General features: G+C 42.1%; 1 protein-coding gene across 8 annotated transcripts; it reads left to right on the top strand.

The window, feature by feature from the left end:
• Positions 1-3,719: 3,719 nt before the first annotated feature.
• Positions 3,720-110,532, top strand: LOC118556053 (PDZ domain-containing protein 2-like). 8 transcript variants are annotated; one of them, XM_036130996.1, is made up of 14 exons: positions 3,720-4,098; positions 17,487-17,691; positions 34,884-35,174; positions 66,463-66,560; positions 66,672-66,926; positions 68,683-69,145; positions 82,893-83,038; positions 85,224-85,356; positions 90,639-90,791; positions 91,238-91,331; positions 103,581-103,726; positions 104,841-104,960; positions 106,202-106,316; positions 110,414-110,532. In XM_036130996.1, the coding sequence occupies exons 3-14, from the start codon at positions 35,055-35,057 to the stop codon at positions 110,515-110,517; spliced, it is 1,947 nt and encodes a 648-aa protein (XP_035986889.1). In that variant the 5' UTR covers positions 3,720-4,098; positions 17,487-17,691; positions 34,884-35,054; the 3' UTR covers positions 110,518-110,532. The 8 variants fall into 8 exon arrangements, with proteins under 8 accessions (XP_035986889.1, XP_035986888.1, XP_035986891.1 ...); XM_036130995.1 differs by having other exon boundaries at positions 34,884-35,123; positions 66,463-66,926; XM_036130998.1 differs by lacking the exon at positions 66,672-66,926.
• Positions 110,533-111,708: the final 1,176 nt, after the last annotated feature.

Raw genomic sequence — 111,708 nt, 5'->3', positions numbered from 1 at the left:
ATCCCTGAGCGACATTTACCCAGCACTGGAAAACATGTTTCTACACAGCAAAGACGAAACTGATTATTATTTATGCTTTTCAATTCAAAAATAGTGCACATTAAACATACCAATATTTTTATTGTTGATGTTACAACAACTACTTATGATGTAGAGGTTAAGCCGACGCTTAAAGCCACTGGAGTATTTTAAACCAGAATCTTATGGTGGACGCTCATTTGCCGGGTGAGATGGTAGATATGAGATGTCCAGACGCTGTTCTTGCAGTTAAAAAAGCCGATTTATTTCCATCTTTGCTTGACTACAAAACAAAAAATAATACGAACGGCCAGCTGTGGGTTGACAGCGTTTTCCCCGCCAAGCGGTCAAAACCAATTTACCTTTCCGGTGAAACACACACCCATACACACATCATTTCCTTTCTTATATAGACCCTTGTACAAATTGGCTTCTACATATGATTTATTGCACTTTTGTTAGAGTCTGATGACAGATGGGAAAAGGGACCTCTGGAAAAGCTCAGGACTCTGTTCCAGGCTTCCAGCAGTGCTGCCATGTCCACTTATTAATTTACAAGATAGAGCTAATAGAGCTGATTGCTTGTTTCTAGCGCAAGAACTAGCAACTTCCAACCCAGAAACTCATACCACCAGTGGACGCAAGAGGATGGAATATTCTTTTCAGTGCCTTCACTGTCGTGTAAAAGTTAAAGTTTAAAGGTAATTAATCCCGAACTAAAACAGCTATCCCCTCAAACATGCAGTGCTGAGTATGTTCGTCATGTCCCGTGTGTGAATGCGGCATCTCGTGGGCGATGTGGCACAGAGGTTAGGGAGTTTGTCTTGCAATTGGCGGGTTGTCGGTTTGATCCCCTGCACTAACTGTCTCTGTTGTTGTGTCATTGGGCAAGACACTTCACCTGCATTGCCTGCTGGCGCTGGTCAGAGGGCCTGGTGGTGCCAGTGTTCTCGCTTCTGTCAGTCTGCTCCAGGGCAGCTGTGGCTTCTAACATAGCTCACCACCGTCAGGGTGTGAATGGGTGAATGATTGACTGTAGTGTGAAGCGCTTTGGAGGTCATCAAGACAAGTTAAAGTGCTGTACAAGCCATTTACCATCTCTTCTCTCAAGAAGTATGACACAGAGTGACAAGCGTTAGCTACGGGTTTTAGCGGCTAGTATTAGTTTCTTCAAATGTTCTTATTTATCATCTGTTTAAGGGTAGCAAAGCCAATATTTTTGTTTGCAGAATATGAGTTTGTGAAGCTAACTATTTGGTTAGCTGTGCCCACCACTGACCGCTGGCCATATGGATTTACAGGAATGGCGTACTGCGAGCGAGCTATTTTTAGAACGCGACGTCACGAGACGTCATATCACATGGTACACGGTAGGGCAAGCTTGCTGTGTCCTCCGCTGTTTCGCTGTAAAAGAGCTGTGCGTTAGCCTTGGTTTTACTCGGTAAACGACTGCTTTTTCCAAATCTAAAACCATGGTTTTTAAACATTGTTGCTATGGAACGTGCAACAGCGACTCGAGGTACGCTGATCGGCCGCATATGAAGGATGTTTTCTTCAAGAGTGCCAAGGAGAAATGTGTGCGCTGGGTTCACCGGTGCGGTCGGCCTACACAACAGTTCAACCCGGAAAAAGTTACCAAATTCACCTACATATGTAGCAAGCATCTTGTTGGATGAAAGGCCCCAACCGAAGAACATCCTGACCCAATTCCAGCGACATCAAGTAGTGAACAGGTAAGAGTATTTTGGTGTTTTAATGAAGCTTAAATCTGATCATACATCGAACAGCTCACGACGCAACGAGCCATCCTTTGTTACACTTTTGTCATGTCTGCGTGTCTATCCTGTCTCGCGATATTGGCTTAGGTCCCTAAGTTGACCATGATTGTTTGTTTTGTCATCATTTCAGATGACAGGCATGATAGGAGGCAGACAAGTTAATAATGAAGCGCCTGCTACCATGATAGCCTACTCAAAAACATTTCAAATAAGACAAACATTAAACAAACAATTCGCCATGAATTTGTTGTTTTGTAGCTCCCTATTGGCAACATATACCGATTCCTGGACGGTGATTACAAACAGAAAAAAAACGGTTGACAACGCCATGAACGTCGAGCAGGAAAAAACGACTTACAGTTCGATCAAGTCGGCCCGTTTTCTGGTCTTTTTAAGCCCTCGACACTCAAGCCATCGTTTGAGCTGAAGGTTGGTGTGTTCTTCGACAGTGCGACCAGTAAACCGTGCGCCTGGGACATCGTCTTGGGAAAGTTTAACGGCTATAAAGTCGGTCATATCGCTGTTTCTGTTGCACGTGTAATAGCTGGTTGCTACAGACGCTCTCTACCTGTATGTCCTACCAAAGCGGCAAGGGGCGTTGCTCATGAGACGGTGACGTCACGTGCGCGGTACGCTATTGAAGTGACCAAGCAACGAGTACAGATAGACCCCTAGTGGTGCTCAAAAACTCTTCCTTTTGCCTAAGATGAGATAAGTGCCCTTACTGCTGGAGCCTGATTTTTTGCTTCATTCATCAAAAATGAAAAACACTGTCTGCCATCAATTCCCCCCAAGTGTGTAGGTGGAATTTGACTGGCACTTATTTGAGTTCTAGTAAGATTTCTGCACTTGCTTTATCCACTGCGCACAGAAGCCCCGGCCCCCTCCCTGTCTTCCACCTAACCCTAATGCAGTGTTGAGTGCCAGTCCAAGCCGCTGCAGCTGCCACACTGCTGCTCTGATCCATGGAATCAGACTGACAGGTTGTGTCAGTGGAATCCAATGTTGTTCGGTGCAAAATTAAACACAATAATGGTTGAGTGTAGGTATCACACTTGCCTTTTCATACAAAGAACATCCATGCATAATGCCCAGGCAACATGTTTTCTATTCTAGTGATTCGTAATTTCAACGCCTAATTTCAGAGCAGATGGCACCAAGGAGGATGCTCCGGTGAAGGAGTTACTTATCAATCCTGCTCCCTTCACCTCAGTAGAGAGCTCTCTATATTTTATAGAGAATATTGATGTTTTAGTTTTATTTCAGTAATTCAAAGCAGAGTTTTGATATATTTTTTATGTCTATTTTATGTCTCTTACATATATGGCCCTGTTCTGTCTGATTTTGCCTGGTATTAATTTATTTATTCAACTTTACAGTTTGAATATGTGCTTAGACTTGTAACTAATGAGTAAACAAAAAGAATATGTAAGTCAATTATATTATGCAGTTTCATTTTAGGAGTAAATCTGGCAATGGGTGTCCGTTTTATGGTTTAAGCGCCTGCCCAGAAACATGTCTGTACGCCTGCTTGTAAGTGAAACCAGAAAGGCCCACAGAGAAAATCTGCTTCACTGTAGTGGAAAGGGAAGAACATGTTCATATTGGTTTCATTTCTTTTGCAGCTGAAAGAAGATGTTGGAAGTGAAAACATGCAAGCAAACCAACATAATAATAACAAAATAAAAGACTGAATGTTGCCAACATGGGCTGTTTTCATGTAAAATAATAATCCGCTCTCTCTTAACAAAGGCATGTAATATACAATGTGAATACTTTTAAGGCATGAGGGCGGCAGTAGAAAATGTGATGAAGTTCAGCCAGAGTGACGTGGAAGATCACAGGAAGTCTTCCCACCGGTGTAAACAACGGGCTGAGAGAAGTCAGTGCCTGGCAGGCAGCGTTCAGGGTTTACACTGAGACCCTGACATTGTGACTCCGCCCACCGCCCGCTGTCATGCCCTTAACAGCAGAATGTGGCATGATTCTCCCAAATAATCATCATCGCTAACTGTACCGGAGGGAAAAGTGTACTGATGGCAGCTTTTTCACACCATCTTTCCAGTTGATCTAGTTTTTTCCTGCTCTGGTCCCAGTTAAGGGAGTTCAACAGATCCTGGAGCTGCTTTTTGCAGGCTGAACTAAGCGCTACTTTATTCAGCCTCCCTCTCGTCAAACTGTTGATCTTTCTGCCTTGTGGACACGCTTTCTGGAGCACCAGCTATAATCACAGGAAAAAACAACAGGGATATATTTCTGTTGAGCACAAGGAGCCGTTTTATCTGCACCATGTAATCTGAAGGTAAGCTCTGCTTTGTAAAGATTGAGGGGCAGCCGGCTGTGTGCATGCTGGACGGGTTGGCGTGTTTTTATCCTGTAGAAGTGGGTTTCAGTGCAGATCCCCCACAGTTAAAGAAAAGCTCCTGATGATGCCAAGAACAGAAAGCAGGAGTCAACAGATGCATCTCCTGTCCCGTTAAAGCTGTGCGTTTTCCTGAAAGTTTGGGAATCAGCCTAAACGCAGTTTAGGACCTGTTATTTTTATTAAAATAATAAAAATGGACCTGGACCTTATCCACAGTGGTCATGGTGCTGATGGTCAAACTGAGGAAAAACCCGCACCAGGAGATGGGACGCCTGTGTGTTTGTCAGGCTTTTTGCCTTCTTTGTGTCTGATGTGAACCGGATTGCACCGTGGTAACGCGCGGTGACAAATAAATATTGCCTCTTTGTCAGACAGCATTGTGCTGCTTCATGAGTCATGGCACAGAAAACTCTACCAGGTGAAAACAATAGAAAAGCCCAGGGAGTCCCATACAAGCTTCCGGTTTACTTCTCCTTCTCCCAAACCAAGCCATTCCTCATTCCTCTGGCTCATCCAGTATTCTTCAGCACATTGCTACTTTGTAATAATGTCAGGGTTTCCCGCAGCGCTATCTTGGCGGCCGCCTCGCCAACATACCCAAAAAAAAAAAAAAAAAAAAAAACTAACTCGATATGCTTGCACGTTTATTTCACGTTAACACGCGGTTTTTTGTTGCTGCTTTCGCGCGTGCATATAGTGAATGGCAGGGAAAAAAACACATGGATACCCCCCCCCCCCCCCATGATAATTACTTTGTATTAATGTGATTTTAGAAAAAAAATCAGGATTGTTTTCTCAAAGTCTCAGGCTGCAACAAAGTCTGGATTTTCCAACATAAAAGATCTTGGCTGAAAGATCAAGACATATTCTCTGCTTGTTCCACTCTGGACCAGTATGAACATGAGAAGAATCATTCCAGCAATATTATTTCCTACCTGATAAACACCTGTTTTAACAAGTGGGCCTACAAAGTGGTAAATGTTTCACAGTGCATCTTATGTTTTTCCCATACATTCTAACATCCGATCTTTTTCTAACCTCATACAAGAATATTATTTATGCCGTGTAGACGTCCCTTCATAAACAGTTATAACTGGCTTCATAGCAGCAGCAGTTCAACACAATGTCTGTGGTAGTTTCATCTCTCTTGTCATTAAACCTAAACTGAAATGATATTACACATGTTCCAATGGAAGGCTACACATTTAGCCTCTTCATTTATCATTTTCTAGCTCAAATAAAACATTCTGATAGGTGGAAGCATTTAGGTTCCACTTTCAAACTCTGACAATCACACTTCGGCTCTGGTTAGGTGGAAACAGAAGCTGAAACAGGTTGGATCGAGTCAGAAATGTTCTGTCTGAGTTCAGTATGAGCCATGGTATCTGGGCTTAGCGGTAGTTCTTTCTGCCCAAACCATCCAAACAACAGTGACCTGCAAGACCGCAAATAATGAGTGTCTACCTTTTAGAAAAAAGTCTTACTTGTATTAAATACATAGAGCTTGTGCTTGACAGCAATTAAATCCTACCAGTCAAAAGCCCCATTTCCACTCCCCTTGTTAAACCGACCCATGCCGAGCTCGGTCCGAGCTTGGATCAGTTAACCAAGCCGAGCTTGGTTCTGACGACCGTTTACACACCACTCTATGTCGGCTCCTTGGTTTCCTCGCCTCCTAGTGACGATCTGCGGTACTGCTGCTCTCTGGGTTTGAAGGCGGCACCAAGCAAATCAAGATGGCGGCGCCCGTAACATTCAGGAAGTTATGTTTGGTGAAACGTTGTTTGTGGAGAGTCAGGCGAAGACGGCAACTTTTGGTAAATTTCCTTGACAGAGTGGGCTTTTGGGACGTGGATGAGACAAACGTCTAAGAAGGATTTACAGACGCAGGAAACAACGACAGACGCTGAGGTTCATCACACTGCTAAGCAGAATCATCTCTGGAAATCGAAGCTAGTATTTTTATGAATGTGTGAAATGTCAGCTGGCTGTCAGGAGATGACGCGGTCTGCTCATGCGCTCTTTGTTACTGGAGAACCGGGCCAGAAAAAAAACCAAGCCGAACCCACACATGGAGCTGGTCTGCATTTAGCGCGGTCCGGTTGTGTCTGGCTCGGTTCAGTTCAGTTTGCGTTCCATTTACACTCCATAGTTATCTCGGTTACTGAGCCGGGACTGGTCTCAGCTCGGTTAAAAAGGGGGAGTGGAAACGGGGCTATAAGGTTCAGACTTCAGGGACTGCAGCAACCAAAAATGTATTAACTATCAATAACGTAATCATTTTAGGATGTTTAAATGTAATAAATCCATTAACATAACAAACTGCAAAAAATGTCGGGATGTTTTTGAGTTAATAACGCAAAACATTTTGCCAGTTGAGTCATTATGTTATGTGCGTGTTACAATGTAACACATGATGGCCACATGAGAACTGTTCTCCTGAATTCTAAGAGATTCTGATAGTGATCTAATTACACAGTGTACTTCACAGTTAAGAAATATTCCTCCACTGATGGAATTTTAACTGAGCAAAACAATGATATAGTAAATGAAGATTTTGAACATCAGCTAATCCTCTAATTAAGGCTGTAGTAGGTAATTCTGTTTGGAAACACTTTTTATTATACTGGGTAAAATCGTCCTTCCATCCTGACAGTACTCAACACATTATGGATTCAGAAAAAGGAGGTTAAAAAAATCCATCTCTGTGGGAGTTGCAGACCTGTAAAAACTCTGACCAATTGGTCAGATTTTTGGTCCTGCTCTCACTTAGCCTCGTGAGACCATCCTGATCTCGCGAGCTTTCAAGGTTTCACTCGCAGATCAGTCTGGCTACTCTCCGTTAAAGAAAATTTGGAGCCGTTCACCAAACGAACGTCCAATCAGCGTTGGCTTTGAGGCGGGTTGAGGTGTGACGCAACGGGAAGCGCGTCAGTTCAGTCTAAACAACATGGCGGCTTCATCCGATGAAACTAGCGTTAGCGTGGCTATCGAGCAAGTTTTATCGGAATTACAGAGTATTTCTCTGCTGAGCTAACGAGCCTTTACCTGCAGCAGCAAGAGTAGCTTGGCTTGTGGTTGTGTTTTCGTCGTCGCTCTGTTACGAGCGACGACGAATCTGATTGGTTCATTTGGCCTGTCTATCACCAACATAGGCCAATCAGCTAACCAGTATTTTCGCCCCTTCCCAAAGTTACTTCAACGGAAGGTTTCCAGATGGATATGCGGAGCAAATCTATCTGGCGGAGTCAGGTAAGCTCTCACTCCCCTCTGTCTCTCAGGTTCCGAGGGTATCCCATTATCTATTGGTTGTCCCACATGCCATCATTCTGACGCGCTCACGGAACGCCTGTGTGTGTACACATTCCTTTTTAGTTTCCGCTTGCTGGCTGCGCATGCACAATTCTAGTGTTTATGTATCGGGTTAGCTTAGCGGCTAGGTTAGTGGTTAGCTTCAGAGTTAGCCGTTCATTGTAGCTCCGCTGCTCTCACCATGTACTTTGAACATGGTTGAGAATCACAAGAAGTAGACCCCTTTCATGTTTATAAGAAGAAGAGCAAGGCCTCATAGAAATAAATAAGACCAGAGTGGAATGGGAGATTTTTTTCTTCTTCACATGATCCCCCTGAAGAGCATAAGAGCAAGATCAGACATTCTTGCACATGTGCAATTATTCAAAATGGACTTGGGGAAACTTCCTAGAACTGTCATAAGCGATTTTAATAATGATAATTAATTGAGTAATCAATAAAAAAATTAACACATTTTGAAGATTTTTCACATAGTTACTTAAGCTTATTTCATGAGTGATAGAAATAAATGAAAAATGCTAATTAGCAAAATATTCAATTGTTTTTTTGATTAACAAGGATAAACCTCCAGCTGAATTTTCTAGGCTCAAAATGTTAAAAGCTCACCTCTTTCTGGATGACTTAACATCAATACAGTACTAACTGCCCCAGTAGTGAAAATGATCAAGAACATCCATCCATTTTTTTAACACGTCTATCCTCGGGAACACAGTGCGCTGAATAAATAAACAATATAACGAAGCTTTAAGGCAGATCATTTTATGAATCGAGGTCCTCGAATCAATCAGTAAACAGTGACAGCCCTAGTTCTGTCTAACTAGAACATATGTGCAGTTACAGCATCCTAATGAATGAATATAAGGGCTATCCCATCTATACTTGCTGAACCAAGTTCACAGAAACTGCTAAACAACTCTTAATTTAAAAAATGCCCTTCAGGTTATGTTTAAACCATTAGCAACTGAGATTATTACAATTGTAAAGGATTTTTTATTGCTATTCATATCACATATCTTCTTACATTACTAGCAACTTATTGCATTGTTGAGTTTATTTAAAATGGCTAACATTGTTATGTTATTGGGCGTTATGGCATTATTTGTGGTTATAGGGAGGAATATTTGCATGCTGTGCTATTTGGGCTCACTAATCATTGTGAGGAAAAGCTAGCTGCATATATTTAGTTCTGCCACCTGGTGCCAGTTACAGATGGGTATTCCCTGTATTCCTTCAACCAGACTAGATGATTATCTTCACTCCCAGGGTGTCTTGGAAGCAATCTGTGACTCCTTTGTGTTGGCTCTCATATGTACTTGTGTTTGTACATAGCATCAGAAATGCTGATTTATTGTCTGCTTTTTTTCTCATTTTGCCTTGTGTTACGGCTGCTTCTGCTTACACAACCCGTCATCAACTGTTTTTTATGGATTCAAGGTGATCAGGTTCTATAAGTGAAAATTTTTTTTCTTATCTAATCTATGTGCTAATTATTTAAAAAAATGGATTTTGTATGACCTTGTGAGGTGAGAATAACTTTCACAGGTTATCCTCATCACAGAAAATGAGTGTGATGATTGTAGACTTTGCCTAAGTTTATCAAGTTGGTTGCCAGTTTTGTGCTATTTTAGTAGACTCTCTATTGTTTCCCTGATCCCTGTGTTTTGCTTGTTCAGTCATGTTGCCCAGTCAGCCTCTCTCAGTTGCAGTGGTGGCCTCCTGCTTCACTGTTAGCTGTTGCCATCCTGTCGTTAGACCCATTTGCCCCTTGGTGCTATAACCACCCTTGTAGGGTCACCCCCTCCCAAGTTTGTCAAAGTAAAAAGATTTTTGTTGGTATAATTGGAGTATTTACAACACAGTGATAGTAGTCTCCAAAACCATCATAAATTAGTTCCACTTATTCTATTTATTTTTATTCTAAGGCTTCTACTGCAGCTGAAGTGGAGATTCAAGAGGCACCAGACGTAGACATATCCAGGTCATGGGCTGCACCTGCTGCATTCATGGTTAAAGCTGCAGTAGGGAGTTTTGAGAAAACTGTGGACTTAGCTTGAACATTTTAACAAGCACACCTTGCAGACCCCTCCCCCTGTGTCTCTACTGCACTGCAGCCCACCCCCCAGGTAAACACTAGAGCCTGCCACGCTTCAGTGTTTACCTGTCTTTGTTTTCTGAATGTACAGTTTTCTTTCTTTCTCCACCATTTCTCAGTACAGCTGCCGCTCACTTGCAATCTGGAGCTTGAATTTTGGTAAATCTGTGTTGGGGAGGTGTGTGAGCAACGTGTGCACAGGAGTGATTGACAATGGTAACAACCAATCAGAGCCAGACATTCCTCCTCGCTCTGATTGGTTGTTTCTGAGCGGGAGCTGTGTGTTTCTGCAAATGACAGTTGGACCACTGGGGGAGACAGAGGAGCTGGATTATTTTAACAGATTATCTGTCTCATATTTACTGTCAGGACTAGGGCCAGGCGAAATGGCTTAAAAATAAAATATTTTTGTTTAACAAATATAAATTGTTTTTTAAAAATGGCTTTTATGTCAAGCATTTCATATGGGTGTTGACCGATTCAAACCGCAACTAAATACAAGGTGGGGAACCTACAAGATGGCGGCACTTCCATTGCAAACAATGAAAATATAATAAAATGTTTGCTGCTAGTGGTATTACACAGTGAGCTAAGAACAGGTTTCTTGATGTTGAGGTTTCACCTCTCTGGTCCTGGGGCTGGATACCCCTCTGGGGTGGCGGCGCCTGGATCTGTGAATATAGGACATGAGTGTGAGTGTGTGTACTGTGTCCCCCTCCATTTTTTTTTCAGGAGGGTCTGTATGTTCACAGGGGCACTAGGGTGGGAACGAGTGAATGTGTACATGGTTTTCTGTTTGTCTATTAGTCAGTTTGAGTTTGAACTGACCCCTCTCCTGGGACATTTCAGGACTCCACTAAGCGTGGAGCCCATCACCCCGTCCTGCTCTCCTTCGCTGGCTGGCGCCTTGGCCCGCTGGTGCGTTGGTGGTTCTCGGCGTCTGGGGCTGAGTGCTTGGGCAGGCGCCGGCTCGGTCCTGGTGGCTGCTTCACGAGGCGTGGGCCCCTGTGGCTCCGTCGGGCGCCCTGCCTGGGGGTGTGGTACCCCTGGGCCTAGGGTCTCTGGGCCCATGGCTGAATCTGAATCTGAATGGCTGAATCTCTCTGGCTCCCGGTGGAGTCCACGGGCTTGTCTCCGTGGCTCCTAGCGGCTTCGGCGTTGTGGTTGTTTGGGGGTTTTCTTGGGGATCATCTCTGCTCTTCTCTTGGATGGGGGAGTTAGTTTTCCCTGTATTGGCCCGTCTTGCGCACCTTTGCTCGGGGCTCCCTTTGGGCATCTGGGGTTCTGGTTCTCCTGGCGTCTGCCCGGTTCTCTGGGGGGGTGGGTCTTTGGCTCCTCACAACCGCTATTGAACATTTTTCTTATGGTAAAACCTTACGTACACAAATGCATTCTCACAAACTCCTACAGGTGCTTGGATTCAGGTACTTACAGACTCACTTCTATACAGAAAATCCCTATTATTATCTTTAGCTGGCACTATACATTTCATGTTAAATAATCCTGTACATTCTTCAGTGATGGTTGGTTGTTCGTACCTGTAATACTTTATCAGTTGGTTTTGTTCTTTTTATATCTGTCTTTGCAGGTGTAGAAGCAGACTAAGAGGATGTTATGTTGCTCTCTTCCTTTCCTCTTTCACCTTTTCTCCTTTTTAGCATTTCGTCTCATCTGTTTCTCTCCTTTTTTTCCTCTTTTACCTTCTCGTTTCTGTGTCCATTGAACATGAAATAGTCCCAGCATAAAATCTAATAAAGCTTTTTGCATATATAAATCAAGCGGAGCACTATGGAGAAAGCAGTAAGGCTCCACTTGTGAAAGTAAAATCTGTTTGGGTCTTTTTTCAGGCTTCACTTCACTTGTATAACTTCAAACTTAAAAAATAAGTAAATGAGTAAATTAAAGTGCCTCCTCTTATGGTAAAAAACAGTTTCCTCTTCACAATATTTTGACAATATATATTCCTAAACATATTCAGCCCAATGAGTAATTAAGCAAAAATAAAATCCAGATTTTCAAAAAATGTAATCTTAAAAAAATTTAAATTTGAATTAATCTATTAAATCGATTTATCCCCCAGCCCTAGTCAGGACATATTGACAATTTTAATAACTATGGAAAAAAGACATTAATACAAAAGTTACCTGCTGCAAGTTTAAGGAACAGAAAACATCAACAACATCTTACCTGGACTAAAGTGACTGGATTGGTGCTAATTTGTCTTCTTTAAAGAAAAAAGTAATGTTAGAATATAAATTTATGTGAATTGGAGCTGTGTGAAGAAAAATCTTTATTTGTCATTGCAGTTTACATTCCAATTAAATATGTTATGACTTTTAGGCCATCCATTAGGGAGCACTGGGCAGCTGGGGAACAATCTGACTAAAGGCCCGTTTCCACTACCCTTTTTTAACCGAGCCGAGACCAGTCAGTCCGAGCTCGGTAACCGAGATAACTCTTGTGTGTAAACGGTCAGCAGACTGAACTGGACCACGCTAGACATAACCGGACCGTGCTAAATGCAGACCAGTTCCTGAGTGGGTCTCGGTCTGTTTTTTTTGTCCCGGTTATCTAATAAAGAAGAGCGCATGAGCAGACCGCGTCATCCCCTTACAGTCAGCTGACTGTCCACGGTTTTTCCGCCGTGTCTGGCTGCACGTCCCGATTCACACTCCATTCAGACAAATTTCACACATTCATAATAATACTAGCTTCTTTATCGTGCCACACGGATTCCAGTGATGATTCTGCTTAGCAGTGTGATGAACCTCAGTGTCTGTCGTTGTTTCCTGCGTCTGTAAATCCTTATTAGACGTTCATTTGTCTTATCCACGTCCCAAAAGCCGACTCTCGCGAATAAATTCACCAATGGTTGCTTTCTTCCCCTGACTCTCCGCAAACACCGAAATATCACAATATCAAGCATAACATCCTGAATGTTACGGGTGCCGCCGTTTTGTTTTGCTTGGTTCCGCCTTCAATCCCAGAGAGCAGCAGTACCGCAGATCGTCACTAGGAGGCGAGGAGCAACCAAGGAACCGGGATAGTGTGGTGTGTAAACGGTCATCTCGACTTGGTTAACTGATCCAAGCTCGGACTGGTCTCGGCTCGGCTCGGTTTAACAAGGGGAGTGGAAATGGGGCTTTTGAGGCCATATTTGACTATAGGCAGAACTCTTTTATAGAACAACTTTTAGTGTCTCTCTTGGATTATTTTGTTCTCAAATACAATTTTCTGTCTCTTATGTCAGCACCATTAACTCATTTGATGTTTTTACGTTCAACACTGTTTGATTCCTTTTTGGTGTGGCTTTACATTGGCCTTTCATTAATTTTCATTTTAATAAAAATAACTCTCTGCCTGTTGTATCCGAACTGTAGTAGCCTGGCATAAAACGAACAACCAGCGTCTTGTTGTTGCTTCTTGCAGCTTCATGGGCATGGTGGGATTATAAAGACTGGAATACACTGTTTAATGTTTTGTTCTTAATCTCTTATCAACCAACATTGCCATCACTTAGTGGAATCTGTATAGCTTTTAAACTCCTTACTGGATTAACCTACAAGGAAGGGGTTTTAGTATTCAGACACAAACACAAATGAAACTATCTTAAAGTCACACGTGTAAATGAGTTGTTTTCCTACATATTTCAATGGATTTCCAAACACTCATGAAGTATGGTAAAGTCAGATAATTCTTGAACAACACCCTCCTACAGCTAAAGGATCCATCTACTGCAGTGCTTTGGGCAGTACCATAAAATTAGTTCTACAGATGAACAATGAAACAGTCAATGTGTTCATACGTAAACAACATGTCCACCATGGAGACACACTCACCACTGTTGCTAGAATTTTATTTAATATTACATCCTGTTCTATGAGCTTCACTGCCTTTATTTTACAGTAGTGCATACACGGTGGAACTGGGTCAAAAAGAGGCTGGTGCCAGCATCGTTTCCATACAACAGGAGAACAAACTGCTGTTTCTTCCTCCTTTATTCTTTTACAATGTAGCATCCTGGGATCTGCTGAAATGGGGCTTTTTCTAATCTTTGGCCATATGGCACCTAGGAGAAGAACGGGGTAGAGGGGGAGGGTGACATCTAGGTCAGTCTGTGTTCTGGAAACAAAGAGTAAAACTAATCCTTGGCAGAGTGTGAAATATAATTTTTTCCATCCATAAAATAAAAACTCAGTCTGAATCTGCTTTCACTGTGGGGATGTCCAAGGAAGATTTTCCACACAGTGTTGGGTCCCTGCAACTAATTTCACAGAACCCATTTTTAGATTACTTTAACAACTACTAATCTAAGCTTACATTTTTCTTTTACTGACAACATGCTACCCCCATTTTACTCTGTGTTAAGATAAAGTAAATATAATTTTACACTGGGATATTAATATGAATAACAAATTATGAATGCAAAATCTGTTTAGAAAAACTCCATCTCAATGATTGATTCAAACATTATCTTTTGTATGATTTTATCAGCCTCTTTCGTCATGGAGGGAACTGATTTTTGCTCAACTGGACAATTGCAACATGTTATTTGATTGTTTTATCCCCTCCATTCTTGTTGATTATTTTTTGGGGTGGGTGTCCTTTGGGCAGGACTCAGTTTGGACCTAGGCCTACCTGTTAGACAAGTAGCCTTTATTTCTGACTCTGTGAAGTTCTGATGTGCTTAGTTTATTTTAGAGGAAAGAGGCTTTTTCCCTACAGCTTCTCTAAAAATATGTTGTTTGTAGATGTTTTAGATCAGGGGTGTCAAACTCATTTTGGTTGAGGGGCCGCATTCAGCTTAATCTGATCTCAAGGTCGCCACATGAATAAACTCATTGCAAGATTAAATAGAACTAATAAAAGTGGACTTGTTGTTGATTTATATATTAAATGAATTTCACTTTTACACAATATATTATGAATAACCTCAGCCTTTTTAAGAAAAGTATGTGCAATTTCAACAATATTTTTACTTAGTTAAACATTTACTTAAGTGCATTATGCATAAGATGCATTAACTGTCTGGGTGATGTCAAGGCTTGGCTGTCAAAAAACCTTCTGAAGCTTAATGAGAGCAGGACAGAGGTGATGGGGTTTGGAAGTGCCATCACTGACTTAGGACCTTTCAAGCATTTTGTGCGTTCCAAAGTAACCAGCCTTGGTGTCACCATAGACAGCGATTTTAAACTGAACGAACAGATAAATAGCGTTTTAAAATCGTGTTTTTATCATCTTCATGTTTTATCTAAGGTAAAACCGTTTTTATCTTTTAACCTCTTTGAGCAGGTTTTACACTGTTTTATTTTTAGCCGTCTGGACTACTGCAGCACTTTATTCAGGCATTAGCCAACGAGCTCTCTCCCGTCTGCAGTTAGTCCAAAATGCAGCGGCTCGTCTTTTAACGGGGACCAGAAAACATCAACATATTACACCAATTCTTGCGTCTTGCACTGGCTCCCTGTTCGTTTTAGAATTGATTTTAAGATTTTATTGTTTGTGTTTAGAGCCCTGAATGGGATGGCTCCTCAATACATCACCGACCTCCTCCAGATTTATTCTCCGGCACGTGCTCTGAGGTCTGAGGTCCATCTTCAGTTAATAGTGCCTAAAACCAGAGGGGACAGAGCATTTTTTTTTTATCAATAAGCTTTTTTTCTATATCGTCCAGCCCTAGGGAAAAGGACACAATTCTGCAGATTTTCTCTTCAATATATTGATTTATATTGTGCACAATGGTACATGTTGATGATACACAGGGTAAATCTTATGACCAAAGGCTTTGTCATGTGCAGAAGGAGTTCTAGAATGGAAATCAGCACTTTTATTTGACCAGATTCTATTTTATGAGGTGAAAAACACATTTTGCTAAATTGTTCAAAGATCACAGGTCCACCTGGCAAACCATCTACTAAAACTATTACGGAACACATATTCTTCAGCTGAGTCAGTCCAGATTGGCTGCAGTAATATTCAACATGTGGATGTACAAAGTCTGAGGCTTCTATATTTTCAAAAGGGTTTTCATGGTGTTTAGCAGTGTTTATTAAGGAAATTAGATTTGTTTCTTTCTGTCATCACCTATAAATCAGACATGGTTAAGTTTGCAATTGTGGTTCCACTGGAAAAATAATGTAATTGTATGCCCTTTATGTCTTATCTTCACACGGATACCAAAAAAAATAATTTACACTTTAGAGTTGTGGACCTGTACTTGATTTATACCAGGTATGTAATTTCAGGTCGAATTGCTCCTAAACGACTCTGGGCTTAAAGGGTTTTAATTCTGTTACAAGTGTAGATCTGTGAGCCTGAGATTATCAACATGGGGGGAGGGCTCCATTTAGAGGGATTTAGGTTACTAAAAATGTCATGTTAAAACGGTTGCCAGTTTTGTGTGTCAACATGTCATGGATGCATCTTAATATCTGTCTGTCTGGATCAGTACAATTGCATGGATGATACCTGAGGAGACTGGGAATGCAATTAACTTTTTAACTTATTGAGCCGTGTTTTCGACATTTACTCCCCAATGAAATGAAAAGCTGCTTAATACACAGGGGCAGAGAACGCTGGGCAGTGCTGGTTTTCTTTCTAGAACCAGCTTATGTAGCTTACAGAGTCAATGGGTTTCAGGTATTCAGACAAATGCTTCTGTGTATACCAACCAATACCAATTTCAACACAGTTAATCTATGCCAATATTACTGTAACACTTTTTATTGTCTTCATGCTAGATTATACTAACAGTGTGTGTAAATGCAGACTATGTCTGGGCTTTCTGGCATGCATACACCCCTCCAAACAATTGAGTCAGAGTTGGATTTGAAAGTGGTGTTCCACTCAGAGTTTTACAGTAAAACACTGTAAAGAATAGAAAAGATTTTGTTGTCAGTTACACAAATACAATAATGGACACGCACATTGCAATTGTTGTCCAATATTCTCAGGTCAGCTTCTAAATTTAAATACACCTGACAGGACAATGCACTAAGATTAAATAATATTTAATTACAATCAAAACTACATGAGGCAACAATATAAGTTCAATGTACACACTGTCATAAAACTCTGTGTTGTATATTGTGAGATGCTGATTTGGGAGCTGGGGTGATCTGACTGGGAGATCATTGTCAGTAGTTTAGAGGGATGATTGTGTGAAGTCATTTTCTCCACAATATCCAGGAGAAAAAGGTTCTATGACAGGCCTGCAGTCTCAGATAATGTCTTTAACTTTTAAAGTTTAACCACTTGAAGAGACCATAAGTGAGATAGTGTTTATTGTTGAGGAATTTGAAGAGTTCTCCTGCTGCAATATCAGGTGTACATACAGTTGTATCCATAGAGAATAGTCAGAATCAACGACCATTACAATGTCAAGGTGGTGATTTCCATCAAAGGTTCTGCCTTCTTCAGCAGTTTGATGTGTGATAAAATATACTGCTCAAAAGAAAATGGGAACACCAAAATAACACATCCTAGATCTGAATGAATGAAATATTCTTATTAAATACTTTGTTCTTAACATAGTTGAATGCGCTGACAACAAAATCACACAAAAATGATCAATGGAAATAAAATGTATTAACCCATTGAGGTCTGGATTTGGAGCTACACTCGAAATTATAGTGGAAAAACACACTACCAGTGGATCCAACTTTGATGTAATGCCCTTAAAACAAGTGTGTGGCCTCTACATGTGTAATGAACGGAACCTACGGATCCAGTATTTGAATCAGACAAACGGTGTTTGATTTGTAACAGTTTATTCAAAACTGAACTGCAACTTTCTGGCATGCATACACCCCTTCACATCCCATACATCTGGAAACAGAGACAGCGGCCTAGTGACCATGTTTATCTGGTAGTGAGTAATGTTCACAAACGTGACGATCACTAACCTTTTCTCTGTGCTTAGTCCGGGAAGAGTCACGAGCGGAGGTTCCAGCCGGCTGGCTGCCGGGCGTGTGCTGCTGCTCCCGTGTGGAACTCAAGCAGATGGACCGTGGTCAGAGGACAGCCAGAGGGTCAGAACCATGGACACGATGGTAGGCAGGATGATCAGGAGGAACAACCAGAAGCTGATGTCGGGGACGAGGTCCGAGGTCCAAGGTCAGAGCCAGGTGATTAGATGTCCGATGTAGCACCAGAGGGAAATCCAGGAAGACGTCGGGACACAGTTTCAGGTTCAATATACGGTCAGGCTTATGGGCTAGACGATGTCAGGCAGGCTTGGTGATCAGGTAGCAGGTCCGGTTCGGTACACAAGCAGGCAGAGATCAGGCAGGCGATCAGGTCAGGCAGAAGTAAGAAAGACAGGTGAGGCGTGATCAGGCAGGCTCAGAGGTCGAGAGGCAGAACAGGTCAGGATCAGGTAGACAGAATCAGAAGAACGCTGGAATAAGTCTCACCAAAGGCTCGAAATGATCTGGTACTGATGTCTGGTCTGAAGGCTGGTTATATACTGGCAGGTGCAGGTGGATCAGGTGAGAGATAATGAAAAACGGGGCTGAGTGTAGAGTGAGTAATCAGACCAGCATCAGTGCCAAGATCATGATAACATGCCTGTATGACCTCCCTACAATGCCTGGGCATGCTCCTGATGAGGTGGCGGATGGTCTGAGGGATCTCTTCCCAGACCTGGACTAACGTATCCGCCAACTCCTAGACAGTCTGTGGTGCAACGTGCCGTTGGTAGATGTAGCGAGACATAATGTCCCAGATCTGCCAAACTGGATTCAGGTCTGGGGAATGGGCGGGCCAGTCCATAGCATCAATGCCTTTGTCTTGCAGGAACTGCTGACACACTCCAGCCACATGACACACTCCAGTCTTGCATTGTCTTGTATTAGGAGGAACCCAGGGCCAACTGCACCAGCATATGGTCTCATCTCTGTACCTAATGGCAGTCAGACTACCTCTAGGCAAGGCAAGGCAAATTTATTTATATAGCACAATTCAGTACAGAGACAATGCAAAGTGTTTTACATGATTAAAATATAGCAAAATAAAACAGAATAAAAGCAAGCAGGAATAAAATGTAGAAACAAAAAAGAACATTAAAAACAGTAAAACAGTTTAACTATAACAGTGGAAGGCAATCCTAAACAAATGTATTTTTAATCTCGATTTAAAGGAACTCAGGCTTTCCGCACCTTTACAGTTTTCTGGAAGTTTGTTCCAGATAAGTGGAGCATAGGAACTAAATGCTGCTTCTCCTTGTTTAGTTCTGGTTCTGGTTCTGGTTCTGCAGAGCAGGCTGGAGCCAGAAGACCTTAGTGGTCTGGATGGTTGATACACTGATAACAAGTCTGTGATGTATGTAGGAGCTAAACCATTCAGGGATTTATAGATTAACAGAAGTATTTTAAAGTCTATTCTCTGAGATACAGGGAGCCAGTGTAAGGACTTTAGAACTGGGGTTATGTGCTCTACGTTCTTAGTCTTGGTGAGGACACGGGCAGCAGCGTTCTGGATCAGCTGCAGCTGTCTGGTCCATTTTTTAGGCAGACCTGTGAAAACACCGTTGCAGTAATCAATTCTACTAAATATAAATGCATGGATTAGTTTTTCTAGATCCTGCTGAGACATCAGTCCTTTAATCCTGGAAATGTTCTTCAGGTGATAGAAAGCTGACCTTGTAATTGTCTTTAGATGCTTTTGGAGGTTCAGGTCTGAGTCCATCACTACTCCCAGATTTCGGGCCTGATTAGTGGTTTTTAGGTGAAGCGACTGAAGCTGTGTGTTAACTTTTGATCTCTCCTCTATTGGTCCAAATATTATTACTTCAGTTTTGTTTTTATTCAACTGAAGAAAGTTTTGGCACATCCACGTATTGATTTCTTCTAGGCATTTACTCAGTGCTTGAATTGGTTCATAGTCACCTGGTGACATGGTGATGTAGAGCTGTGAGTCATCTGCATAGTTACGGTAGCTGATGTTGTTATTTTTTATGATCTGAGCTAGAGGGAGCATGTAGATATTGAAGAGGAGGGGACCCAGGATGGACCCTTGGGGAACCCCACATGTGATTTTTGTAATCTCTGATGTAAAGTTACCTATTGATACAAAAAATTCCCTGTCCTTTAAGTAGGATTTAAACCAGTTGAGAGCTGTACCAGAGAGGCCGACCCAGTTCTCCAGGCGTTCTAAAAGGATGGAGTGATCGACAGTATCAAATGCTGCACTGAGGTCCAATAGAACCAAGCACGGTGGTTCTTCCATAGTCTGTATTTATATGGATGTCATTAAAAACCTTGATAAGGGCGGTCTCTGTACTGTGGTGAGCACGGAAACCAGACTGGAAAACATCAAAGCGGCTGGTCGTTGTTAAGAAGGTGTTTTAATTGTTGAAACTTTCACTTTAACTGGAGCAATGCAGTCAATGATGCCTGAGACTTTAGAATGAAAGTTATCTACTAGCTCATCTACTGAGTTGCAGCCCAAGGTTGAAGTAGCAAAGTAAGCTTAAATAAAATTTTCTGTGGCATTGTCCTTAAAGGTGCGTTTTCTTACGATGTCCCTTTGGCTAAATGAGTCACTGGAAATGATGCATTCAAAGGTAACAGAAAAGTGAGACAGACAGCAGGTCACTAAAATCATTAAAAAAGTTTGATGTGGACTTAGGAGGCCTGTAAACATTCAGAAACATAGTTTGTACCAGGCTCTTTACCTGGAGAGCCAAATGTTCAAAAGAGTCAAATTTTCCCAAAAACACCTTTTTACACTTTAGTGAATCATTAAACAATGTTGCTACTCCTCCACCTTTCCTTTGCTGTCTGCTCTCACAAAGGAAATTGTAGTTTGGAGGTGTCGACTCCATCAGTATAGCTGCTTCACTAAATTCATGCAGCCATGTTTCTGTTAAAAACATAACATCAAGATTATTGTCAATAATGAAGTCATTAATTAAAAGGGATTTTCCTGACAGAGATCTAATATTTAGTAAACCCAGTTTATATGACTTGGTGGTTGATGATGTCTATGTGGCAGGTTGCATCTGACAGTTTATCACTTTTAAGTATTTGTTCCTGTTTATCCTTTTGTTTGGTCTTGCACCCAGAGCGGTCCAGGGATTCTCATTTTCCTCAGGGATCTGTTTGTTCAGAGAGTTGCTGGGCTGGTGGTCAACTTTCAGAATCACAGGCAGGGTTGTTTCATTTCCATGCGCGGCATTTACATCATAATTCACTTCGAGTTGACAGATTTTCAGTTCCATAACCGCTATCTTCTGTAAAAGCTTGTCAAAGTCCATTGTGGTAAAGGTAGGCATCTTTTCAAAATCAAAATCAAAAAATAAATGAAATAAAATAAATAAAATAACTAAATCCAACTTTCTGTGGTTTTGGTTAAGATATAAAAAGGAGATAAAAAGTAAAAGGCAGGAAAATGCAAGCAAGCAGGGAGCACACTGCAAAAACAGATCTAAAAATAAGTAAAATGTTCTTAAAGTTAGTGTATTTGTCCTTGATTTGAGCAGGTAAATAAGATTATCTGCCAATGGAATGAGTATTTTAACCCCTAAAATAAGATAATTAGACATCCTGCACTTAATAAGATGATGGAGATGAGTTGTTCCTATTTTAAGTGCAAAAATCTCATTCCATTGGCAAATCATCTTTTTTACCTGCTCAAATCAAGGACAAATACACTAATTAAGTAAGAACATTTTACTTATTTTTAGATCCATTTTTGCAGTGCAGAGAAAAAAGCGTCTGAGCAGGCAGAGAGGCGGAGAGAAAAGGGCCTCTAGCGAGCACATGGTGGGCTGTGCGGCCCCCCAAAGAAATGCCACCCCACATCATTACTGATCCACTCCCAAACCGGTCATGCTGGAGGATGTTGCAGGCAGAAGAATTTTAACCCTTATCAAACGCCATCATGTGTGGATTAGCGTCTGTCACGTATGCTTAGTTTCTGCTGGCCTTTCCTCACTGTTTTGACTGGATTCTGGAAGCTCTGGAAACTGCCTCTAACACAACAGCTACCCTTGTGTTAACATGTGCATCAAAATACAGCATGTCCATATGGGGATATTCCTTCTGGGTTGGTAACTGTTGCCGGTGAATGTATTTTAAACGTTTGCTTCATCCATTCAGTTTATGACACCCAAAACTCTAGTAATTCCAAGTAAACCCTAACCACTTTGACTCCTGATTCAGCTTTGGCCAGAACAGGGCAGGGCCTTTTGCCTTTGGAATAGCACAGACACATGGTACCACAAAACCAATGAGCTTATTTGAAGCTCAAGTTCTACATAGTCATTACAGTGCGGTCTTACAGTAACCTGTGGTTTTTGTCTGCATTTACCAACGATGTGGCTTCAAACAGTTGTAAGTGTGCAGATGAAGGGTCAACCCAGATTCTTCAGGACCTTTTTTTACCAGAATGTGGCCATTGGATGTATCTGCTGGATTTGCATTTTTTATACCCCTTTTTTATACCGTTTCTGTACAGTAAAGAAACACTACATAGTTATGAAGTGTTTTTTTAAGAAATGTGTTTAAGAAATAGCAAGGGTGCAGGGGCAAAGGACACCCCTTTCTACAAAAACTGACAATACTGACAGCTTTTAAATGGAGCTGTAACGTTGATTAATTCAGATTACAAGTTGTAGGTCTTTTTAGTGCTCTAAATGGGAGATTGCTAATGACCATGGAGTGTTTTTTATACTGTATCATACAACCTGTGTCCCTGTTTAGCGGTCCTGCTCAGTAGCAGGGTTTTTTTTGGACTAACCCTGGGCTTTTCCTATGGTTTATCTAGATCTGCACAAGGAAGTATTGGAAAAGGTGCTGAAACCTGTAGGTGCTTAAGTGCAAATACTCTGCATAAATTTATTCTGAGGGATGCTGAAAAGACTGTGATTAAATGTCTTTCCATTTCTGGAATAATATATTGTTAAGGGTTACCATTTTTCTTCAGAGACAATAATTTATTTCAATATTCTCAACCCCCACATCGTTCATATAACACGTCAGTTCTGAATAAACAGCAGCTTTTTATATAATGTAGGTGACACAAAACATCTTTCAGAAGCAACTGTATGTAGCGCTGTTGCACTATATAGTTTAGTGGTGCTCTCTAGTCGCCGACCACAAGACTAATAAAAGAACTATACAGAATTACAGATATCAGTGAAAGCAATAATTTATTTGGTAGGAAATTTTGAGAGTGCAAGCACTAATTTTCTATTCATATATTTTAGTTTTCCAGGCATAATTGGCTACACAGATAGCACTCCCATTCCTATCACTGGTCCTTTAGTAAATGACAGAGATTATGTGAATAAGTTTTTCTAGAGCATTAATGTGCAGGTGGACCTAAATACACTTAATCAATGTCAATGTAGTTGACACTGCCGTGGAGAACATTCTTCTGCATGCAACATCCTCCAGCATGACCGGTTTGGCAATGGGTCAGTAATGATGTGTGGTGGCATTTCTTTGGGGGGCCGCACAGCCCACCATGTGCTCACCAGAGGTAGTCTGACTGCCATTAGGTACAGAGATGAGACCATATGCTGGTGCGGTTGGCCCTGGGTTCCTCCTAATACAAGACAATGCTAGACCTCATGTGGCTGGAGTGTCAGCAGTTCCTGCAAGACGAAGGCATTGATGCTATGGACTGGCCCGCCTGTTCCCCAGACCTGAATCCTATTGAGCACATCTGGGACATTATGTCTCTCTCCATCCACCAACCCCACGTTAGAGCACCGCTTTAGTTCAGGTCTGGGAGGAGATCCCTCAGGAGCCCATCCTCCACCTCATCAGGAGCATGCCCAGGAATTATAGGGAGGTCATACAGGCATGTGGAGGCCACAAACTACTGACCCTCATTCTAACTTGTTTTCAGGACATCACATTAAAGTTGGATCCACCTGTGGTGTGTTTTTCCACTTTAATTTTAAGTGTAGCTCCAAATCCAGACCTACATGGGTTAATAAATTTGATTTCCATTGGTGATTTTGTTGTCAGGCATTTAACTATGTAAAAAACTAAATATCTAATAAGAATATTTAATTCATTCAAATCTAGGATGTGTTATTTTAGTATTCCCTTTATTTTTGATCAGTGTATATTATCCCCCTATTGCAGGTAAAATTGTACACTGTGACCTTTTATTTTCCTAGGAGGTTACTAACGGTTACCTTCTTAGGGACAGAAGGTTACCAACTAAAGGAAACAGTCATTGCCTTTAATGAAATATTTTTTATTGCCTGCAATTGAAAATCCAGTAGTTGTTCAATGAGAAATAAGCGGAATTTCATTATTTTAGACAGAAAGAACTAAATTGTTGGTATATGAAGAACTAAAGGTAATATTTCAGATGGACTATGTTATGACGTCACACCGCCTCTCTCTATGTTCTCCAGTATCATGTTGGGCATGCGTGTACATGCGTGTGAGGGCATGTGAACAGATGTCATTCAAGGCTTTGCCGCTCCCTGCCCTAAAATGCCACCGTCAGAGCAGTGCAGCGTTGGAGCAACATGGCAGAGAGCAACCTAGCAAATAAAAATGTTCTCTATCTGACAGCATTATAAAGTTATGAGTTACTTTCTTCTTCACTAGAAATGTTCCCTCGAAAGGTGATGCTGTTTTGCTGTGTTTTTATTCTTTACAAATTTTCACATAGGAGGCAATGCGTGAGAAGAGAAAGTAGGGGCTGGGTGGCAGCTGGAGTGGAGGTAAACAGAGGCATGGCTTGTTGCACATCTTCTTTTGATCTACAGACAGTACTCAAGCACCAACTAGTGGGGATATATCTCTTATTGCTCCTTTGATATTTTGTTCAAATATAATCGTTCACCAATGTGGACACTTCACCCACATTCAAAAGATTCTCCAGCAATATTATTTCATGTCGCATATTCTGTTGCACCATTTTTAGGTAGTCTTTTTGTCATTCTTTTAAGGTGCCTGACCCACATGCAGGAACACTCAGGAGAACAAGTCAGAGTTCCAACAGTTTATTTCTAAGACAAATAATTAATCCGCCGAGATCGGAAAACGCAGGGGCTCGAGAGACGGCTGGGAGCGAAGGAACGTCTGGTTCACAGGAGGCGATGGGGAATCGGGCCTCTGGAACGAGAGGAAACTGTTAAATCAGAACGATGGATTCGTGAAGCGAATCCACCAGTGCGCTCTTACCGAGATCAGCTGAGAGACTTAGCTTCTCCGGGACCGAGCGGACCCGCCCTCTCTCGAGAATGAGGCCTAGGAATGTTACAGAGGGTCGGTGGAATTCGCACTTCTCGGGTTTTACAAATAGTTTATTCTCCAATATGCGCTGGAGAACAAGGCGTACGTGAACTTGGTGTTCTGCGAGGGTCTTAGAGTAGATTAAGATGTCGTCTAAATATACAAAGATGAAGACATTTAGAAAGTCCCTAAGAACGTCGTTGACAAGGGCCTGAAAGACTGAGGGTGCGTTACAGAGACAAAAAGGCATTACTAAATATTCAAAATGGCCCATGGAAGTCTTAAAAGCCGTTTTCCATTCATCCCCTTGGCGACTTCTCACGAGGTGATACGCATTACGCAGATCTAACTTAGAGAAACGGTCGGATTCATGAAGCGAATCCACCGGTGCGCTCTTACCGAGATCAGCTGAGAGACTTAGCCAAGGGGTGGTCTACGGGCGTTCGGAGCACAGAGGACGAGAAGGCAATTTGGCGTGCTGGGCGAGAGTGGGTCGGGTCCGGCTGACGGGGCTCGGAGGAATCCAGGATCGACTGCCAGCTGTGATCAGAAGGAAGGATCTGGAGCGATCAGGCGACAGGAGCTTGAGCTTTGAGAGTGTTTAGGACGGGATCCAAGGCTTGAGGTAACCTGGGACACAGGGAGAACAAAGTTAACGACAGGTAAGTGAGCTGTCATCAGACAGTGGCTAACTGAGGCTTTCACTAGGTTAACACTCTGGCAGTGTTGTGCTGGCAGCCATCCGCTTAAATAGTCCAACCCAGCGCCGCTTAAGGCCAAACACCAGCCACAGCACGCCTCCCTGCTCATCAAGGCCACTTGTGAGGGGGGAGGGAGGAAAAGGATTGCAACTTTTGCGCGGGGGGGCGTATCCATGTGTTTTTTCCCTGCCATTCACTATATGCACGCGCGAAAGCAACAAAAAAAAAAAACGCGTGTTAACGTCAAATAAACATGCAAGCATATCAAGTTAGTTTTGTTTTTTTTGGAATGTTGGCGAGGCGGTACCGTGAGTTTGGCGAGGCGGCTGCCTCGCCAAACACCTCGCCAAGATAGCGCTGCGGGAAACCCTGGGGTAGCAGTTTCAGTAGGGAGGCCCAGACTTCCCTTTCTCCAGCAACTTGGGCCAGCTCCTCTGGGGGAATCCCAAAGCGTTCACAGGCCAGCTGCAAAACATAGTCCCTCCAGCGCTGGCTGGAAACCTCTGCCAGAGGTTCCCAGCAAACGCTCACAATATGTTTGGGCCTGCCAGGTTTGACCGGCTTCCTCCCCCACCATCGGAGCCAGCTCACCACCAGGTAGTGGTTGGTGGAGAGCTCGGCCTCTCTCTTCACCCGAGTGTCCAAGACATACGGCCGCAGGTCAGATGAAACAACAACAAAGTTGATCATTGAACTACGGCCTCCTGGTGCCAAGTGCACATATGGACACCCTTATGCTTGAAAATGGTGTTTGTTATGGACAATCCACAAGCACAGAAGTCCAACAACAGAAGACCACTTCAGATCAGGTGGGCCATTCCTCCCAACCACGCCCCTCCAGGTCCCACTGTCATTGCTAATGTGAGTGTTGAAGTCCCCCAGCAGAACAAGGGAGTCCCCAGGAGGGGCACTCTCCAGTACCCCCTCCAAAGACTCCAAAAAGGGTGGGTAATCTGAACTGCTGTTTGGCGCATAAGCACAAACAACAGTCAGAACCTGTCCCCCACACGTATGTGGAGGGAGGCCACCTTCTCATTTACCGGGGTAAACCTCAACGTACAGGCACCACGATGAAGGGCAACAAGTATGCCCACTCCTGCTAGGTGCCTCTCACCATGGGCAACTCCAGAGTGTAAGAATGTCCAACCACTCTGAAGGAGACTGGTTCCAGAGCCAGAGCGGTGCGTCGAGGGGAGTCCGACTATCTCTAGTCGGACCCTCTCAACCTCACGCACTAGCTCAGGCTCCTTCTCCACCAGAGAGGTGACATTCCACGTCCCAAGAGTCAGCTTCTTCAGCCGAAGATCAGTACGCCAAGGTCCCCGCCCTCGACTGCCACCCATTACACAACGCACCCGACCCCTTTGGCCCCTCCTACTGGTGGTGAGCCCATTGGAAGGGGGACCCATGTCTCCTCTTATATCATATATAGAAATATATATGATATATAATTGATATTAAAGTGATGTTGGCACAAATTATACATAGACAAGAAAGTCAGCGTCAACTACTTTTTAAGATGGATGGCTGTCCACGCTGGCTAAAGGATGAATGAATGTATCAGGTATTAGCTCAAACTCCGGGTCTCAGGTCATACGAAGCTCAGCCCTGCGGGGGCTGCAGCATGTGGATCTCTGTGCGGCAGAGGTGTGACTCGCTCCTGGATCAGCTCTTCTCCTGCACAGCTTAGAAAAATCAGAAACAGTCTGTTTTATGACAGTCGTCTGTTCAATTTCCTGCATGTTTGTAGGTCTATCCAGAGTGAGTGTCCCTCCAATGCTGCTGTTGAGGAACTCCGTGCAAAGAGAGTGTTTTTCCATGGATAGGGGATTTTATACAGTGGCCCCCTGATGTGAGAGGCACATGGTCCTGTGGTCCTTTAAAAGTCTTACATTTGATGTTGTTTACAACTCTGTCAAAGTGTGATTTTATTCCACATGGCTTGATTGCACAACAACCCAAACTGAGCTGTTAGGATCAATTATCAGAGCCAGTGCAATCTCCAGTGCATCTGTGAAGGTTACTGGTTTTTAGTCAGTGCACATTTACTTCCATTGAGTTGTAAGCCAATAACCCTGCTCTTTTCCCCAGTGATTCCAGTATGAGCTCCTTCAGTTCCTGCTCCAGCTACACCAGTTTTTTGACCATTAATATTCTTAAATGCTAATAATCGGGTCTCCAGATTCTGTCAGGGCATTACAGTTCTGCTCTTGTTCGCTGAGTCCCTGGTTCATGTGTCCCGGTTATTCCTGTAAGCCTTTCTTTTTCGTTAACATCATCTTCAATATTCATCATGCACCTCCCAAACTATTGTCTGCATTTCAGTTCACCCTCAACAAACAACAGCCTGACAACTTTGTGTTGGTCTTTCACATACAATGGCAATATTTTATTTTTTTTTTTGTGGTTGAAATGTGACAATATGTGGAAAAGTTCAAGGTGTACGAATACTTTTGTAAGCCACTGTACATTAGCATGCACAGCGTACTGTATTTAGCACTTAGTGGAAAGAATGGCCAACCTACCTTGAGTAGAAAGCAGATATTCTGGCTCCATCTGAATACCCTCAATAATAAACAGCAGTCACTCATGAAAGGAGGACAGTTGTCTGATGAGGATGTAACTGCCACAAGGATTGCGAATGTCCACTTACATGTGGAAAGAGTTATCGGGAGGCTCAAAGTTTTCAAAATAATCTCCCAGACTGTACTATAAACTTGGTTTATTAAATGGACAAAATCTTTAGAATCTGTGCAGCCCTTGTGAACTTGGAAATCATCCACGAGGATGCTGATTGAGCAGGGAAGTTTACATGTCAAAAAGATCCTGATTTCTACGGAAGCTTAAGATTTATAAATAATAATTTGACGGCCTGCAGTGCCTTGATTTTACTATCATTTGTAAACATCTGTCATTATTATTATTATTATTATTATTATTATTATTATTATTATTATTATTATTATATTTTTCTATGTATCTCTATTCTGCACTGCTGATTAATTATATTTTACTTTTAACCAGTGGAATTATAATACACAAGAATGTGTTTTTGATCTCCACTTTTAAATATTTCTTTGTTAAGCACTTTGAAGTTTTACATTTTGTAATTAATTTTCATTTTTAATAACTTTTAAAGTATTTTATATATCTTTATTTTCAAACCATTTAAATGTTTACATATACAAATGTTGTGTCCAACTAAAATGTGTAATATTAATTTTTGTATCTACTTCACTTGCTAATGTAATTTGCATTTATTTATATGTTGATCAAGTGGATGTTGTCCTAAGCACATGTAAAGAACTAAAGTGCATCTTATGTAAATAAACTGGCAAGAAGATACAGTATTTAATTTATTGAATATATTTAAGCAATTTGTTTACATGAAATGTAATTACATTTCACCTTTAAAATGGTAAAACATTGCTGAGTATAAACTTTTCACCTATGACATATTTGTAGGCCATTTAATTATTTGTTGTCCAGAAACATCCATCATTCAGCTTTTTGAGGATGGCACTGCTTATCTTTACAGGATAATCCAGTCAGACCTTTGGCCACGGCAAACTGCACCTTTGAACAAAGTTAAAGGAACACAAGATAGCACCAAGGAGTGATATATTGCAGTCCTTGGTGTTACAATATTTATATAAAAATATGGTTAGTTTATAGTGACAAATGTAAACTATCCATATTTTACCTTCATGATGTACATATCCAAATTGCCATTCAAGATTAGACTGATATGAATTAGAATGGTGTGCTGACATTTACAGAAAGGAAAATGTGGTGTGTTGACAGAATATTACCCAAAGTCGAATGACTTTACCTTACCCGAAGCAGCATCAATGAACAGCAGATCAGACTTTTACTTATCTTGAAAAGGTGCACAATTTGTTGATTAGAATTAAAACCGTTAATCATATACTAAAGCCAATGTTTTCACTAGCTCTTTAACACTGATACCCTAACAAACAAAATAGAAATAAAGTTACAGCTTCATTTTAAAGCTAACTTACATTTTAATGTGACAAGCTTGGATCAAGAGCTTCAAGCCTAAATATTATGAAGTAGGCAGTCATTTAAATGTTGTGATATTGTCATGAACGGGACTGAACGGGTGGACTCAGTATTCAGGCTAACAAGCAGAGGCTTCAGGTTCAGACGTTTTATTGCTCTCAGACAAGGAAGACAGGAACAAGCAGGCTCAATGGTCAAAATGGCAGTCCAAAAACCGGTACACAAAAAGCAGTCCAAAACAGGCAGAGATACAGACAGGGTCCCAGGATTATCCGAGCTTGCAGAGGTAAAGCAAGCACGGATAATCCTGGGACAGAATCAGGTTGGTAAAACGGTAAATCAGTCAGACAGGGCAGGAAAAACAGGTTCAGGGATCACGCTGGCTCAGAATCAAAAGGCACTCGGGTTTGCATCTACAGGTCAATCAGAAAAGGAATGCTGGAACAAAACTCACCGTGGGCTCGTAATAAACTGGCCGAGAACTAAAGACTGAGGCAGAACTATATAGTGGAGTGCACAGGTGAAATGGAGTGAAAACTAATTACAGGAAAACAGCTGGAACAAATCAGAGGCAGGAAAGTGACTGACAGAACTGAACTGAAAGCTTGCAGAACCCTGACAGATAAAATAAAACTAAGAACAAAATCAAACCACAACAACACTCAAACTATTCCATAATCCAAAACTAAGACGGAACCTAAAATCATGACAGATATCCAATTAAAACATCAGTTCAATCCAAAACATTTAGCCCTGTTATGTTTGTAAAATTAACTGGCCAGCAATCTAATCCCAACAAGGCAACAGCTAGTGTGATTTTGAATCAGACGATTCATTAGCCTACCTTCCATAAGATCGCCGCTGCATGACTGAGGGACTTCCCCTGGAGCCGCAATATAGGAGCACTCTGGCCGTCTTAGTAGTGCCGGGTGATGTAGTCAGGATCCATGCAGACTAAACGTTGGACTTGCTTTGGCTTGAACGGACATCAATCTTCATGAATACCAAGTCATCGATGTTGCTATTTAATAACACTGTGCCAAATTTTCCACTATGGAGCTATGCCTCGGTACATTTGCATTGCAGAGCCATCCGCACCAAGTGACATCACAAAATAGTTAAAAATGTCCTCGTACCTTATAGGATGCCACTTCTTCATGTCATCCTCTCAGTCATGAATAGTTTGAGGGTGTGGCACTGACATGCCACTTTGATTGCTTTGCAATTTTTTGGAAATGTTGCCGCAACAGTTTACCAATTCAGTCAATTTAATGGTAGTTGGCATAGGGAAGCGCTGAAACGGAAGTGCCGCACAAAAACCGGAAGTTCGACCCATATTTAGTTCCGGGTTCGAAAATGAGGTGGATAGCAGCATAACTAAAAAGATAGCCCAGGATAACCTAAGACAATCTAACTGTAAGCTTTGTCAAAAAGGAAAGTTATAAGCCTAGTTTTAAAAATGTCTGCCTCACGGACCAAAACTGGGAGTTGGTTCCACAGGAGAGGAGCCTGATAGCTAAAGGATCTGCCTCCCATTCTACTTTTAGAGACTCTAGGAACCACCAGCAGACCTGCAGTCTGAGAGCGAAGTGCTCTGTTAGGAACATACGGGGTAATCAGAGCTCTGATATATGATGGAGCTTGATTATAATATTCAAGCTCCATCATATGCTTTATACGTGAGGAGAATTTTTAATAGTATTCTTTATTTAACAGGAAGCCAATACTTTCAAATTAGATAGTGACATAAGCATACTGAAAAATAAGTTGCAAAGTTTTTTTTCAAAGAAGCTTTGCTTATTTTTCTGGCATTCAGCAACAGAAACAACTTTTATCATTCTTGCTGACCTATAATTGGTAGAGTCCAACTTAACATAGTGGGAGAAAAGAAAATGATGTGCCTCTTTTAAAAAGTGTATTTAAATATCTTGTTTATATGTAGTTATGTTCATATATAGAAGATCAGACCCGGCGGCATGGGCGGGCATTGGGGGGCCGTGCCCGCCCTGTGAGCCAGCTGTGCCCGCCCTGGACTGAAAGCTGTCTTGTTTTTTTGTTTTTGTTTTGTTTTTTTACCTCGGAGTGGCCATCGTCCTTTTAGTACTATCTTTGATTTGTCAATCATACAATTTAACCAATCAAATCAACGACTGAAGGCAACATGCCAGCCAATCACAGCTGGAGCGGGATGGAGATTCGGTCTGATTACCAAACAATTACAATAAGTGACAACAAAGCAGAGATTGAGCTGGAAGGAGCGCCATTAATTTCTGTTTGAAACGTCAGCACTGAAGTCTAAACTGGAGTAAACATTCACGCTAGGATGGTTAACTAGGACAGCTAGCAGGGTTGTCACTACCCGATCCGTACCGGTAGCACGATCCGTACCATCAGCTCATTTGCGCAAGCGCAAACAGAATAACTTCTGGTTCGCCAAAAAAATAATGTAATTACGGTACTGAGATTTTTTATTTCTATACTTAAATCATTAAAAAATGCTAAACTATATCGTAAATAAAATATTGAAGACTTTTCTGAAAGAAATTGATACGTTTTACATTCTCTCCATTGTATTGCTTGACGTCATCATCGGATATGCTCCAGCATCCTCCAGTCCGGGAAGTTATCATTGCATAACGTTTATCTGTATTGTCTGAATGCACTCTGTTAGTTTTATTGCTTCTTCAAACAGGACTGGAAAAAAATATTTAATCCTTAATTATACGGTGAATTTCGTTATACAAATAATCTTGTTCTAAACATTTATTTTATTAGAAAGTTAAAATTATCGATTGAGAAATTAGCGCCCTCTGGAGTACACATCATAAACTAGAGAAGATCTTGTGATTATAGTAGCTGCATTGTTTTTTTTTTTTGTTTTTGTTTTTTTTTACAAAAACGAACAGGGAATAGAACAAAGAACACACACGAAGCGAAGGCATATTTTATTAAAATACATTTATTAAGCACAAAATACATACATATGCAAATAAAATAAATGATAAAAAAAACCTTAAAACTTCAAAAAAATTCAAAATCAAATAAGTTTCTGTACTCCTATGTGTGTTTATAGCTGGGGGTTTATGTACTTTAAGAAATGTTTTATATATTTTTATTTCCCTAACCACAACTGGGAAACATTTTTGCTATTAAAAAAACCAATGTATTTTTTATGTATTTCTGTTGTTTATTTTTTAGAATATGCATTATTGCCGCACATACAAAGATATACAAAAAGAAACCCCTGCGTTGAAAAAAAAAAAAAAAAAAAAAAAAAAAAAGACAAATGAAATATTTCCCACCGGAAGTTATTCTATTCGCGCACGCGCAAATGAGCTGATGGTACGGATCGGGTAGTGACAAGGGTTAGCTAGGACAGCTAGCAGGGTTAGCTAGGACAGCTAGCAGGGTTAGCTAGGACAGCTAGCAGGGTTAGCTAGGACAGCTAGCAGGGTGAGCTAGGACAGCTAGGAGCAGAACCAAGCACTAAAACTGCCAAGCTGAAGAGACTTGAGTTACTTGCAGGTAGAAGGGAACTCTTGCTTTGTTCTGATCCTTGTTCTCATAGCTGCTGTAATTACAGAACCTATTCTAGTCAGAATTGTTACTTCAGTCAGTGTTCAGCCTGACACCAGCGCTCATGTTTATTAGCGTGTAGCTTATGCTGGACTTTTGAGTTAAGACACAGCGCTACAGGTGACCCTATGTCACTGTTAGTTTCCAATAACCCAAATCAGCATAAAACCTGCCCAACGTAAAAGAAAAAAACAAGCCCAAATCTCAAACTCTCCCATGTTAAAAGCACAGAACTATTAAACACATAAGAACATGCCATTAGCACACAACTGAGCTGAAGCAAAGAAAAAAAAACTGTGCATATGGTAGGGTGACCAAACGTCCGTATTTCCCGGGACATGTCCGTATTTCACGTCCTGTCCCGGGCGTCCCGGGTTTTTTTTTAGAAAGTGAGGAAATGTCCTGTTTTTTAAATTACCTTCATTGGACCATTAAATTGACAGGCACTAGGGCACTGCGCACAGCGCTGCGTGTGACCTAATCCCTGAGCCGCGTCAATGCGGGCAGCCCTGTTCTTAATCAGAAGATAGATAGCGTGGCTGTCAGTACGCCAACAACATGCCGAAGTGCAAATGTATGTTTACCGACGATTTACAAAAGAGTTTTCCCGCTTTCAGACCGGGTCGAGACACATGGGAGGCCTTTATTGTGCTATTCATTCATTACAGGAATTGTTAAGCATTTTTTAATAAATACATTTTGAATAAAATTATCATTTGTTATTGGAGTTAATGCTGTTGACTTTTACTGAAAAGCATTTTTAATAAACCAACTGTAAATATGATGTTATTGTAGGATTACGTAGGCCCATGTTAAGTGTGTGCATGCCACAGACGTCTCTATTCATGGGAACAGAGATCCCCCCCCCCCCCCCCCCCCCCCCCCCCCCCCCCCCCCCCCTGCTCCAAGGTGTCCTGGTTTTCCCAAATGAAAATATGGTCACCCTAGCATATGGGCTCCAAACAAAATGTACATTCAAATCAAACCAAACACTTGATTAACCATTATTCTTTTCTTGTTTTATTATAACAATCAATATTATTCATTCTATTATTAATTGATGATGTCAGATCGACAGATTCAACTTATTTAAAATATAAATAATGACAATTTTAATATAGCTTTTACAGCTCAATGTGTTCAAAAGCCTAATTGATTGAAAACCTGCCTAATTTGGCAATAGGCGACTACACTATTGCTATTTGTTTGTTCTTTACAGTAGTCACAGAGCCACTGTTCAGCCAGAAGCATATATATATATATATATATATATATATATATATATATATATATATATATATATATATATATATATATATATATATATATATTTTTTTTTTTTTTTTTTTTCTTTTTTTTTTTTCTTTTCTTTGGAATGCCCCCCCTGTAATTTGTTTCTGCAGCCGGGTCTGTAGAGGATGCAGTCTGCCTTTGGTCACTTTGGGTCTTACAGAGTCTTGTTCCTTTGTATGTTTACTTTCTTTAGCATACTGCAGCTACTGTGTCTGAGGTTGTTGCTTAATATTGTTGCCATAACATGTATACTATGAGGAGGAAAGTCATTAAGGGATGAAAACAAAAACTTTGGTTTGTAGATTAATTATGTACAAATTAGTTTGTCACCCTAAATGATACACTAAATCACAAATGGAATTTATATTTTGACAGTTAATTAACATAAGCAGCATGTATAAAAAAGTAAAAAAATTACTGACAGACCACCCTGATGATTTTTTTTTAAAAATGTTTACATACAGCCTTTTGATTCCTGTCATACTGTAACACGTTTTTTTGTTTATGTGTGTTTTTCAGATAGTCTGATCCTGCAGACACCAGTGTGTTTACACACCTCCTGTTCACTACTCCTCACTCAGAAATGGATTTGGGAAGCTAATCCGACGTTGCTTCTTGTTCCTGTTCTAATGGTGCTGTGCATCAGTGTGGCTGTCGGTGAGGGATCTTCAGTAGACACAAAATGCCAGTATGCCTATCACTCAGGACAATGCCCTCAGCATCATCCTGCTGCTGGAGGACTGGCATAGGGCTCAGATGGTGAGCTCTAACAAAAGTGAGACCATAAAGAAAGAGAGTTTTGAATATAAGGTACTTCACTTGCCTTACAGTTCACTGCACTCACCTTTACTCAAAATGCTGAACTGGGTCAGTTGTCTACTCAGTGTTAAAGGTATATAGCCACGTAATTTACTTATTAAAAAAAGACCAAAAAAACTTTTGATCATGATAAAATAAGGTAATATACACCAAGCCTTCCATCTTGATAGTGTTTTGATGTACTTTTTGGAGCAAAAAATAATCCCCTCTCAGGCATGGTCAAACAAAAATAAACAGACGTGGCGACATCCACTGACAGTACTGACAGTTTGACTACAAACTCCTTAATCCCCGGACAGAGCTCGCAAACTCTTTGCAGGAATTTCCCTCGGCTGAGCCATCTCAAGTCAGTATGTAGCAACAACTCAGAGTGGTCTTTTAGCTGGGTCAAAAGCTCAGCTATGGCTGAACTTTGATTGAAGACAGTATTTCTGATTTCTATTTGAAATTCTGGAACAAGGACTCAGCGGCTTCAACAAATGCCTCTTTTAGCATCTCTCCATCTTGAGAGGACTTTTTGTGCTTAACAATTGAGTGACTCACTGATAAAACACCTAGTCAGATGTGAGAAAAATTACTGCTCTCCAGACAACTGGGATTTTAGTTCTTTCACTTTTCTTGTTCTCATATCACCTTTCGGGGGAAAGTCAATGTCGTAGTTTCTATGAACAATCCAAAAATGGCGCTCCACATTTCCTTTCTTTGGAATAGCAAGGACACACTGACACTCTGTAAAGAGCCTTGAGATGACATGTTTCATGAATTGGCGCTATATAAATACAATTGAATTGAATTGAATTACTCGGGCCAACTACGGCATGTTTTTATACCTTTTCTTAAATTTTGTTGTAAATAAATTCTAGGCTTACAGGAACAGAACAAATTAGCATGGTTTAATGAGCAGGTGCAAGGGGCTGACCCAAGTGACGCCAGATTGCCTTCCCTGTATGTCAATCAGGACAAATGTCACAGTGCAGATGGATTGTAGCCTATCGTTCATCCCCTACTTTTTGATGTCATGCGATTTACCCACACCCTCTTCGATCGCGATCGACCAGTAGATCGCGATCAATTTATTGGGCACCCCTGCTCTGAGATACAGGGAGCCAGTGAAAGGACTTTAGAATTGGGGTGATGTGCTCTACTTTCTTCTGTCTTATTGAGGATGCAACAGCAGCATTCTGGATCAACTGCAGCCGTCTGATCGACTTTTATGGCAGGCCTGTAAAAATACCTTTGCAGTAATCAATTCGACTAAAGATAAACGCATGGATGGGGGAGTGGTGGCCTAGTGGTTAGAGCAGTGCACTTGCACTCAGAGAATGATGTAAGTACCCAGATCGATCCCCACTGCCTGCACTCTGGGTTCCTGAGCAAGACCCTTAACCCCAGATTACTTCCCGGGCACCATACATGGCAGCCCACTGCTCCCCAAGGGTGATGGGTTAAAAGCAGAGAACACATTTCGTTGCAATGTATGTTTTAATGTATGTTTCAATGACAATAAAGATGATATATTATATTATTAGTTGTATTTTCCAGATCCTACTGAGACATCAGTTCTTTAATCCTGGAATTATTCTTCAGGTGATAGAAAGCCGACCTTGTAACTGTCTTTAGATGCTTTTGGAGGTTCAGGTCTGAGTCCATCACTACTCCCAGATTTCAGGCCTGATCGGTGGTTCATAGCTGAAGCAACGGAAGCTGTGCACTAACTCTTGGTCCCTCTATCGGTCCAAAAATTACTCCTTCAGTTTTGTTTTTATTCACTTGAAGAAAATTTTGGCACATCCATGCATTGATTTCTTCTAGGCATTTACTCAGCGCTTGAATGGATTCATAGTCACCTGGTGACATGGTGATGTAGAGCTGTGTGTTTTCAGTTTAGTTATGTTATCTGATGTTGTTTTATATGATCTGAGCTAGAGAGTGTCATGGTTTTTAAGTGTTTAGCCCACATGCAGATTCAGACGGAAAGCAGGTAATATTTAAAGATGTTTATTAAAGGTTCAGGCTACAGAGATCAACACTGCTTGTGGGATCAGTCGAGGTCTGAACGTCAGTGCAGGAGTACTGCGGAAAGAAAGAGGAGAAGCGTTACGAGTGATCGAACCTGAAGGAAATTCCAGAAGCTGTGCCGCTTACCATTTAGTCGGGCTAACCTATCCGGGGAGAGTAATGACTAGGGGACTATATGACCGCAGCTCTCGGTAGATGGTAGGTGGCTAGCTGCTGGAGGTCGGACAGATGGTAAACTGACGAGGGATCCGGCGTGCACCACAACAGACAGGAGGGACAGACGGGATGACCGGAGTTCAGGTGAACCATCAGAATCCAGGGAAGGGGTCTTAGGTCCGGCTTGGTAAAACCAAGGGAGTCTGAGGGGAATGCCAGAGCAACATCTGAGCGTCGGGGATTCTTAGGGTGCTGGTTCTTCGAGCAAGACGTCAAGGCGGGTGAGTAAATCCAGGCACAAAACTACGAAAAAACTAGTGATGTTACGTGATGTGCCGAGGCTTCGAGTCGTGTGTCGAGTAATGCAGGGGGCGTTTCCGTAATGCGCGTATAGAAGCTTGCTTCATTTAGGGGAGGAGCCGAAAACGATGACGTCCGAAGCGTCGCTGCCCGGCTGTACCAGGTGACTGCTTCAGGAAGTGGCTCAGATTTTGCCAGCTTTAGAAACCCCACAGCAGTATTTCCCACAGCCAAACTCACGCTACTGCCTCGCAGTATATGCTTGCATGTTTATTTGACGTTAACATGCAGTTGTTTGTTGTTGCTTTCTCGCGTGCATATAGTGAATGGCAGGGAAAAAACAGGCAAAAATACATGGATACTTTGAAGCGAGAAGCGACTTAACCGACGAACCGACGACTTAACCGTCATCCGCGCAAAACCGCGTGGACGACTGCCGCATTACTATATTACAAACACACTATCACAATTTTTGCATGCTGATGTTTGATTGTTGTGCAAATAAAGACAGGTAACAGACACTGTATTTATTGCCTTTTAACCAGCCACCAGAAAACAAGAGCTGGATGAAGCTCTAGTCTCCATGATAGTGAAGGATACCCAGCCTTTCACTATTGTGGATGACGTTGGATTCAGGACAGAGGCAAACATAAGCAGGCTGGAGAACCCCCTGGAGTACTGGGCTAATCATCAGTCACTGTACCCCAATCTGTACAAACTTGCACTTATTTATTTATGCACCCCGGCATCATCTGTGCCATGTGAGCGTGTCTTTTCAAAGGCTGGAGAAGTAGTGTCAAAAAAAAGAAATCGTTTGAAACCAAAAACTGTGGAGAATTTGTTGTTTCTTAATAAAAATGCATGAAATCATCCAAGTTACACAAGCATTAGCCTATTCACTACCCCCTGCCTAGTTCTACAAGCACTTTCACCGTCCTCTGCCTGATTAAGCCCATGCCATTTTTCTAGAGTCACAGAACAACATTATTACACAACATGCCATATCACATGACACTACTATTTTGGGAATAATTACACACAGAGAATACATTCAAACAATATTTTATTATACACATATGTGTATACACAATTTATGTAGACAAATGATTTCGTCCTACACCTTTTGTGAAGTCATTCCCAAGAGCCATAATAGACAAAAAATCAATGCATCACACGTGTTAAGATACAGCTGGCTTTGATTATACACCTGGCCAGTAGGTGGTTTTGTGTGCACATGAAGCTCCAAGAAACGAACCCTTTCTTGAACCAGTTGGCTCAAGTGGTTCAATGCCTCATGAGGCTTCATCTCACCTTAATTTGAAAAAACAGGACACTCAATATTAGTCAAAAATCGGGATATGAAAAAAGACTCACAGGCACATGCTTCAGGATCAGGTCAGAGGCCACGGCGTACCACGACTGGGTTAAGGCTCTGGTGTCTTCCATCTGTCTGAGCTCTCCTTAAGTATCCAGTAGAAGCCGCTCCCAACGAGCCGCAGGTGTGGGCCACGCCCCCTAGACAACTAGAGCCACCTGTGGAGCAGAGTTAGAGCACGGACCAAAACAGAGAACCCTGACAGAGGGAGCATGTAGATTTTGAATAGGAGGGGACCCAGGATGGACCCTTGGGGAACCCCACATGTAATTTTTGTCATCTGAGAAGTAAAGTTACATACTGATCCAAAAGATTCCCTGTCCTTTAAGTAGAATTTAAAACAGTCGAGTATTGTACCAGAAAGGTTGACCCACTTTTCCAGATGCTCTAACAGAAGGGAGTGAAAAACAATATCAAATGCTGTATAGAGGTCCAATAGTACCAGCACTGTGATTTTTCCACAATCTGCATTTATATGGATTTCATTAAACACCTTAACAAGGGCAGTCTCTGTACTGTGGGTGGCACAGAAGTCTTACTGGAAAATGTCAAAGTCAGGACATTTTGTCAAGATAGGTTCTACTTGGAGACAGCTTTGGTACTGATTTTGATATGAATGTACAGACTGATCCTCTAATCTTTTGGATTTTCTCAGTAAAGAAGTTAGCAAATTCTTTGCAGGCCTGGTGAGGTGGAGTTCAGAAGTAACACAGGATGATTTGTTAACCTGTTGACAGTGGCAAATAAGGCACAAGTATTAATAAAGTTTTTGTTCATGATCTCAGCAAGAAAGATTCCCTTGCATTTTTCAGCTGTAGGTTATATCTGTAAAGTCTTTCTTTATAGATGTCATAGTGAACCCGGAGTCTAGTCTTCACCTGCGTTCAGCTTTTCAACACTCCCTTTTTTCACTTCTAACTGCTGGAGCACTTCTCCAGGGTTATTTTTGCTAGCACAGGTTTCTCTGGCCAGATTACATGTTAGCTGAGCAAACAATCTTCCTTCTTCTTCTTCTTCTATTGTGTTTTCTGGCAGTTTACGTACTGTGTGCATTACCGCCATCAACTGGACAGAGATGTAATTTAGAAATATATTTTCCTATATATCTTTATATCTTAATGAAACTAAATTTTATCTATACTTACACACTCACACACACATACACACTAAATCCTCCCAGCTAATTCTGTATCTTTTAAATATTTAATAAGTGCTTTAATTATTTTATCTGATTGATGCTTCCCTAATAAATCAGCTATCTTTACTGAACCCCCCAATACCCTTTCCAGTTCTTTTCCTCTCATGTTTTGATTTATTTTCTACAATAAATCAAAACATGTTCTACTCCTTTGATTTCTCCACAATAAGAACAATTACCTGTTGGATGTTTCCCTATTATAACAATCTTCCTTCTGGCTCCGGCTTCTATTTAAACTCTACTAATCAGGCTTCATGATGCACACCTGTGGAGCACCACCTGCCAGCCACACCCTGCAGAGAGGTGAGAGAAGCACAACACACAAACCTGCACAAATCTCTGTTGGCATTATATCCCCCCACCTCCTACCGGTCGTCTCCTGCCAGCCGACCTGAGGTTGAAGAAAAGCGCTCAAAGTTGGTGATGAGAGATGGATCCAAGATTAATCTGTGATGGAGGAACCCAGGAGCGATCTTTAGGATGATAGCCCTCCTAGTTGACCAGGTATTGAACTCCACGCCTCCAAGGTCAAGAATCCACATTGCGACAGACAGAATATGCAGGATGGCCATCAGTGTTCTCGGCAGGTGGAGGGCACAATGAACTGTAGAGGACTGGATTGATTTGGGACAACCCTAACCCTAAGCAGATAGAGGAGTCACTGGAGCTTTCTTCTGGAAGAAGATAGGTCATTCCAGGATGGCTTTGTTCTTGCTAGGGTCCGTCTTCACCTGTCCAAACTCGAAGGCGAAACCAAGAAAAGCTTTGGAGTTTACATGAAAATTGCACTCCTCAGCTTTGATGAAGAGACAGTTCTCGAGAAAATGTTGACAGACATGTCTTACTTTTTGCTTGTGTTCCTCAAAATCCTTGAAAACAATCTGATTATCTTTAAGGTAAATGAAGACAAAAGCACTAATGAAGTTTATTCAAATGTTGCCTGGAAAACTGCTGGTGTATTGGTGAATTTTAACTCATGCAAATAGTCTTTAGAGTTTGCTAAGACTCGTATAGTTCAAAAAGCCCAGCATCAGTACCTTTTTTGAATGATATGAATTACTACGTTGTTCTATGAATTAATTCCTCAATGCTCCTTTTATGTTACACTTATGCTCGCAGTAAATTCTTTGCATAGGTGGAATTCCTGGGGTGTCACAGGAGTCCCCAGGATGTCCTGCTAAAGAACTTCTATAGAGCTACCATAGAGAGTGTTTTGTGTGTCTGCATAACTGTATGGTATGGGTGCTGCACAGTCCAGGGGAGGAAAGACCTAGCATGGGTGGTGAGAACAGCACAGGGGATTGTGGGATGCCATCTGCAGGATCTAGACTCAATTTATGCAGAATGAGTCCAAAGAAGGGCCAGACGCATCTTCACTGATCCCCCCACCCAGGCAATGCGCTGTTTGCCCCTCTGCCATCAGGTAAACACTTCAGAAGCCTCAAAGCCAAAACAAACTTAGAAACAGCTTCTTCCCAAGAGCTGTGAGGGCAATTACCTCCTGATGGGAGTTGGACTGCAGTCCAATGCTATAAAATCACCCCACTGTTACTAGCCCGCCATACGCTCCAATCACCTTAATGTTACTGTCTACTTGCACACTATCATTTCAGAATATCTTAATGCACATTGCTGTACATTACGCCTCAACTCATCATTGTTCAATAAGCACCCTACTACCTCATTATCTGCTAAAAAAAAAGAGAAACGCTGTAACCCTTGTTCATTGCCTGTTTGTCAGGTTTTGCCTTCATTATGGGTAATGTGAACCAATGTGGCCAAAGAGAAATTCAGGATACAATTATATAATCAATATGATCTTAAATTGCAGACTCTCAGCTGTGATTTGAGGGTTCACATCCACATTGGAGCAGGGGTTATGGAATTACAGCTCATTGATCCGTAGCCTCCTCTTTTTCAAGGGACCAAAAGTAATTGGACAATTGACTCAGAATACTGCAAAATAAATAACAAGGCAGAATGGGCTGTTCCCTCATTAACCTGTCATCAATTAAGCAGTTAAAAGGTTAGCGTCCTCACTAATACTAAGAAAGTAGAGCACATAACCCCAGTTCTAAAGTCCTTACACTGGCTCCCTGTATCTCAGAGAATAGACTTTAAAATCCTTCTGTTAGTCTATAAATCCTTAAATGGCTTAGCTCCTAAATACATCACAGACTTGTTATCAGGGCATCAACCCTCCAGACCACTCAGGTCTTCTGGCTCCAGCCTACTCTGCATACCTAGAACCTGAACCAAACATGGAGAAGCAGCATTTAGTTCCTATGCTCCAATTATCTGGAACAAACTTCCAGAAAACTGTAAAGATGTGGAAAACCTTAGTTCCTTTAAATCAAGATTAAAAACACATTTGTTTAAAATTGCCTTCAACTGTCCTAGTTAACTGAATCACCACTTTTTTGTTCTATTTTCTATCTATATTTTATTCCTACTTGCTTTTATTCTGTTTTATTTTGCTATATTTTAATCATGTAAAGCACTTTGCATTGTCTTTGTACTGAATTGTGCTATATAAATAAATTTGCCTTGCCTTGCCTTGGAGTTTGGAAGCTGTTGCTGTAAACATACAACATGAGGTCAAAGGAGCTCTCAATGGAGGTGAAACAGACCATCCTGAGGCTGAAAAAAGAATAACTCCATCAGAGAGGTAGCAGAAATGTTAGGAGTAGCCAAATCAACAGTTTCTGAGAATAAAAGAGCGCACCAGTGAGCTTGGGACCCCAAAAAGGCCTGGGCGTTCATTGAAGACAACAGCAGTGGATGATCACAGAATCCTGGTGAAAAACCCCTCCACAACATCCACTCTCTCTGAAGAACACTCTCCAGGAAGTAGGTGTTTCAGTATCTAATTCTACAATAAAAAGAACACTTTATGAGTGTAAATACAAAGGATTCACCACATTAATCAGTCTCAAAATAGAAAGGCCAGAGTTGACTTTGCCAAAAAACACCTGAAGAAGCCAGCCCAGTTCTGGAAAAGCATTCTTTGGACAGATGAGACTAAGATCAACCTGTACCAGAATGATGGGAAGAAGAAAGTTTGGAGGAGAATTGGAACAGCTCATGATCCAAAGCACACCACATTTTCTGTAAAACATGGTGGAGGTAGTGTGATGACATGGGCATGCATGGCTTCCTGCCAGCCGGATGAACTTTGAAGTGTATAGGGATATACTTTCTGCTCAGATGGCGCTTCACAGTAAAGATGGACAATGATCCAAAACGTACTGCAAAAGCAACCCAAGAGTTTTTTTTTTAAGCGAAGTGGAATATTCTGAATTTGGTCAATCCCCAGATCTAAACCCAATCGAGTATGCATTTCACTTTCTCAAGACAAAACTTGAGGCAGAAAGACCCACAAACAAGCACCAACTGAAGACGGCTGCAGTAAAGGCCTGGCAAAGCATCACTAAAGAGGAAACCTGGCATTTGGTCCATGGGTTCAAGATTTCAGGCAGTCATTGCCTGCAAAGGCTTCTTAACAAAATATTGAAAAGTAAAATTTTCTTTTGTTTATGTTTAAGCTTATGTGTACAATTACCTTTGAGCCCTTGCAATAAGGGGTGTAGATATATAAATTGCTAAAATTTCTAGATGTTTAATCATATATTTTTGTTCAACCTCTTGAATCAAACCTTAAACCTCTGCACTTCAATCACATTATAATTGTTTCATTACAAATCTGGTGTAGTGGCATGCAGAGCCCAAATCATGAAGATTGTGTCACTGTCTAAATATGTTTGAGCTTAAATGTGTCAGGATTTGTTTAACGATGAACTCAGAACACACACACACAGGACAAAAGTTTGAGAGGTTTATTTTAAGGGTAGATGACGATGAGAGATGTAACCAGAAATGCCGAAATACAGAGGCTCAGGGGTGCAGGTGAAGGCAGGAGCTGACAGCCTGGGGAGAGAGTCCAACGAAGCTGGAAAGCTTGGCACGGAGCAGAGTCTTCTCCAGGGCGGCTAGTCAGGTTAGCAGATCTCTGGAGACACTGTGGCACAGAGCTGGGCTTCACCAGAGCAGCTTGACAGGTTAGCAGTTCTCAGGAGACACCAGGATACAGAGCAGAGCTTCACCAGAGCAGCTTGACAGGTTAGCAATTCACTGAAGACACCTGGACAAAGAGCAGAGCTTCTCCAGGAACGAACCACAGAATAAAAAGACTTACAGAAGGACTGGCATGGAGTGGTGGATAGCAGATGACGGCCCAGTGCTGAACTGAAGACAGAGGGAGGTCAAAATAGAGCACTAACAGGTGAAACAAGGGTCTGACTAATTAACAAGCAAATGATTATCACGTGTGATTGACTGCTGAGGAGGTGAAGTGAAAATTGACAGAAAATAACTGATGACTGAAAACAATAAATAAAACCAAAAACTGATCTAACCTGGGTGGGTGGAGGGAAGGTAGGACGGTGGGCTAAAATCAACCAAAACTACCCACTAGGGCGAACTAAAAAGGGTTTCTAACAATCCCTGATAAACCAAACAAAGGACGTCTAACCGACGTTGACAGGCGAACCTCGCCACCAGGCAAAAACGGGCATGACAGGCGAACATTGCCACAAGGCTAATGGGAAGGAACAGGCGTTCTAACGCCAGAGGGAAGAACAGGCGTGCGACAACGCCAGAGGGAAGAACAGGCGTGCGACAATGCCAGAGGGAAGAACAGGCGTATGACAACGCCAGAGTGAAGGAACGGGCGCACGACAGCGCCAAAGGGAAGGAACGGGCGCACGACAGCGCCAAGGGGAAGGAAAGGGCGCACGACAGCGCCAAGGGGAAGGAAAGGGCGCACGACAGCGCCAAAGGGAAGGAAAAAGATCGCCGGGGCGTGAGGGAAACGCCAGGACGCAAGGGAAGCAGGAACGTCTAAAACGCCAGGGAACAAGAACCGAGGACTTGCTGACACGCCGGGGAATCGAGAACAGAGGGCGTCTAAACACGCCGGGGAACCAAGAACAGAGGGCGTCTAAACACGCCGGGAACACTAAATCTAAACGCTAGAAACCTAAACACCAGGAGTCTGGGGGCGTCCTAACACGCCGGGAACACTAAATCTAAACGCCAGGAATCTAAACACCAGGGAAACAGGAACAAAGGGCATCCTAATACGCCAGGAAACAAGAGCGGAGGGCGCCCTAAAACGCCAGGAGACAAAGGGCGTTCTAACACGCCGGAAAAACACGAAATCTACAGGGGTCAGAGGGCGTCCTAACACGCCAGGAAACAAAAATACCAGGAACTAAGGGCGTCTAAATTCCGGAGAATGGAGGGCGTCAAACACGCCAGGGGACTAAGAGCTAGGGGGCCAAAACAAAACTAAGAAGCGCTGGGACCTAAAGAGCGCTGGGAAACTAAAGATCTAAACCAAAAACTAGAAAACCAGGCATGAACTAACCTATAGAACAAAACCAGAAGAACTAGGGTAGGGATAACAAAAGAAAAACCGAAGCAAAAAACTAGAAAATCAAAATAAAACAAAAAAAAACTAGGAAAAAGAGCAAGACGTACAAGAGAAAAAAAACCTATAAAACTAATGCAAAAACCAAAACAAAGAAACTAGGACAGGAACGGGTAAACTATTGTAACACTAGATAACTAAAGCTAAAACAAAAACTAAGAGAACAAGGCAAAAAACTAGGATTCCAAAGCAAACAGAAATAACCAAAGCAAAAACCGGAAGACTATAGGCAAACCTGGAACACCAGAACAGAGGTGGAAAAACAAACGAAAATAGAAACTCAAGTACTCTAAGAAAAAACAAAGAACCCCCTAAATAACTCTAAAAACCCCAAAAATCCTAAGTAAACCAAAACTGAAATCGAGCCCCAAAAATAACAGAAGGCACTGGCCTTAAGGGCTCAGGCAAGACGGCTGCTAAGCCAAAAAAGAAAAAGTCTTCGTGGAGGTCGTCCTGGACGAGGCAGGCGGCGGAGCAGCATCGCCCTACTAAACCCTCGAGGAGGGCGGCCCCGACGAGGCAGAGTCGAGCGGCTCGAAGTCCGCAGTCTGCGGCTCCAGCCGAACAGAGAAGTCAGAGGCGGGCGCCGTGGTGGACGGCCCCGACAAGGCAGAGTCGAGCGGCTCGAAGTCCGCAGTCTGCGGCTCCGGCCGAACAGAGAAGTCAGAGGCAGGCGCCGTGGTGGACGGCCCCGACGAGGCAGAGTCGAGCGGCTCGGAGTCCGCAATCTGCGGCTCCGGCCGAACAGATCAGTCAGAGGCGGTGCCAAGCTACAGGTCTCGGCGGAAACCGAGGCCAGAGGCGGATCGTCCTGGATCTCCTCACAAGGCCTGGGCAAAGGTAGGTCCTCCTGGACCTCCTCGTGAGGCTTGGGCAGAGGCAGGTCCTCCTGGACCTCCTCTTGAGGCTTGGGCGGTGACAGAATACAGACCTCGGAGGGCGGCGCCAAGCTACAGGCTTTGGAGGGCGGCGCCGGGCTACAGGCTTTGGAGGGCGGCGCCGGGCTACAGGCTTCGGAGGGCGGCGCCGGGCTACAGGCTTCGGAGGGCGGCAAGATTGGAAGCAGAAGCGCGTCCTTGACGGACCTTGCGTGCCGGTGGTTCTGCCGTCCTTGCTGGGATGAGCCAGATGAGGAATCCGGGGCAGTCTTGGAGGTAGCCGCTGGCAAGCAGGGCAGAAGGTCGTCTCGGTCACCGTAGCAGAAATCCCACAGCTGGCTCTCCTTGATGCGTGGAGCTCTGCTAGGTGGAACGATGAGCCTCACTCGAGGGGCCAGCTGCGAGTCATGGAGGTGATGACCGAGACGACGAGAGGCTGAGCGGCTTCTCTTCCTGGGCTCCGGGGTAGCCATAACAACGCCCACGTAAACCACCTGGGGAGTGGAGTCGGTCCGGAAGGGTGGCGCAGGGTCCCGGGCGGAAGCCATCTTGGCATACCTCTCCCTCATCTGGCGTTCGCACATCTCCACACATGCGAGGATGTCCGGTTCATCAACCCCTGCAGGTAAGCCCCATGTGGTTCCTGAGTTCATCTTTTGACTGGGCCGTACTGTCAGGGTTTTGTTTACCGATGAACTCAGAACACACACACACAGGACAAAAGTTTGAGAGGTTTATTTTAAGGGTAGATGACGATGAGAGATGTAACCAGAAATGCCGAAATACAGAGGCTCAGGGGTGCAGGTGAAGGCAGGAGCTGACAGCCTGGGGAGAGAGTCCAACGAAGCTGGAAAGCTTGGCACTGAGCAGAGTCTTCTCCAGGGCGGCTAGCCAGGTTAGCAGATCTCTGGAGACACTGAGGCACTGGGCTGAGCTTCTCCAGGGCGGCTAGTCAGGTTAGCAGATCTCTGGAGACACTGTGGCACAGAGCTGGGCTTCACCAGAGCAGCTTGTCAGGTTAGCAATTCACTGAAGACACCTGGACAAAGAGCAGAGCTTCTCCAGGAACGAACCACAGAATAAAAAGACTTACAGAGGGACTGGCATGGAGTGGTGGACAGCAGATGACGGCCCAGTGCTGAACTGAAGACAGAGGGAGGTTAAAATAGAGCACTAACAGGTGAAACAAGGGTTTGACTAATTAACAAGCAAATGATTATCAGGTGTGACTGACTGCTGAGGAGGTGAAGTGAAAATTGACAGAAAATAACTGATGACTGAAAACAATAAATAAAATTAAACCTAACTCAAAAGAGATGAAAAAAATGAAAATAACAACAATGAAAAACAAAGCCAAACCAAAACTCAACCATGACAAAAATGTAAGCCTAATTTATATTTCACTGACATTATCGATTTGTTCTTAGAGAGCCAGTGTCATTTTGTTGAGAAGATTGACTCTGAATGAGGGCAACCACGAAGGCAGGCAGTTTGGTAAGAAAGTTTATTGAGACAAGGATGTGGAAAAGGAAAAAGATGTAATGTTATGAAGTCCAGAAGGGTCTTGATATTCACAAATACACATATGTGATTCATACATGCACAGGACAAGATCCACACATGCACAGCTTGATTCATGCAAGCACAAAAAAATCCACAAATGCACAAAAAATCCACGCGCACACAGGACAAGATCCACACATGCACAGCTCTGGTCTTTAAACTCGACAGCATTTGTGTGTGGATTTTTGAGACTCTCCTGCCGTCTCAGGATTCACATGTGCATTTTTTAAACAGAGAATGGTTTGCAACCAATCAGAAGCCTCCCTTGTATAAGCCAATCACAGGAAAGTACTCCACGTGGGGTGACTTACTCATAAGCCAATCACATTCAACCTGTTCAGGAAGCGCGTACTGTGAGCACAATACTCTTTCAGACCTCAGCATGGATTCTGACAACGTCAGTGGAGCGGTGGGTAAAACATCTAACTTAATATGATACTTTGTTTTATTATTCATTTTAATTGGTTCATTAGTGCAACTGCAGGATAGACAGCAGGAGAGTCTCAAAAATCCACACACAAATGCAGTGAAGTTTAAAAACCATAGTCAAAAAATATCGTTGGTGAGACAAAAACAGGACCCTTCAATGCCTCTCAGCCTCAATGCTGAGAAGGTGTTTGATAGAGTGGACTAGCAGTACCTGGAACACGCATAGGAAAAAATGCGATTGCCAGGTTTCAGTTCTGCTCCTCCAGCCAGCCCTGACTCCACTCTGCCTAATCACCTACACCTGTCTGCTAGCAATCATCCTGGATTGTTTCCACCTGCAAGCCTCCCTGTATAAACTCCCTCAGTCAGTTCCACACTGTCGGTCCGTCTTCAATTATCCGATGCCCTCAGTCTTCTTCTACGTGTGTTCCTCGTCCTCGCCTTCCGTCTGCCAAGCCTCAGCTCTGCCGTCCAGCTCCAGCCATCTTCACACTTCTGCTCCAGTATGGTAGAGTTTCCTGGTTCTTCATTCCACTTTTCAATCCCTTGAATAAAGACTCTTTAATTGTGGCTCTGTGTGTGGCTGAATTCAGGTTCAATCCACAAAACCCTGACAGTGATTTCACAGAGACTTTATTAAATCTATTAGCGTGCTATACTTGGGCCCCACTTGGTATGGCTGAACGGTAGTGATGGTGAGATAAAGCCTCGTGAGGCATTGAACCACTTGAGCCAACTGGTTCAAGAAAGGGTTCATTTCTTGGAGCTTCATGTGCACACGACACCACCTACTGGCCAGGTGTATAATCACAGCCAGCTGTATCTTAGCACGTGTGATGCATTAATTTTTTGTCTATTATGGCTCTTGGGAATGACTTCACAAAAGGTGTAGGACGAAATCATTTGTCTACATAAATCATGTATACACATATGTGTATAAAGAAATATTGTTTGAATGTATTCTCTGTGTGTAATTATTCCCAAAATAGTAGTGTCATATGATATGGCATGGTGTGTAATAATCAGACCTCTCAACTTTGATCAAAAGTTAAGAGTGAGGTTATGCTAATTTTTTTTTTTTTGGGGGGGGGGGGGATTATGGTCAACATTTTCCCCTCAGCAGCAACACTGAAGCACACAGAGGTTCTCGCTGCGTCTTTACGCACAATCCAGCTGCTGATGTCTCCCTCTTTTCAGCTCAATGCACTTCTAGTGCACTTCTAGTGCACTTCTAGTGCTGACCAGACAAATCTCTATTGCTCTCGTCAGTACGGCGGTGAGGTGGGCGGATTTTACCCCCGTTGGTGCGCTGCGTGTCAGGGATAAACAGTGGGGAAAATGCATAACTAAATACTGTAAAGGGCTCCTATAAAGGGAACAGGGGTACTGACAGATCTGAGATGAAGCCCCTGATGTTACAAGTTCTTTAAAATGACCCTTAAAAGTGCGCACCTGAATTAAAGCGCGAGGCAGCAGCCCACCGAAGCGCCACTGATTCTATATTGTTAAAAACAAAAGAGCATGAAACACAGCTACCAACTCTCCTATTGACTTTAACTGACACACGTTGCTACCGATGTGAGGGAATTAAACGTAGTGATTCACGTTTTGAATGGTGAACGGTGATAAAAGCACCTGCTGCGAGGGAAAGGAGGGGGAAGAGGAGCAAGCGCTGAGGCACAGAAATACGGTGCATGTAGTTAAAAAATGCAGAATTAATAAAAACGAAACTTATAAACAGACCAAGTGGCGTTTTAAACTGCATCTGGTTAGCAGGACTGTTTTATTATCCAGCGTGCAGCCATGACTGTTTCTGAATGAACCGGTCATCTGGCAAAATCTGAGCCACTTCCTGAAGCAGTCACGTGGTACAGCCGGGCAGCAAGGCTTCAGACGTCATCGTTTTCGGCTCCTCCCCTAAATGAAGCAAGCCTCGATACGCGCTTTACGGAAACGCCCCCTCCATTACTCGACACACCTGTCATCTGGGGTCACAAAAGCTGAAATGTTGGAAGCCATTTCAGTCAAGGGGACTTGCCAATAGCCCTTGAGAAGGTCCAACTTTGTAAAACTTTTTTGCAGCTCCAGTATTGTTCACACAGTCTTCAATCCTGGGAAGAGGATAGGCATCAGGTATTGTGACAGAATTGACCTTACGAAAGTCAGTGATAAAGCATGGTGAACCATCTGACTTGCTTTCTAACAAACAGGGTGAGCTACAAGGACTTTGACTAGGTTTGGCTAAACCATGTGCAAACAGGTATTCAGTTTCCTGTTTCACTAGAGAACGTTTTGTAGGATTAGCACAATAAGGACGCTGTTTGATTGGCTTAGCATTTTAAACATCTATGTCATGTCCTAAAACTGTTGTTCAAGTTAGTACATTGTTAAATAAACATTTGTATTCATTAATGATGATCATTATATCCTGTTGATGTTCAGGGGATAAGTGGTCATGCTGGCTCTGCAGAGATTTTAGCATCTTCTAGTTTGTAAGGCGAGGACTAGAACAGATGGGAAAATTCATCCTAAGGCCATCAGCATGGTTTGGCTCCTCTGCTTCTATTTGAGTTGTGACCACAACTGGAGCACACACCCCATTAAGTTCTTTTACAAGTCGAGAGTGGTATAACTTAAGCATATTCACGTGGCAAACACGAGTTTTGCGCCACCGATTAGGGGTACCAATAACATAATCGTTCTCCCCTACTTTCTCTAGAATTTCATAAGGACCATAAAATTTTGCAGATAAGGCCGAGCCAGGAAGAGGTAGGAGTGCAACAACCTGATCTCCTAAATGAAAAACTCTTAACAGATGTTTTATCATAGTGATGTTCATTTTCTTTTGGGATTCAGCTAGATGCTTCTTAGCTAGCGCATTAGCTTGACACAGGTGCTCCCGAGAGCCTTGCACATACCTGGTCAGACTTTTCTTAGAACCTCCTGCAGGAACCAGGAAAGTTTATTTTGAGGCTCTTAAAGGGCCACGTGGTGTGTGACCAAATACTAGTTCCGCTGGACTAAAACTAAGGGATTCCTGAAGAGCCTCTCTAGCAGCAAACAATACAAATGGTACCCCCTTGTCCCAACTTTTTTCCGTTTCTAGACAGTATTTGCGCAGCATTGACTTTAAAGTCTAATGCCATCGTTCCAAAGCACCTTGAGACGTCGAGCGATAAGCAGATGAAACAACATGCTTAATGTTTTTGCTACTGGTTTGAACAATTTTGACTGAAAATTAGTTCCTTGATCCGTTTGTAGAGTTTTAGGTAATCCAAACACAGAAAAGAACTTTGTCAGAGCTTTAAGCACACATTTAGCTGTAATCTTATTCAAAGGGATGGCTTCAGGGAATCACGTTGCGGCACACAAATTTGTGCGCAAATATTGATTTCTTCACTTCATTCTGGGTAAATATCTAACACAGTCTACTATGACATGGTCAAATGGTTGATCTATCACCAGAATAGGGCCTAATGGAGCAGGGGGTATTACTTGATTTGGTTTACCAGCAATTTGGCACACATGACAACTGCGACAAAATTTCAAAACGTCACATTTCACACCAGGCCAGGAAAAGTGCTTTAGCAGAAGGTAGTATGTCTTTGTAACACCCAAGTGACCAGACCACTGGCTATCATGCGCTAGGGACAGAACTTTCTGTCTATATGTGGTTGGCAATACCCTGGCATTGGTAGAACAATCTATTTAACTTTACTCCAGTCTGAGCTTCCTACACCTGATGAAGACCATTGACGCATTAGGACATCATGTTCCACAATGTAAGCTTGTTTCTCTGTATTGGCTTGTTCAGCACTTACCACATTCTTGAAACATTTTTGTAATGTTTCAGCCTGTTGAGCAGATGACAAATGTCTGGTCAGATGGACGTTTTCTCTCTGAGTGGACCAGGCTTCCCCACGCCACTAAATCTGGAAGTAACGCCATGACGTTACTTTTGGTTTGTGCATCACCCTGACTAGCAAATTAAGACATCAAAACAGAATTAGAAATAGAAATATCAGGGACCTTGCAAGCCTGTGCACGGGTGACCACACAGGCTGGTTTTGAAGAGTCTGGGGTTGTTTGATTTACACGGTTGTCTAAAACCTCCAGACTGGGAAGTACTAAACCCCCAGTAATGTCATTCCCCATTAGCATAGTGTGGATGGAATTCTAAACAATAATAACTGAATTCCCAGAGTTGCCGAATAAGGAGACGGCGGTGATAAAGTTCCAGCACTTTTATTGAGAAACAGAGCAGAGATCACATAGATGGAAAGTAATCGCACCCCACGGTTCTGCTGCAGTCTGCGTCTCTGCATATCTTCATTCTAGCTTCCCTTCTAAATACCCCACGGCAGGCCCGCTGTTAGACACAACAGAGCCGGTCTATCCTAGACAATCAGTATTCTGCACAGTAACTCACAAGCATTTGGCCTTGCAATCAGCAAACAGTGGTTTTCAAATTCACCACCTTGATCATAGTGTATTCATGCAGGGAGCCCAAACTTCAGAGCAAAGTCATTAAATATTCTATCTGCAACGACTTTGGCAGACTTGGAGGTTGTTGGATAAGCCTGGGTAAAACCAGTGAAATGGTCCACAATAACCAGTATATATTCATATCCACGACTACATTTGTTTAAATGCAGGAAATCGATCGACACCAGTTCAAATGGCTGGGTGGTAATGATATTGGTTAGAGGTGCTTGCGTTTCTTTGCATGGCTTATTCTGTTTAAGGCAGGTGCAAGTCCGTGCAACATAATGTTCAAACCTGCATGTAAGGCCAAAAGAATCTGTCCCTGATCAGTGAAGTTGTCTGATTGATGCCTTGATGGCCCATTTCATCATGCAACTCTTTTAGCACAGTAGCCTTGTACACTTCAGGCAATACCAGTTGATTTTTGTTTGTTGTCTTTTTGTGAAGGACACCATGTTCATCAAAATGGAGTCTTTCCTATTCACGCAGCAAACATTTGCTCTGAGCACTTAATGTTGTCATCTCTTGTGCTGATGGTTTGTTATTGTTTGCTTTACACTGCATTATGGGCCCAATGTCTTTGTCATCTTTCTGTGCCTGGTGTATCTCACCAGTTGACAGTTGTTTAGGCATCCTTTCAGTATCTGATTTGCTACCAAGACAAGTAAGTGCTGAACATAACTGATACGAGATGGGATATTTAGCTTCAGTTTGTGTAACAGCAGCCACGCTGTCAGATGTCAGTTCCTCTGTACACTGCTTCATCATTTCCTCAATGTTCAAAGGCATTCTTGAAAGGCTGTGTGCATCCACATTTTCTTTACTCAGGCGATAGCGAATGGTGAAATTAAAATCTGTAAGTTCAGCCACCCATCTGGATCCAGTTGCATTTAACTTTGCACTCGCCAGGACATAGGTCAGTGGGTTATTGTCTGTAAACACAGTAAATATAGGAGCATAATACAGGTAATCCCTGAATTTCTCAGTGATGGCCCACTTCAGTGCTAGGAACTCTAGTTTCCCTGAATGAAGACGGTAGTTTTTTTCAGAAGAAGTTAGTGTTCTGGAACCATAGGCTATCACATGTAGCTTCTAACGAGACACATGTGGGGCCGTTCACCTAATGGCCCGTCTCGTTTCACCCGGTCGAGGATTTGGCACAAAGAGAAGAGGCAGTAAATTCAGAGGCAAAAGAACAGTTAAACATATATTTATTACAATTTGGAATTCCAAAGTGGGAGACAGTTACAAGTTTTATCACAGCATCGGATACCTTAAGTTCTCGGCCTGTGTCTGAAGCATGTCTCAAAACTTACACGTTGTTCCTTCCTTTTTAAACCTACATTGTCCAAGCGGGGGCTGGACCAACCTTCTTTTTTCTAAGTTTCCGCTGAGACATCAAGTCTGCTGAGAACATCTGTTTTCCTGACCTTTGAACGTTAAATGTAATCTATTTCCTAGCTTGGTTCCTGGGAGTTAACTAAAACAATCGTAAACCTCACGGCGATGGTGTCTGCTGGATCGATTTTGCTGCTCTCAACCGAAACAATCCTCCCCAGATAGCGGACATCCCGCTTGAATAGTTCACATTTAGCAGGCTTTAATTTGATCCCGTATCCCCTCAACAACTGCAGTACTTTCCGCACATGAGCAAGGTGGTCATCAAACGACTGACCGTAGACCAACGTGTCATCCAAATAGGGAACACAAATGCTGTCTCTCACCTCTTGCAGACACTCCTCCATGCAGCGTTAGAAGGCAGCTGGAGCATTCATGAGCCCAAAGGGAGTCCTTATCCACTCATAAAGACCCCAAGGAGTCACAAATGCAGTTAATGGTTGGCTGTTTTCTTTCATGAATCCCTGATGGTAAGCCTTCCCTTGGTCTAGCAGGGAGAACCAAGAGTTGCCACCAAGACTGTTCAGGATATCCTTCACACGCGGGATTGGTTGCCTGTCTGGAGCAGTCTTTTTATTCAGCTCCCTGTAGTCTATGCACAGCCTCAAACTCCCATCTTTGTTTCTCACACAGACTACTGATGATGAATAAGATGAGTTGGACTTCTTCACCCAGCTATGTGCAATGAGGTTGTGCAGATAATCCTTCATCTCTTTATACAGAGGTTTGGCATGGATAGATACGTGCATGCAACAGGAGTCAGGTCTTTCAGTGAGATGCCTAACTTCAGTCTCTCAATACAGCCAATATCATCGTCCGATTTAGAAAAAGATGTACATTCGTCCCTGAGCATTTCCTGTACTCTCTCTTTCTCAGATTTACATAGATGGCTGAGGTCAACAGGTGGATCCCATTGACTTTCTGCTTCTTTCAGAGTCTCTGCACTTACATGGCTAACCAGAGTTGTCGGAGCTTGATCATTCTCCCCCAGGATGGTCTCTGGATACACAGCCTCAATCTGTTGTAAGGAGCCTACCACCGTTCTTCCTGGCAGTTCAATGTCATGCTCAGTGGGATTTTGGACACTGAGAGTAATATATGGTGGCACATTTTTTTAAGTGTAATCACAGTCTCACAAAGCTCAAGGCCATTTGCCCACTGAGGGTTGATCTCTGTTTTAAACAACAGTACAGTGTCCATTTTTAAAGGTCTTGTATTAACTTTACAGTCAACTAGCACTTAAGTGTGTTTTGGCACAATGACTTTTTCTTTGGATGTTGTCACGACATAGTCACATGACCCTTCAGCAGTTACCAAATCAACAAAAGTAGTCACACTTTCTTGTTTTAGTCTTGGAAAAGCTGCTCGATAAGATTAAAGCCAAGGATGGGCTGTGGAAGTCCATTGCCTGTCATCACCAACATTGGTACCATTATCTCTTTCGTTTCAGTTCCCTCTGCTGACAGCAAAACAGTAACTTCAATAAAACCTTTGTAAGGCATGTTCTGTCCATTAGCAGCAGTCATTTTTAAGTCATCAGGTGCATCCAGTAGTTCAGATAAATCTTTAAGTGTCTGGTCGGGTAAGTATTTTACTTTCCATTGTTCATCAGTGATACTGACTTGAGAGCCTGTATCCCACAATGCTTGGACCTTTTTGCCTTGAATGTAGCACTCAACCATGCATCGCTTGCCCACCAGAGAAACAAGTTGGGTTGGTTCTTTTCTTTGTGTGGATGTTCTTTGCTTTTTTCTCTGAATGTTTACATATTCTTTTATGTACTGGCCCACTTTTAGCTTGACAGATTTTAGAACAATAAATGTCTGTCTTACACGATGCACATACTCAAAGTCTATGCTCTGTTCCAGAGACACCACAAAAAGAGCAATGCTTATGGGACAATCCAATGTTGCAGGTTACGCCTTGTCCCGCAGGGGTAACCCTGTTCCATTTAAAGGAGTGTCTTTATCACATCCAATCTTCATTCTGCAGCCTACAATAAAGTGCTTAGTACTGCCACAGCGGTAGCAGTGGTTACAGTGCCCACATCCATTTTGTTGGCAATCAAAGCATTTCCTTGCACAAGCACGGTTCAGAGGCGGGTATGGTTGCTGAAATGGAAATGCTTGCTGGTATGGTCGTGTATCTCCTCTCCGCTCTTGTCCTCGGTTTGGCCATGTGTTTTGACTTGGATTGAGGAGTAACACATTCCTGTATTGCAGGTGGTAGATGATACTGTGGTGGTGGTGGATTTGGTCTCTGAATTGACTCTCTTATTTGTGCAACTTCCGCTCCCAGATTTCTCGATGCAGCAATATTAGAGGGCATCTCTTTCAGTTCATTCAGAAAATCAGGCTGATTTTGACAGGAATATCCGTGTGGTATGTTTTTAGCCTTTTTGTCTGCTGGTTTGTTGACTGAATGGACTGTGTGAACCGTGGCTGGTCTTTGTTGAGTGAGTAACTTCTTTTTGCTTTGTCTCTCTGTTTCATTTGCACAAGCTGTGTTGAGTTTCTCAAGTAGCAGTTCATCACTTGCATTTGTTTGCAGCAGGTATGGCTGCAGGTCACTTCTTATGCTGTAATTTTGCATGCTTGTCAAAACAATGTGGAGAAACACTTTGTATGAGATTTGTATCATACCTCAGACCAGATTCATCTTCCTGTGAAGATGACAGCAGAACATTCCTGCAAGCCAACTCTTGAAATAGACCAAATGCTTGTAACTTAATCGAAATAAAATTGAAAATTATTAGAAAATTACATTTTCTAACAACTCCCTCCTGTTTATCATTTTATTTACTATTAAAGCTTAACTCAACCTACTTCAAGTACTCATTACCTGCATGCCGCATTTTCAATGAGTAAGCATCTAATAAGGGAAAAACTTAAACCACGGGCTGTACTTCTTCTAGAGGGACTTGTGAAAGCATTTGATATTGACAATATCACAATATGATCCATTCAATGAGCGTATGCACGGCGTGCGATTTATTTATTTATTTTTTTATGTAGCCAGGTGCAAACACAGGTACAAGGGCTGTCCTCAGGAAACACATTCTGTCTCCTGCCGGCATGCTTTTAGCATACAGGGTGGGTTGTCTGGTGGATCTGGGCATCACTGAGCATACGTAGCAGTTACTCATGTTCTTCTCTTCAGCCAACATCGTCACATACATCTGCCACAAGTTGTCTGGGTGATGGTCTGGGAGATTTCCCAGCCAAATCTTCATGGCAGTGGAGTGGATGAACCTCTTTCCTCTCTCACTCAGCAGATCTGGACTCAAACAGATCATGCACGCAGCAGCCACAATGCAGAGGAAGCCCCATCTCCATGGGAACCCCATTTTTGCTAGGTTAACAGAGATGTTAATTTTACCCAGGACTCTAAAGAACAGGGATCAGTTGATTTCTTCACCGTCATTGAGACGAGTGGCCCTAAAAAACCAAACCCCTTTGTAGTCGGACTTCCCCACTGTTCCAACCTTTTAGGTATTTAACACTCTCTGTAACTTACAGTGGCTGAGGTGAATCCAGGATGGTCTTTACAGCTGTTGCCGTGGTCAGGAGCACTGGGTCCTTCTTCATTTTGATGACTTTGATGAACACCCAGTCCCCTGGCTTCACTGCTTGTGGATCCTGTGGAGACAAAGGTTCTTCTGACAGTGAATTTGCATGTGATACTTCTTTACATTGTAACATTTGATGGTATTTATGTCATAAATAGGGCTGGGCAACGATTAAAATATTTAATCGCGATTATTCGCCCTGATTAATCGCGATTAATTGCATTGTATTTACAAACTCAAAGAATGAATTCAAAAGTAGTGTAAAGAGCACTTTTATTTTAATGTTCTGCTGCCATATGAACAAAAGTGTTGTAACATTTGTAGCACTTATCAGTAACACATATTTAGTGTAAAGCTCAACTTAAACATGTAAAACAAAAAATAGCAATAATAATAAATTAAAGCTTATTGCCACTGACAGGGAATTCTCTTTATGGGGAAAAAATCTACCAAAAACAGGCAATTTCTGAGGTAACAGCAGGGAGCAGCATTACCATTTTATGTTCAATACCAAAGTTTAACTTGGCAGTGGTTACAACTAACTTGTTTCTGTCATATTCCATGCTGGAAGAACTTTAAACTGAAATGCTTGCTAACTCGATATGCTTGCGTTTATTTGACGTTGACACGTGGTTTTTTGTTGTTGCTTTCTCTATGGGGTAAGAGAGCTTTCTAAATAGATTTGTACATAAAAGGATAGTTGTGTCCATATCAGTCAGAAGTTGTGCATAACAAACACAGAAGTTGTGCATAACAAACACAATGCGGTAATGCACCTATAAGTTGTTTTCCAACCGCCATTAAAAACAAGAGAAGAAGAAGCAGAAGAAGAAGAAGAAGAAGACAGCGCAGAGATCACAGTGGTAAGTTGAACACTCCATTTTCTGCTGCTGTTCTTCAAAAGTACGTTTTCAGATTGTTTGAGGCGAGAACAATATGCTTTTAAGCTTCCCAATTTACAGAGTTGGTGCGTAATTTAAAAAAAGAGTCTGATTTATTTGTTTTGTGTTTATCAGACTGACGCGTGTTGCTTTATTAACTCAATAATTGCTGGAATAAATTGTAAATATCTCCCAAGAATGACAGCATCATATAAAATAGGGCTGGACGATAATTTAATAACAATATATATATCAGTCGAAAGACGTGTGGCACAATAAGGGAAAAAAGGATCGATAAAAGTTGGTTATACAGATAGTTTTCCTTTCTTCCTTTTAACCTAGTTGATGCTACAGTCACTGCTTCCTCTCAACCAATCGTAATCGCGGACCCAGGCACGCCGTCACAAAGCGCCGCCCTCTCAAACCACAACACAGAGCACGTGAATATGTCGCAGCAAGGAGCGGCGGGGGAAATTGTCCCAAAACGGGGTTTTACTAGTTCGCCAGTCTGAAAGAAATAAACCAGTGATTTGTAAAACTTGCAAGGAACCGGTAAAAACAAAGTCTGGTAACGCAACCAACTTGTTTCATCACGTAAGCCGCTCAGTCGCTCACACCCGCAGCAGCGCGAGCTGTTTTAGCCCCGCGTGGCTCCGCGTCATCTTCTTAGGAATCTTCTGGAAGTTCTTCCAAAACAAAGCAGGTACAGCAACTAAACTGGGCTTCCTTCTTTGTGATAAAATGACAAAGCGTCCTGGCGGCATAAGGACATCACGCATGCAGTAACATGCTTCATAGTGATGGACATGAAAAACCTGGCTTCAAACTCGCCACTCTTGATCCGCGATATAAAGTTCTGGTACGCAAGTTTTTCTCTAACAGCGCCGGTCACTTTAGTTTATTCTTTGTCAGTATTTAATAACATCACCCAGGTCTCTTAAGTTGAGTTATTTTTCTTTTAAAAAAATCAGTTATGGTTAAAAATGTTGGGTAAATAAGAATTTATTTGGGATTGAGTGTTTGTGTGTGATATATTAAAATTAAGTCATTTAGCAATATTATAAGAGCCAGGTTTTAAATCTTTTTGATAATTATCTATCCATCAATATGCATTTTTTTTATCAATATGCTTTTTTCTATATTGTCCAGCCCTAATATAAAATCTACAAATAAATAAATTCTTTAAATGTTTTTCCTAAGTGAGTTTCCTCTGAGTGAGGACACGAAAAATTGAGAAGAGAAAGTGGGAAAGAAAACAATAGTAACAATATATGAAAAAAAAAACAGATATTTATTTTAGACAAATGTTTTAACTTTGGAACAGAATGAAGGTGTAACATATTCAACAAATTAACAGTTACTAACGTGGTTTAAAACAAAGAAATAACTTCTATTAACATATTTTACAAATAGACAACACCTACAAACATACAATTAAAAAAAGTTGGAATGGAAATTAATTCACTGATTATTTTATGTATTGTTACAGGTGGTGAAAAAATGAAATGAAGCAGCATGTGGACATGACTAAAACTGATCTACATTAGGTCAGGTGTAGTCATGTTCACTTAAACATGCAGCCAGCTGGAGCAGCTCCCTGTCTTCAGCCGCTGGATGGTCATCCTCCTCTGGGTCAACCTCCTCATCCTCCTCTGGGTCAACCTCCTCGTCCTCCTCTGGATCAACCTCCTCGTCCTCCTCTGGGTCAACCTCCTCATCCTCCTCTGGGTCAACCTCCTCGTCCTCCTCTGGATCAACCTCCTCGTCCTCCTCTGGGTCAACCTCCTCATCCTCCTCTGGGTCAACCTCCTCGTCCTCCTCTGGGTCAACCTCCTCATCCAGCTGGTCCCCTGCCTCTATACTAATATTGTGGAGGATGCAGCAGGCCGTGATTACTTTTTGGGCAAACGTCACATATTTTGTTTCTGTTTCTTCCTGTAAATAAAAAATGCCAAGTGTTACCATAATTGTTTTTTTCAATTCTCACCTTTTCACACCATAAAACTATATGTGGTTAACGTGCAGATTATTATAGTTCTCAAGAAACAAAGGGTCAAATGTATAGTAGTAAATGTAACAAATGGCTTCCCTTCTCTGGTGTTTCTACCATTTCACTGAAATAATTAACTGATTTATAATTTATAGATTAATCGCTGTAAAGGTGGACAGACAGAAATAACTTTTCCTTAATGAACAATGCTGTGAAGGTTAGACAAAGTAGCTTAACTCTACTCCCTTTACTGTTACTAATATATAAAAATTGTGTTTTCATTTTAATTATTTACAGATAAATAGTCACAATTTCAACGTGATCACATGTTTAATACCATCCTCAATGTTGTTTTTTTAAAGATAAAAGTAGGAAATAGGCTGTCAGTCTTAAAAAACCTACCAGTTGGCACAGACGCTCAACGTCGGACTTTTTATTAAAATTACGCACTAACTCTGTAAACAGGCCACATAGGGAAGCTTAAAAGTATAATGTTCTCGCCTCAAACGATCTGAAAACGTACTTTTGAAGAACAGCAGCAGCAGAAAAGGGAGTGTTTAACTTACCACTGTGAGCTCTGCGCTGTCTGGAATGAATCTGCAGCCGTGGTGCATTCAGAGACGGTCAGTCTGAAGAGCGCATGCGCGGCTCCTATCTTCGCACTCTGTGCTCCATTAACCAGCCTTGGAAACCGTGACGTCAGACCACTGTTGTGAATTCGTATTCTCAAAGAAAAAATCCGTATTCTCAAGCAGCCGCTGCTGTTTGTGTTCATAAAGAGTAAAGCACAAATTTAAACTTGAAATTTGTATTTATTAGTTATTGAAGTTGTAACTATTTAAACCGTATGTTGTATCTTTTGAATGTGATTTAAATTATTATGAGTTTACAAATGTTTGTTATGCACAACTTCTGACTGATATGGACACAACTATCCTTTTATGTACAAATCTATTTAGAAAGCTCTCTTACCCCATATTTCTCGCGTGCATATAGTGAATGGCAGGGAAAAACAGGCAAACACACATGGATACTTTGAAACGAGAAGCGACTTCACCGACGGCGTCTAAGCAGACCCCCCCCCCCGCTCCGCTCCACACAAAACTTGTTCCGTTCGCCAACTCACCGCCTCGCCTAAGCAAATAGCGTACCGCGAGCGAGCTATTTTTAGAACGTCACGATGACGTTACATCACGTGGTACGCAGTAGGACAAGCTTGCATAGTCCGTCGCTGTTTCGCTGTAAAAGAGACGTGCATTACCCTTGGTTTTACTCGGTAAACGACTGCTTTTTCCAAATCTAAAACCATGGTTTTTAAACATTGTTGCTATGGAACGTGCAACAGCGACTCGAGGTACGCTGATCGGCCGCATATGAAGGATGTTTTCTTCAAGACTGCCAAGGAGAAATGTGTGCGCTGGGTTCACCGGTGCGGTCGGCCTACACAACAGTTCAACCCGGAAAAAGTTACCAAATTCACGTACATATGTAGCAAGCATTTTGTCGGAGGAAAGGGCCCAACCGAAGAACATCCTGACCCAATTCCAGCGACATCAAGTAGTGAACAGGTAAGAGTATTTTGGTGGCCGACATGTTAATAATGAAGCGCCTGCTACCATGATAGCATATAGGCTATCATGGTAGCAGGCTATCATGGTAGCAGGCGCTAACATGATACCCTGCTACCAGGATAGCTTACTCAAAAACATTTCAAATAAGACAAACATTAAACATATACCGATCCCTGGACGGACGCCATGATCGCCGCGCAGGAAAAAAAAACCAAAGCTTACCGTTCGTTCAAGTCGGCCCGTTTTCCGTTTTTTTAAGCCCTCGACACTCAAGCCATCGTTTGAGCTGAAGGTTGGTGTGTTCTTCGACAGTGCAGCCAGTAATCCGTGCGCCTGGGACATCGTCATGCGAAAGTTTAACGGCTATAAAGTCGGTCATATCGCTGTTTCTGTTGTGCGTGTAATAGCTGGTTGCTACGGGCGTTCTCTACCTGTATGTCCTACCAAAGCGGCAAAAGGGGCGTTGCTCTTGAGACGGTGACGTCACGTGCGCGGTACGCTATTCCTGCGGGAAACACCGCTTTCCGCATGTCGGCTTTGTTTTTTTCAGCCAGCTCCTTTCTTACTCTGAATCCGAGGTTTGGCTGACAGCGAGGTTATTGGCGCATTATCGCCACCTACTGTTCTGATTCAAACCCCTACACCGCAGCAACAGACCTTCACAAAATAAAAGCATGTGAGCAACATGCGTTAACGCGCGTTAAAGAAAATATCGGCGTTAATAGTCTAATGAGTTAACGCGAAATTAACGCGTTAACTTGCCCAGCCCTAGTCATAAACAACAGTAACTTATAAGGTCTGCCATATATTATTTCAAAGGGGGTCAGAACAAAATTTGTTGGTGTGATTCTCATGTACAGTTTAACTAGGTCCAGACAGTCTGGCCATGGTCTCTTTGTTTCTTCCATGCATTTCATGCTTTACAAAAAAAATTTGAGTAAGAATTAAATCCATATGTTGTACAATGCAGTTGTAACATCCCTCCTGTTGAGACATGGGAAGGCCCATGGCTCAAAATAGCTGCTGCTTGGAAGCTTTTTTGGAAGGATTGGTTTGTTACACACACAATTAGATGCCTTGTTCTGTAAGTGTGGTACCATTTCTTATCCATATTTGTCTTTACGCTGGTGGAGCTATTTGTCGTCTGCTTAATAACACTTCTGAACCTATAAGAGACGTTCCTTGCTCACCATAGTAGCAGTGTGAGGTTCCAAACTGACCTGCTGCAGCTCATCTTTAATGACCTTGTTTCCTGTTTTTGCAAGATACATGAGCATCTGCAGGGGGTCTTCTTTACAGCCTTGCTCTGTTTTGGACGTAATTAAAGGGTCATCTGCATAAATCAGGATCTGACTGTTTTGGCTTGGGTGGAAATTTTCCAGACACGTTAAAATTGCCTGGGTGAAGATAGTGGGGCTGTCAGCAAATCCCTGTGGTAGTCTGATATAAATGTATTTATTCCCTTCAAACATAAATGCAACCCAAAACTGTGAGTCTGGGTGGACAGGAACTAAGAAAAACGCGTTGCTTAAGTCAATCACAGTAAAAACTTACTGTCAGGATCTAATGTATTTAACAACGTATGTGGATCAGGCACATTTAGAGCACGAGTTTGAACTGCTCATTAACAAAACCGAACAAAAGGTCTTGAATCATCCTCCAGGTTTTCCCATCAACTCTCTGGACTGGAACAAGGAGGTTCAGTGATGCATGGTGAATCTGGCTGTGTTGCTGGTCAGGGCAAGTCATGGACTTGGGGCTCAGAGTCAAATAGAACTTCAGAAGATTTTCTGTACAATGCTGTGCCGAGGCTATAAAACCTCCCTGCCTTCTCTGGGTGTGGCTAGAAGTCTGTAGCTTGTCCTGCAAAAAACAACCTGGGGCTGTTTCTCTCCATTCAGCTTGCCTGGTTTTGAACAGAGAAAAGTGTGGCACCCAGGGCAGATTATACATTTGCGCTGCAGGTTGTGGCAATAAAACTGTTGCTGCAGCGAATGATATTCCATCTGTGTACATGTTTTTAGTCATTAAAACCACCGTTTTTTTTTTCTTGTTTTGCGTACTGTAAGTCTGGACTTTGGCACACATTCATTGTAACTCTGCGAGCAGAGTTTTACCCTGGGGGTGTATTAACATAGCTCGGGCTTCATGCATGAATGCAGGAGTTCACTTTTTTTCAGGGATCTGTTTCAGGGAAGGCAAATGCAGCGCGTAGAAAACTGGAAGTTTTTGGATTAGCACATAAATGTTTTCAACCCGTACAGCTTTCATTCCCCCTTTGGTGGGGAATATTGCAATGCCTAATTTTTCCCATTAAATCACATCCTAAAAGGTTTATGGGGCAATTTGGTGACATTACTACTTGTGCATGTAATTTCTTTCCTGTTTGTAGGTCTTTTACTGCCATGGCCTTTGACACCCACTATCTAGTTGTTTGACCGTTTGCTGACTTCACAAATATTGGTGATTTTAATTGTTTAAGGCCCACATTATCTTTTACACATGTTTTTGCGCTGCAGAGTCGCAAAGAAATGTGGCTGGCTGTCTTTTCAACGCTAGTGCAATGTAGGGTTTTTCTTTTAATGCATTTAAGAGCTCCCAAACAGAATACACATTTACAATTTCTGACAGATGAACCTGTTTCTCGCTCTTTAAAGTTAGTCACTCCTCATTATAAGGTCCACCCCTGTGTCCTCGTCCTCTACCTCTGTGATGAGAATGTTGAGTCTGTTTGTGGCATTCTCTGGACCAGTGATCTAGTGCCCCACATGTCCAACACCCTTTATGGGATTTTTGTGGCCTCTGTTGGAAACCTCCTCCTCGGCCTCGAAGGCCGCCCCATCCTCCTCAGAAACCTCCTCGGTGTCCGCACCCTCGAGGTGGTCCGGAGGCTTGGAACGCAAACACTTCCTGTGGTTCTGGGGTTGGATCTACCCAAAAGATTTGCACACCCCCTCCTGGCACACCCCTCCATTTATTGCATGCTTTTCTGCGTGTCTAACATGCTCCATCATGGTAGCAACATTTGATGTTCCTAATGTTATGAGGTGAAATGTGGGGGTGAAATCCTCCTAGTAACATATTTTTCAGCCGTTGCTGATAGGGCGTGTCATCTCCTGCTTCAACGGGTATACCACTGTGGAATCCAAAATCCTCTTGGAACCTAATTTTGAATTCATCTACATCTTCCCCCGGTTTTTGTTTAACGGACCCCAAATGTCCGTAATCCGCCCTTCAGCGGAAAACTATGCGCGCTGCCCCTGCTACCGCATTCCACTCAACCTGTTGATCTCCCACCACAGGAAACTCATGTAGGAGGGTGGCGCTGTTTGCATCTCTGCCCGTATAGTTTGCTTGTATTTTTCCCCAATGTTTCCCTGCGGATGACTGCAATGCCTGGCCAAATTCATTCCTCCTCTTCCCCTAGTTCTGGGAATGTGGAAATTTAAATAGTTGGAGGGAGTTGACTCATTATTGACTCATACTAACGTAGTCTTCTTGCTGTCAGGTTTCTGTGAGACAAAATAAATCAATCTGATTATCAGAAATCAATTCATTAACTAACAAACTCTTGAGGAGGATATAACAACATACTGTCTTCAGTCAGAGGCTTCTCCAGGTCTACTGTAACACAAACCGGTTTAGGAGATCCTTTCCTGCCAAATTTGATTTCCCTTTGGGATCAGGACAGTAGTTTTGAATTGAATGTCTCTCATGATTCTCCCAAGACCTGTGGTCAAATTAAAAGGCCGGTGGGTGATGAGAGACTCACCAGGAGACATTTACCTTCACCTGGACTTTTTTTCAAAATCTTCCTGATTTTGAAAAAAGTTAATTACAAGTTAGAATTTTTATATGAGTATATGTAAACTTCTCTCTGGAACTGTTGGTACTAAAAATGTCTGTCTGTCTAAAATTATAGGTAGAAATGTTTTTGACTGAGTAAACTGATTTCTTGGTTCTTTTACCTCCTCCAGGATGAAGAGTATTGCAATGGAGAAGAAGACAGTTTGTGTGGCAACAATGGCAGCATTCAGTTGGATGACTTGCCCCTGTGTCTGGCTGCCGCTCAGAAGTTGGTGGAATATATTAAGTTCAATTTTATGGAGTGTGACATGGCTCTTTCAGCAACAAGATCCTCCTGTACCAAAGGACTTGATGTTGAAGTTCATGCTGTTTCCCTTAGAAAAACTGCAGGTGATGCTGTTGATTTTGGCCTGAGCTTTGGGAACATCCCTATTTTTGGGGATCCTAATATCAGAAAAAAGGGATCATCAAGGAAAAGGAGAGAGCAGGGCCCCATCATTGACGTGGGCTGTATCTGGGTGACAGAGGTGAAAAAGCAAAGCCCAGCAGCCTGTTCCAGATGTATCAGACTCAGAGATGAACTTTTGTCAGTAAATGGACAACTGATGGTGGGAGTAAATGTCAGTGGAGCCAGGTAAGATCTTAAAAAACACATCAGAGTTACTACACTGTTGGTACAATCTAAGCAAAACTCTTTACAGCCTTTTCGACTTAAAAAAAAAATCGACTTTACAACCTTTTCAGTATTTTTCAGAACTCCCTTGGCTAGGACTCCCTTGAAAAAAGAGGTTTTTAATCTCAATGGGATTCAGAATCAACACGCCCACATATTGCTTGTACTTGTACGGGGGGGTCTATGAAGAGTTTTATTTTCCTACATTTCTCAACACATGTGGAGGCAAGCACAAACAGAGAACTCAGAACTCTGACATCTGTAACAGTCACTATGTATAGAGTATAGTGTAGTATAAACTGTTACAGTGAATTCACTCTATTCTGTTTCCTTAGATGTATCTATATATTTGGAGAGCATTAATCAAGCCAGCCTTTGTTCAAACTTCTCTGTTGCACTTTAAACAGACAAGACAGATGATTTTAGCAGAAGTCAAGATGGACCACTTCTGCTAAAATATCTTGCTGTCTAGTGCTAATAGAGATAGCATTCTTAGCAGCGGTGGGGGGGGGTGGTCACTCAGTTAATCCCCTTCATCAAGATTGATATTTCTTTTTTTGGTCAGGGTCTGGTTTCCAAATATCATCCTTCTCTGATTGCACCCGTGGAAATTTGGGCAGTAAAAAATTATCCATTTTTGCAAAGCCATTGCAGACTTAGTCAGTGCAACAATTTCAGAAGAAGAGCGATCCATTGATGGGTTTAGAACTAGGCTGTAATTGCCGTCCAAAATACATTGAGCTTCAAATGTTGCCAGCTTCAGAATCAAATCATCAAAAAATTGTGGATTGTCTAAATTTGGACCATATAGGGACATAAATACAGTCCTATTGTACTTATTACAAAATCAAATCTAATCTGTCCAGTCACTCTGTTTCTGTGAAATTTAACCTAAATCTGAGGGTTTCATTAATAAGCAAGGCTGCACCTCTAGCTTTGGATGGAAATGAAGAATAAAAAACATGGCCAATCCAGTCCCTACCTAACTTTAAATGTTCAATATCAGTGAGATGTGTCTCTTATATCAATATCTCAATATCTGTGTTTTGTTTCTTAAAGTATGCTTGTATTTTACGTCTTTTAATGGGGGAGTTGATCCCTTGCACAGTCAACAAAATACAGTTTAGCAGTCCAGTCCTATTCATTACAAATATTATGAAAAAATAAAAAATTTTCATAATATTTGAAATGATCATTTGGTAACAACGATCATTTGGTAACAACAAAAGATGTGAATAAATTCAAGAAAATAAGGAGATCTCTGGCTTTTTACAAAATGTTTAGTTTCCAACTGTAACAATATCAACCTTATTAAGAGAGAGTCGCACTAATCTAGTTAGAAGTATTGTGCAAGATGATGTGCTCCGTGAAGCACAGTTCTCTGAACAGAAAGCCCCTTGAACTGCTCCCTCTTATGCTGCTGGTGAACTAATTTAAACACTGCTGACAAAAGTGAAACTGGTGATGGGGTGCAGATATCAGTGGTGTGATCGCTGGTTTCTCTATACCGTCAGCACTCAGCCCACTGTAGCCACCGAGTCAGCATTTGACTTTAGTTGTTTCCATCCAACTTTCCAACAGCTTGCCCATTCGTTCTTGAATGAACAATGAAGCTCTACTTAAATTTCATTTATTTATCTTTTATGTATGTGTTTGGCAACAAATCCATACAAAATAGTTTTGTAAATAGTGCATCTGGTTTTTATTATTTTTACAGCTACCTGGTTGACCAATGCTGGAATGGTGGTTGCATCTATTTGATCCTTCTGCGCAGAGTCAAGCGAAAGGCACCCCCCCCTCCTTGTCACAGGGAAAGTGTCATTATTCCTAACAGGATGGACCGCAGGGAAAACCAGCAGGACCAGCAGCAGGACATTGTCGCTAATGATTTGGCAAACTACAAACGCACACGCAAGTTTGGTGTCATATCTCGGTTATCCTTTAATCGAGACCATCGGGAACATGCTGAATCAGAGTTCCAAAGCTGCTACCGGACCTCTCCTTCTAACGATGCAGGAGTCAGTCCTCCACTGGAGGACTCAGATTGCAGCCAAGACGCCTCTCCTCAGATAAGAACTATTCATTCATACAATGGAGCTGTTGCAACTCTGCCTGGGAGAAGTCAGAGTCAGATGTTAGAACGCAAAATGCATTCCTTCCCCAGTCAAGCTTCAACCCAGGTGAGACACACTCATGACATACTGTGCCTACGTTTAACCACACAAGGGATGATACTAATCACTCACTTAATTAGGCTATTATACAGAAGAAAAGAGACAACAGAAAATAATTTTATCAATAAAAACACACTGATTGGTCTATCTTCAGTTTCCCAGGAAAAGTATACCGATGGATCATATGTGATTTAGATAGGATATAGTTAGATACTGTACAGGGGTGTAATATCACCTCACACCAAGGTGCCCACCATCATCCTCAGCTGTGCTCTTTTTGTGCACAGTTTGGATGTATCTGTCTGGGCTTTATCTTCCACAAACAAAATCTAGATGTCATAAACTCAGCATTTTGAATTGTGCTTGAGTTCATCATTGTTTGTCTCGTGTGTCTCTATTTGACCCTGTGATTGTCTAGAAATAGGTTCAGGGTGTGCTTAGAATGAAATAAAAATTTAAACTACATACTGTTACCAAAAAATAAAAAATGAATCAACCCTGTTCAGTTTCTATATTTCCGATAGCTTTGTACTGTCTTTTATTGGGTGATCAACTAGAATCTGTGGGGTTGCTTGCTACGGGTTCTAACTAGTTACTGGTTAACGTTTACCAGCTTCAAAACTAACAAAATCTTTTCATCATACAAAATTGTTAACTTCTTGTAATAACATTGAACAGTATACGTAGCATGTAGAAAGAGTTTACAACCCATGTATCCCTCACTATTTGACAGAGAACAAAGGCCTTGTTACGGCTTAGATAACATGCAAATTGAACCAGAGCCTATAACAAGGCTTTTGTTGGGCAGTACTATAAAGCTTGGAACTCCACACTACTCCAGACGTTTTTAATTGAGAAAGCTTCCTGGATGGGAAGCAAAATGTCTTCAAACTTCGGGAAAAATGTCCAGTTGTTTTGTTTTTTAACTTTTTGGATAGAGAGAGAGACATTCTGGCAGAGATGAGTTGGCTGAGGAGGGTAGCTATAGGTTGGTGAACAGGTTGGCTGAGCAAACTTAATTAGTGGTAACAGGTGGAGATGATCTAGGGTGGAAAGAAGGCTGGAGGTAAACAAACAAAACCTAAACCATGACGAGGGTTAGCTTTAGGTATGTACTGGTAAAGGTTAGGGTGAGTTTAGCGTTAGGGTCAGGGTTAGGCCATAGAAAGCGATGAAAATGAATGGAATTAATGGAAGTCAAGGCATGGTCCTCTCATATTTTAAACAAGGAAATGTGTGTGTTTTAGCAAGAAAGCACCCAATAATTATATAATTAAATAATAATTAATATTAAGCAATAATTAAACCATAAATGGTAGTTCCAGGATGTTTTTAAGTTTCAGGTCATATTGCATCTTACATGTTACAGCAGGGGTGTCAAACTCATTTTGGTTGAGGGGCCGCATACAGCTTTATCTGATCTCAAGAGGGCCACACGAGTTAACTCATTGCAAGATTAAATAGAACTAATAAAAGTGGACTTGATTTTTATATTAAATTCATTTCACTTTTACACAATATATTATGAATAACCTCAGCGTTTTTAAGAAAAGTATGTGCAATTTCAACAATACTTTTACTCAGTTAAACATTTACTTGTGCATTATGCCTAAGAACTGATCACAGTGATGATACTGTCAGGATTTGTTTAACGATGAACTCAGAACACACACACAGGACAAAAGTTTGAGAGGTTTATTGAAGAGTAGATGATTGATGAGAGGTGAAACCAGAGATGCTGAACTACAGAGGCTCAGGGGTGCAGATGAAGGCAGGAGCTGACAGCCTGGAGAGAGAGTCCAACGAAGCTGGAAGGCTTGGCATTGAACAGAGTCTTCTCAGAGTGGCTAGTCAGGTTAGCAGTACTCAGGAAACACCAGGACTAAGGCAGAGCTTCTCCAGGAACTAGGAGCATAATATAAAGTCTTTCAGAGTGACTGGCAGGACTGACCTTAAATGAGAAGGCAATGAAATCTTCCAAGGCAAAAAACCGAGGACTGGCATGGAGAGGGTGAAGAACGATGATGGACCAGCACTAAAGTGAGGCAGAGGGAGGTTTAAATAGAAAGACTAACAGGTGAAATGCATCTGACTGAATAATTACTAACAGGTGTGACTGACTGCAAGGAGAGTGGAGTGAAGGCTGAGTGGAAGGGAAGGAGGAAACTAAAATTTAACAAACTAAAACCCAAACAAGGTGGAAAAACTGAGAATAATAGTAAACCAAAGCCGAATCAAAACTAAACCATGACATTACCCCCCCCCCCCCCCCCCCCCCCCCCCCCCCCCCCCCCCTCAAGGCCGGTCTCCGGACGGCCTAACAGATTAAACAACCACCAACCCAGGGTGGGTGGAGGGAGGTACGGATGGCGGGCTAGAGTCAAATCAAACTGATTGGACCAGAAAACTAGGTCAGGGATAACACCACAAAGAAAAACTACAGCAAAAAACTACTAAGTCAAAACAAAATACTAAAGCAGAATTATGAGACTAAAGCTAAACTAGAAATTAAGGCAAAACAAGAAAACTAGGACATGAACAAGTACACTAACGTGAAGAGCAGAGAACTAAAGCTATAATGAGAAAGCAAAGCAAAGCTAGAAAACTAAGGCAAAATCTAGAACCCTAAAACAGAGCAGGAAAAAACAAAAGCAAAACAGAGACTAAGAACTCTAAGAAAACAAAGAACCCCCTAAATAATTCTAAACTGAGGAATTCTAAATCACTTAAAACTAAAGCCGAGCTTAAACAAAATAAAATAGAAAGCACTGGCCTTAAGGGCGCAGGCAAAGACGGCTGCTAAGCCGCAAGAGTCCTCGTGGAGGTCTTCCTGGACGAGGCAGGCGGCGGAGCAGCATCGCCTGACTAAGCCCCTTGAGGAGGGCGGCCCCGACGAGGCAAAGTCAAGTGGCCCGGAGTCCGCAGTCTGCGGCTCCGGCCGAGCAGGAAAGTCAGAGGCGGTCGCCGTGGTGGGCGGCCCCGATGAGGCAAAGTCGAGCGGCCCGGAGTCCGCAGTCTGCGGCTCTGGCCGAACAGGAAAGTCTGGTGCGGCCGTCGTGGAGGACGACCCCGGCACGACGAACCAGAAACAGGAGTAGCACCAACTAAGGCCTCGGCCTGAGGCGAAACTACTCCCTCGGAGGCCTCGGCCTGAGGCGAAACTACTCCTTCGGAGGCCTCAGCCTGAGGCGAAACTACTCCCTCGGAGGCCTCGGCCTGAGGCGAAACTACTCCCTCGGAGGCCTCGGCCTGAGGCAGGGCGGCTCCCTCGGAGGCCTCGGCCTGAGGAAGGGCGGCTCCCTCGGAGGCCTCGGGCTGATCCTTGTTGGCCGGCGGATCTATTCTCTTGGCGGCCGGCAGAGCGGAGCTTTCGGCGGCCGGCAGAGCGGAGCTTTCGGCGGCCGGCAGAGCGGAGCTTTCGGCAGCTGGCAGGGCCTGACGGGGTTCTCTGGCGGCCGGCAGAGCGGGGCTTTCGGGTGGAGGCGGAACCATATCCTCGGCTACCTCGGGCGCTGCCGGGCTACGGGCTTCAGAGGGCGGATCCTCCCGAACCCCCTCACGGGACTTGAGCGGCAGCGGGTCCTCAGAGGCCTTAACGTGTCGGAGTGCCCGACGTCTTAGCCGGGAGGAGCCAGACGGGGAGACAGAGTCTGTCAGAGGGGCGGCTGCAGGCCCAAGGGGAAGAAGTTCGTCCCAGTCTCCGTAATAAAAACTCCACAGCTGGTCCTCCTCTGCGTGTGGGGCTCTGTTAGATGGAACATCGAGCTTTACTCGGGGGGCCAGCTGCGAGTCATAGAGGTGGTGACCTAGGCGATGGATGGATATGCGGCTTCTCTTCTCGAGCTCTGGGGTAGCGGTAACAACTCCCACGTAAAACACCTGGGGAGTGGAGTCGGCCTTGATCGGCGGTGCAGGGTCCCGGGCAGAAGCCATCCTGGCATACCTCTCTCTCCTCAGGCGTTCGCACATATCCAGGTATGCGCGGATCTCCGGGGTGTCAGCCCCTGCAGGTAAGTCCCATGTGGTGTCTGAGTTCATCTTTGGCTGGTCCATACTGTCAGGATTTGTTTAACGATGAACTCAGAACACACACACAGGACAAAAGTTTGAGAGGTTTATTGAATAGTAGATGATTGATGAGAGGTGAAACCAGAGATGCTGAACTACAGAGGCTCAGGGGTGCAGGTGAAGGCAGGAGCTGACAGCCTGGAGAGAGAGTCCAACGAAGCTGGAAGGCTTGGCATTGAACAGAGTCTTCTCAGAGTGGCTAGTCAGGTTAGCAGTACTCAGGAAACACCAGGACTAAGGCAGAGCTTCTCCAGGAACTAGGAGCATAATATAAAGTCTTTCAGAGTGACTGGCAGGACTGACCTTAAATGAGAAGGCAATGAAATCTTCCAAGGCAAAAAACCGAGGACTGGCATGGAGAGGGTGAAGAACGATGATGGACCAGCACTAAAGTGAGGCAGAGGGAGGTTTAAATAGAAAGACTAACAGGTGAAATGCATCTGACTGAATAATTACTAACAGGTGTGACTGACTGCAAGGAGAGTGGAGTGAAGGCTGAGTGGAAGGGAAGGAGGAAACTAAAATTTAACAAACTAAAACCCAAACAAGGTGGAAAAACTGAGAATAATAGTAAACCAAAGCCGAATCAAAACTAAACCATGACAGATACAATGTTGAAAAACATTTATTGACATTTTTTGGAACTTAAAAAACACTGTCCTACATGACAAAATACATCAAACAGATAAAAATTAAGAAATTAAGAAATTTTTCCACACCTGAAGCTTAATCTGCTAATTAAAACACAGCGCCCCTCGTGGACAATATAGGAACTAAATTGTTCGGTGGGCCGGATCCGGCCCGCGGGCCGTATGTTTGACACCCCTGTGTTACAGAGTCAAGGCTTCAAGTATATTCAAAGGAGATTGCTCTGAAATTCAGATGATTTAACAGTTTGTTGATGTCAGATTTGCCAAGTAATTCAAAGAAACAGGACAAATCTTATTTTTGAATCCAAAAAGTAAAATAATAAAACTATGTTCTGGACACAAAATATCTTCTCAGCACATCACTGTTTGCCCTGTTGAGTAGAAGTTGGGGCAATTTTTGGCGCCGCTACTCTCCGACAGCTGTACTCTACTCTGTTGATCCAACTTTTGTGAATAATTTCACAGACTAATTCTACAATCCTCCATAACCCAACGCTGGGAGCTATGTTATCGGAAACTTTGTCATCGGTACTCCTCCCGCTTCGTCAAGTTTCTTCGTGCAAAAGTGTAAGCTTACCTGCCTCTCTATCCAGAGTGGCAGAGTTATCCACAATAGTCCAGTTGCTGCTGCCAGTGATGTGGCCTCCACAGATTTTCACCTGGACCATAATAATCTTGATCTTCATGCTGCCTCTTCTCCGTCCTGGGTTTGATCTATTCCAGTACACCGCAACAGAGCTCCTCCGCATCCGCTCACTTCTGACCGAGCCTCCGCTGGCATCTTTACACCTGTACCCTGGTATTGCTCTCCTACCCCACCGGAAATACGCACAGCGGATCTCGCTGACTCTTCCATTCAATTCAATTCAATTTTATTTATATAGCGCCAATTCATGAAGCATTTCATCTCACGGCACTTTACAAAGTCAAAATCAATCAAGGGTAAGGTGGGGGAGGGAGGGGGTTTATTAGGTATTTAGGGGGTGAGGGGGGGCTCTGGCCGGGTGGCTCGTGTGGGTCGTGTTGGCCCGCCCTCTTGGGTGGGTCCGGTCCGGGGGGCGTCTGGTCCGGGGCCGGGGCCGGGGGTCGGGCACAAGCAGTCGTATAGTCGATTTGGGGTGACCCCCCCCCCCCCCCTCTGGTCAGTGTTGGATGTCAGTGTTATGTGGGAATGTGTGTACAGCGTTTTTTGTTTTTTTTGTTTTTTTCCTGTGTGTGGTGAGTGGGGCACAAGGGAGGGATGGTGTGAATGAGTTTTCCATTTTTTTTTTTTTTTTTTTTTCAGGTATGGGTGTGGTCCGCTCTCTCTCCCAAGAACACCTTAAGTCTCCGCTAGGTGCGGAGCCTATCCCCCCACGTCCTGCCCTCTTCCACTTCGTTGGCGGGCTCCTTGGCCCTCTGGCGCATTCGTTGGCTTCGGGTTTGGGGCGGGTTCCCGGGCGTGCGCCGGCCCACTCCCGGCGGCCTCTTCGCGGGGCCTGGCCCTCAGGGCCCATGGCCGGGACCACTTCAGCGGGGCTAGCTGCCGGCGGAGCCTACGGGCTCGTCCCCGCGGCTCTTGAGGGCGTCGGCATTGCGGTGGCTGGGGGATTTCCTCGGGGTCGTCTCTGCTCCTTCCTTGGGGGGTGGGGGGTGCAAATATCCTGTGTCGGCCCCTCCTGGGCGACCTGCTTTAGGGACCCCTTTGGGAGTCCGGGGTTACGGGTCCCCTGACGACTGCCTCTGTGCTCGGGGAAGGTGGGTCTTCGGTTCTCCACAATCACTATCAAGCTATTTCCTTCTGGATAATTTTCACATAAACTAGTGCACTCTCACAAACTCCCACAGGTGCTGGGTCCCAGGTATTAAATGTTCACTTATATACAGTAATCTTATAATTTATTTATTTATTTATGTTCTCTCACTTTCTTTTTTCAAGTATCACATTACACATGTCAGCTTACATAATAATATATATGATTTAGCAATGGCATCTAGGTGTTATTCGATTGTATCTGTTGCTTTATGTCTGTTGGTTGTGCTGTTCTTTTTGCATCTCTCTTTCCAGGTGACGGAGCAGACAGGGAAGGTTTTATCATTCTCTCCCTTTTATCTCTTCTTTCTTTCACCTCTACTCTTTTTTTTTCTTTTCTTTCTCTTTCACTTTTTGTTCTTCCTTTACTCTCCCATTGTCATGTCCATATAATTTGAAATTCTCCTTGCAGGAATCATAATAAAGCTATTTACAAGCATAAATCAAGTGGAGCACTATGGCGAAAGCTGTTCGCTACACTTGTAAAAGCAAAATCTGTCGAGCTCTATCTGGCATTGAGACATCAATTCATATTGCCATATTGCTAGACAGGACACTGGGGGGGGGGGGGGGAATAATATTATACAGATTGGTCAAAAATGTCCTATGTAAGGGAACCAGTTGATTGCATCAAAGTCCCGACAAGCAGCATTCACTCCTGGAGAAGCGTAGAGCTACAGGGAGAGTCGTCTGCATTGTCCATGGCTTTGCAGCAATCCCTCATACTGAGCAAGCATGAAGCGACAGCTTCAGGTTTGGAGTCGCAGGGATCTTCCATCCCAGTTACTCCAAACCTGTTAAATCCTCCTGGTCCACAACTCGCCACTCTCAACGTAATCCCAATGGAACTATGGACCACAGCATGCTAGCCAGCCTAGCTAGGTCGGCTAAGCCTCCAGTCAAACTCAAAAACATCACCTTCAACTTCAGTCTCCTCAATATCCGTTCGCTTACTAACAAGGGTCATCTTTTCCAAGATATCGTTGTCGACCGTACACTGGACGATCAAGGGTGACACCCCCAACTGGGGGTTAGAGAAGACAGAGCAGAGACACAACAAGAGAGACAAAAAAGCACAGAAGCTCACATTGATCCAGTAATCTGTTCTACATTAGATGGTAGTAGACCAGGGCCGTTTCTCAATTCACAAGAACGTGAGTCCGTACTCGCGTTCTCGTCAAGTCTGTTCTCGGTAAGAACACAGGAAGATCGGACTTGACGAGAACGCGAGCACGCAGCACGTATTGTGCATTGGAACAGAAGTATACTCGTGACGTCATCACACCCACAGCGCTTGAGCATTTCTTTAACGTTCAAAACTATTTATACACTACACCATCATATCTTATTGAAAACGTTTTTTTATTATTTTCTAAAAAGTCTAATAAAATATCTAAAAAAATTACGGAACTGTGGGTATAAAACCAGCAATAGCAGGAATTTCTGGGGAGTTGTAAGTGTTGTAGTTGTAGAGGCGATTGAATCTTCTTTAAAAATCAGCACATTGTAGAAGCAAAATGAGCGATACGAGCAATGTTGCTGTTGCTTCGGTCGATGGTCAGCTTTACCAGCAGGCTGAAGAGGAGGTGATGCAGTTGAGGAGACAAATCCGAGCAAGGAGAAGATTGATGCGGCAGAGGAGGCTCAGAAGGCAGGCTTTGCTCACCCATCTATTGCCAACTGGTAGGCATTTTAAGATTGACAGCCTATTTCCTACTTTTATCTTTAAAAAAACATTGAGGATGGTATTAAAAACGTGATCAGGTTGAAATTGTGACTATTTTTCTATAAATAATTAAAATGAAGACCCAATTTTAACATTAGTAACAGTAGGGTTAAGCTACTTTATTGCACCTACTGACTACAGCATTGATTAAGAAAGGAAAAAAAAAACATATTTTTATGTCTGTCCACCTTTACAGTGAATAATCTATAAATTATGTGCAGTTAGTTCAGGCCATTTTTTCAGTGAAATGGTAAAAATACCAGAGAAGGGAAGCCATTTGTTACATTTACTATACATTTTACCTTTTCTTTCTTGAGAACTATAATAATCTGCTTGTTAAGCAGTTATAGTTTTATGGTGTGAAAAGGTGAGAATTGAAAAAAACAATTATGGTAACATTTGGCATTTTTTATTTACAGGAAGAAACAGAAACAAAATATGTGAGGATAAACACCTCTGTGCCAATCCTCCAAATATTTTTTAATGAAGGGGACCTGAAACCAGCCTTCAGGCTAAACAGGTCCACCATCGTCCTCCTCCTTCAGCTGCTGCCCATCCAGAAGGTCCATGGACGGCCAGAGGACATAGAGGTGCTGGTGACCCTCTGCTGGCTGGCCTGTGGTGCATCCTATAGGGAAACAGCTTGCCAGTAAGATCTCTTACCTTATTGTCCTTAAATAGAGCCAACAATGACACACAATTGATAGATGATATTAATTGGATAGAAGATTAAGACAGATCAGCATCTTACCTAAATTACAAGTTAATTTTAATTTTGGTACAGTCCAGGTGGAGGCATGCTACAACAGGCACCACGCCAAGGCGAGAAACATCATTGAGCTAGCCTTTGGTGGTCTGAAGACACGGTGGCGTTCCATCTTCTTAAGGGTGCTGGAGGTCCGCCCGACGTTTGCCCCAAAAGTAATCGCCGCCTGCTGCATTATCCACAATATTAGTATAGCAGCAGGTGACCAGCTGGACGTGGAGGATGAGGAGGTTGACCCAGAGGAGGACGAGGAGGTTGATCCAGAGGAGGACGAGGAGGTTGACCCAGAGGAGGACGAGGAGGTTGACCCAGAGGAGGATGAGGAGGTTGACCCAGAGGAGGATGAGGAGGTTGACCCAGAGGAGGATGACCAACGGCTGAAGACAGGGAGCTGCTCCAGCTGGCTGCATGTTTAAGTGAACATGACTACACCTGACCTAACGTAGATCAGTTGGAGTCATGTTCACATGCTGCTTCATTTCTTTTGTTTTCACCACCTGGAAAAATACATTAAATAATGCGTAAATTAATTTCCATTCCACCAACTATTTTTAATTGTAAGTTTATAGGCATTGTCTGTTTGTATAAGATCTTAATGAGTTATTTCGTTGTTTTAAACCATGTTAGTAACTGTTAATAATTTGTTGAATATATTACACCTTCATTCTGTTCCAAAGATAAAACATTTGTATAAAATAAATGTCTGTTTTTTCATATACTATTATTACTATTGTTTTCTTTCCCTCTTTCTCCTCTCAATTATTCGTGTCCTGACTCAGAAGAAACTCAGATAGGAAAACATTTGTAGATTTTATTTATTTATTTATTTTATATGCTGCTGTCGTCCTTGGGAGACATTTACAATTTATTCCAGTAAGTATTGAGTTAATAAAGCAACACGCGTCAGTCAGATAAACACAAAACAAATAAATCAGAACCAGCGGTACTACACACACCACTTGGCCGACAGAAGTGTCCTAAAGACAGACTAACATCAGCCCTGGCTGCCGTTTCCCTCGGAGGTCTGCGGGTCACTCTGCTCCGCTAAACGTCAGACTTTTTCTTAAAATTACGCACCAACTCTGTAAACAGGCCACATAGGGAAGCTTAAAAGTATAATGTTCTCGCCTCAAACGATCTGAAAACATACTTTTGAACAACAGCGGCAGCAGAAAAGGGAATTTTTAACTTACCGCTGTGAGCTCTGTTTGCGCTGTCTCTAATCAAGCTGCGGCCGCGGTGCATTCTGGGCAAGCGGTCAGTCTGAAGAACGCACAAGTCTGCTCTGATGCATGCTCGATAAAGAGGGCGGGCGAGAACAACATCCGGGGATATGGAGCGTTCTCGGTTTGGCGTTCTCGGGTATTAGAACAGTGCTCGGGCTGAGGCTGATGACATGTCACGAGCACACGAGACCGCTGAATGACGCATATTGAGAAACGGCTCAAGAAAAAGAGAGAGAGAGAGAGCAAAAAGTGAAAAGCTAAAATGACAACAGTCATTTCAATGCAGTGCAATGCAAAATTGGAGAGCAGTAGGAGAAACCAGCAGAGTGAGAGAAATGAACCCTGATGTCCTCCAGCAGCCTAAGCCTATAGCAGCATAACTATAGAGGTAGCTCAGGGTAACATGAGCCACTCTAACTATAAGCTTTGTCACAAAGGAAAGTTTTAAGATTAGTCTTAAAAGTAGACGGGGTGTCTGCCTCATGGACCTAAACTGGGAGTTGGTTCCACAGGAGAGGAGCCTGATAGCTAAAGGATCTGCCTCCCATTCTACTTTTAGAGACTCTAGGAACCACCAGCAGACCTGCAGTCTGAGAGCGAAGTGCTCTGTTAGGAACATACGGGGTAATCAGAGCTCTGATATATGATGGAGCTTGATTATTAAGGGCTTTATACGTTACAAGGAGAATTTTAAATTCTATTCTTGATTTAACAGGAAGCCAATGAAGGAAAGCTAAAATTGGAGAAATATGATCCCTCTGGTTGATTTTCATCAGAACTCTTGCTGCAGCATTTTGAATCAGCTGTAGGTCTATCGCCCCCCCACCCCCACCCCACCCCCTCAAGCCACATAGTGACTTTTCGAATGAACTAACTGATCTCCTCACCCTCCTCTCCTCTCTCTCACCCAATGTGATATTGGTGGGGGATTTTAATATTCATTTTTACCTTCCCCTCACCAGAGATTTCCTATCTTGTCTGGACAATTTTGGTTTTGATAAATTTTCAAATTTTTCCACACACTCTAAAGGTCATATTCTCAAATTAATTTGTTGCTCTGGTCTTACCCCTCTAACTGTTCAGTTCAGAACCTCCAGATATCAGATCATTTCTTCCTCTCATTTAACATTTCCCCTCGTCTCTTCACAGCAAAGACCCCACGGCTCCTTACATTCCGGAGCATTAAGAATATTAACTTGGACACACTCTCTTCACACATCCTTTAACTTTAATCCTGGATCCTTCTTCCTCACTGGATAAACGGACATCTCAATACAATAACTGCTTAAATTACATTTTGAACCTCCTTGCTCCAACAACAAAACCTTTTCCCACTCCACCCCCTGGCTAAGTGCCATCAGCTCGAAAACCAGTTTAACAATTCACAGTGAAATGTATATAACTCATAAAACACAATACAAAGACTTAATCACTAAAACTAAATCCACTTACTATTCCAACCTGATTGGCTCGCATGAAGGTAATTCTCGGACTGTGCTTTTGGTGTTCAACAACACCAAAACACCCCCCCCCCTGCCCCACCTATGCTTAACTGATGCTTGTAATTCTGTTCTAACGCAGTATTTTAATGATAAAATCAAAATAATTCACTAGTGCCTGTCTCCTATCCTGTAACCTCTCTTCCATACAACCCCTCCACTCTGCCTTTTTGCAACTTCCATCTACCAACCCTCTCCGATATTTCTGATTTTATCAACAAATCTAAATCTTCCACCTGCCCACTTGATCCCATCCCGTCTGCCCTGGTCAAATCCTGCCTTCAATCTCTCTTCCACTTCATAAATACCATCATTCACTCCTCTCTTGGTTCTGGAATTGTTCCTTCCCTTTTTCAAATCTGCTATTATCACTCCTATTGTGAAGAAACCTGGATTACATCCCAACAACTACAATAATCTCAGGCCAATTTCAAACTTACCTTTTATCTCAAAAATAATGGGGAAAAAAAGTCACTTCTCTACTTCATTCTTACTTAACTCACAACAAGCTTTATGAACAGTTCCAGTCTGGCTTCCGTCCACCTCATAGCACTGAAACCGCTCTCTTAAAAATAATCAATGATCGTTTAATAGCAGCTGACTGGTCTAATTTCCATCCTCATTCTTCTTGATCTAAGTGCAGCCTTTGACACAGTTTCCCACTCTACCCTACTCCATCGACTTTATATAATTGGCATCACTCATACTCCCCTAGCCTGGTTTCAATCCTATCTTTCTGGCCGCACTCAGTTTGTTCAGATTAAGTCATATCCTTCCAGCTCCTCTCCAGTTACCACCGGTGTTCCCCAAGGCTCTGTTCTAGGACCCCTACTTTTTATCATCTACATTCTCCCCCTTGGCAATATCTTTAGGAATTTCAACAGTAATTTTCACTGTTATGCGGATGACACTCCCACCTTCTTCATTAATCTCCTGTTTAACCGATATAAAATCCTGGTTCACCTCCAACTTTCTTAAATTGAATAACGACAAAACAGAAATCCTCTTAGCGGTAACCAAATCTACATTATCCAAAGTTGACAGTTTCTCCCTTTCATTTGACAACTCCGTACCCTCACCTCAGGTCAAGAGTCTGGGTGTCATCCTTGATAGTACGTTGTCCTTCTCTTCTCACATTGACAACAAAAAAACATAGGAGAAACCTTCTGTCAAATTTTAATTAATTGAGTTGATGGATTATTTATTCGCCAATGATTTATGAACCCCCCCCCCCCCCCCACGGACAACCCGGGGGGGGGGGGGGGGGGGGTCATGTGGTCCCGCCCACATTTAATTAATATTATTATTGTGATTATTTGTGTGGGGTCGGAAGTGGGCGGGAAGTCTGGGGGGGGGGGGGTATAAATCATTGGCGAATAAATAATGCATCAACTCAATTAATTAAAAATTGAGGTTTCTCCTATGTTTTTTTTTTTTTAACAACCTTACTCTTCTTTTCGGTCTTCCTCAAAAATCCCTTCACAAGCTTCAGGCAGTGCAAAACTCAGCAGCTCGCAGGATTTCTAGAACCCCCTCTTTTCATCACATCACCCAGTCCTGCAGCAGCTCCACTGGCTACCTGTGAAGTTCACAATTCAGTTCAAAATCCTCCTACTTACAATCTCTCTGCTAAATATCTATCTGATTTACTTCAAATTTCTACTCCCTCTCACATACTTAGATCCTCTTCTACCACTCACCTCGTTGTTCCTTCCGCCCATCTTAGCACCATGGGGAGCAGACAGAGTCTTTACCCTTGTTCAAATCAAAACTCAAAACCTACATGTTCACTTTTCATTATGATTTTCTGTTACTTTCCTGTGTGTAGTTTGTGTTGTTTCTTTTAATTATGACAATGTTGCTTTGACCACTTATTGTTTTTACATGTACAGTGTGCTTGAGTGTTTTGAAAGGCGGCTAAAATAAAAATGTATTATCATTAAATTGTTCGTGAGTTATACTTTATTTACTGTGTCTCCCTCTTGTGTGATGGATTTTTTTCTTCCTGTTTTTCTGTATTTTCTAGCCCAGAGAGGGCAGCCACATCTGGAAGATGCATATGGTGAAGGGTAATGAGGGTCTTGGCATCCAGATAACAGGGGGACGTGGCTCCAAACGTTCTTCCCATGGCATCATTATTGCTCGTATAGAGAAGGGGGGCGCTATTCACAGGTACTAATAATTATAATACATTTTTAGATTTTTCTTTGCATATGCAAAATACCAATTTTTTCTTAAGAAAATGATCAAATATGCCAGATTCTCGTGGAATATTATCAAAAGGACACAATAAAAATAATCTGTATTAATCTATGGAATATGCCTTCCAAGAAGGATTAATGTGTTTTTAACTTCATCTTTCTTTCAGGATTTTCAGCCTCAGAATTTTGGTTGATACCTACATCAATTACAGCGGTAACATTTACTGGAAAGATAGGAGATCTTGATGAATGGTTAAGAAATCACCATCATTTGACCATTTATCAAGGGTTAAAGCAAAAATAATCAATTTGACTGAAACAATTTTCTACTCAGCCCATATATTCTCAGGGCCGTGGACATCATGTCACATTACGCACCACACTTGCTTATTTTGCAAAGTCGACTTTAACAAAATCTGGAAGTTTTAATATATGCATTGACAATTCCTGTATATCTCCCACCTTTCAGCTTCAGAGCCTTGGCACCTTCCTGGACAGACCTCTCCATCCTCTCGTTCACTTTCCACATCCAGAACATCATCTGCTTGACTTACTTTCATATTTGCAGCATCAAACAAGTTCTTCCTTCATACTTTTGACAAACGGTTTCACAGTCCACTCACCTCTTGATTCTACAATTTTTTTACAAGAGGGACCAACAGTGATAGACACGCTTACTGAGGAAGTTGTCAGATGTTCAATCCTCTGAACTTTCTGACTTGCTGTTTGCATAAATCCAAAGAAAACCTTTGACCACCGCTACTTTCATTCATGGCATCTGTGGCAGAGATGTTCTTCCAAAAGTTAAAATGATTGAACACCGACAAACCTGATATTGGCAGATGTCTGCTTTGCATAGACTCGCCCTACTCTCTTTCTGATTGGCTAATGTCCCGGCTCTGCCAGGTTTCATTGGTTGAGTCAGAAAAGTTAAAATCTTCACGTCTGCAGCCCGCCCCAGAGCTGCCCAGTAGTCCCATGTCTCCAGAGCTCCTCAGAGTTCTCAGAACATTGGGGTTCTCCAGTGGATCTACGACATCTGAGCTTCACCGTGTTCCTAGGCCTTCAGAAATCCTCAGAGTTGTAATATATTCAGAACTCCTTATTTTTCTGAGACCTTCAGAGTTCCTCTGTGGTGTTCAGTCTCCTTCCACCTTATGTGGTACCAGTGATGAACCCAGAAAGCTCGGTTACACTATTAATACCAGGGTTAGGGACACAGGAGCGCACTGCTTACAGAAAACCCCCCAGATACCAGCATCTTTGTTTTTGAACAATGGGAGCCGTCATTATTAAGCATGCATCATAACAAGAAGGGTAAGAAGAAAACTGCATAGCTATTAATAATGGTTTCTCTGGAGTTGTGGCTCATACAGTCTGTGTAGATGTGTATTGTATAGTGAGAGGCAGGACAGTGATGTAGACGGCATCTTGAACGTTGGTATCGTGCTTACAGGTATGGAAACCCAATAAAGTGGATGCTAATCGGTCTGCAAACAGTTTCTGAACTTATGGTGAACAATATAGGATGAACAAAAAGTTAACTCCGCAGTTATCTTTTTGCGCAGTAGTGTGACTCTCCCCACCACAGACAACAGTGTATTAGACAAGGTCTGCTACAACGTTCCTGGAGCATATCATGGTACTTTTCTATAGCCATTGTCTCTCATGAACAACTCTATTGTCCCCACCCTGCCTCTGCTCCACTGTACTCCTGCTGGTTTCCCACAGACCCGGTAAGGTCGGAGGGTTAGTCAACACCTCCATCCACCAGGGTTGTACACCCTGGTGCTATTAAGCATTACTGTGACATTAACACTTTAAAATGTGTGAAAAAAGGTAGATAAATAATAAATAAATATATTTTAACAATAAATAATTGTTAAAATATAAACTATTGAAAATGTATTTGATGTTTGTCATTTTGATAATTATCACATACAAATATTTATATAATACACTTTATTAAGCAACAAATTGTGTCACATTCTTTATTTTAGCATAGCTTATATTAAATGAGAAATGGCACACCATATTACAGCTTGTAGTTATTATCAATGGAGAGTTAGCTCAATTAATTACTGTTTCTGTTACATAGTAATGGCATGATTTACACTATTTGATTGTAATAATATATGTATGTCCGTGTGTTAAAGGGATGGACGTCTTCACGTTGGTGATGAATTACTCATGGTGAATGGTCAGTCTCTAATGGGACTCACACATCAGGAGGCTGTTTCTGTTCTTCGCTCCACTACTGGTGTCGTCCAGTTGGTGGTATCAAGCTGGGTAAATGCATGCCTGCTCACACAAATAAACTAACACGCATGCACATTGTTTAACTAACTGCATGGACATTAAACAGCAACTCATTATGTCAATTTCAACAGTACAACTATAACATTACTTTGAAGAAAGAAAAGTGCTGTCAGTTAAAGCAGTTTGGGCTAGGAGAGATTGGTAATTTGTAAATTTCGATGTGGGAGTGGTGTCTTTATGCAGGGATTCCCAAAGTGTGGTGCGCACACTCCAGGGAGTGCGTGAGCGGGCACTAGGGGTGCGCGAGATGCAAAAGGAATGGCTGTCTGACAGAGTTTTTTTCCCCACTGACGTGTAAATAAACATTTCCTTTGTAAAAAATAAAATCAATCATAACGTCTTTGGTTCAGGGGACCGGCGGGGTACAAGCTGTCCCATTCTGTTCATCCTAAAATAAAGTGTTAGCAGCAAAACCTCGGTCTGGTGCTTGGGTGTCATAACGAACGTTACAGTATTCAGATGAAAATGTATTTATTTAGAAGTCAGTAGAGGGACAATTGAATTCGGGCTGGAAGTTTTATTTACAGGATTAAATTGAGTGACTGGGTCTCTCTATGGAGCACGCCACACCTACAAACAGCGCTGCTCATGCTGCTGTGACTGAACTGCTACAAGCACTGATGTGCATGTCATGGCCATCCACTGGGGGAAAATTGGTGGTAGACGCGCTTTGTCGACTATGTTCACGCACAGAGCTGTAATACCTTTCATTGGGATTCAGACAGGTGCAGTTCATTTTAAAGATATGGTTTTAGCGCATATTCAGAGCAGAACAGGGAAACCAGCAACCGGCGGTGGGGCTGCTGGGAGCTGAGGTGTGTTGCTGTGGGCGTGTTTACCTGCTGAAGGTAACCACTGTGAAACAATCAGGAAATAAGTGATTAATTACATCTTTATCGTGGCTGGCGCTCCTCTCTCTCTCTCTCTCTCTCTCTCTCTCTCTCTCTCTCTCTCTCTCTCTCTCTCTCTCGTCATCGGACACAAATCAAATTAAACTTCTTTGTGTTTCTATTTTCTATTTAAAATTGTGAGTCAGACTCAGATTTAGAAGCTGGTACATGGACTAAACAAAGTGGGAACACGCACAGGTAGACCATCAGAGTTAGTCCATGAATCCACCTGGATGGTCTCTGCTTCAGAGACGTTAGGCTTGTGGAGGTGTGGCCGATCTGAGCGTCTCTTTCTTTCTCTGGCTCCACGCTGAAAATTCTCAGGATTCTGTTGTGGATGTTGTGTGTAACTTTATTGCAATTTAATTCAAATTATGTTCTAATTTTATTTCCATAACCTTTGTTATGATGGTTGTGTTGTTGTAACTGCAATAATTTTTCTTTTCTTTTTTGTTATGTGTGTTCTGGTCCTTCGAGCATGATTAAGACATGCTGCCTTTAATATGGCTATAAAAAGGCTTGTTGCATTTTTTAATTTTATTTTTTTAAGATTGGGGGTGCGTCAACCCGGTTGAAACACAGAAGGAGTGCGTGGCTAAAAAAGTATGGGAACTACTGTCTTAGTGGTTAGATCAGGGCACCCATAGACATCATATACATAGATGCGTCATAGGGCGCAGGTTTGCACGTCAACGTCACCGCCATATTGTATGTGGCAGAAAAAAGTTGAGTTCTGTTGTTGTGAATGTGGATCAGAGAAGATGCCTCATCCCTGTGCTGCATGGAAATGTATTCTGGCTGATTTCACTACTTGTATCTGCCTTCTATAAACTAAGGCTGCACCATGTTGCAAAACTGGACACACTAAAGCTGCAGAGTGGTAACACAGGCTATATATATATATATATATATATATATATATATATATATATATATATATATATATATATATATATATATTTGTGTGTGTATGTGTTATGAATATAAAGATCAATTTGTGTAGGACTTGTTTATACATTGTGGTCTTCATTATTTCATAAAACCGTGTCACATGTGAACCTTTAGGAACAGACTTTTTGGGTGAGTATTAAAGAGGTAAAATTAATAATATGAGAAAAAAAGTCCTAGGTCAATAAAGTAAAAATAAACAAACACAAAAGTGATAATGTTATGATAAAAACATCATATTATGAGAATTAAGAAGGAACATTTCCAGAATAGTCACAGTTTGCAGAATTATTTCACTCCTGGAATAATAGGACCAGGTAGATTATTTTTATTCTTTACGAGAATAAAGTCAGGAGAATGAAGCTAAAGGGATACGAAAATAAACTTGTAATATTACAAAAATACAAAGTATATTCAGAGATTAAAGTCCCTCTGATGCTGTTTAAGTGACTGAGTAACTGCAGATTTGCCACATTTAAGATGGCGGACGCTCTGACGCATCGCAGCATAGGCAGAACCCGCCCAACGACGCGTCTACTCTTATATTATGTCTATGAGGGCACTTGTATCCTTGGATGCATACAAGTTTCCTGGTTTGAATCCCCCAGACTGCCATCTGGGTCCCTAAGCAAGAAGCCCCATTTCCACGGGCTCCATTTGACCCGGCTCGACTCGGCTCCGCTTGCTTTGCGAACATTTCAGTTACAGTTTTTCTTGTACCAGGCTGGCTTTTTTCAGAGCTGGTCAGGAGGTAGTGCGACTAGAGCTAGGTGATAGTACCTCCTCAGCAGCTAGGAAAGTAGGGCTGAAGTGTGACGTGAACAGACTGCTGTTCACTAACTGGCAGAGAAATGAGAAGCAACTAAGGTTTTCTCGGAGGAAGTGCAGGGAAAAGTTAAACTGAAGAGTGAAAACATTAATTTAACTTCCCTTTGGGATAAATAAAGTATTTTTGAATGGAACGGAAAGGGTCAAGCTGAAATATAGTTTTACTATTTACCAACCATGAACCATGTGTGATGGACACAAAAGAAAAGAGGCAGGCTGTTGATATAATAACCTAAGTCAGATCCTCTGACTCAGTGAGACTCTCATTTTACACGATACTGGCTGTCATTTTTTCAACTGCCATCTTCCTTCACCCTCTTCCTGTACACAGGGGCTTAGACCCAAAAGATCAGATATAAAGCAATGCGTCTCATCTGTATACCGTATTTTTCAGACTATAAGGTGCAATTAAAATCCTTAATTTTTCTCAAAAATTGAAGGTGCGCTTTATAATCTGGTGCACCTTATATATCATTACCATTGTGCTTACTGACTGATTTTATGTGATATAATGTGCTAAAAAATCTGTAAACAACAAAGCCGCTTGGCACAATGGATGTTCTGAGCATTATGGTACACTGATTGGACCCCTGAGCAGTCTACAAGACTGCCTGACTGTAATGTTGAAATAGAAGTGCTTTAACATAAAGGCCCCCACATACTCGGGCGTACTTCACTCTGCGTAGGTCTGCACGTACTCGAGTCGGACTCAAGGCAGACTCTGTGCAAACTCCATGCATACAGGTATGTGCAGAGCTCAATTTTTTGCATGGAATTGTTTTATATGTGACACCGCCCTTGATACCCTGAGCTGGTCTTAGTAGGTGGTCACAAGGACGAGCAGCATCACAGTCCCTCTCTGTTCTCACTGACGGGTGTGCGGTGGGAGCCTGCTGGAAAGAAACGGCTCTAGGTGCTCAGCTAGCTAATCACACATTTTACCATCCGTTCCGCTGCTACGTCCCACTGGCAGAAAGTGTGGGAATTGTAGGAATTTGCCACAAGAAATGTAGGAAATAGTGTAGGAACAGTACGCCCCGTTATGTGGGAGCCTTTAGACAGCCAGAGCCCAAAGTATGTGCTAGCAACTATAAACCTAGTAAGTTATTTCAATATAAAAGTTACGTTTATTTTGGCCTAATGTTAGAAACAGGGCAGTGTACTGTCCTCCCTAAAGAGACGGATAGCTCTCACTCTCAGGAGAGAGCAGTGAACTTCAATGGGCGGAGTGATACTACACATCTTGGAAGACAAAGACACACGTAGACAGGTTAATTCACTGTGCACATTGCGTCGTATGGTGTGAAAAATATGGTAATTTAGCAAAATGATCTGACATTAGTTTAGTATCACTGGGTTACACACACTAAAAGCTATTAAGTTTTGTCTCTAAAGCGTGTTTGGTTCAAAAATGTGTTCACAGCCCCTGATCAAACCACCATGTGCAGAGGGAGAAGGCAGAGAGCTGCTGCACACAAGCAGGCAGCCTGCATTCACATCTAACACAAAGGACACTCTGCTGAGTCAGCAGTGTAAATATCCATTATCCAACCTATAAAACTGATTTCACTGCAGTGAAAATCTTGCGGTTTTGCGCTTTGAAGTTCTTATCATCATTCTTGTCATGGCTGAGGCAAAAACATCTGCACGAAGCCCTAAATTTTGAAGGAACAATAAGTAACAATGACACTAGTGATTAAAATCTGGACAATACATACACACAGCCTGCCATTTCTAAACGGTCCGTTGCTGTTGTGAAATGAAACTTACACAGGATACGTATATGATGTTGTATTCTGTTCTATTTCTGGTCCGATTCTCTTACTGACTTCCATTGTGTGTAGCCCTCTGCTCTTTTGTCAAAATAAACTATAAAATATTTGGCTCTGTTTTGGGAACTCTGGGAACTCTCATGTGATTGGCTCAGGAACCAGGAAGTAAACACAGGGCTACACTGTGAACCGAAGTCGTTCCGGACCGTACCTCTAGGTTTCAAAGGAGAAAAACTTGACTCAGACGTGGTTGATGGAGAGGACCGATTGTTTTAAAGGGAATGTTTATTCCATCCCGGGGGACAAATAAGAAGGATATGAGTTGATTTTACAATAAATAGCTTACCTATTGCTCTTTTAACTCTGGCTTTCCACATTACATATAGCACCATAACCCACTGTGTAAAATCCATCTCCACCATGGTGAGTTCAATAGACGCTATTCCTGTGTGATGCAAGCTGGGGAGGAAATGGCTGTGTTGTCAGAGCGTTGTCAGTGTGGTTTGTTTGCGAGAGAGGCAAAATGTGAAACGACCAATGGCAGATGAAGAAGGCGAAGACTTCAGATTAGAAAGAATTCATTTTTGACCATGTTGTAGCTCTTCCAACTGCACAAGAGTTTGAACTATAGATGAGCTGTATTACACATGCTGTAAAGCTGCAGGTACTGTTGATTATTTTTGCCTTTAAAATATCCAAACCCATTGGATATTGTGTATTGGTTGTTTTTCTGTTCATAAATACACAACTTCTTTCTCCCTAAGATAAACATAAATGCCGTATAATTTATGCATGGGTTATCCTGTCCCTGCAGGATGAATTGGAAGTGGATTTTGAGCACTTCCCTTCCACAAGCCTTCCAGACATTATCAGCACCTGCAGATCCTCTTCGTCCCTGTTTCAGGATGCACCCCCGTGCTCTTCCCAGACCCTCAGCAGCACCATGGGTCTCCACAACTCCTCACAAGTAAACTCAGATCATTGGACATATGAATGGAAGTTTGTTAACACTAGAATTATGCAAACAACCTGTGTGTAAAGGATAGTGAGCCAGTTGGGAGCTGGCAGACTACTGATGTTAGTAGAACTGTGTTTAGTGCCCTGGGAGCACTAAACACATGTTTGCAGTTGAACCGTTTTAAAGATGCTCCCCCTCAGAAAACCTTCAAAGAGGTGCTTCTCATCAAATGGGACTAGTGGAAGAAAAAAACAACCCTGTTGTTGTTTATTATATCGGACTCTATTTTATATTATGATTAACTTTATTACTAGAGCAGCACCTCAGTTTTTGCCATTAATCTATCCTGATGTGTTCCAGGGGCAAAACAGCACCATAGTGTTTATTTAGCATTAGAACAAATCTAAAACACATTGTTATGAAACGATTTAGAGGAAATCTCTATGTTATTACAGTTATCCAGCCTGGAGAACCTGGAGGAGTTAAATCAGGGGAAGGTGTCAGATGGATGTCACTGCAGCCCTACATCCATGAAGCTTTCCACCCAAGGTAAGTAAAACCTTTCCGTCCATCCATCTATATGTCTGCCTGTCTGTCTGTCCATCCATCCATGTCCATTTCTGAAACATATTATATCTCTTTGTGCAGAGACTTTCCTTCTCCCCAGAATCTAGTCCTTGCATTGGACACTGAGGCATTTTCCAGCCTGCCAACAGATTCAATTGAATTAAAATGTGTTTATATAGCGCCGATTCACAACACATGTCATCTCAAGGCACAAAGTCAAATTCAATCAAATCATCCAGATTGGATGATTTGATTGATTGTAGAGTTCTTTCTATGTTAGATGGTAATAGTGGATGATCTGCCTCCCACACAGCTAACAGAACGCCAGACCGGGTTTATCTACTATGAAGAAAAAAATGACAACATTGAGAACAAAAAGTTAAAAGTTGAAATAACAAACAATGCAAATTGGTGCTCCTGCTGTAAAACAATAGCAAGCTTCTATGTTCGTGTGAACATCTTTAAAATAATACAAGAAAAATATAACTAGGACCTGTGGAAGCAGCCTGCCGATGTTATTGAATTTTTTTTCTGAGAACAATCTAAATCAGAAACAGAGGTCACATAATCTCTCCAGAAACCCATGACGCACAAAACCATTTTAATGGACAACTTCTGCTATTTGACATTTTGTTTTATTAAAGACATTATTTGTTATTATAAAAATAAAAGAAAATGGCTTATTTGTCAACAGAACAGCAACAACTGTGTTATTAATACACACTGTTTTAAGTTATTTAATGTTTAATAAATAACTCTCTATCTGTAAGGTACTGTCTGGTGAATATCAGCCCAAACAGCTGATATCAGGACAATAGTTGAAAGGGATGATTCAAGCACAGGTGATCTTTTAACAGCAAACTCTGCACACACATAGAATAAAGGAGTGACAACTTCTCTTCAAATACAACCATTTATTAACACAAATAAATGAACATCCAGAGAACATCATTATAGTATACTGTTTATCTGAATAACACTATATTTCAATCAATAAATCCTCTCTACTATGCTAGTGAAATGTGTGCGACTCAGTGCTTGTTAACCGCTTGATGGTTATTATAATAATAATTGAACATCACTGATCTCACAATGTAGAAATTCACTTCTGCATCTTAACCCGTCTCCTTGGGGAGCAGTGGGCTGCTGCTGTGCAGCGCCTGGGGAGCGATCAGGGGTTAAGGGTCTTGCTCAGGTACCCATGTGCAGGCAGTGGGGATCCAACCAGGTACTTGCATCCTTCTCAGAGCGCAAGCGCACTGCTATAACCACTAGGCCAACACTCCCCATAATATGAAATCAGTTACTGAAATGAATAAATTCTTCTGTTCATTTCCTTCTTTTTTCCCTTAAAGTAAACTTTGTTGTTTACCACCTTGCTTGAATTTGGGGCCTCTTCAGGATTGTATTTGGAGGGTGCCCATATACCATCACCGCACCTGACCCACACCAACACTAGTCCTACAGCATGATATGCGAGGCGCACAAAAAGAGCAACATCGCATCAGAAACCTGCAGGTCAGGTCCTCAACCAAATAAGTATGCCATATGAGTGCGCACAGAAACAGTGCATCAATCCACACCATGGCCCAGTGCGCACGCCGTGATGCACACACTCACAAACCAACACACATCCCTACATAGCCTATTTCTAACAAATTACGATAAAAGGAAGAAAAGCCCTAACCCTACACACCGAGGTTAATTCCTAATCCCAATTTGCGTGATCATAAGTCTGCGTAATGCTGGTGAGGAGGAGGACTGAGATTCCAAGGCACAAACATTTTAACTTCCTCATATTTGCACACTGACTGCTGTTCTCTAGTGCTGTGATGTGGTACCCTTAACAGATTTTCTCTAATTACTGTGAATGCAGTAGGCATTCACAGTTCTTGAGATCCTGTTTCTCTTTATTACTGTGAATGCAGTAGGCATTCACAGTTCTTGAGATCCTGTTTCTCTTTATTCTTTATTACTGTGAATGCAGTAGGCATTCACAGTTCTTGAGATCCTGTTTCTCTTTATTCTTTATTCTTCTTCTTAGTGTTTATTCTTCCTAATGCGTTTTTACTGTTTAAAGTTTGATTCGCTTCTCCTCCTACAATTTTTCTCCGATTTCAACCATTCAACTTTTAAACTATTCAGCTTCTTCTGGAATGGATGGCTATGTCTTTTTGTACTTTTAACTCTTCAACTTTTTAAAATATTCAGCTTTTTCTGCAAATTTTCAGCTTTTTTTCTCCCATAGGAAATGAATGTAATTCACTAAAATTCCGCTCATTTCAGCTGCTTTTTGACAGCTTACTGCTTCAGCCTACTTTCAGCTAGAAACGTCATTCAACTTTTAAAATGTAGTGATATCTTTCAGCTATTATGGTCTATTTCAGCTTTTTCATATCTTTTACCATTTTCATATAGTACCTCCTTAAAATAATTTTGCCTTTTCATGAAATTCAGCAAATAACATGCGTTGCTATGGTCGTCAAGGAGGCAGTTATAGAGTGTGCACTCTAGAAATTCAACAAATTCTTCTTCTCCGAACAACTTCTTCTCACTCGCTCAATTTTCAACCTATCCACATAAATTATACATCAAAACGTAGGAATTTTTGTCTGGAATCAGGAAATGTAACCCTCATTGGTGTAGCATTTATAGATTTTTCGCAAATCACCTCAGAGCGACACAAACCCGAAACCTCCCCCATTCATTTCCTATGGAGCGGTTTTGAAAAATGACGTCTGAAAATCCAAAACATCACACGTTTTCGCATCGTCGCTACTCCTAAACCGTTTGATGTACAGGCATGAGACTTTCACATATGAATGTCCCAACCCTTCTGGCACTCACAAAAAAGGATTTTTGTGGATAACTGTTACGGTTTTTCCGCAGGAACAATTTGTTCGGGAGTAGCGAATTTGCAAAATCCTGAAGACGCTTTGGACCTCCATCACCCCAAATGATCCACTTTTTTACATCGTCGCTGTGCCTACACCGATTTTTGTACAAACATAAAAATGAGCAACATAGTCCTCAAAAGCCTGCTGATACTCACAGTGAAAGAATTAATTTGATATCTCCTATACTTTTTCAGCTAGAGCGATTTGTTCGGGACTGTTTTTAGAGGATTTTGGAAATTCCTTAAAAAACCCCTTTAGATCATAATTTTTTACGCCTTTATTAAATTTTTCCAGCAAAAAACGATAGCTTTTCTTCTTCCCCTATCCGTTACGAACTAAACGCAGAAAAAATTACGTCTCTACCATTTAGGGATCAGGAGATATGAAGCGTTGTTCGGGGCAAAGTTCTCCATTATAATCCAATGGGACTTATTGTGAGCAAAGTCTCTGCACTTCGGTAGACTCGCCCGCTGCAGGTGTGTCAGTGAGTTTCCATGACGACGGAACTCTGAGGGCCAGAGGGAGAGGATCAATTGAGATAGAATGGCAACTTTCGACGCTCACCGCAGTTGCTGTGATTAATGTAGGAATCTGAAATTCGCACAGTCACTTCCTCTTGACATTTTAAAATTTTCACGTGACTTTCAGCTATGTGTCATTTTTCTCTCCCATTTTGGATTTTACATGCTTTCCTATTGGGTCTTTGCTTCCAACAGGACCTGGCATGATGCCCAGACACGACCCAATTGGCCAATACAGCACCACCCACCTGTGGGAAATGGCGCTACTGACCATTTTGGTCAAATGTTGAGTTCTGGGCCCAGATGTGGTGAGGCTGAGTTGCTAAAGGAGGCCAATCTGACCCATGAACTTTGGTCACGTTTGGCGACATTAAGTATTGGCACCCCTATTTGAGGCACTTCCCAGTACAGGATTTGGACCAAACTCACAGAGTACAATCACCCGGTGATCCTGAGCACAACCATGTTAGCGGCTAATGGTTAGCATGTTGCTAATTGGAAGTAGCTCTAGGAAGCTCGGACAAACTTCTGCTTTACAGAGTCTGTACCTCCTTTATACAGAATGCTCCACAATAAGTTTGGGCCTCGGCACGTAAAGCATCTCCAAGTTAGGAGGTGTCAAACATCCAATGCTTTTCAATGGGGGCGAAACCCCTTATACTCCCTAGAAATGCAGGCCCACATATGGCTACAGTATATTCATGTTTGAAATTCTACTTATGCTTTGTTAAACGATTCAGTGTTTAGAATGAGTTAGGAAATGTTTGGTGCCTTTCCCTCAGTTTTTTCTTCTTCTAATCATTCAGCTATTGTTCTTTCATGTTCAAATTCTTCAACTCTTTCAAATTCTTCAACTTTTTCAACTTCTTCAACTTTTTCAACTTCTTCAATGCTTTTCAGCTATTTTTTCTCTTCTTCAAAGATCTTCTGCATCTTTTGCTTAATCATTCAGCTACCTGCATTCACAGTGCATTTTCGCAGGAAATGCAAATTTTCTAGTTCTTTATTCTTCTTCTTCTTCTTCTTCTTCTTAGTGTTTATTCTTCCTAATGCGTTTTTACTGTTTAAAGTTTGATTCGCTTCTCCTCCTACAATTTTTCTCCGATTTCAACCATTCAACTTTTAAACTATTCAGCTTCTTCTGGAATGGATGGCTATGTCTTTTTGTACTTTTAACTCTTCAACTTTTTAAAATATTCAGCTTTTTCTGCAAATTTTCAGCTTTTTTTCTCCCATAGGAAATGAATGTAATTCACTAAAATTCCGCTCATTTCAGCTGCTTTTTAACAGCTTACTGCTTCAGCCTACTTTCAGCTAGAAACGTCATTCAACTTTTAAAATGTAGTGATATCTTTCAGCTATTATGGTCTATTTCACCTTTTTCATATATTTTACCATTTTCATATAGTACCTCCTTAAAATAATTTTGGCTTTTCAAGAAATTCAGCAAATAACATGCGTTGCTATGGTCGTCAAGGAGGCAGTTATAGAGTGCGCACTCTAGAAATTCAACAAATTCTTCATCTCCGAACAACTTCTTCTCACTCGCTCAATTTTCAACCTATCCACATAAATTATACATCAAAACGTAGGAATTTTTGTCTGGAATCAGGAAATGTAACCCTCATTGGTGTAGCATTTATAGATTTTTTGCAAATCACCACAGAGCGACACAAACCCGAAACCTCCCCCATTCATTTCCTATGGAGCGGTTTTGAAAAGTGACGTCTGAAAATCCAAAACATCACACGTTTTCACATCGTCGCTACTCCTAAACCGTTTGATGTACAGGCATGAGACTTTCACACATGAATGTCCCAACCCTTCTGGCACTCACAAAAAAGGAATTTTGTGGATAACTGTTACGGTTTTTCCGCAGGAACAATGTGTTCGGGAGTAGCGAATTTGCAAAATTCTGAAGACGCTTTGGACCTCCATCACCCCAAATGATCCACTTTTTTACATCGTCGCTGTGCCTACACCGATTTTTGTACAAACATAAAAATGAGCAACATAGTCCTCAAAAGCCTGCTGATACTCACAGTGAAATAATTGTTTTGATATCTCTTATACTTTTTCAGCTAGAGCGATTTGTTCGGGACCGTTTTTTACAGGATTTTGGAAATTTCTTAAAAATGTCCTTTAGATCATAATTTTTTACGCCTTTATTAAAATATTTCCAGCAAAAACCGATAGCAAGTCTTCTTCCCCTATCCGTTAAGAAAGAAACGCAGAAAAGATTACGTCTCTACCATTTACGGATCAGGAGATATGGAGCGTTGTGCGAGGCAAAGTTCTCCATTATAACCCAATGGGACTTATTGTGAGCAAAGTCTCTGCACTTTGGTAGACTGGCCACTGCAGGTGTGTGAGTGAGTTTCCATGACGACGGAACTCTGAGGGCCAGAGGGAGAGGATCAATTGAGATACAATGGCAACTTTCGACGCTCACCGCAGTTGCTGTGATTAATGTAGGAATCTGAAATTCGCACAGTCACTTCCTCTTGACATTTTAAAATTTTCACGTGACTTTCAGCTATGTGTCATTTTTCTCTCCCATTTTGGATTTCACATGCTTTCCTATTGGGCCTTTGCTTCCAACAGGACCTGGCATGATGCCCAGACACGACCCAATTGGCCAATACAGCACCACCCACCTGTGGGAAATGGCGCTACTGACCATTTTGGTCAAATATTGAGTTCTGGGCCCAGATGTGGTGAGGCTGAGTTGCTAAAGGAGGCCAATCTGACCCATGAACTTTGGTCATGTTTGGTGACATTAAGTATTGGCACCCCTATTTGAGGCACTTCCCAGTACAGGATTTGGACCAAACTGACAGAGTACAATCAACCGGTGATCCTGAGCACAACCATGTTAGCGGCTAATGGTTAGCATGTTGCTAATTGGAAGTAGCTCTAGGAAGCTCGGACAAACTTCTGCTTTACAGAGTCTGTACCTCCTTTATACAGAATGCTCCACAATAAGTTTGGGCCTCGTCACGTAAAGCATCTCCAAGTTAGGAGGTGTCAAACATCCAATGCTTTTCAATGGGGGCGAAACCCCTTATACTCCCTAGAAATGCAGGCCCACATATAGCAACAGTATATTCAAGTTTGAAATTCTACTTCTGCTTTGTTAAACGATTCAATGTTTAGAATGAGTTAGGAAATGTTTGGTGCCTTTCCCTCAGTTTTTTCTTCTTCTAATAATTCAGCTATTGTTCTTTCATGTTCAAATTCTTCAACTCTTTCAAATTCTTCAACTTTTTCAACTTCTTCAACTTTTTCAACTTGTTCAATGCTTTTCAGCTATTTTTTCTCTTCTTCAAAGATCTTCTGCATCTTTTGCTTAATCATTCAGCTATCTGCATTCACAGTGCATTTTCGCAGGAAATGCAAATTTTTCTAGTTCTTTATTCTTCTTCTTCTTCTTCTTCTTAGTGTTTATTCTTCCTAATGCGTTTTTACTGTTTAAAGTTTGATCCGCTTCTCCTCCTACAATTTTTCTCCGATTTCAACCATTCAACTTTTAAACTATTCAGCTTCTTCTGGAATGGATGGCTATGTCTTTTTGTACTTTTAACTCTTCAACTTTTTAAAATATTCAGCTTTTTCTGCAAATTTTCAGCTTTTTTTCTCCCATAGGAAATGAATGTAATTCACTAAAATTCCGCTCATTTCAGCTGCTTTTTGACAGCTTACTGCTTCAGCCTACTTTCAGCTAGAAACGCCAGCTATTGTTCTTTCATGTTCAAATTCTTCAACTCTTTCAACTTCAACTTTTTCAACTTCTTCAATGCTTTTCAGCTATTTTTTCTCTTCTTCAAAGATCTTCTGCATCTTTTGCTTAATCATTCAGCTATCTGCATTCACAGTGCATTTTCGCAGGAAATGCAAATTTTTCTAGTTGTCTATGAAATCTATTAGAGGAGATGAAGCTACAACATTCGCTTAATTTGTACTCTTTTTGGCAAATGTTTCAACCTGCTTAAAAGTCCATGTTCTTCATTCATTTTTAGCTTCACCTCACAGTGTCAGTAAGTTCATGGAAAAGCGTCAGCAGGCAGATAAAGATGCAAGAAAATGTTAGTAAAGATGTATGTCGATTTTGCCACAAAAGGCTTCTACATATATTTTTTCTTCACAGTTTTGGTCATAATAAAGGGAAAAAATAAATAAAAAGTCAAATAATTATGCTAAGACTTTGTTTCTTTAAATCAAAGCAAAGTCAGGTAGGCTACACATGATCTGTAACAGCCGTACAGCTGCAGGCGCCCTCAATGGTTTTCTTTACTCACCCTCCTCCCGTGTTAGTAGACCGGGGCCAGTTTGGTTTTGCACCGCAGCGGCAAATTGTGTCCTTTCACCAGTGAAGATTATTTACTCTTGTCATGGTCAGTATTTATATATTAGTGGCTTTTATTAATGTCCACCATTCTTCATAACTGACCTGGATAACAATGGCAGGTGAGAAGAGACACAGAGAGAAGCGATTCATTTAACTAATAACGCATTTTACCACTGATAAACACAGAGAAATACCTTTGCACTGATTTCTGTGCAAAAAGGAGCACCTTATATTCCTGAGCTCTGCGGTTTGTTACATAATTTCAATTTCAAAAAAGATTATTTTTGTAAGTTACTTTTCGACTTCTTTTGACGATTAAAAGGCTACACGTAAACATGTGTGACAAAAATGAACATGTGAGCCTTTACAGTAAAGGTGCCTACTGATATAGATTAATGAAACATCCCAACCCGACCTTAATAATGAATCTGACACCACTGGCTGAAAGGTGTCTCTAACTGCTCTGCACCTGATCCAAGCATCCTCCTGTAGTAAACTAACACCACTACCACTCTTTCCTTTGAGCAAAACATAAAAACACACAATGTGTGTTGCCAAAATTTAAAGTTTGACTTTTTCTAAAAGTTTTATGCCCTCCTTTGTTCCTTATAGAAATAGTTAAGAAAACATCAAGGTTTGATGAAAAACAGTCACTACTTTGGAAGAATGTGGTTCTTCATTAAAATAGGTGTGTGTGTGAATGGGTGCATGATCTAGGGGGGTGGATTATAAAGATATATATAAAAATGGATGAGAGTATGTAGGTATATATAAATAGGAAATTCATTTAGTTAAATTATATATTAAAGGTAGGAGTAGGAAGATACAAATACTTATATAAGTTGATAGTCCATTTCGAACCACACTCCATACCAGTAGGTGGCGGTAATGCTGCTTAAAGTTTGTTGCCAACCGCCAATAAAATCAAGAAAAAGAAGAAGAAGAATGTGGTTCTTCTCATCATTCATTCTTAAATGAAAGGCTAAAGGTTCTGATACTTCAAAATGAGAATTGTCATGGTGCAGCTTTGTCTGCTGCACAATGCACATATTCAGGACACTTTTTCACCTTCCATACAGCTCCGGTCCCACAGTTCAGTAATCAAGTACACCTGTCAGTCACTAATCAGCCAGCACTGAGCACACCTGTCAGCCTCCATATTTAAGCTCCCTGCATTCAGTCCTCCCCTGTCGGTTCGTTCTGTTACTTCTGCTTCTTCCGCTCACTACTGCTCTTTGCTGCTCACCTCATCCAGTCCGAAGTCCCTTCATCTCCGCCTGCCTGCTGTGGTTCTGGTCCTGATCTCACTTTGATCCTGCAAGTAGTCTCCCAGTCGTGCTGCTGGTCTTGCTGCTGGTTCCCAAGTCTCCACTCTGCCGCACTGCTGGTCTTGCTACCTCCGTGCTCTGGCTCCGTCCTGCTTGCCAGCTCCAGCCACTAACAGCTTCCTGCTCCAGCCTGGTCTGAACTCTGGTCACCATCCTCCACTATTCATCATAAACTCTCTTTAAACTGAACTCTGTGTGTTGTGTGTTCGGCTACAGTCTCCAAAACATGACAAGATTAGATTCTGTGGTAGACTTTAATGCAGGGTGCACTCATATACTCGTGGGCTAGTGTCCTGCAAGTTGTACATACATTCTGCCGCAAAATACGCCATTTCACATGATGAATGATCTACTTAACCTGTCACCATGTTCTGCTGAAATCTGATGACTAAGCATTATTTTAAATCAAGAATGACTAAGCAATGAGGAATCTAAAACATACAGAACATCAGCCTTGGAGGACCAGTTACCCACCCCAGCCTAATCTGATATTGTCCAACCCTAAGAACTGGAGGCCCCTTTGCTGGTTTTGTATCGTTGACATTTCCAGTAAACCAGCCATAGTGTACAAACCCAACAGAGAGTTGATTGGATATCATTGCAATTGTTATGCCATAATATGCCATGATAAATAATTGATCTCGGATTGGATTCTGAACAGTGGAAGAGTTTAACAAAGGAATTCCACTCTGGCTGCAAACATGAGACTCTTAAGGCTTGGACGGCCCTTTTTCCGAGCAGGAGGTCGGCTGTGAACCCTCCTAACAGATAAGTCACAGCACAGACAAAGAGCTCGTCACTTCAGCATTCTTCTGTAGACCTGTTCAACTCCACTACAGCTCTCTGAGAGCAGACAAAGAAGGCCAGACCATGAGGGCCTGGTTGGTCCTCACCGGCACACAAGCCAACAGCTGAGGGAGATTGCCTGGACCAGCCAAGCTTGATCCAGAGTCTGCTAGATGCACATCCAGCACCTGGAGAGGTCTCTCATCGCCTGGGGAACATGTCCGGGCAAAAACAGAGCTAAGTTGCTGTCTTAACCCCACCACCAGATGCAGGAGCAAAGATCCTGCATGCGAAACAGCTTTGTGTATTTTTCCTCAGCCTGTACAGGAAAGCGAACCCAGGTGGGGCGGAAAGCGGTGGAATTCTGAGGAAAAACCCTGCTCAAATCGGACTGCAGCTGGTTCAGAGAACGTGCTCACACCAGGCCTCCGACCCGACCACGCCGTTAGCCACATGCTGCTGCAAGGCTAACGCTAGCCTGCCAATAGCCAAGTGCTAGCCCGCTAGCGCTAGCCAAGAACTTCCCTCCTTCAACGCTCCTCCCGTGAATGGCTAAAACTGGACAGGACTGACACGAAACAAAGGACAGAGGTTTGGGCAGCGGTCTGAGGGTGAAGTTAAAAAGGTTTATTGGGAAATGTCTTGTGAACCGTGTATACCTGGCGTTTTGAACAAAGCCTAGCAATATAGCATTGCTAGCATTTGGTACCATGTCACTGTCGAGTGCGTTTTAAAGTTTTACCAGAAAGGTTACCTCCACAAGGGTTTCATCCGTTGATGGGACATTAATGTTTATGTTATCCAGCCACTCAATATGACTAAAATTAAAGCAAAAGCTTTCATTTGTTAACGCAGAGCGTCCGCTAGTCAACAGGATATTAGCCTTGCTAACATCCGGTTTCGGACCTTTCAAAAGGAGTCCGTTTTAAAGCATAAAGCGTAACTGTTCTGCCCCGCCATCCTCCGATGGTGTTATGAGCCTTATTCCCGCATCAACATGGTATATTAATGCCGGTTTTCAAGATAATTTTGATAACTATAGATTTTAACCAGGTTAGCGACGATCGCTGTAGCGACCCCTAGTAGCCGGAGGTAGAACCGCATAAACAAAGGCAAACGATTCTGATTTAAATGATTTTACAGGACAAAACGGTCCTCAGAATATTATTTCAACAAATAATGTTTTGTTTGACTTGGGCTTTGCATTGTGAATGGACTGAAACACGTGACAAATGTTTTTAGCTCCATTCCATGCTTTTGAAATCAGATCTGCTTTAACTTTCTGTTCTCTCTCTTTTCTCTTCATAGTAGGTACACCTGGTCTGGCGTTCTGTTAACTGTGACATCATCCAGAGAAGACGGCTCACCCGCTACTACCATCTAATGTAGAATAGATTACTGGATCAATGTGTGCTTCTGTGATTTTTTGTCTCTCTTGTTGTGTCTCTGCTCTGTCTTCTGTAACCCCAGTCGGTCGAGGCAGATGACCGTTCATACTGAGCCCGGTTCTGCCAGAGGTTTTTCCTTCCCGCTAATGGGTGGTTTTTCTTCCCACTGTCGCTTCATGCTTGCTCAGTATGAGGGATTGCAGCAAAGCCATGTACAATGCAGACGACTCTCCCTGTGGCTCTACGGTTCTCCAGGAGTGAATGCTGCTTGTCGGGACTTTGAAGCAATCAACTGGTTTCCTTATATAGGACATTTTTGACCAATCTGTATAATCTGACCCAATCTGTATAATATGATTGAACTTGACTTTGTAAAGTGCCTTGAGATGACATGTTTCATGATTTGGCGCTATATAAATAAAATTGAATTGAATTGAATTGAACAAGGATTCACTGAATTAATCTGATTATGATCAACCACTTTTGTCTTTTGTTTGTTTTGCATGTAAATAGTTCCTTAGCTTAGCTTCTTTTTATCTTCATTTTGCTTAGTAGTTTAGTTAAGTTTCACTAGCCTAGTAGAGAGGATTTGTTAATCGAAATATTGTGTTAATTCAGGTAAACAGCATTACATAGTGATGTTCTCTGGATGTTCATTTTATTTCTGTTATTAAATTCTTGAACTTGAAAAGAAGTTGTCACTCCTTTATTCTATGTGTGTGCAGGTTTTGCTGTTAAAAGATCGCTAGTACTCGAATTCATCCCTTTCAACCGTTGTCTTGATATCAGCTTAAGAGCTGATCATCACCAGACAATACTTAACAGACAGAGAGTTATTTATGAAACATTAAATAACTTTAAACAGTGTATAATTGCACAACACAATCTATCACTGTTTGTTTGGAAATGAAAGTAAAGTAAATTTATTTCTGTACAAAAAATAATGTATTTACTCTTCCTCAGGTGGCAGTCGGCTGGAATCAGTAGGGGAGGACGATGAGCTGTTTGTGGAGAACAGCATAAGTGGTGGCGAGGTGGCAGAGAAACCTCCGCCTGGCCAACGCAAACACTCCTTACCTCAGCAGCTAGATAACGCTGGAGTGAGACAGGTCACTAAGTTTCTTATATAACATGCAACCAAAATGTTAGGGTGAGCATATGAGATGCACTCCATTTCTTCATAAGTTGTGGTCTGCTTATAAAGACCGGGGGCCTCATGTATGAAAGGGTGAACAGCTTTCAAACTAAAAGTTGATCATAGGGAGAAATCCTGAAACTTGAAGCACACAAAAATATTCAGATGTACGAAACCGTGCATAGATGGGTCACCGCACGTGTTGCCGTGATACATCCAGATTTGCGGGAATTATGCAGCGGTTCATGTGTATCCCAGGCCACCCTGTCCCCGTCCCTAAAACCATAGGCAAATCAGTATAAATACCTGGAAGGCACTCATCACATGTCCAGATTACCATGGCAACGGTATTGTCAGATAGTCATCATTAGTTACGTCAGGTCAGCAGGATCTGTGAACACAAGCTTTTAAACCATAAAAGCTCAAATTCATGCAACTGAATTGAGTTATATTTCGGTGTATTTGGATGGGCTTCAGAACTCATTGAACCTGCTGCCGACAGAATCAGTATCAAGAATTGTCAGGAACCGAAACAGGGAGCCGGAGCCAGACACGGAACCACCCAAGGCTGCCCCCCACCCCCAATTGTTTTTTGTTGGTAGGCGCGCTTCATATATGAGGCTCCAGGATCCCTACACTATGGCTTTTTAGACATATTTGGTAATTCAATTCAGCTGAATTAATTTATACACTACCAAGTCCCACCAAATAGGTAATAGGAAAAATTTCTAAGGAAAGTTATTTCACCCCATCTTCAACAAGGATATTGGCATCAGATCCTGTTGAGCAACACATTTTTTCTTTAGATCGGACAGTCTGGGAGATCATTTGGTTCTGACATAAACACTGCATTGCCTTTAAAGGCACTAAAAAGTTTAACAAAGTGATGTTAATGTTTCCGATATATAGATACAGCATCCTGATCTAACAATTAACAGCAAATGGTAGAGAGAAGCCTCTAATGTAGAAGAGAGACTGATTAGAACACCTGACTCTGAGAACAGAAAAGGGTTGTTACTGTATGAACAAAAAGATAAATACTAATTCATCTGAAAGTTGTCTTTTCTGTGTATCCATCTCCTTTCTAGGAATATCAGATAATTAAGAAATCCGCCCGCTCCCTGAGTACCATTCAAGTAGAGTCTCCATGGCGACTGGCACAGCCATCCATTATCTCCTGCATAGTCCTGATGAAAGGCCAGGGGAAGGTGAGTGCCATCCTCTGACACATATGCATATCTAAAGCTAAAAGGCTCTGTAGGTGAGCCTTGTAGCAGTCTGATTACAAGTGTAGTCTTTTTCATATTGCGTGTTTTCTTTTGTAATACATACAGTCACATTGAAGATGTGCTGCTGCTTAATCAGGGATTATATTGTGCATGTACCTGAAACCCCACTCCTAGCTGGGGATCACTTAGGGATTAGTTTTAGAGCGATATTCAAATTGGAAGATCGGAGGCTTGATCCCCACCTTTACCTCTTGTTTAGTGCATTGTGCTTGTTTTTATTACATGAGGAGGTCGCTGGATATCACTAATTTTAGTGATATTTATTCATAACTAAAATTACAGTGAAATACACTGTAATGCATGTTCTGCTGAAGCTGATTAGCTTCAAGCATTAAGTGTGAATGTCTTAGCAGCACCAGAAACAGATCACACAAATCTTTAATCGTGCAGAACAGTTTTATTTAGCATACAGGGACCCCAGAGATTTGACAGTATTCTTCTTTGAGGACATGGATAGTGTCACCTGCATTAATATTGTGTAGTTTTGTGACAGAATAAATTATTTTTTTCAACAGACCGTTAAGATAAAGGTTTTTATCTTTGTAATGCGCTGTTTTAGGTTGTGGTTCTTAACTAATGGATTTATTTAAATTCTCATGCTCCAGTATAATAGTTTTTTACTATCGCAATGTTAATGGATTTTTCCCTGATTCTGTCTGAAAATGTCTCCCCTTTCATAAGGAGCGATTGGGGGTATTTGGGATTTCAACTTCCCGTGACACATAGTCAGTATGTTTTAGCTGCTGGCTAGTTTGCTCTTCCTGACATTAAATGGGCTTTGAGAGGAAATTAACTTTTTCTTCCTGAGAAAAAAAAACAATGTGTACTAAAAACCTCTGACATGAACACCAAATACATCGCTACCAGAGAAAACAAAATGTTGGATATGTTAATTAGCTTTTTTGTTTGTTTTAATCCAAACATGTGACAAAGCACAGAGGAGTTTCTAAGGACCAACATGGGGTGGTGGAGAACAGAGCCTCAGACAGATAGGTTGCATAGCAAAAAATGTACCTGCAAATGTGGAATGTGATTATGGGACCAACAACTGTGGTGTGAAGTGCAACGTCAGGTCAAGTGATTGTGCAGGGAGGTGAGAGTCAGTTAGTGTATGAATGCAGAATTCCTTTTCGCCATTCACTGTGATGTTACTTCTACAGGGCCTTGGGTTCAGTATTGTTGGTGGACAGGACTCAGCGCGTGGACAGATGGGCATTTTTGTGAAAACTATTTTTCCTCATGGAGCTGCAGCAGCTGACGGGCGACTGAAAGAGGGTAACCATTCCTGTTCATTCTCTGGATAGCTATATATTCACAAAACCTTTGACTATGTAACACAGCATTATAGTAGAAAGTTACAAAATAGATACAGTGCTCATATTTTAATTGATGTCAAAGCATCAGAGCTTTCATCTTTCACAACAGTAAGACATAATACTGCCAATATTGACAGTATGTTTAGTTTAACATAAGCATGTAACTCATGTGTACTCATGCTCATGTTAAACCAAATGTGGTCCCAAATGTGATTTTATTTATATAGATCCAAATCACAACACATGTCATCTCAAGACACTTTACAAATTCAAATTCAATCCAATCATGCAGATTGCTCAAAAAGTTTCCTAGCTAAGGAGACCCAGCAGATTGTGTCAAGTCCTGACAAACAACATTCACTCTTCATGAAAGCGTAGAGCCACAGTGGCCAGTCATCTGCATTGTCCATGGCTTTGCATCAATCCCTCATACTGAGCATGCATGAAGCGACAGATGATCTGCCTCCCCTGGATTGTGTCACAGCTAACAGAACACCAGATCAGGTGTACCTACTATGAAGAAGAAAAAGAGAGAACAAAAAGTTAAGTTGAAATTACAGCAGACAATGCAATCTGGAGAGCATTAGGAGAACTCAGAAGAGTGAGAGAAATAGACCCTGATGTCCTCCAGCAGCCTAAGCCTATAGCAGCATAACTATAGAGGTAGCTCAGGGTAACATGAGCCACTCTAACTATAAGCTTTGTCAAAAAGGAAAGTTTTAAGATTAGTCTTAAATGTAGATGGGGTGTCTGCCCCATGGACCAGAATTGGGAGTTGGTTCCACAGGAGAGGAGCCTGATAGCTAAAGGATCTGCCTCCCATTCTACTTTTAGAGACTCTAGGAACCACCAGCAGACCTGCAGTCTGAGAGCGAAGTGCTCTGTTAGGAACATACGGGGTAATCAGAGCTCTGATATATGATGGAGCTTGATTATTAAGGGCTTTATACGTTAGAAGAAGAATTTTAAATTCTATTCTTGATTTAACAGGAAGCCAATGAAGGGAAGCTAAAATTGGAGAAATATGATCCCTCTTGTTGATTTTCATCAGAACTCTTGCTGCAGCATTTTGGATCAGCTGTTGGCCTTTAAACTGCATTTTGTGGACTTCCTGATAGTAAAGAATTACAATAGTCCAGCCTTGAAGTAACAAATGCATGGACTAGTTTTTCAGCATCACCCCTGGACAGAATGTTTCTAATTTTGGCGATATTCCAGAGGTGAAAAAAGGAAACTCTGGGAACCTGTTTAATATTCAATTCAATTCAATTTTATTTATATAGCGCCAATTCATGAAACATGTCATCTCGAGGCACTTTACAAAGTCAAAATCAGTCAGATTATACAGATTGGTCAAAAATGTCCTATATAAGGGAACCAGTTGATTGCATCAAAGTCCCGACAAGCAGCATTCACTCCTGAAGAAGCGTAGAGCTACAGGGAGAGTCGTCTGCATTGTCCATGGCTTTGCAGCAATCCCTCATACCGAGCAAGCATGAAGCGACAGTGGAAAGAAAAACCACCCATTAGCGGGACGGAAAAACCTCCAGCAGAACCGGGCTCAGTATGAACGGTCATCTGCCTCGACCGACTGACCGACCTACTAATATGGGATTTAAATGACATGTGTTGGTCGAAAATAACAGCATGGGTTGTTTTGTTTTTTTTACCTTATTCCCATAGGCCAATTTAATGCAACCCAGATTAGGTGATTGATTAAAAAGTTTATTTTTTGAGGACTCTGGTCCAAAGATGACAACTTCTGTCATGTCAGAATTTAAAATCAGGAAAGTTAAAGTCATCCAGCTTTTGATGTCATCAAGACATGCCTGTAGTTGAAGTAATTGATTGGATTCATCAGGATCGTCTAGGGAACTGGTTACTTGTTTGGAAAGAAAAAGGATTCAAAGTGGAGTTTCTCTTATAAGATTCTAATGACCAGAAACAGGGGACCCAGAATTCAGCCAGACAAGATCAGAATGTGTTTGTGGAATAAACTGCTGCAGGTCGCAGGTGAATCACCAGGGTCAGGGACAGGAACCACTGGAAGCGGAGACTTTGCGGGGTGAAACAGTCACTGAATTATTTATGGTCACTAACCTTCTCACAATCCAGGAGCAGGCTGGGATGGTGAGTGCTGGCTCCTGTTGGTTGGGTATGTTGCTGGTGATGCCCTAATGCGAACCGGAGTCCGGTCAGGGAAGTTCTCAGGGTTTTACTCCTGGGAGTGGCAGGAGCTTGGTGGTCAAAAGACAGGCACAGAAACATGATGAGGCAGGATGATCAAGGGGAATAACCAGAGTCGGAAATCTGAGAGCAGGTCCCGGGTCAGAGCCAGGTAATCTGAGATCCAGGGAAAATCCAAAGCAGAATCCTGGGGCAGAGTCAGGGCACAGAAACAGGTCAGGATCCGGGTAGCACAGATAATCAGGACCGACAGGGGTTAGGCAGGCTCAGAGAATCAGGAGGCAGAAACAGGTCAGGCAACAGGCACGCAGGCAGGATACAGAAAACGCTGGATTAGACTCACCGGTGGCTCGTAATAATCTGGCACAAGTGACTGGTCTGAGAGATGGTTATATAGGCAGAGGTGCAGGTGAAGGCTGATGGCAATGGGGTGGAGCTGCACAGGTGTGTCAGATGGTGAATCAGACGAGCACTAGTGCCAATATCATGACAAAGATCTTCTATGTCAACAACTTTGACAAGGAAACATTTTATTGAGCAGTTAGAAAAGCCCCTGGACAGAAGATGTTTCAGTAAGAAATTTCACAAGGTTTCAGATATGTGGATGGTATAAAAAATAAGCCAAGAAGTCAAATATTCATATTTTAAACTTTATTAAATCCTGCTAGACATTTTTCTATAACCTCAGACAGAACCCAGGCTTCTATTTAACAACCTTCTTGATCTTCCACATGTAATGAGATGTGAGATGAGATGGCACACTGCCACTGCTCCTGCAAAAAATGGAGGTGGCTGAGTGAATAGGAAATCTTCTCCCAGCATCAGTGTTCAGGTATATTAATTACTATCTGAAAATGAAAGTCTTGTCACAGCATACTGAAGCTCTCGTGTAATCTTCGCTCCGGCACGATCATGTTTTCAAAGTTTAGCCTGAGCCTCAGAAGTGCACGTCTTAAGGAACCTTTGGCTTTGTGCAAAAAATATTAATTTTGTTCCTCTTGAACATAAGTATGGAACTAAAAGGCAGAAAAGGGCATCAAAAAAGGAATATTATAGTAAATTATTAGATGAGAATAAAAGTGATATATTAAAAACATATAAATTATTTTAAATAATGTTATTAGAAAAGGATCCAAAGAAATTAATTATCCACAATATTTTACTAAGAACAATATAAATATTGACGATATGTCCTTTGCGGTTCACAAATTCAACAAATATTTTGAAAGTGTCGGCCCAAAACTAGCAAAAAAAGACAAAACTCTTATCCTGGAATAACAGTGAGCTGCAATGAGGTACTTGCAACAAAACATTCAATGTTACTCACAGCAGTGGAAGAGAGAGCTCATACTGAGCTATTGCTGAACAAAGAGAGGTCAGAAGCTAGATTTAATAGCCTGAACGAAGAACAAACAGAGGGTCTCACTAAACAGAACAGACACTTAACTCAGGATGCAGGACTGCCTCTATTTAACCAGGGAAGACATTTTGAATTGAGAAAGCTTCCTAGATGGGAATCGAAACGTCTTCAGCTTCTGAATAGAAGTCCAGTTGTTTTATTATTAACCTTTTTGGAATGCAATACTTACTCTGGTTGATATTTTTTACTTTTATTTTAGCCTTGATAAATTCATTTTCTGTTCTCTGCTCTAGAACTAACTTCAGATTAGAATAACTGTTGTTTTTTTTCATTACTGATCTAGTGTGTAACTCTGTGATTTTTTTTTCCAAATTCCAAACAATAAAGGAGTTTATTTTCTTATCTTAACGGAGCAATAAGCAATATTTTACTACTGTGGGGTACTTGAGCACTGTCTGTAGGCCAAGATAAGTTGTATTACAAGCTGCACCTCTCTATCTTCCCTTCAGCTGTCCCCTGGCTCCTCCTTTTCCTTCTCACACCTCCTATGTGCATATTTGTAAAGGAAAAAAACACAGCAAAACAGCATCACCTTTCAGAGGAACATTCCTAGTGATGAAGTAAGTCATAACTTTATAATGCTGTTAGGAAGATAACATTTAATCTGCTGATGGTAGCATTTTAGGGCAGGAAGGGGTAAGCCCTGAGTGGCAGCTGTTCACATGCACATACACGCATGCACAGCCGGCTTAGCTATGTAAACAAGACTGGAGAACAACATAGAGAGATACAGTGTGATGTCAAACCATGGCCCATCTGAAATATTAACTCTAGTTCTTCACATTACTATTTTTTAGTTCTCTCTATCTAAAATAATGAAATTTTGTCTATTGCTCCTTAGAAAAAATGATCAAACTGGTTTTCTTCACGACATGACATGGACAAAGGGCAGTGAACACCAATGGGTACTTTTAGTCATTCAAGAATCAAGAATCTTTATTGTCATTATCTGTTACCATAATGACATTTTTGATGTGAGAGAGACCTGCTCAGAATGCACAAACATTACACATGACATTCAGACACAGAAAGATGTAATTTTATTTCTTGAAATTAATTGATTGCACTGGCCAACAATCCTGCTTGAGAAGCTTAAAGTGTGCAGATCGTCCTTAGCAGCTAATAAAACTCATGTTTCAGTCAATAAGTCAGATCGAAGTCCCTTTACAGATTATATAGTTTACTGTGCAGTAAGATATGAGGTATGATATGAGTGTATGCACACAGTATTCTACTGTGTGCATGATTTTAGTGTCCGACCTGAAACCATGTCTGGACTGTCAGCCATGTTGATGTTGACCTTCTTTAAGGAGGCGTCAGGATGAAGGGTTGAGCTGCACCTCTGGCTGAGGAAGATGTTTAGACCTTCTGCTGCTTGGAGAGTCATAGCGTGCAAGGAAGCTGTTTAAGATGTCAGGGAGAGCTGTGTCATTGCTGAGCTGCTGGTCGCCGTGCTTATGATCTGTGATGGTCCTGATGCCTCTTGACATGTTATGTGGGTTATTGTTGCTGAAGTGGTCCTAGATGTGCTATTTATACCTGTGCTTTGCCTGTTTCAGCTCACTTCTAGCCCCGCTGTAAGCCAGGTTGTCTCCTGATCTGAATGATGTATCCCGTACCTTCATCAACAACCGCACTGTGCTGTATTCCCATCGTTTCGGGTTAGATGACCTTCTGATTGTCTTCATGGGTAGGACAGCAAAAGTGAATATAGGACAGCACAGATGATGTTTAATCCTCCAGA

This window comes from Fundulus heteroclitus, unplaced genomic scaffold (genome assembly GCF_011125445.2).
Source record: "Fundulus heteroclitus isolate FHET01 unplaced genomic scaffold, MU-UCD_Fhet_4.1 scaffold_40, whole genome shotgun sequence".
In the NCBI taxonomy this organism is placed as follows: Eukaryota; Metazoa; Chordata; class Actinopteri; order Cyprinodontiformes; family Fundulidae; genus Fundulus; species Fundulus heteroclitus.
The sequence above is the reverse complement of the archived record's forward strand: the minus strand, read 5'-3'. Positions and strand labels throughout refer to the sequence as shown.

What these genes read in the sequence shown, in the direction of transcription:
- LOC118556053 (XM_036130994.1), top strand. Translation starts at nt 35,055, where the DNA reads ATGCCTATCACTCAGGACAATGCCCTCAGCATCATCCTGCTGCTGGAG. An exon ending in GTAAATGTCAGTGGAGCCAG is followed by an intron (nt 66,927 to 68,682) that starts GTAAGATCTTAA and finishes TTATTTTTACAG; the next exon opens with CTACCTGGTTGACCAATGCT. An exon ending in TGATGAAAGGCCAGGGGAAG is followed by an intron (nt 104,961 to 106,201) that starts GTGAGTGCCATC and finishes TTACTTCTACAG; the next exon opens with GGCCTTGGGTTCAGTATTGT.